The sequence below is a fragment of the Numenius arquata genome, chromosome Z (genome assembly GCF_964106895.1).
Source record: "Numenius arquata chromosome Z, bNumArq3.hap1.1, whole genome shotgun sequence".
In the NCBI taxonomy this organism is placed as follows: domain Eukaryota; kingdom Metazoa; phylum Chordata; class Aves; order Charadriiformes; family Scolopacidae; genus Numenius; species Numenius arquata.
The window spans coordinates 23,895,967-24,040,145 of NC_133616.1; the positions used below are offsets into that span (position 1 = coordinate 23,895,967).

Sequence of the window (144,179 nt, forward strand, 5' to 3'; positions counted from 1 at the left end):
CGGGGAAAGCTGAAAAGTAAGGGGGTTGCATAGGAGCAAAGGGTGAGGGCACCAGATCTAAATAGTGTTCTCATGGATTTGTAACCTCTCTTGTTATCCCAAGTGTTCTTATCACATTGTTTGTGGTGCTAATTGGCCATCTGATGTGATACAGGTATGTCCAGTCCTCTCTAAAATTGTTGTCAGTTCTGCAGCAGCAGTGGAAGTCTTTGAAATGGCTGAAGCTTGGATGAGAGTTGTCGTAACTTAGAAGGAATGGGGTTTTTTTGCTTTTTCTTTTCAGTTCCTAGATTGAGTCAAGTTGGATTCTTTGTGTTACCACTAACAACAAAGCTTCCTCAGGCTTAACTAGACCTTGGTGTGCAGCTTGGCACAGCTACTCAGTTGTAGCCAGTGAGGTAGCACTAATGTCACTTAGAGAAAAGTAACTCCGTAAGCAATTACGACAGTGCATGGGATGCAGACTGTTGCTGTTCTGAGACTGGCTGGTTTGGTGGCCCATAAGCATGGTCTGTGAGGTCAAGGTAAGTGGTCCAGGAAGCTGTGTCTCCTTGATCAAAGACCTCAAGTGGTTTTCTGTTGTGCCTAGTTTATTTCTTGTTTTTTGAAGTTTGGATACTGCTGTATTGTGTACTTCAGAGACAAGAAACAAATTTATGTGAAAGTAGATAAATAAACCTGTTTTGTGTAAAAGAAAGCCTATATTAAATGGATACAGGGTTTAAGGATGCCAGGTCTGTTAGTATTTCAAATACGTGGTTTTAAAGCTTTCCTAAAATTCTTAGTTTTTAGCATTAAGTTTGGGATATAAAACCAGCATCATGTCTCTATTTTCTACGTTTTCATTCTTGGCTTGGGCTCTGGTTATTTGAGCTAATGCAATGGCATCACGTTAACAGAGCCAGTAAACATCAGTAAAGACTTAAGCAGAATTACTGGCAACAATATACAGTAACAATTTAAACCTCCTCACCTTTAGTGGTCTGCAGAGCAACCTTGGTTTATAGAAATTAACAATTTGCAAGTCTGTGAACACTGAAACTATTTTAGTGGTTGTATTTGTTACCTCCTGTAAAGTAGAACTAATTTCTAATTAAATAGTTATTTCTCTAATTTCATTTCTTTCCATTCAGATAAGCCATCTTGGTTCTATAAAGGGATTTTCTTGATACTTTTATTTTCATGGTATGAAAGGATACTGGAATTACTGTGAGATGAAGTATTGTATATCATGAATTCATGAATGATTGAATCGATGTGTGATTATTCAGCTGCTTTTGCAAGACTTGGAAAAAGAGTATCTTAAATAGAAATTATGTTGACTAGATAATTTTGCGAGAGTGGAGGCACAGAAACACGTATATCCATAGTTCATGAAAACCACTAAATCTCAACTTTCTCCCCTGGAAATGTTTCCAAATAAGCCGACTGACCTGCTTCCTTTTGTACGTACTAACATTGATCTTAACTCTAAAGTAGCTCTTGACTTTGTTGGATCTAGTGTTGAAGTTGGCTCTAATGTGATAGTGTTGTTGGTAGGTTAGACCTGGAGAGGTCTCTTCCAACCTCCATCATTCTGCAGTTCTAATTACTTGTGGCAAACAGTGGGAAATAGTGCTGTATCTTGTTGCTTTCAGGGGGAATATTTGGTTTAAGGGTAATTAAAAGTTGCAATATGATTACTTATTGACAACAGCTAGACCTTCTGATTGTGTTGTGGATATTATTGTTTAAGCTTAATAACAATGTTACATTTCATTCTTACTATAAAGGAACTTTTCAGAATATTCATGCTGAGGCTTATGCTTGGAGAAACAGACATCTTGATTCATCCATGATTCCTTGCACTTTAAGAGCTGAGAAACTCCTCCAAGCTGGTGCAAGTGTATTGTAGCGATTTTTCATTGTTGAGATGAAACTCAGCCATATTGATCATTTCAGCACTAATTGCAGTACTGTAAAAGGGGGATTTTTTGAGCCCCAGGCAGTTTTTCTAAATCTAGGTATGTTTATTTTGTAGTAAAACCACACGTTGCACTCGGAACACTTATACAGTGAGAGTTTTGTAGCTAAAGCCACACAGGTGAAATAAACAATTTGGAAATAGTTTCTTTAAAAAAACTGAGAACAGATTTACAATCTTCATTTATGCCTTGGAGACCCTTCTTTGACTAGCTTCCCCAAAAAAAAGTAAAAAGCAGCAAAATTCAGCAGATCTGATTTATCTGCCCGTGTGCAGCTATGAATGTGTTTCCTTAACCCCCGTGTCCAAAAGTGCTGTTATGGTATTGTAAGTAATGAACAAAGTTGAATTTTGCTAGCCTCTAGGCATTTCATTCAGTTTTAAGATAATTAGAAATATCTCTAATAGAACTGTACATACTCTGGCAAAGCAATGAAACTCTTAATATTAAAATATAATTTATATAGCAAGTTAGCCAGTCAGGGATCTATAAAAGTGGCTTTTCCATTCCATTGTTGTTGATAAGCATACCCGCATCCCTTGGCAGAACACTTCTCAACTGCATGTCCCCAACAGTGTTGCCAAATACAGGTTATTTTGGGGCATGCTGGAAGCAAATGTGAATCTTTGTGTGCTCACTGAGAATGTACCATCAGCTGTCCGCTTCCTGCATGTAAGGATTCTGGTTGTCAACAGCTGTGACAGCATTGGTACTAGGAGGTAACAAATCCTCAACTAGGTCAGTCTCATGCTGCTTAAGGTAATGTATCATAATTAACATCTTAGACTCCTCCATCCAATACCAGTGGAAAGGTAGTGCTGCTCCTGAAGCTTGTTAGGCATTTTTCAATGAGACAATCCACGCAGCAGGATTTTTTACTTGCTTCATTCTAAATGTCTGGTTTTGGTTCAGGCACTGAAGTAACAAGAAACAGTGAGACATGTTGACATTGACTACTTCTAGGAAAAACAAGATGCACTCTTTCTTGAGAATGATGTCTGAATCCTTTGTGTCTCCCTGGTCATCCTCTCTCGCCCCTCCTTGTTCCCCAGTGTGGGAATCCAAGATTAACTACACTGTCTGTGGTCTACAGACCTTCCTACTTTGTGCAAAATGTCTGTTTGATTTCAAAAGGTATACTATCTAGAGATAAATATTTTGCCAGCTGTGTTTGTATTTTATTTCCTCAATCAAGATCAGATGTTACTATTTTTTTAAATCTAGCTCACTGTAAGGCACACATTCCTCACCTGAATGGCAGGTTGTGATCAAATAAGAATCTTGCCAGTAACCACTGACAGTAAAACTTGTTTTTTATTTCTGTTGTATATGAAATGATTATGCACACTTGTATATACTCCCCTGATACTTAATAAAAATATTTTGGTTATGGGTATCCTTGTGGAAGTAAAACCTGCTTCATTGAGGACAGTGACACTGATTGTGCGTAGAGTTGCACTTCCTTGGTCTGCTTCAGAACCTCTCATCTTCCTGGTCCCCATTCCAAAAGGAAAAATACCTCATTGCCCTGAAATTGTTCTTGTTTTGCAAGATGGATTTTCGTGCTGCAGTGTGGGATCTCATTCTGCTTAATGTGTGTCTCGGCTGTGGATAATTTTGATCAATGTAAAGTCTTCTTAGCTAAACATACATTCTCACTAAATGTGAGTGGATGTTTAAAGGCCAAGCATAGATAATCTGGCTTCTCCAATACTCTCCTGGAATTATTTAAAGAAATAATTCACGGTTATTACTGATTCCACTACTTAAAATGGAGGGTGGTTGTTAAGGGCCGAAGGCTGCCTCAACTGTCTCTGAAGCAAGCAATTTTTAAGATACTTATTTCCAACCCTTCCTTAAATGGAGTGTTTTGAATTCCCTGCCCTCTTTTTTTTTTTTTTTTTTTTTTAAACACACTGGAGAAAGTAAAAACTGCCTGGGGGTTATTCATTGTCATTGAGTGTACTGAAGTATAACCCTGTTTTCTGATCTGTTGTGTGAAAGTTTGCTGCTAGTGTTGTGGGTACCTCAATATCTGTTCAAAGTCCTTCAATAAGCAATTGAAAGAATGATGAGGATTTCAGGTGAAATGTATTTATGTGAAAATCATAGTAAGAAAGGCATTTGAGTCAATTTCAGGCCTCACTCATCTAAAACCAGTGGTAAACTGGAACTGAAAAACTTAAAAGAGATGTGAGCAGCCTCCAGGGTACAGTGAGGCGATCAGAACAGCTGCACTGGAGCAGACCAAAGTCCATCTGGCAAGTGTTTTCTAGGATGAACACGTGATAGTTTCCCCAGGTGCTCTCCCCATACTTTAAGCTGAGTGCTAGGGCTCTTCCTTTTTGGTTGGAGGAAAATGACAGATAATAAGACTCAGTCTGATGCGTTTAATATTGCGTGTTAGAGTAGGGGCTAAAAAAGATTTCATTAGGTATTTTTACCTTGAGGGTAATTTATCACTAGTCATCTAAAGCCTCTGTTACCATTTCTGCAAAACAAATAGGAAAGTTGTGATCTGAGCTAGTCAAGGTCCAGGTGTGGGGTTACCATGACCTCCTCTGAATACCCTGGTCTGTTTTCTTTCGGTGATCATTGTGCTTTCCTACAAACTGGACCTGGCAATGTGAATGTGTGGAGACTGGGAGGGTTTCTGCTATTGAAGACTAATCAGTGCTTACACTTGTAGTTACAGCACAGTCTTAGCTGTTAACCTTCAGACTGTATCAGAAGACATCTGACTCAATGTCATAGTTTCAAGTGAAGTTAAGGTGACATTGGTTGCAGTGAGTTCATTGTTCTTGTCTGATTCTGTAACTGCTGCCTTTTGTTCAGTATATAGCTGCTTAAACTCCAAAGCAGAATGACTTGAAATAGCTGGGTGGTAGTGTGAACTCCTCACTCCACGCACACACATCCCACTTGCTGTATTTTCTCCTCTGGATGGTTGGGATAGGATGAGTTCCTTGTGATTGGCTTGGAAGTCTGCAAACAGTTCATGATTTGGTAACGGCTCCCTACCATGTTTTTTATTCTTCTGGGCATTTCAACAGAGGCAGCCTAACAGGTGTCAGGAAATGATGCAAGAGTAACCCCTTTCTGTTTATTGTTTTTGTGATGATTATGGGGCTAGCAATTTCTTTGATCTTTTTTGTAGTTTGAATGCTCTGCCTGCAAAATCTTGACCTTATGCCTTTTTCGTTCCAGAGGCACAATCACCTGACTGTCCTGCTGTCAGATCCAGCCCTGCACTGTTCTATTCTCTGGATTAATTCTGTTTATTCTAGCAGAGCTATTGCAAACCTGCATTTCTTCTGCTTGGGAGTTTGTGTACAGTGCCTGTGAATAGCTTTTGTAAAGATTAAATAGTTTTTCAATAAGCGAAAAGCACTAGGGGAAGGGAAGAAGCGTGCAGCCATGGCAGTTCGACAGACTCTCTCCTAAGACCCTAGGTTTCAGAATCTAGTTTGAGCCTTACTGTCTCTCTTGATCTTTTTAATTGTCTTAAGGGCTGCTTTTCTGTGTTTCTGAGGCTGGCTAAACAGATAGGGGCTTTTTTTTTTTTTAAGAAACTTGAAAGATTTGAGGCTTTAGCATTACTTTTACCTGTCTTACGTTTCCCCCTTGCTACTTGTGTGTCCTGGTTGTCCTTCTACTGAGAATAAATTAATAGATTTATGAAGTATAGTGCATTGGAGTCCATTTAGTACAAATGCAAAAACTGACACCAGTGACTCCTGAAGGACATGTAATGTGAAAGTTGGTTATAACACAATCCTGCTGTGAAAATCCTGACTTCCTAAAGAGTTCATTGTGCTGTGATTGTACTGCTGCTTGCTTCTTACCCAAACTCAGGGAACTTTAATTCCTCTGGAACAATTTTTTGATTTTAAATCTGTTTTAGGATTTTTTTGAGAACATACTGATGATGATTTTTTGATCGGCTGATTCTCTTTTTATTGGAAAGATATGAAGTATAGTTCGATTTATAGGTAAATCCTTTGAATGAAGCTACTACCTGTGTTCCACACAATGTAATTTTTTTTTTCCTAGGTACTACAAATTTGACAGATTACACTCTGCCTGACTCAGCTCCTTAGCTATTATACATGACTTCATAGAATCATAGAATGATTTTGGTTGGAAAGGACTTTAAAAATCATCTAGTTCCACCCTCCTGCCATGGGCTGGGACACGTCCCACTAGACTCAAAGCCCCATCCAGCCTGGTCTCGAGCACTTCCAGGGATGGGGCATCCACAACTTTTCTGGGCAACCTGTTCCAGTGTCTCACCACCCTCACAGTAAAGAATTTCTTCCTAAGATCTAATCTAAATCTCCCCTCTTTCAGTTTAAAACCATTACCCCTCGTCCTATTGCTGCACTCCCTGGTAAGAGTCCCTCTCCACCTTTTCTATAGGCCCTCTTTAGGAACTGAAAGGCTATTCTAAGGTCTTCCTGGAGCCTCCTCTTCTCCAGGCTGAACAACCTCAACTCTCTCAGCCCATCTTTATAGGTTCTCGAGCCCTCTCATCACCTTTGTGGCGCTCTTCTGGACCTGCTCCAACAGGCCCATGTCTGTCATATGTTGGGGGCTCCAGCGCTAGATGCAGTGCTCCAGGTGCGCTCTCAACAGAGTGGAGTAGTGGGCTAGAATCGCCTCCCTGGACCTGCTGGCCAGGTTTCTTTTGATGCAGCCCAGGATCTGCTTGGCTTTCTGGGCTGCCAGCACTCATTGCTGGCTCATGTTGAGCTTCTCATCCACCAGCACCCCCAAGTCCTCCTCAGGGCTGCTCTCAATGCATCCTCTGCCCAGCCTGAATTTCTTCATGGGATTGCCCAGATCCAGGTGTAGGACCTTGCACTTGCCCTTGTTGAACTTCACAAGTTTTGCATGGGCCCATCTCTCAAGCCTGTCTAGGCCTGTTCATTAATCCCTCTGAAAATATATTCTACTTAGTTGGAGGCAAAATTTGTCCTTTCCATAGGTCTAGCCACTAATTTTGAATGTGTTCAGTTGAATGTGTTGATTGTTTTTGTTTATATTTGTTCTGCTTCAGCAAAGATAGCTTCAGTGATCTGATATGCCTTATTGAATGTTGCAACTTTCTAAAAAATTCTTAAAGTTAATGATACAGAAGTATGCTCTTTTCATGTTCTGTTAACTTCTGATTTATTTTTTGTTAACTTTCTTTAGAATTGTGTGCAAGAGATGTCATATAAGAGATCTAATAATTTAATATAGCAATTAAAATGGAGTGGAAATGAAACAACTTGGTAGAATGCTATGAAGTCAAAATTAAAGTAGGATAAAAAGCAGTGGTTTGTACTATGTTACACAAAATAATCTCCTCCAAAAGTATATATGTAATTTTTACTGTCTTGAAAGTCTTCCAAGTTCTCTGAAATCTTAAAGCTACTGTTCATACACATGTACAGCTTTTCTTTTTAAAAAACAACCCCAAATCTCTGAAAGCAAAACAAATATCCAATACAGTATACTAACAGTTTTTTCTTATCTAGTAGGGATAGGGTTGACTAAAATTTTTGTACCTTTGTCTTAAACAGAATGTTGGCTTTGAAAGCTCAGGGAAGAAGCAGCAGGGAGGAAAAAGTAACACAGTGGTAAGTACGTCTGAACCAACTGCACAATATATTAAAATAGAAATCCTCTTCTTTATTCATATGTTATAATAATCACCTCCGTAGCACTTGAATTTTATTCTGCATCATCTGTCATGTTGTTCTGAAGGCAAATTTTTAGTTATAAATATCTATTGAAGAGCCAAGTGTATGATATGTATTTACATGTAATTATGTGCATATACAGAATGGGGGGTATATGGGAAACTAAGTTGCAGGGAAATAATTCTGTTTTAAAGCTCCAAAGTCCATTATGAAATGTTGTAGCTTATGCACCTTCAGCATTTTATACTGCCTTTTTAGGTAAGTTTTTTTAGTTCTTAGTAAAAATAACCATATTTTTGAAAAACTTGAATAAAAGATGCTTGAAAAAATGCTTTGAATGCTTGTTGGATCTCTTACGGTACTTTCTGGTTTGCTAATGTAAAGCGTAGGCAAACAAGGCATCATGTCATTTCTCTCTTATTGGTGTATTAACATTCTTTAGCTAGAGAGCATACTTAAGGACGTGAAAAGTATTAAGAAGCCAAATAAAGTTCAATTTTTGTTCAAAGCTCTATGGGAAAGCAACACATGTTCAGAATCAGCTTTTTTGTTCTTTATTAAATGATGCCAGTGCAGATGGCGCTAAGTTGCTTTTGCCTCATATTGTAAGAATTTCTAGAGGCAAGTATTTCTCATGAATAAAAAGAATGCCAAATAGAAAATTCTGTTTTCAGAACTTCTCTATTAATTTCTGTGAAGGAGTTGTTATAGCTAACCGCCCCCTCCTTCCCCCACGAACACCATCCACCCTCAACATATGACAGCAGCTTCCATCTGCTCTGATTTTATTGATAGTGCTGTTCAGATTGTGGAAACATTAATAAATATTGATGTTTCACGGGCTGGGATCTTGAGGTTTACTTTTACTATAAAATACCAGTTTAAAACATACAAAATCTTCTGCATATTTCATCTGGCATTGCTACAGACAGCACATACCTAAGAAGATGGAAGCATGTGCACATGCTCGCTTTTTCTAGCCTTTTGCGTAGTCTGCAAGGCTGTAGGCTTTGTGTGCTTCGGCATTCTCCGCTGAGCTAAGAAACTGTGCTGTTGCTGCAGTGCCTTAGCTGTGCTTACTGCTCCGTAAGGTTTGTTGCATCCTATGGGCAAATGACGAGCAATGCCTCTTCCGTTCCCTTATGCTGGTTCATCTCTTTTGACTATAGTTATAACCGGAGCAAATAAGACACAACAAATGAGTGACTAGTAGTTGTAACTGGAGGAATTAAGACAGTATCACTTCCTTTCTGCTTGAATAGATGTTGACAGTATGTGATACACAGCGTTTACTCATACAGTAGATCCAGACATAATCCCTCAGGACTAAATCCAAAGTATAAGCAGTTTAATATGGTTTCATACCTCTTCCAGAGGCTTACCATCTCTTAGTCTAGTTGCTCTGTGTATTTAATTTTCATTGTTTTCTTTGTATAGAAAGTCAGGAATTAGTCCTGTTTGTTTCCATGGATCTTCTTCACAGCAACAATGAAAGAAAATGTAGAAATCGGTGGGTTCTGAAAGCAAAGCAGTTCTGAAGTAGCTTGGTACAGGTAGCTGTACCAAATAGCTGTGTTTACTAGCTGTACAGTAGCTGTCATTATTCTCTTTTAAACAAAAAGGGAGAGATGGTGGCTAGTAGAGGATGGAGTTCACTTCACTGTGCTATTGGGATAAATATTTCACGTTCCTGGCTATGTATTAACTTAAAAGTGACAGACACAAAACCCCAATCTCATCAGTGCCATGATGTAAAGGAATTCCTGTGCCATTGGAAAACATCAGTATTGAAATATTAAAATATCAATGTCATGGCTGTCAAACAGCTCAGTTTTTTGAATATTCCATGAAGGTTTGAGAGGCTCCTGCAGTTTCCTTCAAACTTCAGTTTGTCACAGTAGATATTCTCGAATTTCTATGGGGTTTTTTGTTTGTTTTGGGAAGAGAAATGAGTGAGACTCAAGCACAGTGGTTTAAAAAATCAATTTATTCCTCTTAATGTTTTCTTAGTAACACTACAAATACTCAAAGAATATGCAATCAAGCCGAACATCAGAAATGAAGCCCAGATCTAACGCTAATCTCAGCAGCATTGTTAATGATATACAATTAGAGACCATTCTTCAGATGAAATGTTGTAGTGGCACTTACTTGAATAGTTTGGCTGTCCGGATGGAATTTAGTTTCTAGGGCTACCTCAGAAAAAGAGCAAAAAAGGAAGTGCGTGAGAACTAAGCTGCAACTACCTGGCTGTGGTTGTGTAGCCACAGGATGTGTGTGTGTGATATTATGTAGTTATTATGTAGTGGTGAAAAGTCAATATAAAAGTAAAAAAAATAAAAATAAAAAATAAAAAATGCCAAAACGACATTTTTTTGGGGTATCAGAACATTTTTAAATTTATTTTTTTAATCTAAACTCAAATCTATAATTTTCCTCATCCTCTTCTTTCTGCTGAGGGTGTTTCTGTAATGGATCTTGCCTTACATTACAACCCTGTACTCTGATATAGCTGTGCCTTATTGATGCTTTGGTCTAGGATTGTAAGAATATGAAATAGCACTGCATTTCAGTTAAAGGCTATACTTGAAGTAGAATATTTTATTATGTAGGTATTTGCCAAGAGATTTTTTTGATTCTTTTCTCAGTTTAAAAATAATTCTTTTGTTGTTTTGTTTTTACAAAGTCAATCTCTTTTTGTTGTTGTTAAGCTTTTGGCGTGATAAGGCCAAGTACTGACTTCTTTGTTGTATTTCTGCTTTTTTACAGTGGCAGAAATGAATACAAATAAATATTCCAAAGATTTCTTTTGATATACTTACCATGGGTCTTACTTGTCAAAATAACTCTTCAGGTTTGTTTTAGCGTAGTCAGTTTAGATAAATATCTGTACTGGAAAATAACTGTTGCACCAAATATCTGGTTAGATACTCTCTAGTTTCAGTAAAGCAGGAGAAAACATTTTCTTGGTTCAACAACAGCTATTGATACCATCAACATCATTACAACTAAGTAAAGAGGTTTTATAAAATAGTGTGATCAAGAACTTCAGATCTTAATTGCATAGAGGATTTCTGAATATTTTAAAGCAAAACAAAACAGAAATAGTAAATTGAAATCTGGTTGGAATTTACTTCATAGAATACAAAAACCAGATAACTTGAGCAAATGTCTCAAAAATTTACACCTAGCAGTGCTCTTCTGGGAATTACCTGAAACTGCCTTGCTGCCTTGGCCTTTGGAGGTGGATGGGTGTTTTCAGTTCTTTGTGTTCTTTGGTGTGGTTTGCTATTGGGATTTTTGGTTTGTTTGTTTTTTAAATAGGCATTGGGAGCTTGGAAAGTAGTTCACCCCAAGAGACGCTTTGAGTTTTGTTACCAGCTCTGAGCTTTCTCTTTCAGCAAGCCAGGAGTAGAGTATCACTGGTTTTGCTTATATCCTAGCAGCTGTTGAATCATGCAAAGCAGAACTGATTTCTGCCCTCTCTGTTCCCTGTATTTTCTCACAAAATGTAGCAAGCATCCTTCATATTTTTGCATTTAACAATTGTTTATTATTTATTGTATTTACTAACATGTTCATCCTCCTGTTGTTACCATGCACCATTGTAGTTCCATGAGTAACACCTTTTATTTCTTTTGCTCTGAATGCTGTGTGTGAGCAAGTACAATGTGTATTTTGGTGTTCCCTGTCTGCATGGGGACCTCCAGCTATGGATGCAGTCAAGCATTGTTTTCAGTGAGGAATCTTTGACTGTAGCTTCACATTAAAATGGTGAAATGGTTCCAAAACTCTTTTTATTTCCTACAGCTTGTTCTCTCCCCTAGATTGCAGCACTGCGGTTCATTGGTTTGTACTGACCTGTTTGTTTGCCAGTCTCATTCAGTGAAATGAATGACATAACTATTCCAGTTTTGCAATTTTTTTTTCCCTAGAAGAGATAGAAAGAAATATCTTTGATGAGAGGGAGGAGGAGGTGAAAGTTACCTTAACTTGGCATTGTCATCAAATGAGGCTTTGACACCTCAACCAGGGAATGCCAGTGCCACATGAAAAGAGGCAGTCGTTTCATAGTACATACTGTCTTTTCATGTTTCAGCCTCTTCTCAGTGGACATCAGGTTTGAGTCATACTTTCCTCTCCTGAAGAGGACAAGAAAAAGGATTGCAGAGAAACAAACTTTGAAGCTAAGGTTTGCAAGGTGCTGGTTGGTGTCTGTTATATTAAGACTTCACCATTTCCATCTAAGAGGACTGGATTGTTTTCAAGGAAGCCTGAACCAACCCTCCAGATTCTTTACATAATTTGCTGATGAGCAAGAGGAGCCAAGTAATTTCTGAGGCTAAAGAATGAAGGATAATTGTGTTCTTTACTGTAAGAGCCAGGAATGTTAGTTACTCTAAATTCATGAGGACTATTGCTGTTGTTAGCTGGAAGATATTAATTTAAATTATTCTGAAAAGGTATAGCCTTTTTCGTCAACAAGCCAAATAGCCTGTGTCTGGGTATCTTCTGTGGTGCATGTTGCTGCTTTAGGAAGAGAAAAACCTTTAACATCCCTAAAGACAGACTGGTTCATGTTTTTATTTCCTGTCTAGGAAGATCCATTTCCTACTGATTCTTTAATGTAGAATTAGTAATAAATTCTTTTTGGTTTTTGTTTTTTTTTTTTTTAGTGGATTAAATAAGATTCTTAAGTTACTTTTCTTTTTCATAATTCTTTTTTTCAACAGGAGTATGTTGGGACTTCTGTCAGTTGGCCAAATAAGCCTTCTTGTATTTGTCAGGTTGCACATTAGGTTACAAGCTCCCCGATGCAATGTTTCCCTTTCGTGTGTTTACACATCCTCAGCTCTGTAATTATGAACTTGTTTGTAGATAATGGAGTGGGCTAAAAAGAACCTGACCAGATATTTTTGTGCCTATTTGTTCGTGCCTTTCGGTACAAACATCTGATAGGTGGTTTCGTTTTCAGCTCTGCTGCTGATGTAACTGGTAAACACCCTTTTGAAAGGCTTGAGGGAGGGGAAAAAAGTGCTTTCACCAGCTTAGAGCGTAAGTGGTCACATCCTGTTAGCATCAAACAGGAAATTTAAGGGACTAATGGTGCAGTGAAACTATTGCTTTTAGAGCAAATTAACAGAGATCAGGAACAAAATTAATGTGAATTTAAGCTCTACTTGTAACAAGCCTGAGTTAGAATTTTCAAAGAAATGTGATACTTGGTGGGCTGTGTGTTGGGTTTTTTGTTTTGTTTTTGTTTGTTCTTGTGTTGTGGTGGTGGGTTGTGGTTTTTTTTTTTCCAACCCATGAGAAGCATTTAGCTACACCAACAACTTCTGGAAACTAGTGCGTAGCTGTAGCTCTTTGTGAAAACTGCAGGACTTCCAAAGCTGAGACTCTTAACTTGGGTGCTTGCATATTGTATTCCATTTCTAAAATTCAGACTAAAAGACTTGAAAATGCAGAGTTTATATTCTCCTTTTTATATAGATATGTATTACCATGCATATATATTTATATATCAAAACATAGATAGACATAGTTAAACAAAAATATCCCATGGGGTTCTGGCAGATCTGCAGGTGCTGTTGGGCTGCCCAGTACTTGGATGACAGGGGTGTGCAGGGAATCATCAAAGAGGTCCAGGAAAGAGTGATGTTTCACTGGATGATGCTGTCTCTTCTGGATTAATATTTAGTGTGTATCCAAGCTTGTTGTTGATCTTGCTTTCTTTCATTGGTCATGGTCTTTTCAAACTGATGCTGTGCTTTTCTGCTTCAAGTGATTTTATGCTATTCAGTAAAAATGTTTCGCCTTTATATATTGTATTGTGTGTATGTGGTAAGGTTTTGGCAGCAGGGGGGCTGCAGGGGTGACTCCTGTGAGAAGATGTCAGAAGCTGCCCCTGTGTTGGATGGAGCTAAGTTCCAGCTGGCTCCAAGATGGACCTACCACTGGCCAAAGCAACATAGGTAGCACCTCTGTGGTAACATATTCAAGAAAGTGTAAAAGAACTGCTGCATGACAGTAGCCAGGAGAGAGCAGTGGAAATATGTGAGAGAGACAGCTCTGCAGACACCAAGGTGGGTGAAGAAGGAAGGGGAGGAGGTGCTGAAGCAGAGATTCTTCTGCAGCTGGTGGTGAAGACCATGGTGAGGCAAGCTGTCCTGCTGCAGCCCACGGAGGTTTACATTGGAGCAGACATCCACCTGCAGCCTGTGGAGGACCCCACACCGCAGCAGGTGGATGCCCAAAGGAGGCTGTGACTGCATGGAGAGCCTGTCCTGGAGCATGCTCCTGGCAGGACTTGTGGCCCCGTGAAGAGAGGAGCCCACACTGGAGTAGGTTTGTTGGCAGGACTGTGACCCCATGGGGCCCACACTGGAGGAACCTATTTCTGAAGAACTGCACCCTGTGGACAGGACCCACGTTGGAGAAATTCTTGGAGCACTGTCTCCTGTGGGTGGGACCCCACGCTGGAGCAGTAAAAGAGTGTGAGGAGGAAGGAGCAGCAGAGACAATGTGTCATGAACTGACTGCAACCCCCATTCACTGTTCCCCTGTGTCTCTTGGGGTGAGGAGGTAGAGAAGCCACATGAGTGGCTTGATGGGCACCTCACAGACAGCCAAGGTCAACCTACCACATAGGTACAGTCCACTGTTGTTACAGTGTGGATGTGGCAGAATTACAACCTTTGTTTTGCCCTAGCTTCTCCACTATTTTTTTCTGAATATTGATTAAATGCACAGTGCTCTCTACTTGTTACTTGACTGGCTTTTAGCACGTGTCAACCACTGCTTGGAACAGTGAAGGGCTGATAGCTGTAATTAAATCAGACACTGGTAGTAGATGCTTTGTGTGCTGTCTGATCAGTCGGGGAGCGGTAAACACGTATCTGGAAGTAGAGAACCCTCAATTCCAAAATCTAAGGGTTGATTTTTTTTTTTTAAATTTTCTTTATTGGATATTTTCTTTATTGGCCTTGAACTAGTGTCTTAATACCCCTTGATCACTCTGGCCCTGTTTATCAATTCTGAAACTTTCGTGCTCCAAGTTATTCATGGTCTCAAATGGGATAGATTATATAAACTTGTATCTATCTAGTTATATAGATAGACAGAAAAAATAATATGAAGCTTTGACATAGATATATTAAATAAATTGCATACGGTTTTACAGCAAAACATATTTCACTTGTGAACTCTTTGTCTCCCTCTCTTTTTGATCGTACTGGTTAAGCACTACCACTGTACCATGCTTATATAGACTACTGTACTTATATCAGAAAGCATTTAATTTTCTCACAAATTTGAGACTTCACAGAATAATTAGCCTTCATCCCCATTGAACCCGTAGAGGAAAACCTGTCTGCATAGTCGTTGCTACCTTCAGGATATGGGCAGGTCAATAGGTAACATTTTCCTTTGTCCCATTTTGTGTAGTTATTTTGGAATTTGTTTCTGGTTACTGACACAGTTAATGTATATGAATGAGTGAAGACTATACTTGCTGAAATCCACGTATCTGTGTAGTTTAAACCGCTCATGTATTTTTGAGTTTAGTACAGATATTAAGGCGTCTCTGATCCTTAGATGTGATCCTCAAATAAGCTAGGAAAAGGAAGTGTGACATAAATGCTAAAAATTATTCATGAAGCAAAAAAAAAAGAATCAGAAATTTGATAGTTTATAACTACCAAACATATCAATTTAAACTAGGTATTTTTTTAACACCTTTTTTTTGGGGTGATAGATTAAGTCTTCACAAATAGAACACAGAAAATTCTCCATTATGCCTTCCAACTTTTGAGCCTCTAATGAATATAAGGATAAGCTTCTGATTATATGGTTTGCCCTTCCTATTCCTTCAAGAAGTAAAAAAACCCCAAAACCCCAAAACTATATGAAGATCGTGATTTTTCTTCTGTTGGGTGTAAACACTAAACATGAAAGGCTTTAATGATTTAGGGAACAAGGGGGTTTTGTTTGTGGGTTTTTTTTTTTTCCCCCCTCCTCTGCGTTCTTTAGTAGATTTGCCTCTTAAAAGTTTGGAGTTGTTAATTGGTGGAGAAAAATAAGCCATCACGGTGCTGTAGATCTGCAAAGCAATTTTTTTGATTTGGTGCCTTCAGATGATCTGATGTGGTATATTATGAAACTAGGATTTTTCTGCTTGCCACACTTCCCTGTTTTGCGGGAAGGGAAGCAATGCTATACTTCATGTTCCCTTCTACCTTCTGTGTGTTAACCCAAACTATCCATGGAGAAGTTCTTATTTAAAGCAATATAAGAAAAGCACATGTTCTGTGTGACATATATTTGCCTGTCTTTGGTAATTATAATAGTGGACTCTCTTCTATAGTACATCCTTCCTTTCCTCTGTTACAGTTTTTCTGCTTGGGCAACTGACTACAAGACAGATGGACCAGCAGACAGACAGAGAAGGGTGTGCTGACTGTATATATGTGTGTATGTATATATGTGTGTATGTATGTACATATACTTGCACTTCTCTCTCAGACAGGTATCTATCAGCAGAGTGGTGGTGTGGAATAATTTTCTGCAACTATCCTGCTGCACCCATTTCCTAGTATTGGCTGCCCATCTCTGTTGTAGAACCACCAGTACTAAACAATTTTTCATATATGTGTAGAAGTAAAATTTGAACAAACTTAAGACAAATTTGAACTAAATCACATTATGTGGTTTCCTGCATTTCCTTAAATGCAGCTCTCTTGGTTCGTTCTGGTTTTTCAAGCATTATAATTAGATGTATGCTGAAGTTGGTCAACTCATTGGTTTTGGAGGATCATTGTTTATTTGATACTTAAATGGGTTTGACTATTTTGGCTTGAGATGTGAGCTGTGAGTTTAGGTACTTTAATTGACATGATAACTGACTGGAGATATGACCCAACACTGTGATGTTGTCCAGGCATTTATTTACTGCTCTGTGTTTACAGTGCTGAGGATGAATGTGATCTTAAAAAAAAAAACAAACCACTAAAAAACCCCTTCCTTCCACAACCACCCCAAAGGCTTAAGATCTCTATTACAAAATAAAGGCATAAGTTAGGAAAACTACATATGTGTGTTTTCCGTTGTTAGGCCATGAGTTTTGTTGCTTCAGAAACTTTTGAGACCTGAGCAAGTATGACTAGCTATGAAGAGAACAGCCACTGAAAAAGAGAGGGCAAACAGTGTAATATATGCTCTTTTTGAGAGATTTGAATGAAAAAAGGTATCTTACTTTGACGGGAACCATGTAGTGAACTTTTTTGTATTCTGGAAGCCAAAATATAATTCTCAGAAGTTGAAATGACTGGATGAAGTGAACTTACTGATGGCTGCAGCTAGTATGATACAGGTGTGTCTTCCCCTTCCAGACTTCTGGTAATCCACTCACAGGTACAACCTCTGCTTCCAGTCCTTGTTTCCAAGGGGTACCTTATCCTGCTTATTCTCCTGTTTGAAGAGCCTGCCGTTGATGCTTCTTTCAAGTGGAGTGTTTCTCCACTGCTCTGCAGATCTCTGAAGTAATCACAAAATGACACTATGTTTATTTTTGTTCAAAGCTTTTTCATTTGTAAATGTTAGCCGTGGAATTCCCCTTGTGCCTTCACGACAGTCTCTGAGGCTTGGAGAAGGCTTGGGTAGCTCTGACCGGGTGAGCCCATCAGCTTCAGTGACATCCTTGGGTGGCTGTGGGTGGCTGGAGGATGTCATGCTGGAGCCTGTTCCGGTGGAAGAAGCTGGAGGAGGTTACGCTGTCTCTTTTGCTGGCTTTCCCATTCTGTGGAAATCCTCAGTATGGAATATGCAGTCTCTACACTCTTTGGATTGCAATACAGTTACATATTTTTATTTTTAGATCACTTCTTGTTTAAATAACATGGCTGGAGTTTTATGGGAAGTATTAAGAAGTTGATAGATAATCAACATTGTAACAAAATCTTAGCAACATTGAAGCATTGTTAAAAAAGGAAGTCGTGACATCCCACTTTCTAATTAAGAGTTTTCTTCCATTCTTTTAATGGATGAGTGAAGAATTTGAGTTTGTCAAGCCTGAGTGATAAGTTGTATTTCTGTTTAGTGAAAGCACTGAAGTACAGCAGCCCCTCGACATTTTGTCATATAAATTAAACATACTGTGAAGTACTTGGCAAGCTAGGTACCCACAGAGGAAGGTCCAAGTGCATGACTTCTTGTCTCAGTGAGAGGGGTCTTGAAGCCTGTGACTGCATATAGCGCAGTGGCCATGGTATTTTGTTTTCTCCCCGTTATTACTAACATACTGTCTGAAAGTTGAAGTGCAGTCTGCTGAAGATATCTGAAAGGCTTTTTTGGCACTTGGAGAAGAAAGTTTCCAGTCACCAATCCAGAAGTTGAAATATAATTTCTGCAATTTTGAAAAAAATGGAAATTAAAAAAAGCATATTTTAATTCAGATTGTTCACAGTTTGAGCAAATAAATATTGCATGATCTTTTGGAACAGTATGTATTTTTAGATCAGTTTCCTGAGGAAATGAAGCTTACATGATCCTGTTGTCTGTCTGCACTTACTGGTCCTTCCTGAAAAATTTTTGAGCCTGTCATCTGATTTCAGCCAAACTTGAAACTTGAGGTGACATTTTGAAGATGATTGTTTCTGAATTTTGTGAAAATTGCTTGCTAATAAGAGGAAAGAGACCTAAACTTGTGCTCTTGCTGAGGAGAAAAGAGACAGAACATGGCTGATATACGCCATCAGTAATCAGCTTGTCAGTTTGCACCATTTAGGTTTGCCGTCTGCTGCTGAGTGGGAGTATCCTAGAAGCCATGGAGAGGGGACTGTTGTAGCAATGATCCAGTTTAAAGGAAGAAACATACATTTCCATAGCAAAGTGAAGTTTCCTTAGTTCCAGTGTGCACAGGAAGATGTATTGAACTGCATGGAGTTGCAAAAAGAAGTTACTTCTTTATCTGTGCACTTGGAGACATTTCCTTTTAAACTTTAGATAGAACAGTTGGTAGAAACCATGCTGGTTCTTTTTGTTGAAGGATTTCAAATTAAGGTACATTATTTCATCTTATCACCAAAAAAAAAAAAAAAAATTAGCTTTCCTATAGCTACATTTTAATGCTCTGGTGGATTTTAATATACAGGGTGGATTTTATTTTGTGAAGCAAAAATATCATCCCAGTAACCTTTATAAAGGCAGGGATAAGCTATGTTGTAAAAACACAATTGACACTTCAGAACTGCTGCTTCAAAATTCTTTACTTCTGTTGAATGTAGGGCTGTGTTAGCAGGTGACAAGTTATGAGCTAAATTTTGGCTCCTGGGGTCTGTAGGTGTTTTAAACACATTTAATGCCACTACAGATCTGTTGTGTTTAAAAGGAAATAAATAAATTCTCTCTCTCTAGTATGTGTATACACACACATATACGTATACAGGTATGTTACACTTTTTTATTTTTTAAGTATTTAGCAGCCAGGGGAAGTTTGAAAAGGTGCCGGTGTAAGTATTTTTGAAGTTGTCTTGGCTTTTAAATTGACCAATTTCTGTTTTACAGTGCCTGAAAATGACAACAAAGCGGAATTTGTTTGTGCGGCTGGTGCCATGCCGCTGTCTGCGTGGAGAGGAGGAAACAGTCACTACGCTTGATTATTCTCACTGCAGCCTGGAACAGGTGCCTAAGGAGATTTTTACTTTTGAAAAGACCTTGGAAGAACTCTATTTAGATGCTAATCAGATTGAAGAGCTTCCAAAGGTATGTGGGATGGTTTTCCTTTTAGTTCTGTTTATTAGCTCTATTACTTCACCATCATTGTAGGAGCTGAGATAGTGTCTAGCTTTCTGCTTCAGCTTTTAGGCTGCAGTTTGCTAAATATTTTTAAGTAAATGTTGGTCTTGGAAGAAGCAGCCCTGGTAGAAGCAATGTTTATGTGTTCCAGCTTGACAAGTTTGCTGCATGAATTGGGATGAAACTGCTTAAGCAAATGATCCAGCCCAAGCAAGGTATATAGAAGAAGCAGCAGGCTAATTTATTTCTGTGGCAGTGTCTGCTCAAAGTGACTAACTGCATTCAACAAATTGTGGCATTATTTTGGATCTCTGATAACACATGAAGGTTAGAAAAGGCGAGATTAATGTCTTGTTCAGATCTCTGTGCCCACAAAAGATAGCTACAATCCAAAGTATCTGTTCACATGAAGTCCTGCTTTCCTCTTTGGTTTGTCACTGAAGAGACTTTCTGAAGTCTCTCAAATTACTTTAGTTCAAAAACTAGAGATCTGGAATGCCACTTCAATTACTACTTTATTATGGAAGGCAATATTTGTTCATTATTCTGAAATTTGAACACAAGACTACATGCTGAATTAACAATATACTAGAGAGAAGAATGAAAATTTGTGCTAGTGAGACTTTTTGAGTGGTACAGAGTGGTCACTGCAATAGAGTTGTTTCCTCTCTTGGTGGAATTAAAAATTACTAATTAGATAAAAGACTTAATCTTTAAAATTTTGTCACAGTTGTGTAGAAATCTTCACTGTCATGCAGGACAACTGTAGAATGCTTTTTTAGATTTCTGGAAAGTTTGCTATAACCCCTTAAGGTTTTGCAGGTTTGGATTTTTTGAAAGATAAGTGAAATAAGGAAATGAACCAATTTCAGGATAGTAACTGGACAGTTATCAGAAGCCCTGGATTCCAGTAAAGCTGACTTAAACAGCTGGGTGCTTTTGAAAATCCAACCTTAAATGCTCCTGAGAAGCCATCCATGAAAATCTGGGGTTTTTTTATATTGAATAGAGCTAACAACATATAAGTTAGAACTAGACATTTTGTCAAAGTCTGTCATAGTTTAGAACTTTCACTGTTGTATTCTTGTCTCTTCCCAGGCAGATATTTCTTTACTCTAGACTTAGTCACTTGAAATTTTAGTACCTTGCTTTTAAAGACTTTTTATCAGCCTTTGAATTTTTTTCAGATGATTTCAGAAATTCATTCCTCTCTCATTCTTTATTGGAGAAGAATAAAATTTGAGTGCTTAAACAGAATAAAATACCTCTCTTGGCCAAAAAGAAAGGAAATCTTCTACACTCTTCTTGCATAAAATGTCCCATTTCCTAAATCATAAGAACTAAGCAAACACTTTCCTCCCAAACTCATAGTTCTCTAAAAAATTGAGTCTATGACAGACTGTACTGTAGTGATCAAATGAATGCATGTTGGCATTTTAGACCAGAATAAGTGGTTAGTGTACTTTGTCTTCCTTTTCTGTTACATGCCATTTGATTTCATTTGTCATTTCCTATATGAAATCCAATTTTGATATGCGAGTAAACTGAGAGGTGGGCAGTCTACCACTTGCTTTAGTCTAGTCTAACATTAAATTATCAACGCAATTAGAAAGAGTGCTTGAACATAGATGTTTTGTTCCTTTTTGCTTTTCTGTGCTGAACTGCATGGACCTGTAATAGCCTACACTAGCTTCATGCTAATGTGTTTGTGTGTTATAATAGGTCATCCGTATAGGCTTATTTTTGAGAAGCTAAGCATTCTTTTCAGCTTTTAAGTAACTTCGGTCATTATTTTTTGCTACCCTTCCAATTTCCAAAGAAAAAAACCCCATATATAAATTCAAATACTGTAAAGGAAACAAGCAGAGAGATTACAGAGTAGTAAAGACATAGTAAAAGTGTTTTATTTAATCATTTGACAAAAATTGTAATCTTAAAACTATCCATAGAAGATCTGTAAGGGAAGGCCTGTAATGTTTGAAATTATCCGAGCCGATTTGAAGCCAGAGTTTCAAGCTGTGTATGCCTTTCCCCTAACCCAAGCTTTTATTTAGTCTTTCAACTCTGAAAAAGGCTTCTAATTAAGCCATCTCAGACGGAGGGTGCGGTACTTATTAGGCTGTCTCCAGCTTCAGTAAGAAGCCTGGTTAAGACATTCCCACTCTTCCCCTTTAGTCTTTGCCCCTGGTGGTGTGTTCTTATCCCTGTTTTGCAATTTGCTGCCCTTTGTATGGCACAACTCAACTGGTTTGGGACTATCTTATCAACCTGACCACTGAAATGGCCTGTCAGTGTGTGTCGTTTTGTTTTTTTAAATACTCCCAATATTTTCAGAACTCCAGCATACTTCAAAAATTGTTTCTTACAGTATAGCTCCCAATTTAGTTGACTGGCTGAAGCTAGGAAGCATGGAAGAGAAAAAAATATTGTAAGATACAATGCAATAAAATTTGAACTCGTAAAGAAGATCAATATCTACTCAAATCCTGTGTTCCAGAACTATTTGACTTTAAAAAAATACATCTCTTTTTTGTTTTTTTTTTGAAGAAACTGTAATTACCTCTGTGGTATCACATGGCATGTCTATTGTGGAAAACATTTTGCGATGTTTGCAACATGATGTGTAACTACAGGTCTCAGTTTCTGAGATACGGGAAGGAATTTCTAGGAAGTGTTAAGCATAGCAGCTGGCTTGTGACCATTTGCAGTTTTTTGCTTTCCTAAGCATTGTAAACTTAGTCAATTTTGAATAAAACTAGTTAAATAAAGTTTTTGTATTCAAAACCTGCAAATAGTCTGGCCTTCAAGCTGTAAGGTCAGAAGTTTAAAGGGATTAAAAACAAAAGCTGTGTAGAGGAAACTAAGAGAAAATCTCATTCACTTTTTTCTCTTTCAATAGCAACTTTTTAACTGTCAGTCTCTGCACAAGCTGAGTTTGCCAGACAATGATCTAACCACATTGCCAGCATCCATTGCAAATCTCATTAATCTCAGGGAACTGGATGTCAGCAAGAATGGTAAGTCACTTCAATTATTATATTGGGGTAGATAAAGGGCAAATCACCATTGACTGTACAAAGACACTAATGAAAGTATAATTTCTAGAAGCTACACAGCTAGTAAATTTTAGATTACTACTCTAAACCACTGCTTAACAAAAAGGTGCTCTTTTATGGTCTGGGTGTGATATCTAATTATATCTCTCAAATTTGCCCTTTGAGATTCATTACTGAAAACTGATACTGTAAAGTATTTTGTATTCCCTCATGCACATGCTTGAATTTATTACTTCTAGCATCTTTCCTCATGTTTCACTATACTGAAGAATTTGCACAAGAATTTGTAAAATTTTGCTAGATTATATTATTATATGTTGTTTCATATGAAACTTGTTTTCAGTTTATTTTAATGAGCTGTCTGAAAATTGTAGTAAGACTTGGCTGCTTTGCTGTTCTGCTCTGGAGATGGTAACCTCTGTCACATGGGGAAGAGTGACTATGGACAATGACTGGTTCACTTGTCTGACTTGTTAAAAATGTATCATTCTGTGTGAGTCAGCCTTTTATAAATCACAAAATGTTGTAAGCCACGTATTACGTGCATGGGGTCTTATTAATGGTGCTACTTTGGCAAGTTGGCAGATCTGTGCAACTGTGAGGAAACTGAAATAACTTATATTGTCATCAGACGTATTTGTGTGGCTTATGTGAGCAAAAAAAAGATTTCAGTCATGCTAATTCATAAGGGAAAAATAGTCTTGTCTCACTAATTCAAAGTGAAGTTAGAGGACCTCTCCTTGAAATTATGTTTGAAAATAAGAATTGCATGCCAAAGATTTTATCATATGAAATTCATTGTTTTATTTGGACAGCTAGCTAATTATGACTCCACAAAGTTAAGTTCTGTTTTATTAAGAAAGTATTCCAGTTGTTGAGGTGTTGGCATTCTCCTTGATTGTCCATTGTAGCCCAATCTGTACTTAAACTGTTACTTTATTATTTCTGCCTAATGAACGCAGCATTTACTGTGATAAATTGACCTGATTATCACTGCTCTGTTCCTGGTACAAGTAGATTAATAGTCTGTCTTAAAGAACACTGGCCTTAAACTTTCATACTGACACAAAACAGAGAATCATCTTTTTGTCCTAGACTGAACTGTTGAAAGGATTAACTGTTTCCAACACAAGTTCACATGCAGAAGACTTAAAAGCAGCAAAAGGGCATTTGAATTCTAGTGCTGGCAAATTCCTTAGCTTATATACGTAAGTAGGCAGCTGGTCACTTACCAGCTAGAGAGTTGTCTGTCCAAAATGGTGTAACCTTTAGCTAAGCCTTCAGAGAGTTGCTGAAAGAGCAATTGTTCCTCTGAGGCATATAAAGAATTTAAGGAAGCAATAGCTGAACGATACACTATCCCAGTAAAACGTGAAACTCTGTTTTCTAGGCATTGTTTTGTTTTATTTTTAACACCTTTCAAAGAAATGACAGGGCACAAGCTTATTTAAACTAATGTCATGTGCCTGTTCTCAATCTTATCACGGTTTGAATAGCTTCTCTGCCTAGTGTTGCATATCAAAAATAGTCCTGAGGTCACATGCTTGTTTACTTGGGACATCTTAGAATCGTAGAATTGTTTAGGTTGGAAAAGACCATTAAGATCATCAAGTCCAACTGCAAACTTAACACTGTCAAGTCAACCAGTAAACCATGACCCTCAGCTCTACATCTAGATGTCTTTTAAATACCTCCAGGACGGTGACTCAGCCACTACCCTGGGCAGCCTGTGCCAATGCTTGATAACCCTTTCAGTGAAGAAGTTTTTCCTGTTATCCAATCTAAACCTCCCCTTGTGCAACTTGAGGCCATTTCCTCTTGTCCTCTCACTTGTTACCTGGAAGAAGAGACCAACCCTCACCTTGCTACAACCTCCTTTCAGGTAGTTGTAGAGAGCGATAAGGTCTCCCCTAAGCCTCCTTTTCTCCAGACTAAACAATTCCAGTTCCCCCAGCTGCTCCTCATAAGACTTGTGCTCTAGACCCTTCACCAGCTTCATTGCACTTCTTTGGATGAGTTCCAGCACCTCAGGGTCTTTCTTGTAGTGAGAGGCCCAAAACTGAACACTGTATTTATGGTGTGGCGTGACCAGTGCTGTGTACAGGGCAACAATCACTTCCCTAGTCCTGCTGGCCACAGAGGTTATTTGTATTTCTGATACAGGCCAGGATGCTGTTGGCCTTCTTGGCCACCTGGGCACACTGCTGGCTCATATTCAGTCAGCTGTTGACCAACACCCTTGGGTCCTTTTCCTCCAGGCAGCTCTCCAGTCACTCTTCCCCAAGCCTGTAGCGCCACACGGGGTTGTTGTGACCAAAGTGCAGGACCCAACAGGCCTTGTTGAACCTTGTACCATTGGCCACATCCCATCCGTCCAGCCTGTCCAGATCCCTCTGTAGAACCTTCCTACTCTCAAGCAGATCAACATTCCTGCCCAGCTTGGTGTTGTCTGCAATCTTAATGAGCGTGCACTCCATCCCCTTGTCCAGGTCATTGATAAAGATACTAAATACAGCCAGCCCCAATACTGAGCCTTTGTCTCCCACTATTCCTGAAAGCTTTATGAAACTCAAAACAAATCAGGGTCCTGGTTTGTCCCTGTTGGTTGAGGTAAGAAATAGTGCTGTTTCTTATGCAATAAATTTGGTATTATTTGAGACTTCATTTTGTTGACTTAAGTGCCTTTCCCTTTCTGTTTCCCTGTTCACTGTTGCAATCATGGAACATTTTTCTCTTGACAGCTGAAAGCCTATTCTCTTCCCTTGTGTCTTCTTTTCTCTTGGTAGGAATTTACTGCTCAGTTTCCCACTGCCCAGAACTGTTCTGATGTGTGTCTATAATAGAGCCAAATAGGAGGGATTTTCCAAGATAAGCAAAACTAATAAAAATCTCTGATTCTTCCTTTTTCTTTGTTAGATGCTGAAAGAATACAGTGTGGAATGTGGCAGCAGGGGGCTTTGTGGGAAGCACAGGGATTGCTTTCTCTTAATTTATTTTAAAAAAATAATTAAATTACTGGGGATTAATTACCAATCATAGTGCCAGATGATGAGAGATGCTAAATTCTAAAATGGAGTTTGTTTTCAGATTCCTTTGGTTGTGGCAAACGAAGGTGATAGTTCCTTGTATTTTTCTTGTAGTATTGATATACCATAAGAGTTTTCTTCTGATGTGAGTGGAGTTAAATCACGGAGTGCAGATGCCTCTAGATCAAATATTCATTTAGTTTTAAAGGTTGCATTTTTGAAAGAGTAGTTAGTTAAGACTTTAATTTTCAAATACCAGCATACATGAATATGATAGGATTTTTCTGTAAGATAGTTGAGCAATTTGTGGCATAATCAAATGTATTGACCAGAGAGACGTACTTAATTTTCTAAAGAGCTGATACAAAATGAACAATGAAGCTTCAGTTCCAAAATGTGTTCAAGTTACCTCATGAATTGCAGAGTTTGGCTCACAGAGATCTGTTGCACAGGAGAGCATCCAGTAGATTCCAAGTAGATCTGTACACACACATGTATGTGAGCATAATATTTGATGTTTAGATGAAAGATCAAAATTGCAGAAATTCTTTAAGGTGGCAGATTCATTACATATAAAGTATTAGTCCAAGGAGGATCTTTATGATGTCTTACTAGCTCATAAAATGTCTTGCCTTCTTTATTTCAGATTTAAATGTGTCTTAATTTCATATGTACAATATATAAAACTGTGTAGTAGAGACACCACGGATGTGCAAGTGCAGACACTTAAGAATATTTAATAATATTGAGTCAGAACAAGGATTCACGTTAGTCTAGTGTCCTGTCTCCAACAGTGACCAAAGGCAGAAGCCTAGGGAAGATCGAAAGCCAGGAGCCAGGCATGTTTCTCTGTATGCTCCTAATGTCCAGCACCTTCTGTTATTGGGTTTTCTTGAGCCAGGCAGGGTGGGGTTTTTATTTAGTAGTCTTCATCTGACTCCTTCTCTGTCAATATATCTAGTCTTTGCATGAAGTGATGTATATTTCAAGGCACGTGCTGAGTTAGGGAGTACAAGCCTCTAATGGTTGTGTGTTCTGGAGCATACAGAAGTCTTTGTACAAGCGTTTGGTTTGGAATGTCTTATTCATGCTGCTGAAGTGGTCATGGCATAGATCCATGGCATAAAATATCAAACTGCTGCTATATGTACAGCAAGCATGGAGAAGAGTTGGTTTTAACTCTGCCTTTAGTCTTGGCAGTAGGCAATAAATTCTGTAGTTTTTTGGAAGTAGTGAATGCATCAGTTGTCCTTTTATGCTATTTTAACTTGATTCCCAGGGCTATTGTGAACCTTTAATATCAGAGGTATTCCATTGCTTCTTTCCAGCTATGCTTCAGCTTTGAAGCTTTTACCTGAAGCTTGATACTATCCTAGTCACAAAGACAAAATGATACTTGAGCCAATGGCACAATAAATAAACTGTGTTCTTATACCAGAAATTGCATCCTGCATTGTAATGAGCATCAAGAGATACCCTTTTTTCCCAGTCCTGCTGCATTACATCCTAAAGAGAAATTGCAGCATACAGAATGTAGGACCTACGTAGAAAAATGAGTTTTATTTAGGAAGCTAAGGGAAAATCATAAATTTTTTAATCCTGTATTGCTAAGTTATTTACATATTGACATGTACGGGGAAAAAAAAACAGTCCATAATGACACCCTTCACCCCTAAATCTGTCTCTTCCAGGGTTTATTGTCCTTTCAGGGACAGTCATTTCCTTGTGGCTCTGGGGATGCCAGCCTTAGCCTGCATCTAGGACAACATGGAAGGCTATCAAGGAAATACTTTCACCTCTTCTTTGACGAAGGGGAGAGCATCGATGTACAGTCTATGATGGCACATATAAATGCACGGAAAAGTTGGCTTTACAGGTTCCTAGAATCAAGTTATTTGAAAGGCTGAAGCACATGATGATGTGACTGCCAGGGAAATCAGGCTTCCTTGGAAGCCTGGGAAATGGGCTTGAAATTGCTTGTGCTTGTGGAGTTCGCATAGCGGGAAACGGTGGGATGGTCTATTTTTCCCTGCTTGCAGGTGGTGAAGGAAAAAGATTGAATTTTTAAGTTCTATATTATTCAGGCCTCTGGAGGATTTAAAGAGAGAGATTAGAAAATAACTAGCAAGACCAAAAGAAACATGGTGTTTTGGAAATAAGGGTATCTTCAATAGTCTGTGAAATATTAAGGAGTAGTTCTCTTTCACTGTGATGTTACAGCAAATTTAAACACGTCAATTTGTCAGTCTGTATTGCAGGGAACCTCATGGAAAAATGCACAGACTAAAACCAAGAAAACACACACACACAGACCCCACCTCCAGCCATATCTGCCTATAAAACTATTTTAAGTAATTTTAAATAATTTTGTTAACAGATGCACATTGAAATCAAATATGTTTTCTTCAGTGTTTTAGAATCATCTGCTGATTTGGCAAACTAGCTTTAGTACACTATCTGCCAGAACTTGGAGAGTTGGAGAATGAGAATTCAGGAGAGTATCAAGTCTTATGCTGCCCATCTGGTGCATTTAGGAGTATGGTTTTTCAAGGAATTGAGAATTATTCATAGTTGATTGGAAGACAGATCCAAATTTTATTTCCTGCAGGGAGAAGTAAGAGAGGAAGATCCTGAATACAAAAATAACTTGCTGTGAGTTTGCTATTTCTCTGCTTATGCTGTGAGGGTGGTGGGTAGGGGCAGACAGGAGCAGAGATTTTATATCATCCATGATAGTGAAATAGAAGAAAAGATAATTGATCTGCTGCTGACTACTGAGTCTGTGGCTTTACTATAATGTGTCACCATATGGAGGTCATAAATTGATCCTAAATGTAGGCAGCTATTCTATTTAATGTTCTTTATTCAAGTGTTTATAGTACTTTTTCTTAAATACATTGTCTGTCTTATTAAAGATAGTGAATGGGATCTGTCTCTGCAGAATAAAATGATTTCTGTGTGTAAGAGAGGATGCAAACAGAATGGAATTTCAATGCAGTTAAGGTCTTGAATGTGGAATTTGAGTGTACGTATCTGAAATTCTGAAATAAGTTTATTACAGATCTCTTCCTGGACTTAAAAAATTTTGTAACACAGAAAAGGCATTGTAAAATTAATTATGGGTTTTTTAGAATGTTGATTTGAATGTAAAGGCAGAATGTACCTTTATTTTTGTAAAGGGATGTGTTTGAGTGACAGTCATCATGTATCAACCAAAAGTGACTGGACAGAAAACACTGCATTTGCAGCCCAGGGTGGGAGGAGTTGGGAGGTGAAAAAGCAAAGTAGCTTTACATGTTTATGTTACACGTTAGTTGCAGGTTACTCTGGTGACTCAACAGCACTCCAGCCGTGAATTAGGCATAGTTGAAAACCACCTGAGCCTAAGTAATTTTCCAAACCAGCATTGTGAACAAAACTGCTGCCCACAACCTTCCTAACGTACCACATTTTGCAATTTTACCCTGCCCTGGCATGTTTAGATTTATGTAAATTAGCGCGTCAGGCATATCTTCAGCAAGAAGCAGCATTATTTGCTGTCCTCTTTTTCTAGAGTGAAAAGACAATTAGGAACCTGTCTTGCTACTCACACTCCTTCTCCTTTGCATTGTGTAAGGAACATAGCTAGAGCAAGCCTTAGAGACACCTTACTCTAATTCTTCAGTTTGAGGATGAATGCTTGGAAGACTCTTGCAAGCTTGCTGGAGTATCCTAGCTATGCCAGTGCCTGTGTGTAAAAGGCATGAAAAAACACCTACAAAACGCCCTACTAAACTGTTGTCCTGTTTTCTATGGCTGCATGAGCTCTGATAATTTAGCAGCACAAGTTATTGTTGTTGGAGAAAGTGGTGAGGAGGCATTATCCATTCAAACAGATCAGGAGGCTAACGTACAGCATAAAATAGGATTCATTGCTCTTTGAACCTCACAGAATTGGCACAAGTTTTTAGCTTTCAGATAAAGAACTTAAACTTTTTAATTTCACAAGTGGTCTCAAAACAAAAATTTTAGAAATACTAAAATTGACTCAGACTTCTAATACATTCAAAGTTATAAAAAAGCAGTTTATGTATTAATGTTGCTGCTCTTTCCACATGTGGACACTTATTCTGCAAAAGTGCCTTTTGTCTTAATTGTGAATAATAAATTGTTACTATATAAAACTTTGTAGTTAAGTACCCACCTCATTAACAAAACGAGCACCAAATATATTACCAATACTGTATTTTATTGTAAATATAATTATATTATAATAATTATCACAACAAATAAGAGTACGGTTTTCTTCAAAACTCATTAGAAAAGCTTAAAAATCTCCCTGTGGAAGTATTTCCTGGGGTGTTTTGTTCTTTTTCTTTTTTTTTTTTAAATGAAAACACTGTTTACCTTGTTCCTGTCAGATCTGTAGCTTGACTGACATTTTTGGATTAATCATTACGTGGACTGTATGAATGCTAGCTATTTTCCCTTAAAAACTCCCTTCAGTCTTCCAAATAAAGATTCAACTTCCATTTTTCATTGTGTAAACTCAAGAAAGGAGTCCCCCGCATAGTCATAGCTTACAGCCCTGCAAGTGGCCATCATTAAAGGGAGGACAAATGGGAATGGAAACTTTAAAATTTTCAGAGTGTGTAGAACTGGAGAAAAGAACTTTGTAAAGTGAATATGGAGAGCCCAGTCTGGTTACTAAGCTATAAGCAGATACTTGCCAAGTACAGTCACTTCAAAGAAAAATAAGGAAGTCCAATTGAGTTTGTTTTCAGAATTCTGTAAACATTTTGTAAGATTTTTAATTAGTGATTTATATTTAGATTCCTTAATAAAAGCAAAAGTTTTTCTGGGAAAAACTTTTCTTAGTCGAAACTAAGTGAAGAGAATAGAGAATGAAAAACTATATAAATATATTAAAATTGGTGTTTTATTAAATCTGTAAGAAGTTTAATGATGATAGGTTAATTTTGAGTTTTGCTTCTTGAGAAAGGTAGGTTTCTTCCATAGGTCTCCAAGCTTATTTATTTTTGCCTTTAAGAGACAGACAGCCAGGCTTCTGTAGTACTCATACACAAGGAAAACGAAGCTGCAAGGAATTTTACAATTCTGACAGTCTGAGAGTGCAAGAGGAGTAACTGATACAACATACGGCAGGTTTCAAAAGCTTTGGGGTATATGTTTGCAGAACTAGATGAACATATATTTGCAGTAGTTGCTCCTTTCTCTTGAAATGATTGATTTTATTTATTTATTTATTTTTTAAGATAAGTTTTCACTAAATGAGCCAGAGACTCCCAAGCTGCTTGGTAACAGCTAGTACACTGAGTACCAACTTGTGCACATGTACACGGAGGCCAACCTTGTAGTGAGTTGCAACCCCAGCTCTGAGCATGAGAGTGTTGCTGCTGCCCTACAGCCTGGTCAGGCATCTCATGGAAACCTGAGATCCCGGTTCATCTGAAACCAGCTGTGGCAAGGGATCCTTTAAGAATTATGGAAAGTGGAATGAATATTCAAAAGGAAGGATGGATGGATGAGTCGTCATTGTGCAGTGAATTGACTGGACTCTAACACACTGCTTACTTTGAGTAATAAAAAGTAGTACTTTTGCATTCAGAAGGTTTGCAGAAATCCCACATTAAAGCAATTTATATAAATATATAGGAATACAAACTGGTTGATACTTTAAGATTTCAGTTTAAAATTATAGCTTTTGCAAACAGATTTTATGTAAACTTTGGGAGAAATGTGGCATGTATTTTTGAGCTCTGAAAGTATTTTGATTGCCTTGTTTGATCCATATTGGCTCGAAGGACAGTTGTACCAGAGGCCTGAGTGGAAGAACAAACAAAAGCTGCTCATTTTATGGGGAGCTGCTTTCAGACAGGTCCCAATAGCTGCTTGCCCTGGTTGAGACCAGGATGAATAGATTAGCTGAGGGAAGAATGTATGTAATTAAGGTTGCTTTCATATTCATGCAAGCTGAGCCTATCTGTTTGCCCCTGTGTTCTCTGCATTTGTAAGGGTGCAGTGTGGGATGGGCTGCACAACAGGCTGTAGTTTCATTTTGCAGCAAGAGGACTTTTTGGTGTGCTTGTAACTTGGAGAAATTTTTTTTTTTTCCCCTCACATTCCCCACAAACTGAGATCTATCTGTAAAATTTTTCTGGGGGGGACATCACCCATATGGCTGCCACACATCTCATGTTTTTAAGTTATTGTCTTTGTGCTTTTTAGGAATTGATCCAATATCATTACTTTTTTTTCCTTTTTTTTTAAGCTTGTTTAAAAAGTTTCTGTGTGAGATGAGGAGGAACTTGGTTTGGAGGCACTGTCACTGCTGTACAGCAGTAGTGGTTTCAGTAACTTAAGTCTGAGCATACTAGTTTTAGCATTTGATTGGGAAGAAAAATCTGACTACATGACTAGAGTATGAACAGCAGAGCAAGTCCCCATCTGCACTTGGGCTGAAACAGCATACTGAGGTGTTAGCTTTGGGATCCATTGCAGTGAGGGATTCTGCCAGCAGTGGATGGGACTTGCACAATTTTCTGTAAATTCAGAATTGTCAGTATTTAAGAGAAAAAAATCTTACCTGATGGAGAGAAAGTTGTCCCAGTTTTGTCTCCTGCTCTGCAAGTTATGTTTTCCCTGGTGATCGGAAAGGATTGCGCTATGTAGGGGAGGAGATGAGTGTAACTCCAGATGGTGAGTGGGACCCCAATTATACTTAAAATTGCCTTAATCCAGTCTAAACAGAGAGAGGGACATTTTTGCACATTTACTCTGACAAGCTGTGCCAAAACAATCATTGCTCTCCGGGGAGTTAGAGATCAGGCAAAATTCCATGTTTCAGCCGTGTTATGTGATCCAGAACTGAGGCTGATTACCTTCAGATTTGTGGCCATTGACCCTAAATCCCTATATGACCTCTTTGATTTGCCCTTTGGGCATGTGCTGCAGCTGGTCTGGGATCGTGATTAAACACAGGTTAGGCTGGTTAGCTGGCAAGGTTTTGCCAAGTAGAGTTCTGAATGATGAATGCTTTCTGCTTTTGGCTTAGTCTAGACAAGAATTTTAGATTCCTCTTCCCTACCTTACTGCCAAATTTTCCTTAACAATCTTACAGCCCCACCCTCTTTTTTTTTTTTTTTAAGTGTTGGTTTTGGTAGAAACTGGCCAGAGAGTTCAGAAGTGCCTGAAATTTGGGAAAACAGGAAGGAAGGAATGGGCAAGTAAATACTAAAAGCTATTACGTAAATCTCATTTCTGTGGGAAACTGAACTATAAAAAGAACTTTGCTCTCAATTTGGTTTGGATCTGGTGGTTAGAATTAAAGATTACCAGCAAATTGTATTTTCTCCTGTTGTGCTCTGCAAATGGTCATAGTCCACAAGTGTGATGCTTGCTGTTTTCCAAAAAAAATACAAACTATGATCTGTAAATCAGTTACAGCACTGAAATGGCTTTGGGATGATGGTTGTTACCATGTAAAGTAGGAAACAGCAGGATGAAGAACCTGTCCATATGATGCTTTTCAAGGAAGTGGGATAGGGCTGCAACAGACTGGCTAATGCCCAAGTTATCTGTTGCACTGTCTTCTGTAATCCTTGAGTATCTGTGTGTAAAGGAAGCAGTAAAAAACCTGAAAGAAAAATAGGAATTAGAAAGCAATGTGGATCTCAATTTGCAGTGTTCAATTTGACCAGATGCTCTTGAAAGGTGGGAGTAGCTATCAAATGGATTAATTAGCACAGTGTTACAAAATAAGTGTGGAAAGGTGTGGTCATGGAGACCCTTGAGATTTGCTGAGCTTCTTTAATGGGGAAGAAGATTCAAGACAATAAGGATAGATGGAAGGCAGAGAAAGAAAGAAGGAACAGATCCTGCTCTTTATAGCCCTTTGTCCTTCTCTCATCTCTTTTTCCAGTGTCTATCTGCCTTATTATTTGCTCTTTCTTGCTTTTTGAATTTGCCTTCTTTCTAATCCTGAATTCTAATCCAATATTAACTGTATGTTTTTAGTATGCAGGAGGAGTATAGCTAAGGAAAAGTGAGTATCTGAAGGCTGCTGTATAGCCAGTTGGTAAATGCAACTTCCTATCAGATTAGGTGACTGCTTCTCTCTACCATGTTTTTCTCTTCTGAATGTGTACTACAACAAACAATAGGTACATTTCATGCTATCATTCCCAATTTACTGCTTTTTTGAATGATGGCTGCTATTTACCTACACTGAAGTGTTGAGTGATGTTGGTAAAGTTGATGTGTACCATAACAATCCTGGCTCTAAGAAGCAAAATTAAATTTATGGCCTCCTTCATTGTTAGTTTTCTTGTATCAGTTGAATTTCTGTTGTTAATTTGTTGTTAAAACTGTTGCTGTCTCTTGCCCGAGGCATAGTCAAGTAAGACTACTGCAGAGTCCTCCGATTATGTACAAAAGCATGCTGATTTAACATGTCTGTATTTGGTTAGCTAATATTTTATTTGGCTGTTCTTTTGAGAGTAAGTTTACATTGACATTCTCCTCACTAGCAGATGTGCTGTGTGTTCTGTTTTCTGGGGAGTTATCACAGATTTAAGTCTTCTGTGCTTCAATGAATTCTTGACACAGGCAGTGGAAACTAATATTAATATTAAAAACATGAAATATAACATATTGGACCAGAGCAATGTTTCATCCAAAGCCTAAGCCAAGGCCAGTAGTATGACCATCTTTCAGAAAAACTATGTTTAGAGAATCTTTCAACATGATTCAAACTGCAAAACTAATGGCATAGAGTGAGTCCGAAACACAACTCTGCCTCCAAGGAAGAGCTTGGCAGTGGTTTACTCTCGTTAATGTAGACACTTATTTTGAGAAGGTGAAGATTTATCATTAGCAATAAAGAACTCTTGATGTACTTTTTAGACAATGGAAGACTACTTCACACAAATCGCCCATAACTGCATCTATACAGGCCTCTTACATGCTAGATTTTTGTTTATCTGCCATGGCTGTGTCATGTTAGATGCTTTCCATCCATATGTTTGGATATTTTTGTTTGGTAAAAGAGGCTTCTTGCTGCAACTGGAATTAAGATGATGTATATTTAAATTTATTGGAAATGTGTTTTTCTTAATACAAACATTATATGACAGCAATAGGTAAGATACGTTTCTAGTCTTTATATCATAGTTTTCTGATATTTCTTTAAACCTGTCTTTGGACTTGACAATATCACTGTTGCTTTCCAGAAATGAAGCTTCATTACATTATAAGTATTACCTTGTAGTTTTGATTTCAAACTGTGAGAGCGATAAAGTGAATTGAATCCCTTGTCGTTGTCTTCTGCTTTAACTCCACTCACAGCCCCAGTAAACTTCATGGCTGGAGCCATATATATAAAGCTGTATTTTTATTTATACTTATGCGCATATACATGAACATGCATGGCAGTAAACCATTAAGTAGTCAGAAATCCTGGTGTATATTAGAATTTATGGTTCAATTCTTCCTGGTCCCCTCTGTTTCTATATTTTATCATTCTTGAGTTCAACAAGCTATTTCCCAAAATGATCCATGATACTTGCAGGTATTTAGACATCTGGATAACTGTGCTTTTCTTGCCTTTCACCTCTCAGTAACAGAATACAACCCCTGGTATGAGTCAAAAGTAATAGTTTCAGCCATTTAGCATGACAAATACTTTGTTCTCAAGAAAGACCTAAAAGTCTGCTTTGACAGAAATGGTGTTTCTACTTAAGTTGAATTTACAGACAAGTCAGCATGGTGACTTTGCATCCAACATTACCAATTGACTTAATGTGAAAGTATGTGTTTTGTGACTACTTTTCTTGTCAGGTGGTATTGCCATCTCTTAAGTCCTAATGTATCAGGTCAGTCTTGTTACTGCACAAACATAGAAAGAACCAAACTCTTAAGCTAGCACAAGAAATTGTGTAATTTCTTATGTAAGTAAAAACATTACTTAGCAGCTGATGTTTCACCACGTTTTTTCTGATTCGATTTTTCTCAGACCAGATACATGGAGAGATATTAACCAAGTCCCACTTGCCAATCTGAATAAGACACACTACTCTTGTCTTTCTCTCTGCAGCTGGACTGTAAGAGTGTTAATGTCTCTTGGAGCAGCATGAAATTTCACACTCTCACTAGCCTAAAAGCAAGCATCCACAGCGTACAGTTCTTTCCTAGTGGTCTTGTTGCCTGGGTTCAGGCTGCCCTCTCCGTACACCTGATGAAGCACTCCAGAAAGCAGATACAATTGCATGCATTAATTGAAAGACAGAGCTAAGATTTCTTTTACCTGGAAAAAGACAGTTGTTTTAAAATAATTTTATTTTACTAGTATATTGGTTTTTCTTGGAAAAATAGTGTATTCTTAATCCAAGTGGAGGGATTGCAGTATGAGTGGTTGTTAGGAGGAGTTATATTTAAGATAAAAACACCTATCCCAGGGTATAAGAACAATGTGATACATTGCAAAAGTAACTGCAGTTGTGATAACCATGGTTCTATTTATTTTTATGGTATACTAAAGATTGAAGTGGAAGTCTTGGGAAGTAGAATGATTCAGTGTTGTGGTGGATACCTGTCTTGTTTTCAAGGCTTGTTTTGTCAGTTTCTGATAAATACAAATTTGACAGATAGATGGGCTGCAAATTTACTCTGTTTCTGGAGATAACCTTGGAAAACTGATTCCTTATTGTTTTAATTATCAGACATAAGTGTGTCTGCAGCATTTTTTGTCCTTCCCTACAAATAATCTGAAGCTAACAGCAAACATACATCACATTTTGGAATATCTCTTCAGAACCATGAATGCTGTAAGCATGTGCTAAAATTTGAAGCCTTACCATTTCACCTGGATGTCACACCAGCCATGCATTTGACAAACAGATCCTGTTGGATACTTTTTTCTACCATGCGTATGAATGCCTTTAAAAAAATTAATAAAATATTGGGACTGAGGGCATGATCTTAAGTACATTAAAAAGTACAAGTACTTTAATATTTGGTAATGAGTAGTGGGGATCGTTAGTGTACTGTGTCTGTAATGCTGCTTGGTGAGCTGCCTGCAAAGCTGCAATATGAAATTCTCTAGGAATGGAATAGTAAAAGAACTGATATTGCGTAAGAGTATTTCTTTAATGAAAACTGTATGTAAAATGAAATAACAGAGAACCAGTCCACTAGTTGCTAAATGAATTTGTTTTTGTAGCTAGCAGTTTTATGTGCATCACTTTTATGCCTGTGAGTCTAATAATTTAAGACTGTTTCCCTGCCTCTCCCTGTATCTTGCAGGCATACAGGAGTTTCCAGAAAATATAAAAAACTGTAAAGTCTTGACAGTTGTTGAGGCCAGCGTAAATCCTATTTCAAAGTAAGTTTGTCTTTCTTTTTAAAATGTTTTATATTTTGCACAAACACTGCTGAGTCTCAAACTTGCTCCAGACATGTTCCAGCCCCTGGAGGCAGGGAGCAGAGTAACCCGAGACTTATCTTCATTAACCTCATTGCACTGTGATACAGTATAGCTATGTCATTGAAGTATTTTGCCCAAGTTAATAGGATGTGTGGGCAACCCTGCATTATACCATGTGGCTTTCTCAGCTTTAAGTCCATCATTTCTCTGTGAATGTCGAGAAATATGCAGAGAGCTTACTTTCTTAATAACAATTAATTTTACTCTAAAGCCCATACCACTGTTTTTCAAACTTAGCTTATATGAGTAGATTTCCCTTTCACCTTCTATAGTGCCAAAATTAATTTGCCAGAAGTAGCACTGCCAGAGATACAAACTTTGTGCAGCATAACTCTTCAGGGGAAAAGAAAGGTGTTAGGTTTTAATTTATCTTACTGTCTCTAATGAATGCCTCCTCCACATTAGGTACCAGGAGATCACAAATATATAGCAAGACTACATTTGTTGTTTGTAGTTTTTATTGCCTGAAGATATTGTCCTCAATACATAAAAATAATTTTGAAACTAGTCTTACAGAGAACAAGTATCTAGTGCAATTTTGTAGAAATTCTGCTACCATCTTAATGTTATGAATACGTAGAACTTCAATTCTATACTGTCATTTAAGAAAATATGTCTTAATGTCCTGAATATAAATGGAACAAAGGCAATACATTATATTTTATTTCTATATAGGCTTCCAGATGGATTTTCACAACTGTTAAACCTAACGCAGCTGTACCTGAATGATGCTTTTCTTGAGTTTTTGCCAGCCAATTTTGGGAGGTAAGTTGAATTTGAAACTTAGTATCTGCATTGAGTTTTAGACCTCTGTAGAGCAGTTTCTGCAGCTTCGCAAGTGAAGTGTAAACTGGAGGAGGGGAAGGAGTGTACATAACCAATCCATTTATGCCACATATTAGTCACAGAAGAAAACCCAAACTGAATCTTTGTCACCATTTTTTAATCGGGCTTTCAAAGGACAGACAGAATGCTTATAAAGAGCCAAGAAATAAAACTCATTTACATACCTGCTTTTTTTACAACACAGGCCTTCAAGACCAGTATTTCTGATATACTGTTTATCATTTAGCTATTGGAGTAAAGCAAATAATGATATCTGTAAGTCCACTTGTCCTCTTCTGGATGCACCCATTCTTCATGCACATGTATAACTTTCAAATTCCTTGTCAGGAGTCTTTCTGAAAGACTTAGTATATTGACAGCATGCTGACTGAGCAAAATTGTTCCATGTAATAGCTTAAATAGAAGAAAATACAAAATCTCTTGAAAATGGATTAAATCTTGGGAGCAAAAGTGAAAAAATAATATTGTTAAAAGGAAGACTCCTAGATGAGCATAGTTCATCCTGTTCTCCTTAGTATGCCGATTTAGCCGTTTTTGCTCTTTTCCCCCTTCTCTTCACTCTTATTTTATGCTCTCTTTCCTAGATTGTCACTCTCCTACTCCTCCACCATGTTCAGCAAGCCTCTCTTTCAGGAAATATGGCTATTTAGTCAACCAGGCATATTGCTGTGTGAAAGCAATTGCTTTAGGTGGTGTGATTGTAGTTGGGTCAGCACATTTTACAAGAGATTAGAAAAGCACCCAAATCGAGTGCTGCAGAAGTTTGGCAGATCAGGAGATGTACAATGGAAGATGAGCACAAGTGCAGTCCATTAGTTACCATTAGTTTATTAGTCATCTGTGATCAGAGTTGTTGGCCTATTCTTCTCTGTCCAGTTATTAGTCTTTCCCTGATGAACAATTAAAAGCACCAGATCTGTTACACACTCAGCTAACAAAATAGCTGCTTATGATGCAGGAACATTAATTATCGTGCTTGTTTCTAGTACAGAAAGTTTATGTTTCAAAAGCCTTCGTTAAGGCTGAAGAAATGGAAGATGCATAGTCTTTGCTTGTTGGCATTTTAATGATTACCTATACATTTTTCTGTTCTGTTTTTTAATAGTCTAAGCAAATGGCAAAGTTTTCTTAGTAAAAAAAGGGCAACGAGGACGATTCAAGGATAGGAGCATCTCCCTTATGAAGAAAGGCTGAGAGAGCTGGGACTCTTTAGCCTGGAGAAGAGAAGGCTGAGGGGAGACCTTATCAATGCTTATAAGTATCTGAAGGGTGGGTTGGAGGAGGAGGGAGCCAGACTCTTTTCAGTGGTTGCCAGTGAGAGGACGAGGGGCAACGGGCACAAGTTGGAACATAGGAGGTTCCACTCAAATATGAGAAGAAACTTCTTTACAGTGAGGGTGACAGAGCACTGGAACAGGCTGCCCAGGGAGGTTGTGGAGTCCCCGTCTCTGGAGATTTTCAAGACAAGACCCACCTGGATGCAGTCCTGAGTAACATGCTCTGACATGCTCTGGGCAATCCTGCTTCGGCAGGGGAGTTGGACTAGATGATCTTTATGGTCCCTTCCAACTGCAAAAATTCAGTGAAATTCAGTGAAAAACAGGCACTACAAATGAAATTGAAGACTTTCAATTGACACAGCTGGTCTTATAAGTGGTTATCTTAAACATAGTTTAAAAAAGCCTCATTCTAATTTTTTCTTTGTCACTGTCTGCTTCTATAATGCTTTATGTTTAGGAAGATGGTGAAGTCATTCATTACTAATAGCTTGAGAATAAATCAGTTACTGAAGCTATCTTGAAAGTCAGTTCTCCAGTGTAGTGTTTCTCTTAATAGCTATGAGGAATTCAGCCTTGGTTTTTAAAATACAAATACTGACTTGCAGCATCCTAGCTTGTAGCTAGGAGAATGAAACTGAAATTAAGACTTTTCTCATCAGCTGTTTTTAAATTAATTCAAAGTATTTATATCAGTTTACCTGCTAATAATGGTATTGCACAGAATAAATACTATTCTATAGGAAGATAATGTTTAGATCAAATAAATTAGAAAACAATGAATTGGTAAAATGTCATTTCAAACTAAGGTTCAGATGCCTTTGACGTGGAGTACATCTGTTCCGTAAGTGATCAGACTGCTCTGCCACCCCATAACTTTACAACTAGGTATAAAAACCTGCTACTGCAAATAGTCTTTTAACTTGTACCTCAGAATATGGGAATATTTTTAAAAAACAAACAAACAAATAAAAAACTCTGGTAGAAGCTTTTGGGATATTTAGAGACTTATTGGTTATTCCCTTAAAGAACAAGCCTTCAGTTTCTTCCAATTTGGGGCATTAGTTGTTCTGTATGTAGCCTTACAGCTATTACTTTTCATTACATGGGATCACATTAAGTAACTGAGTTCTGTTGCTTGCTCTCACTGGCAACTATAGGGAATAATGCCCCTTTAAAACTAAGCCAACACCGTATTAAGGTTAGCAAGGTACTTATGATCCATGTGTCACGGTCTCTGTACCAGGGGTTTGAGTTAGAAACCTAGTTTCCCACATCAGTTTCTCTCTGACTGTTCATATTCATTTGTTCCATGGTTTAATTGCTGTCATCTCTCATGAGTGTTGTCCCCTATTCTCTCACCTGCTGTTTTTGTAGTGTTCTCATATGCCTCTTTTAGTTTGTTAGACTAAACAAAATTCTATTTCACTCTGGTGTGGCAGGTTTTTCTTTTTGCCTGATTGCCTTAATATATCTTGGAACGAGTTTGTTTGAATTCTTCTTCTTTTTGACAGGGTATGATGACATATATAGCTATATTTAGAATTCAAATTGAGATCTCTTCATGGCTTGTACAATGTCATGATTATCTTCTTGTTTCTCTTGGAAACGTCTGTGGCTATGTTCCACTAGCCCTTTTTGCAGCTGCCTAGTGTCATTTCCCACATGATCGACTAAAGCACCGGACAGCTCAGTCAGAAATGGCTGATGACTCTACAAGGAAATCATGAGTACTTGACTTGGTGCTATGGCATCTTGTCCCTTTTCTATTTTTTTTCAGTCCTTAAGGTTATACAGTTCTTTTCCCTGCAGTATCCTAATAATTCACTGTATTTTGTGGTATCAACCAACTTAAACATTTTTCCTATCCTTTAAGATTGCTGTTAAAAAATACTCAACAGGATAGTCCCAAAGTGGGCTTTTGAGCACCTCTGTAAGTAACATTCAGCCTGATGCTTAGGAAAGAAAACTTTGTATAATACAAACTACTTTTACTATATCCATGCGATATATAAATGTTTTATTATATTTACCTCCATGCTTTATTCTCACCTCCAAAGTTTGTGATAAAGCTTTGCTTTTGCAATTTTTTTTCCCTTTATGAGCATTACATACTTGCTGTCCTTCAGTGATGTTGTACTGGTCCAGCTGGTTAGACTTACTTAAAATCACCAGACTTTTGATTAAATATGCCAGTTCCTTTGGAATTCTGAGGTGATAGCGTGTTGGGTCTTTTAACTCCACTCCCAAATTGTAATTTGAATGCATTAATATGGGCACAGATCCCAGAGTTAGCCTTTATACCAGTGCACAGCAATCCGAGAATTGCTCATGCTTACCTAAGAAAACCATATCTGTTGAATCTAAATACATCATGTAAATTTACATTTAAATATAGAAATATATAAGAAGAGCATTCTAAGCTTGAAGCTCACTGCATGCTAATTGTGAGACAAGGCTTTGAAAGGGGAATATTATTTACTGATGGATGTTTAAGATAAGCAAGGAGTTTATCTTCAGTGTCATTCTAAGCCTTGTCTATAAAGGGATATTGCTTCTAGAGACTTCTTACTGTGATGTTGCAATGAATTTACTTTTAATCTTTTTTCTCAACAATTTGCCAGTAGTATTTGCAGTAGTAGATATTTTTAGTAGTATCTATTTTGGGATAATTTTTTATGTAAATGAACAGTGATAATCAAATTAGGGACTTAATTTAGTTACAGATATGTGATTTGGCTGAAACGTTTGCAAATGCAACCTTCTATAGGGTACATATGTTTCAGTCCTCTTGCTTTTATAGTTTAGATATGATTTTAAAAAAAATAAAATCCTGTGTTAGCAAAACTGCGAAGGAGGTGAAAATTAAAGAACATCTCTTTATGAAATTCCTTTCCAAGGAATGACTGCTGCTGAATTTTGAGTTTCTAAGTATACATACTATATATTTCTCTTACATTTCTACAGTTTATTTAGTGAAAGAAATCAGATTTAGTAAGAATATTGGTCTTCTCCTGGCAAGGTGTCATGTAGAGATTTTGTTTTATTTTAAAGTTGAGATACATTTTTAAAAGCAGGATAAGTTGGTTACATTAAATAACAATACTGCAACAATAATTTTGTTGAGACTTGCATCAGGTATACTTGAAGTTGAATAATATTCTGTTACAACTTTGTGTTTAGGTGGTGTGTAAGTATTTCTGTGGTTATGGGTTTTTGCAGTGGAGAAATTAAATATTTCTGTATGAGTATGACAAATCTTTGTGATAGAATAGCACAGGAAATGCACGTTCTGTCACCATGACTTCTATTTTTCCTTTAGTATTGGTGGACTAGTCCTCTGTCTGTATTTCTCTTCCAAATTAAATGCCAGTTTTTCATTTCCATTGTAGGAATTCAGATGCTTAGCATGGGTGTTTACACCAGCAATTTGAAGAGCAGCTAGGCTGAGTATTTGATGTGTATTATTATATTAAACTTGAATTAACGTTTCCAGTCATAATGGAAGAAGTGACAACTGCTTCAGGCCAATATTTCTTGTCGATTACGGCAACAAAATACATCACTTAGACACAGCCTTTGTCTCCCAGCCAGGAGAGATTGAAAATGTTTCCCTAGTAGCCTCTGTGTAGGTCTATACATAAGAAAATCACTACTTGTATCTCTGGTTTCTTAGGGTTAGCTGAAGAAAGACTAGGACATGAAAGCTGTAGACCTTTCTGTCACCAAAGGCAGTCTTTAAGTTCACAGATTTAGCTTATTAGAAGTGTAATACAGTCAGTTCTGGCTAAAGTCAACAAAGTGTCAGCGTGCACATATATAGTTTAGCATATGATTGGAGGTTTGCTTTTACTACTTTCAACTGAGAAATTTGACTGCATACTTGTGTTACAAAGAAAACTTACAAACTGTGTAGCTGCTTTCCCTGTTATAAAGCAAAACACCAGCTGGAGCCTAATGCAGTGTTTGATTGTTCTTGGATTCAGAAATCCAAGATCAAAATGACTGTTCAAATCTGAATGTGCTTAAAACAAACAAGTTCTGTTTTGTCACAAATTGGAATCTTAGGATGCAAACAGGGTAAGAAGGCTAGGAAGTCCTTTCCAATTATGTCCAGATTGACAGCAGTGATATTACCATGAACTGGATTTTTATTAGGGTATTCTTTCAGCACTGTTATAGTGTTGGTTTTTCTTGGAGAAGCTGGGAGGAGGTGGTTCCCCTCCAGCAGTTTCTACCAGATGGCAAATACTGCTTGCAATGCTGGGCTGTGGTGACCTCTGCTCTGTTTCAAGGTGACTTATATTCTTAGGTTATTTGTAGGCGCAGCAGATTGCTACTTTCAAATGCATCCAGAAATGAGTGAATGTCTAGAGGAAAAATAAATACTGTTTTCAGCTTTCTATTTTTACTTTAAGTATAGTTCTTACTACTTAATCAAAATTAAGGTTTTTGTTTCTGTCCTTGCAATATACTCAGTTAAGTACCTTCAGGAAAGACTGGTCTGTTTACTAAGCTCCTTTTTGAGTCAGGGAACTAATGCCCTATTTGGTGTTGTAAGAGGGCTGTTAGTGGGTCACATGTAGAACTCTTGTCTTTACAATCCTGCCTGTATTTAAAGCAAACTTAGTTTCTGCATTTTGTTTAACAAAGGGATAGTCTTGTCACTGCTGTCCTGATGCAAAAAATTCCACTGCGGATGGTACATTGCTTGAGTGTCAAGACTACCTTGAACTTATCTTGGCCAAGCAGTTGAGTTTGGGATTTAGAAGTTATTTGTCTTGCAACCAAGGATTTACTGAAAGGAAGGTCAAACTGCCTTCTAACAGAAATATCAAAATGGATTAAGAAGCTGACTAGAAAGAGAATATGGAAGGAAATCTAAGATGAATTTAAAGGTTGTTTTTACATATGGAAGACCACAGGTATTCCTCTGATGAGGCTTATTATTTGAAAGGGCTTGATATGTAGCCAGATTAGAAATTCAGCGTCTTAACTTGTGTGGACTGATCCTACCTTTCTTCTATTTCTTCTTGTGTGCTTCTGTATATGGAGATAACATACACCCATAATGAATCCAATGAAGGGCTTTAAAATCTTTGGGATGAAGGGAAACAAATGTGTTCAAAGAAATGCAGAAGAGCAGGCAAGATCTAGTTTATTTGCTGCTTTATCAAAACCAAATCCCAATGAATAAATGAATTTTTAATAACATGGATGTATGCACAAAACATTTTTATTCTTACAGAAAAAATATTTCAAACTCGTACGTATTTTTTTTTTTGAAATTCAGCAATATAAATAAGTTCAATGATTGCTTTTGTCATAAAATACAGTGTATTGTGATAATTTGTTATTCCTTTCTGTTGCAGATTAACTAAACTTCAGATATTGGAACTTAGAGAAAACCAGTTAAAAATATTGCCAAAGTAAGTATCGATGACACTTATTTAAATTACTTTGAAGGCTTATTTCTGTAGTTATACTGATAGTGTAGTGCATATTGAAAAATATATCACAGCTTCAAATGTGTAGCTAAGTAACTGGACTAAATTCTCACAAAGAACTTTCCATACTGCTGAAATTATATCTCACTTCAGATGGACTGGTCTACCTGTTCAGAGATTTGTCTATTCAGAGATTATTTTTTTTTCCTGTCCCTGTCCAGCTCTGTGGATCTCTGATCCACCTGTTGAGCTTTTAAGCCAGCATGTGGGCACATCAGGGTGACTGTTCTGAGATGTTTGATGCTTTTTGCACATAGTATTGTATGGCTACCCAAATGTCTACCTGGGTAGGGGTCTGAGGGTTGAGTGCCTGAGACTTAGGCACTGGTAATTGAGATAATTATGTATAAAACAAATGTGGAGTTTGAGGTGCTTGCTCAGAATGACTGAGGGAATGTGATTCATGTGACTTGAATGATTTTTTTGAGTTTAATATACTTCAGGGCTGAAGAAGTACAGCTAATTACTGTGTTGCATGGAACCTATTCTATAATGCAACAGGCTTGTATAGCATAATGGCAGCATATTCCTTGGGGGTGTTTTTGGTAAAATAGTTCTGAAAATTTACAGCATTAGTTTTAACAGTAAATCCAATTGTACCTCTCTTAAAATCTAGCATCTTTCTAAACCCTTCCTTGCAGTTCTCACTCATTTCATCAAACAAGCCCAGGCTGACGGTCTTGCAATTCCAGCTGTTTCTATGAGCTAGAGCAATGCTCTGAATTATCAGGCTTGGACCCTGGAGGTCCTAGTTGGTTAACAGAGGTATAAAAGGTCAAGGAAGAGAGAAACAGACATCCCAAAGATGGGATGTGAGTAACCAGCTCTAGAGACCTGAATGTGGTGGTGTGTGCTGCAAAAGGGATCCTCCTCTGGCAACAGCAACTGTTAAAGAAAGCTACTGGTTTTGGTGCATGTTTGGTGGAGAAAAGGAGGAGCTACCAATTGAATATTCACTCTGTCTAGCTCATATGTTAGCAGAGACTCTCATGCAGTAAACTGAAGTGTGAATTGCTAGCCCTTCAAATACAACAGTTTTCTTAGTGACTTTAGCTAAGTATATGCCTTAAGACATGGCAAATGGGTATGTTCCATTGGAAATCCCTTTTTTCATGCCTAGTTACTGTACTGTGGTGTCTGCTGTATAAAGATGCCAGAACTCATATCTGGAGTGAAATGTATAACATCAGAAAGTGTGAATTTAAATCTTCCAAGTGTGAAGCATTCTGTTCATTCATGTCATATAAATACTGTCTATCCTTCTTTGCTCTTTTTGCTATCACTAATTTTTAGTAGAAAAAATTAGAGGGCATGTAATTTGGGGTAGTAGCACTGTAAATTAAGTTACTCCCAACTGAGCAACAGTATCTATAATTAAAACTTACAGCTAATACAGATTTTGTTTATAAAATTACTTTGACCTTAATTGCCATAATTAACACTAATAGCATGAATTACGTGTGATATTTTTAAGAATAGTTTACAGAGGTCTCTTTCAGCAATAAGAAATATTTAAACAAATGCTGTAGTGTACGTAAGCCAAACAACTTCTGTTGAAGTTGCTGGGATTTTTTTGTTGACTTCAGTGTTTTCAGGGTTTCATCTTTGCTAGAAAACTAAACAACAGGTCTCATAAAGATGTATTCTGCAGCATCTCCATAATGATCTACAGTACATACTGAGATGCCACCTTTATTATTTTCTCCTGGTACTCTTGTGGTTCAATTTAGGAAGATTAAAGCTATTGAGACTATTTTTTCTCTTTTTCTTTTATCTTTTTTTTAATTTAACTACATTGATATGCATTTTGCTGCAGTGAGGCTCTGGGAACATACATTGTTTATGTATCATGTACACTGGGGAGAAAAAAAATGGTTGTGGTGCTCATAGCATTCAAGAGGTGAATCTGCCTTTTAGGATAATAGAACGATGCAGCAGTTGACCTGGCCAGCAAAGGCACATGGCCTGGCTTTAATGTTAACATTAGAACAGAAGCTGATGTGAAATTCAAACTTACACAGTTTTCCAAACCATATGTTTTAAAAGGAACATACTGTACAACTTTAAACAGTGTAGAAAATCTGAAGGCTTTTTTTTGGAAGCTGGTAAGATGCAGCAGTACATGCTAATATTTTTGCTATACAGTTCGACTATCTTTTCTTGTTTCTCTGTCACTCTCACCTTTTTAATATCTTCATACTTAAAGTGAATTCTTTTGTGTTTGTAATGAGAAGTGCATTTGGATAAAATTCTACAAAATCAGCTATCCCTCTTGCTGAATTAAACATGCACATAATTTTTAACACTAAAACATAAAGCACTTGAAAGACTGTTAATCAAAATGGGTAATTAATGCCAACACACTAAATCAGCCTTGCTTTGTGCCAAATGCATCATTTTGCTTGGAGCTTATCCACAACCAGAGACTGCAAAACTGGGCAGTATCATAATGCAAACCAGCTCAATGAAAATATTTCTACTGAAAGGAAAGCAAAATTACACAAAGACTATTTTAGAGGCATTTATCTGATAGGTTGGGTTTGCTGAAAGTTGGGAAAATGGTCCAATGGAAATATAAAAAGTTTATTTTTGGTTGGTTTATTTTTTTTCCCCAAGCTTCTGTCTGTGGTCTAACTGTCAACAAAAAGAGTAGCCTTTTTAGAAAGCAGCGAGTTATATGAGAGTGTAATTACAATGATTCAGAGCCCAGTCTTGCTATCACGCACACCTCTTGAATTGTATGCTGCTTGAGGTAAGCTGTAGTGTTAACCTTAGGAAGCTGACTGTTTACAACATGAGAATCTGAGGCGTAATATAGACTCCTTGATCCCTTAGTGTTGGATTGATTTGACAGCAAGTTCAATAATAGGATTTGTGAAACAGATTATCCAGTTTATGGAAGGGATTACATAGTGTTGTGGAAAAGATAGAAATAGGTGTAACTTTGTGATCTAGTAAATTTTGTTTCCAGTTCTGTATTCCTCTTCCTTTAGCATTGAGTTTTCTTGTTACTTTAACCTTATTGGAAGCTTTGTTTGCATTTTGTCTGAAGATGTAGTTCCTCTATAAACAGTACAGAAAAGCACAGAGGTATGAGTCATAGAATAGCTGAAAGTGCTGTAAGTTGGGCAGGCAGTGGGGAAGGAGAAGAAAATAACTGAGACCCTGGTCGTGCAAACACATCTGTGTATGTTTTACAGTTCAGTGGATGTCTTTGCTAGATTACAGACATTTTGGCAAGCAAAAAAAGGGCCCAAAACCAGTAAAGTTACTTTGTTATACTGTCAATGTTATATAACATTAATTTTCTAGATACTTGAGAGAGATTTGCAGATATTTGCTCTGGTTCCAAAGGATGGAAAACTTGACAAAAAACTGTAACAGTATTTTTTTTTTAATTTTTTTTTTAGTAAGACAGTGAAGATTAAGGCAAGAATGGGAAATTTTGAGTTGTCTTAGAGCCATTAAGGATATAGCACTAGCAAGATGGGGATGGAGCACCTAGATCTTGGGTTGAACTGGTGTGGAATTTGTGTATCTAGTGCAATTTGGCAGAGGGGAGGAGAAGACCTTTATTGCATAGATTCTATGAATCTGGTGTTAGCTGTGTAAACAATTTGGCCTCGGAGCTAAATGGTGTACAGGAGGAAGGCAAAAAAAAAAAAAATAAAAATCACTCAGACCTAGGAGTCTGTTGGCCTGTGAGTTTGATTTTGTCTGTGTGTCTATCTTTACCAAGCCATTAAAATTAAAAGAGAAAAGTTCGTGTTGAATTGAAAGAAAAAACTCTATTCATCTCAAGCTGCAGTAGAAAACCCCATCAGCCTCATCAAAATTCACTTAAATCAAATTGATCTTTTTTTCATTTTGTTGGTGTTGCCTGTTTTTTTTCTTCACTTTTAAAGTTTATATTTCTAAGCTGAAAATTCATTTCAAATAAAAATCAAGGCACTGTCTTAACTGTGGAAATGAGAGCACTATAAAAATGTTAAAATAAGGCATTTTTTTCAAATACCCATTTATTGACACTAATGTATCAAATTCAATCCTATGTAGCTGTGAATTTCCCTTAATCTACTTTTTGAGGCTGAAATTTAGATAATCAGTGAAGTTTTGGACTGCTCTCTCTACTTGCCCACATTCTAGCTAACATAGCTTGAAAACAGAATAAATCTAAAACCTTTTTAAATTTAAGCTGTCAGTAAAAGTACAGTATGGTGTTGTCCACAAAGTTTTGAAAGCTGCCGAGTGATATGCTAGATCCTTTAAATGAGTCTTCAGCTGTGCTGCTGGAAGACTCATTGGGGCAAATATGTTAGCAACAGGTGGCACTAAAATTGGTACTGGCATGGTCTTATTAAGCTCTGAGAAATTTATCTGAAGCAGTATTTCAGAGAGACTTAGATAATTTATTTTAGAATTGGAAAATGAATTTTAGCAGTTGATAAGCATCTGGTGCATGAGCTTCAAGAAATGAGGGTAAATATTTCGCAGATTCTTTGGAACGTAGCCTGTTCATGTATTTTTTTCTTTTTCTTCTTTGAGACAGGTGTGAATGTGAGTTAAAGGCTTTCCCCTCAAGCCTGTGTATGCAATGTGTGCAGTGCAAAAAAGGGCTTCTGCCTTTGTCTTGATCATGTCTTATGCTACTTATGCTAAGTTTCTGGTTTCTCCCCAGTATAATTACTATAATGTAATGAAAATCAAATCTATAGACAAATGTTGAGTGTAATCCTTTTTTGAGTTCTTTTCATGAATAACATTAATAATCACATTAGCTCACTTCCAGTAAATAAGGCATTTTTCAGTAGAATGTAATTTTTCAACTGTATATTCAAAACAACTGTAATAGTGTATTTGAAGAACAACTGAAACTTTGAATAGCTGCATACAGCATCCTCACGCAGATATTTTTTAAAGGTATTCATGTTCATACATATATTCTGATAATATAAAAGACTACCATTTAGAAGCTCTTACGTTAGTTTTTTTTCCAGGATTTGATAGTATGTACACATTTACGGGTTATATTTGAAAGTTTTAGATACTGTTAATTGTTCTATGGAAATCTGTTATTAAATAAATCCACAGCATAATGTCATACCTGAGATTCACAGCCCCTTTGAAAATATTTGAAATAGTACTGCTGTTGACTAGAGTACCAATCGTGTAGACAACCATGTGCAGTGGTACATAATCTCTGTGGGGTCCACAAAGTAAACTTCAAGTGGAAGAAAAATTTTTCCAAAACACAGCTTGAAATAGTAGGTTTTACTTTATTTCAGTCATTGATTTAATCTTTACCAGAAGTTGGCTTGAAGAGTATTCATATGTCACAAAATCCAATGTAGTTATCTGATTTGTTGTAGTAGTTGAGAAATAATTGGGATTCCAGACTATATCGTATGGAAGCAATTTTGTCAGCAGCCTGGAGAGGTAGAAAGTGTTGTTGGTTACTGTGATTCAACAGCGGTCTTTTCTGCTTTAGCTGATCATTAGGCACTGGTCTTTCACTGTAAGGAAAACAGTTAACCAGCCTTTGGCTGCTGAGAAGACCTATTGTGACTGTAGGTGAAAAGCTGAAGTGCTTAAAAGAAGAGTATCTTCATTGAGTTACTCTTTATTATAAAGATCACTCTAGTGGTCTTAGTTTGTGTAAACTAATCTGTGGATGAGTTTGTGTATACTTTCTGTGACAGTCAACAGTTGGCACGGTCGTTAATATGTGCCTAGTTGAACAGTGTGTGAAAATGTGACCTTAATTAGGTATCAGTCCAGTTACAGAGCAGCATCACTACTTAATGCTGATTAAAATAATATATTTGTATGAATACAGGAAGATTGGATGTAACTGGTATTGCCTTAAATCTAATTCCTTATTAATTCCCTTCCTGTGCAGAACCATGTCCAGACTGACTCAGCTGGAGCGACTGGACTTAGGAAGTAATGAATTCACAGAAGTGGTGAGTTTTGCCTTAGTAACATAGCTTTGCATCTTTTATAAATCTCTTTATCCTTTAATCTATTTTTAATCAATATGAAAATGTAAACATCAAGTTAAGAGTTCTGCTACTGAGCAATTATTATGTATACCTCATACTACTTTATGGAGCCTGTTATAAAAATTATATGCATGAATATGTTTTTCCTCAATTTGAAAATAATACTCTGTGGTATAGTGGGGTTACTGTACTGGTAAAAAATTAATGGTAGTATGTGTTCGAATAGTAAACATAATTGTTTGGCTTAAAATAAATTCTAAATACTTACTGGTTATCATGTATTTAATGTTGCAAGTTCTGTATAAGCTGTGCATAACCTACTTTTATTATTGTGTGCAAACTGTTTACATCCAAAATATTAATTTGAAATTTGAATATTGTTCACAGTAGCATTTACGGTTGAGGTGCTCAGATTTTTCCTTCAGCATGGATCAATTTGTTTCCTGTTCATGATCTCACAGACAAATGCATCTAATATTTACAATCAATGCTTCTACAAATACTGTCCTTGATGAAGAAATTTAAATAGAAGTATAGTGAAACATACTGACCTGCCATATAATAAAGTCAAGTCTTTGTGTGCCACCACTAGATCATGCAGAGCTGAACACTCGCCTAGTTTTATGGTCTGACAGATGGGGAAGGGTATTTGAGGAATTGTTCATTAGTATTATTACACTTCTAGCCATTACCATTACTGCCATATTCTCATTACAGGGTAAATATTCGTGTGGGAGCTAATATGCTCAGACCCACGTTAAGCCATAACAGCCATGAACTAAGCATAGGCTGCAAAATTATCTGTTTGGGTGTACTTTTGGCTGTTTGCTTCGTCTCTCCCAGCCTTTTAGCTACAGGAGTGAACTATTGGTAACTTATTTCATTAAGATCTTTTGGTTAAAGCTCAAAAAGGTTTGAATCCACTTTTTTGGATAAAGATCTGTCTGTAATGTTAAAATTTCAGTGAAAATTTTCTCTTGGAAAATGAATTATTGGGAGGAAGGACTGCAACTTATGTAGCAATGTTGTATATTTACAATATAACAAAATTGAGTTCTTCATTTATCTGAACTTGGTTGTAGTTGTTAAGGTGCATTAGCACCTGTTTTGTGTATTTGTATTTCCATTCTGTAATGGAAACACAATCCTGCGCTTCACTTTATGGGTGGAGTGGTTGTCTTGTATCATACAGATGCACCCTTTGTTACTAGAAAATTAGAATTTGCTTTCCTTTTCCCCAAAACCACATCTTTGTGGTTTTAGAAAAACAGGTCTTTTGAGTTGATGTAATTTAGGGAATTTTAGACTTCCTCCATGAGAGAGGAAATGATGCACGTAACATTTATTTATCATGTGCTCCAGTTGAAAAGTGATACTTTATGTAAAACACACAAACAAATAAACAAAAAACCCCCCACTTTCTGTAAGGATTATTTAGTGCTGTCAGCAAGTTCTTAAAAGATTTTTGCTTTTCTAGTATATTTATAAGGAGTGAATTATCTGGGTTTTCTTTTATGACCCAGTTAAACAAGTGTATGTAGTAGTTATAGTTATAAGACATTACTTAAAGTTGTAACAGATGAATCACTGAAGTTGTTTTTGCCTTTTGCTATTTTCTGTATGAAGTTTTTGAAAAATCGTTTCCCTTTACAGCCTGAAGTACTTGAACAACTGAGTGGGTTAAAGGAATTTTGGATGGATGGTAATAGGCTAACACTTATTCCAGGGGTAAGTCTTTTTACTGTGTTAAACATTTAGTATTTTAATTTACAGTGGTATTTGCTTTGTCAGCTATCATACATGTTAAAGTTGCTATGTAATTTTAATGTTACTTGAAGCCAAAACGCTAAATGCTGCTTAAATGCAGCTTTTCTTTCACACAGCTTTTCTTTCATTGAAAGTTATGTACCTTTCATCTAAAAAATGTGTTCCAATTCAGGAAAGAGATAAAAATCCTAGATAAAATCTTGGATCAAATTTAGGGTTGAGTGGTCCTTCCAGAAAAGGATTATTTTTGTGGTAGACAGTAAGTAGGAATTTACAGGATAATTATGTTGTGTGAATTTTTACTGGTCATGGCTGTAAAGCAAGCAGTGCCTGTTCAGGCATCTTGTATATGGGAGCATAGCCAGTTCCTGAGAAAATGTTCTGTTGACTTTGTCTGGGTTCCTGACATCTCTCAAAATTTCCTGGGATCCAGGCTGACCTATTATTGCAGTGCTTGTGAACCTGTGCTTATGTTCTAGTAAACTAGTAAATAAGCATTTGAAATTTGGGAAGCAGCTGGTCTGTTTTCAGACTTAAAATCACTAGTAGTCTTCTGACATGAGGCCTTCTTTGCTGATCAGTAGTCTACTGATCAAACTGTTGAATTTGCAGCAGACTGACTTTAGAGACCTGCAGAATTTCCACGGTGTGTCTCAGTGTGTGGAAAAATATCAACTGTGTGTTTCTGCACAAAAGGATAAAAAAAGAAAACATTATAAAGCTTGGATATTTTGCATTAAATTGTATTTCAGCACTATAAATAGGTTTTCTCTTTTCCTCTGGTATTACACTTGAGAGACAGTTTGTCAAATCTGCTGGATTTTTTGTTTGAACTTGGAGTTTCTAGAATGTGTTATTTTCTCTTGTTTTTAGTTTATAGGCACTTTGAAACAGCTGGCCTACTTGGATGTTTCTAAAAACAACATTGAAGTAGTTGAAGAAGGTATTTCAGGTTGTGAAAGCCTGCAAGACCTACTGTTATCCAGTAATTCACTTCAGCAACTGCCAGAGTCTCTTGGTTTGTATTTTCAGTTAATTCATGTTCATAAAAGCTTACAGTTTAAACACAGAACCCTTGAAAATAGACAAATGGCATTTTAAATCTAAGTTTCAACTGATTAAAAGTGCCAGTTCTGGATGAAGCTGTAACGCATAGCTGAATAATAACATTTATATTTGCTTTGGAGCATTCTTGACTTTATACAGTAGTTTATAAATGGATGAGAATCTGTTGACTGTAACAGAGTAAAAGTAAATGTTTTTTTTTTTCTTCCCCCTCCCCCAGCTGGCACATGGTAAGCTGGCAAACAAGTTCTGTAAGATCATCTGCTTATTTCTGTAGGTATACAGCACTATAGGCATGTCAGGGAATACAGAAGATGGGGTTGCTTGCCAATTAAAATTTGAGTTTGATGAACTCAAAAGTCCTTTTTTATTTACTTATTCATTGTATTACAGGTTCCCTGAAGAAGGTAACAACACTTAAGATTGATGAAAACCAGTTAATTTATTTGCCGGACTCCATAGGAGGGTAGGTATTTCACCTGAATAAAAGGTTGAATTGCCTTTCTGCACTCTTTTCTGTAACAATGGCTCCTCTTTTGAAAGTTTTTACACCTACTTTTCTTAATTTCTTCTACATGTTAATGTCTTAATAAAATTGAAAGCAAGTGCTTTCATATCTTCTAGTTTGCAGCATGTATATTCTCTGTATTATATAATATATTATTTAATATAAAAAGACATATTTTCCTCACTTCCTAATTCAGCCACCAATCTATGGAAGAAAAATTGAATGTGAAAGAAAACAAGATGTCTAAAAAGGCAGCGAGCTGCCTGAAACTGGTTTTTGGTAAATATTTGGTGGATATGGTAAATATTGCAAATGATTGAACCACTATCAAAAAGCTTGTAAAAAGTGAATCCAAACACATATGGTTTTCTTTTCTACAAAGAGAATTTTCACCTGTTCATCAGCAGGTTTTTTAACATATAATTACATGTTCAGCAATTTAATTTAAAAATTGCTAATGATGGCAAAAATAATTGGTTCAGAATTAAGTGCTATACAAATGAAGGGTATTCATTCCAATTTCTTTTCTCCTATTATAAGTAATGGAGGTTATCTTTTGTTGGCAGAATTCACAAAATACTTATTCACTGCCAGGTTCTTCGGTTTACTGTTTCTAACTCTTGAAATTCTTTTCTTGTCCATAAATTGTACTCAACTTTTGTATGGCTATGATCTATCCCATTCTGAATGTTTGCAGTGCCTTACACTTGCACGTTTTTGTGTAGTACATAAATATTTGATGTTGCTGACTCCCCTGTTTTCACTGAATGCTCTCTTAGGAGGACAGTGTAAAGGAGATTTTAAAATAAACCAAACACACACACACACACCCCCAAACCAACAACAACAACCAAAAAACCCAACAATAAAAGAAAACAACCCAAAACCCCCACACTCAACCAACAAGCAAACAAAAAAACCCAGAACACATTTTAGGCAATTAGTAAAGGATTTTTCTTTGCTTTGAATTCCCTTGGATTTCAGAGTTTTATTTTGAAATAAATTTGAGATTTGCAATTAATTGTGGTATTGACTTTATATAAACTTAAAGTATTCAATTAATGTTGGATGAATTAACCTGTATAGAGGAGTAACTTTTTTTTTTTTTTTTTTAGGTTAATATCAGTAGAAGAACTGGACTGTAGTTTCAATGAGATTGAAACATTGCCTTCATCTGTTGGGCAGCTCTCTAATATAAGGACATTTGCTGCAGATCATAACTTTTTAACACAGCTGCCTTCAGAGGTATGTATTTAATTACAAAACTAAAATGCATTTTTTAATGCATTTTAAACTATATAGTCTGTACAAGTTTTGGATAAGAAGTCAATTCTTGAGTAATTTTCTTTGTGTATATTTTTAAAGGAGGATGTATACAAATATATGTTTTCAAATAATGAAATTCTGAATTTTTTAAATCAAGAAGTAGAAATTTGTTGCTATTGTATTTAAACTAAAAGAAGGTTTAATATGTAAGAATAAATCAAGTTAAACTTTGCAGGCAAATACTGATTGTTTTAGAACAGTAAAATTTGCATATTTAGAGTTGTGAAGATGAATTAATTCTTTGGGATTTTTTTCAGATTGGAAACTGGAAGCATGTAACTGTGTTGTTTCTGCATTCTAATAAGCTTGAATTTCTCCCTGAAGAAATGGGTGATATGCAGAAATTAAAAGTCATCAATCTGAGTGATAATAGGTTTGTGAATGCATTTATTCAAGTAGGAGTTGTATAAAATACAATAGTAGTGTAGAGGCATTTTTATGAATATATTATGCTGTCTTTCCTTATCTCATGCACAGCTTAGAAGCTGACTAAGATGCATGTCTTTAATGTATTATTGTTGTATTCTGGTCCTTGCTGTTCCTTTGTATTAAGCAGTCTTTATGATTTGGCACACGGTACCTGCTTTGAAGCACAGCTTCAATACATTTATGATTTGGTAGTGTGTATTTTTCTGGGAAATTAGTTTGGTTATTTTCATAAAACATTTGATTCTTAATAGCTTCCTGTGTTGCATATGAAGGACACAAAACAGTATCACAGTATAGTGTAAAACACCTGAGTGTGCTGGGGAAGGGGAAAAAGAGGGTTGTGTTTTATTAGACCTGTTCATTAAAAACTGACAAGACATTTCTCTTTGGGTATTGCCAATTGGTAGAGTTGAAATATATTGGGAGAGATAAGTCTGACTGAGCTCTCCCTCCTGCTCTGCCAATCCAGTTTCTCTGTACTCCAGCTGTAGCTTGATTTGTCCCTTAAGGTCAGAGCTTCCATTATCCAGGGCAGCCTGTTTTCCACACATGTATCTTGGTAAAAATACATATTTCAGGTGTAGTGCTTTTTTATAATTGGCGTGCATGTCTATTGAAAGATAAAATGCTGTGGATTCAAATTAATTAATTCGGGTTAATTGTCTTCAAAATTGTATTCGAGTAACTGAACAGAGTTAAATTAAACTTCCATTGTCTTTTTTTTTTTAAGCTGCTTGCTAAACTGGCCAGAAGTGCAGGTTTTTTTGTTTGCGTTTTTTAATTCCAGGTATAGCTTTGAACCTAAGTTAAATGCTGTTGCCTTTCAACTGTCAATAGTTATTCATTTAACTGTATCTGTATGTGTCTTTTTTAAACATTTTTACAGGCTAATGCAGGATTGTTTCTTGACAATCTTAACAGTATTGATAAATGTACCTACATAAATTCTTGTTTTAATTTACAGACTGAAGAATTTGCCATTTACTTTTACAAAACTGCAACAGCTCACTGCTATGTGGTTATCAGACAATCAGGTGAACTTTTAAAAATTAAAAATAAATGATTGTTGACTTTACTCCTAATGGAATTGACAAGTACAGAGCCATCTGTTAATGAGACCTGGTACTGTGTATGTACATCAGTACTTCCTTGAACCTGGTACTATGTATGTACACCAATACTTCCTTGGCATTATTCTCCTGAAGTAAACATCACTGAGCCTACCTGTCTTCATAGACTTTTATACTTCTAGCAATGTTCTGTACTGTTAAGAAATACCATTTAAGAGATGTTGGTTTGTTTTTGTTTTTGTTTTTCTTAATACAGGCTTGTTTACTCAGGAGAGTTAGTGCTTGATAAGCTAGTACTTGAATATGTAGCATGCTGTTTCTTCCACAGCTATACCACTGGGGAAACTTAGCTTGCTTTTTTTTGAACTAGATTTCCTGCCACATCTTTGAACTTTGTGATTCTCCAACTTTCAAACAGTAATGTCTGCTTGAGGTTCATGTTTTTGTTGTGTCCTGAAGCCCTCTGTACTACGCTGATTTCCTGAATGGCATTAAGGTGTACAGGGCTGCCAGAAATCTGCTAGCCACAGACATACTAGAATGAAAGCCCTTTTACTAATACAGTAATTTCAAGAATCTCCTGCCAGTTTTTGTGAGGGGTGGAGAATAATCAATCTGATGTCAATATGAAAAACTGAATACAAAATTTTTCTCTTTATGTGCTTGTCTGAAGCTTTAAATGACCAAATATATCTGTGTATTCCAGGTCAGCCTGCTTTGGGATAGTAATAAGTCCTAACAAGAAACTGGGTTATATTTTGAATATCCAGTGTTTGCTTTTCCCTTAAAGCTGTTACTGCATTTCAGTTCTCAGTCAAAGCCAGTCATCAGTCAAAGGCAGACATGTTAATAACTTCATTTTGTGAAAATGATTCAGAGGAGAAATGGTTTAATACAAGTCACGAGTACTCTTCAAAGTAATGGGACAGGCATGCTCTGTGATATGTAGATCATATTTACTTTTATATATATATATTCTCGTAACATATCCTTCTTTCATTTGCTTCCCAGTCTAAACCACTTATCCCTCTTCAAAAAGAAGTTGACCCTGACACAAAGAAAACAGTGCTTACTAATTACATGTTCCCCCAGCAACCAAGGACCGAGGATGGTAAGAATTTCTGAAACAGCCTGTCAGAATGCTCACTTCTGAAAGTAATACTAGAAAGACTGTCCATCTAATATGTTTTTTCACTAGATAATACACAAATAAAAGTTTGAAGTAAACTTCTAAGTGAAGAAGAGTTACATCTGAAGAATGAGAACAGTAACTTAATGTGACCTTACATATTGGTAAATTCTAGGTGAAATTGTTTCAGTGAGCGAGGTGAGGAGTGGACTGACGGGATCATGTTCTGTGATGGTTGCCACTGCCCAGTGTGACGTCCTATTTCATTCTGGCAGAACTTAATGGTTTGGGGTGAAATTCTCCTTAGCAGGTGTCTGCTTTAGCCTGCCAATTTTAACAGAATGCTAGAGAAAATGTTTCCTCCATTACAAAGTACATATTTTTGGGAAAGTACATCACATTGTATATTTTATTTTAAAAGGAAAAAAAAAATCAGTCCAGAAAAAAAGCATATTGCTCACATTTAGTTTGAACTGTTTTATAAAAAGTTAGGCCTGAAATAGTAAGACGTTGCCAGAAAGGTTATTTCTGCACCCTTGTGAAATAGGTAGGAAAATAAGTAACATTCCATGAGTAGCCCCATCAGGAGTCAGAGAGTTAAATCTCTTTATTTCTCCAGTTTGTTCTTCTGCAGGCAAAAGGAAAAAGCTTGTACTGATTTAACAGAAATGGAGGGGGGTGCATTATCAATGGAAATAATTGAAAACTGACAAGCAGCAACATTTGCTGTTCCATGGCACAAGTGTCTAGTACACTGAGAGAGGAGTAATCAAAAATATCAGCAAAAACAGTAAATTGTGCATGACTCCTAGTGTCTTCTAATGCAGATAATGCTTCTGCAATGCTTCTGATAGAATTTGAGAATTATAAAATCATTTGGAGATTCAGTGAAGTTTTAGATCGTTCCTGAAATTATTCTCTCCATTTGAACTTTTTTTTTCTTACCCAGGTGCTGGGATTTCTTTCTGTAGGCAAGGAATGGGCTGCGTGTTTGGCTTAAGTTGACAGAATACCCGCCTCTGAGGTGGTCGTTCCAAATAGAAGGTTTGAGGATCAATAGACAGTGTTTTTAAAAATTGGAATTTTTTAAATTCTTTATCAAGTTGGGTTTTTTTTCATCAGGAACAGTTTCAGTGATAGTAAAGTCCATTAGAATATTTTCAGATATGTTAAAACTGTGAGTTTACCTAATAAATGCAGAGTAACAAATGCATTTGAGCCCTATAAGTAAGTATTTTTCTATTTCAGGTATAGAAATAGTTGATATAAGCAATCTTGGTATTGCTGGCAAAGAATATACATTTGCTGGGGTGGTGGTGGCAGATTTATTTGACTATTTGGCATCATAAAGTAGAACCTGGCTGATGTAACACAAGGCGTGGAGACATGCTAGAATGAGACAGTGGGTACCTAAAATATTTTTTTCTCATGTAAAATTAAGCAAGAAATACTTTGTAAAGCTCCTATAATTTCTATAACTTCTGCAAAATCATATGTTTACCTTAAGTTTTAGATGCTTTAGGTTTTTTCAGGATTAGTAATAATGCAGGGGTTTTGTCACTAAGTCATTCTTATTCTTCCATTTTTAAATTTTCATTAAATGAAATCGGATGAATACTCTTAGTGCTTAATGAGACCACCTCACTGAAGTGAGGCTATATAAATCAATATAAGTATAATTTACATGTATATATACAAATAAATATTTCCATATTTTTATATATATGTAATATATAAAATACTTTGCAGCAGGGAGTTCTCCTGAAAATTTTCAAGTGGAAGCATTAAGCCTAGTGTCCAGCTGCGCATATGAAGTTTTTTTACTTTACAGATAGGGGTTTTACTATTATGAAAATACAGCCAAGTTCATAAAGCAGTGACAGTGCAGCTATTCTTTAATTAATGGTGCTGCTAGTCTCTTATCTTTTAAGAAAGCATACACACCAATCCCATCCAAGAGAAAGACAAGAGGATTTTTATTTCATATAATGCGCCCTATTCATATGAGAGTCTCTTTTTGTTTTTTTCAGTTATGTTCATATCTGATAATGAAAGTTTCAATCCATCTCTGTGGGAGGAACAGCGAAAACAGCGTGCTCAGGTGGCTTTTGAGTGTGATGAAGACAAAGATGAGAGAGAGGCACCACCTCGGGTTAGTGTTGAATTTTTTTTTTTTGCACACTTGGTGCTTCCCTCCCTTTTACCCCTAAATCCCATCCTTTTCCTTACTTTGGCTGTGGATTTTGCTCTGCTGAAGAAATCAAGTCTTCAGTTACTAGTTAAGAGTATATAACAGGATGAAGCATCATGGTCTGGGGGGGCGTTTTTTGTTTTGGTTTGGGTTTTCTGCCAGATCATTTAAAGTGGAGCACAAGGGAAAAAACTCTCAGCGGATGCAAAGCAGTGTAGGTCATAACTAAGAGACTACCTGACTGGTAGTGCCATGGAGAAAAGGTAGTGGGGAAGCACTGATTAATCCTGATTTTTCTTTAAATAAATTACAGTTGCCATAATTCTTCCTGCTTGCAATCAATGGGCACATATCGGGGCGGGGGGAGTGATTCATAATCTTGCTGAGTTTTATAAACTTAGGTCTCTGTCAATGCAGGTAGACTCAAACAGCAAAGTGGAGATTCTAGATTGTTCAGTGTTTTATCCGAATTCGTCTGCTTTAAAGTTGATGTTTTAATTATGGTGTTTAATTAAATGTTGAACACTATTGCTTTTTGTTATACAGGAAGGCAACCTGAAGAGATATCCAACTCCATATCCTGATGAACTGAAGAATATGGTCAAAACAGTCCAGACAATTGTACATAGGCTAAAGGATGAAGAATCTGCTGAAGATACTGCTAAGGAGTCAAAACGAGAAGGCCAGACAGTTTCTGTAAAAGATGTGGGGGTAAAGGTTAGGGATAATACTGTCTTCTGACTTTGCAACAACTTCCAAAGATCTCGAGTGTCACTGATTCCTTTTAATTCTCTTCACCCTCCCCACTAATGCTTTAGCAGAAAAATTGTCAGATTAAAGAACAGAATTTATCTCTTCACCGTCTAAAGAAGGCTGTAATAAATGTCTCGTTTGCAGTAGCAATTTTCCTGTGACACTAAGAACAAAGAAAGTTACTTGGTTCACAGGAAAATGCAAACAAAGGATGTGTTGAGGAGCTGGCTTCTTCAGTTTCTGGAGGATGGCATCTTTGTCTCTTTTATCCACCAGACGTCAACAATGGAATTCGGGATAATCTCTAAGCATCTTATTGCTGCCCTCACGGCTGGAGGTTTTACATGATAATTTGGGAAGGCAATCATAGCAAGTTGGCACTGGAGTCTCTAACAGGCTGATGTAGCATGATAGGTGATAGCACTACTGTTTGGTGCTGACGTCTCACTGTAGATATTCTTGGCCTTCTTTTTATTTAACTGGAAATTTAATGGTACAAATTGGACCCAATAAGGAAGAGAATCAGACTGACAAAGGGAGTAATCCTTTGTAATCTGCAGATTTCTTTGCATTTCATCACTGGTGCATTTCATACTTTATTATTTCAAAGCTCAAATTTTTCATTCTATAGTTTCCCAAAATACATAATGTTAATTCTAAATATCATATGTTACTGAAAACCTTTCAGGATGTTTTTTCTGCTAATGTTCTTAATCCTGTAGACTTCAGAAATTGCTTCAATAAAGAACAAAGCAGACGAGAGAAAGCAATATTCAGCGGGAAGCTCTGTGCAGAAGCCTACTGAACCAGAAGCTGAGCACAGCACTGCAAATTCACAGATGACTGCACTTGTTAAAACCTTGCAGAACACGAAAACAATTGTCAACCATGAAGACACGCTCGAGGTATGGCATTGCAATGAACATCATAGCAGTCAAAGAATTGTGCTGGTGTTGTATTGAATTTGTTACTCTGGGAGATGAAAATTTATGTTGACAATAGCAGAAAATTGCTATCCATAAGTGCTATAAATGCAGATGGTTTGCAATGCAGTGTCTTTCTTACTTCAGATTATATTAAGTAAAAGTTGAAATTGTTTTATTTTTCTTTAAATGCATGTATCTTTCATCATGAACTTTTTATTAGCTAACTCGATTAAAAGTTGGCCTAAGCATCAAACTGTGGAAAGACTTATACCTAGATAGAATTTTCCAGGTTTTGCTTGATTGTCAGTTCGTCATTAAATAATTGATTTTAATTATCACTGAATTGACAAACTGATTAGTGGAGCAATCAAAAACTTGTATATCCAAGTGACTATGCATATTCATTTCAAATGAAAAGTGAAAGGTGGGCTTAAAAATATGTATTCCTCTGTGCTTATTAGTAAGCTGTAATGAATATGACTTGGATTGTATTTACCTCGTATAAAGAGTCAGAAATTTTAAATTTCTAAACTCTTTGGACATCTCTCTGACAAATGCCTTGTATTCATTCGTTTAGAACGTTTCAGACTTGTGACAAATTTGGGAACTTGTCACACAATCAATTGCTAATCTCAACCTGTAAAATGCTTTTTTCATAGTTTTAAAAGCAGATTATAGTTGTCTCTGTTGTGCAAGCAGTGGAACATGCCTATATTGTACTTTTGCTGAAGAGACTTTGTGGCAAGCAGTTGTGGCTGCTGCTGGCTATTTCCCCACTAGCGTGTTTGGGCTTCTACATGCTTTCTGAAAATACTGGTTTTGACATTGTTCTTCAGTTTAAAAACACAATTTCAGAAAATGATATTAGTTGCCTAATGATAGTGATAGCAATTGTTTGTAGCTGGCTGTATGCCAGTAAGAAAATGAGGCAGCAATGTGTAGTCAATCAGGGATAGCAAATTCCTTACTTCCATGTAATAATCTGCTGATAACTGTCGCACTTGAATCCAGATCACCTAAACTTTGCATGAATGTAAGTTTTTTTTGTTTCAGCATTGATTACACTTGTTGTATGTCACATCCAAAAGGAAAAGCAACGTGGTAGAGGCAGTGAAGAGGTTCTGATTCTGATTGCAGAGAAAACCGATGGATTTTTATTTCTTATTTTTAGTGAACACTGTAATAGCTTGTTTGTTACATCTCAGTCAGGTTTGTCCTTCCCGCAGTTCAAAGAACTGGCCAGGTAGTTAGTATCATGGGAAAGGTGGTGCTCCAGTAAGTTCCACACAGTAGATGTTCTGCAACTTTTAAGAAAAAGGGAACACTAAGAGACTACTTCTGCAACCTGCAAAGTGGATTTTGTAGCATTTGTGGCAGAAAGCATGTTTCCTGGAAAGGGGTTTCCACTTTGAGGAAGGATTGGTGGGGTTTTTTTCTTCAAAATATTACTGAAAACAATTGAATTTTGAAGACAATAGGAATATAGGGCTGGTAGTAGGATACTGAATCAGTTCCATGGCTGCTGTTGCAGCAGTTTTGTCAGTTAATCTCTTTCATAAGTGCACTGAGCTCCATCTTATGGTTAGGAAGTAGTGATTTCTAGCTTAAATGTATTCAGCATCACTTTTTCTCAGCCATTGTTATTGAAATCAAATAATTTTCCTTCCTTTAGGAATTTACTTCAAGTGTAAATTTAAAGTTACAAACCCAAGCTACACCTGCTCTTTTTTTGCTAGACTATGCAAGCTCTTGCAGTGTTTTCTCACAGCATAGCTCTCCATTCCTAAGATTGTCTTGGTCATGCTACTCTATAGCTGTTTCCGTTTGAACTCTTCTCCGCAAAACCAATACCCATTTAGGCAGTTCTGGGGTGTTTGCTGCTTCAGTGGTAACTTCCTGACTTGCATTCAACTGGAGGTTGTCTCCAATGGTGGAACAGAGGCTGCATCAACTTGCTCCAAGCAGGTTTCAAGTTACCGGTTTGAGTGCTGTTTCCATAGAGTTCATCAGTGACAATGCAAGTCTGCATGTTCTGCTTCCTAAAGATAATTCAGTGGCAAATATTACTAAATTCACTTGACTTGCACTACAAACGTGCTACACAGTTATGTTATGCCTCTGCTATGTTGCCTGTTTATTTTTTCCCCTTTATTGTTCAGTGAGTGACAGTTTAGATAGCATTTACTTAACCTTTAAGCAGTTCTTTAAAATGTACAACATAAAGCTGTTTTTACTCTAGCAGGAGTCAGAAGAACTCTCCTCTGATGAAGAGATGAAAATGGCAGAAATGCGACCACCGCTGATAGAAACCTCCATAAACCAACCCAAAGTGGTAGCTCTTAGCAATAACAAAAAAGGTTAGATACCATAAAACGCAATAGTAATGTTGTGTGATTATGATGATTTCTGCACTCAAAGTGACTAGCTCCAATTAAATTACATAAAAGTAGATTTAATTTGTATGTTTTAAAAGAAAGATCAATTCTCTAGTTAAGCAATGAAAGCAGAAAAAAAATTCTGCAATTTCTTATACTTGTGTGATAGAGAGAGATAGTGTGTGATAGAGAAAACTGTGCTGACATCTTAACTTTCTTCTTTCTTCATCAGTTTAAAAGCAAAGGGGGAAAGGAGATGTGTTTGTGTGTGTTGTGGATTATTACCTGGAAGATACTCTTGATACACTTAAGAAAAGGATTGCAGAAAGTGGTATTTACCTTGGAAATATTCCATATTTCCATTTTCCAACAGATTTTGTGGATTATTGCTGCTGTAGGCAGCAAAATCACTTGTTTAAATATCCCAGAGAAGCTCTGCTGTCTTCTTAAGGTTTAAGAATAAACTTCTCTTGTGGGAACTCTTTCTACAGAGTCACTTTACTCTTATTTTTCTTCTTTCCTCTCACAGGAAACTTCAGAACATTGTTTTTTTTACCGAAGTTTTATATTCTCTGAAAGATAGTTTTGGTCTGGGTAACCATTTCCTTAAGAGTAAGGAATGACGTAGGATTTAGAGAAAGCATAATTTAAAAGTTGGAGAGCAAATTGTGTTTTGCTTCATAGGATGTACTAGTCCAGTACTTCCCAGGACAAAAGGTTTCTCTGTCCATTACATGTAAAAGGGTGGTATTTAGTGGGGATGAAGGAAAACCACATGGAGGTAGCAGGAGTCGTCTGCTGATGACCACATGCAGGTGAAAAGATTGATGTTTATCAATGCTTACTTTGAGTTTTTATGTCTGACTGAAGTACTAAGTCAAAACTACTTTTTAGACATTAGTTTCACAAAATCTATGCTTTTGGCACCTGTAACTGTGTCTTGAAGCAAAAATTGAAATGTATTTGTTTGCTTATATCAAAATCCTGGCTAGCTTGAAGTACCACAGAAGTTATTTTTATATGGATATAGTATGTAAGTATGCGTATATTATACAAGAATCAATGTGCGCAGGTGTAATGTACTCTGAAAATGTTGTCCTGTGGTCTGCAGAGCATGGGAATGCATTGGAGTCCAACTCTGTAGAAGAACATTTTTCTTTCCTTTTTTTTTCTATTTATGAAACTATAGAGAGCTTAGCCAGTGATCTAGATCTTTCCAGAGTACTTGACCTAATAAATAGCTATTTAGCAATGATATAATGTTCAAAATCAGGAACTATATACACTTTCAAAATCCTGCATGCAAAGCAACGTACTTCATTTTCATAGGGGCTAACAAACATATGTAATTCAAAACTTTGAAATCATTGCAAAAACAGAAGTATGACATGATAGGTATTTTGGGGAAATATTGCATAATGTAGCACTAGCTTATGCCAAGGAAACTTGGAATAAAGCAACAAGTTAAATTTCATTAACAGGTGAGGGCTGTTTACATTGAACCAAATATTTAAAAAATAAGAACTATTGCCAACAGTCTTTTATAAGTTTAAATGAAGTTTGCAAAGGTGTTAGCTTACATTTTAGTTTCCAGTACTAAGATATGCTGTAGAACAAGAGACAATTTCAAAATACCGTAACATACATACATTAAATAGCTATTAAGCAGATGTATGTGTCTGTAACTAAATTGGCAACTTTTTATTTCAGATGATTCAAAAGATGCTGATTCCTTATCAGATGAAGCTACCCACAATAGCAATCAAAATAACAGCAACTGTTCCTCTCCTTCTCGAATGTCAGATTCTGTTTCCTTAAATACTGATAGTAGCCAAGATATTTCTCTCTGTTCTCCAGACAAAGAAACAAATGCTGCTGTTTTATCCAAGATCAGGTTTGTAAGATACTGTGTACCACTAAGCAAATCTAATAGCAAAATGTTACTTAATCTTTCACATTATGTGTTCATTCCTTTAATTCATTAATTTATCGTTCATGAAATAATTTAAATTTTAATGTTTTAAAATAAGGTTAAATAATGGAATAGTTCTCTTTTAAAAAAAAAAGGTACTGTAAAATTCAAGGGCTAATTTTCATATGCACGTTTCTCATCTGTTCTAATAATAAGGTGTAATAATTTCATCCTTATAATTTGTTATCCCACAAAAGACTTGAATACATCATTTTAAAAGCTGTGGTTTTACTTGCATAATTTTGAAGATTGATTTGATTAATAACATAACTATAAAAGGCTTTTAGAAACTCGTAAGAGTGGACTTACAGGTTGCTACTCTTCTTGAGATTTTAGTTAGAAGGTGCCACTTTTTAAAAAATTGCCAATAGAAACAAGACATTTGTCCAAAATTGTCATGGAACTTGCAAGTATTTGATTAAAAAAAAAAAAAACTTAGTCACTGTATATTTCTTGACACTTTTAAACTGTCTTTAATAATTCCTGTTGAGTTTAAACAAACATCTGAAATCAGGTGACATGAATGTTGCCAAAATGAGCCCTCTATATATTTCTGTAATGGTAAGATAGCAAATCACAAATCTGGTTGTATATTGGTGTTTGTACCATTTTGTATGAACAATATGGCTGTGTTGCATGTTAGTGATTATTTTTTTCTAAAACAATTTTTAAAGGAATATGTTGGTTGGTTCCTTTTGGAATTTCTTCTAAGAACCATCTTTTTTTTCCAGACGAGAAGACGAAAATTTGAATAATCTTTTGCAAAATGGAGGTGAATTGAGCATTACAGTAGAAGAAAAAATAAATGTGCAAGAGAAGGTTACAAATTTGTCTGAATATGAATTAAGCATTGAAGAAAGATTAGGCCTGATAGGAAAAAGTGTTGATCTAAGCACTCCTATGGAGGAGTCTCAAAAATTAGACCAAATAAACATGAATATCAATAAACTGGTTAGTGAAGAGGCAGTGCCAGTTCCTGTAGAAAGGTTACAGACACAAGAAATAGTTTCAGTAAAGGGCTTTTTGAATAACAACATGAAAGAAGAAAGTCAGCACTTGGAAAATGGAAACAAGTATGCTATAAATAAAGTAAATGGGCATCCTGAAGAAGCAGTAGAGTCTCCCAGTAAAGACAAACTAGTGAGAAGCACTACGGTTGATGGCAATTCTGCTGAGCTGTCTGTTTCAAGGAGCACTGAAGATTTGTCCCCACAGAGAAGTGGTCCTGTGATGAAATCTCACAGCATCACGAGTATGGACACTGGTGGTCTTAAAATCTACGATATTGTCAATGAGAATGGATCTCAACAGTCAAACTCAGTGGTGAAATCAGCATCTGATAATGCAGATGGAAAAAACATAGTCCGAAGTAAATCTGCTACTCTTCTGTATGATCAGCCTTTGCAGGTTTTTCCTGGGTCATCATCATCATCTGATTTAGTATCTTCTACAAAAACTGTGTTCAAGTTCGACTCAAATCACAATCCTGAAGGTGCTAATGTAATGAGAGGATCAGTGACAAGTGGTGCACAGATTTTCTGCACTCCTCCCCAGTATAATATTCAGTACAGCAGCAGTGCAGCAGCGAAAGACACCTTGTGGCCCCAGAAACAAAACACCCAAGTAGAACAAGGCAGCTTACCTCCTTCACGTCTGCTTAGGTCTGACAGTGCAGAAACCCCCAGCTATGTAAAGCATTCTGCCAATATGAATTTCTCAAATCATAACAATGTCCGAGCCAGCACTGTGTATAATACTCATCAACGGATGGCTGGGAGACATAAAGATGTGTGGGCTGTTCCACTGAATGATAGACTGCTTCCAGGAGCAGCCAGACACACTCTTCAAAGGCAGAGCAGTGTATCTTCTACAGCTTCTATAAATATTGGGGATACTGGACCTTCAAGGCGGAACCAGGTTCCTGAAGGGGATTATCTAACATATAGAGATTTGCATTCAATGGGAAGAGTTCCACCAGTAATGTCTGGGCAACAGAGACCTCTTTCTGCCAGGACATACAGCATTGATGGTCCAAATGTACCCCGACCACAGAGTGCTCGGCCGTCAGTGAATGAAATACCAGAAAGAACTATGTCAGTTAGTGACTTCAATTACTCACGGACTAGCCCTTCAAAGCGATCAAACTCAAGGGTTAACTCTGAGCACTCTTTATTAGACCCTCCAGGAAAAAGTAAAGTCCCTCATGACTGGAGGGAACAGGTGCTGCGACATATTGAGGCTAAAAAGCTTGAAAAGGTAAAAATAATAATTTTAAAGCTTCTCTATCTTTGTTACCTGTATATGAAATGTCAGATGCTGTGTGTTTTGAATTGCCTTTAATTACCAGTACAAGTGTACTTCTGATATTACCTTAAAAAGGATAAACATGTTTTTGATGACTATCTGAGAAACAGTCAAATGATAGACTATAAGTGAACTTTTCCCCTAAAGAAAAAAAAGTTTGTTGTTTTTACGTTGTACTTACCAGCTTAGTCCAATTACTTTAGAATACATTAAATAATGTGACATTGACCTGCTGGACTGCCAGGCCAGGTAATTTTTATTGTAGCGTAGTATTCATATTATACTAAAATGCTCCCTTACACTTCTTGATCTTTCTGTTCTGCCTTTTTTCCCCTATTTCTTCTCTTTAAGAACGAGGAAAAGAAAATCAGTAAAATCAGTTTGAAAGTATAGGTCTATAGCTTCAGTTGCTGAAGAATTCAAAAGCCATAATTAACATGTATTTGCCTCCAAGCCAGTTGTCTTTTGAAGTTGGGTATCTGACAGATTGTTGAATGAATATTTATTGATGTGAGATGAGAACACTTAATCTTGTTCAGGAAATCACAGGAGGTTCTGATATAACTAGAGATGATGAACTGGATTCTTTATGTAATGTAAATGCTATCAAGAGTTTGAGCTGATATGTAGAGCTAAACAATTACCCATCTTCAAAGAATTTGAGTAGAGACTGGAAGAGTGTAAACTATGCTGACCAGCTAAACCAGTTCAAAGTGTCATCACTAAATAATGGGTAGAATGTCATTAGTCTGATCCTGCTTCTTTGGAGGGGAAGTGCATAAAGCAGCCAAAATACATTTTGATTATGCCAGCTAGATGGATTTTCTTTTTTAATTTCTTTTGAAAGAACATAGTTTGGTTTGTGATTATTTTGCTAAATACTTCAATATCCTTGATAGTTAAAGAAATTTAATTGGAGATGGTTGGAAAAACTACTTTAAACTAAAATTTTTCTTTGGAAGTCCAGGTATTTGGAGGGATGGTTTGCTTTTGTTTCTTTTAAGTTGCATAACTTCTGATGATAGAAAGGGTTTTGTTTGTTTTTTAAAGAAGCCTGCACAAAAGCTGCACCTGTTCTTCCAATCCAGTTTGAGTCACATACAACATAAAATGTTTTAGGCTTTCACAGTACTGTGCTGTAGTGTGGGGACTATTTGTCCCACAAGGCAGTCACAAACCTATCCCTAATAAAAGCTGCATTCTCTGATCTCCCGTGCTCCTGGATGCATATATCAAATCTTACATGAAACGACGGAGAAGCAAAGATCCCAGCAGTCCCTAAATGCAGAGGGAAACAAAACTTCAATGCACTGCTTATGCAGTTTGCTTATAGCCTGTTCTTATACCATCTACATTTGACATGTTAGGAACAGTGTTTAATACACCAGTGATACCTGTTCAGGTACTGTAGCAGTGTAGTCACCTTTACTGAAATGAAATTGACTGCCTGACTTGATTCCCTTTATATCTGCCCATACCTTCTATCATGCTTTATATGTAAACCTTAATTTTTGTTTCCTACTCGGGTGAAATGGAATAGCTGCTATTGAGATCTAAGCTATGCATCTAGTTTAACAGGTCTGTTTTGTATGTGCATGTTCCTTTTGTTCTGGCCTTGAAGCATTTTAAAGTAGCAGTCTGAGACTTAAGGGTTTAAAAGTGAACGTGTATATAATTGTCTACTTCATATTCTCAGGGATATGACGGACTTAGAAAAATCTAAACTGTGAAAAATGTAGATATGATCCTATATGGCAGCTGGCAAATATGATAATGTGGAAATTCTAGGAATTTAGTAGATATTTCTTTGTTCTTTTAAAATAATGGTTTCAGTATTTCTATTTGTAATTAAAAACTAGCTGGAGGGGGCTTAATCTATAAACCAGACTTCTGAAATGTTTTGAAGTCTGAAAAAAATCTCAGCAAGTGCAGAATTCATTTAAGGAACAAGCATTTAATGAACAAGTTCAATTACAGAGCTCATTTAAGGAACATTTATTGGAAATTGCTTTGACAGAGCTTTTATGGATTTAAAATGGCATGTCTTTTTTTTTTTTAAGCCATAAGACACAACACTGACAGAAACAGGTACACAAAATTAAGCCTTATGATGAATATTTAATTTGTCTCTTCTTGTTTGTGGCTATACACAGCGGGGATTAATAGTATTACCTTTGCTGTGACTTTTCTGAGTCTGATAATTGAATTTAATCATTTATTATTTCTATCCTGTGCTTATTAGGAAAGAGGGTATAATGAGGATTTGGGGGTTGGTATTATTCTAGATTTGGGGTTTGTGTTTTGGTTTGTTTTTTTTTCCTTTTTGCTGAGCTCCTGAAGTACTCACTTGTATTTATAAAGTGTGGTAACTGGAGGGAGAGAGAAAGAAGGGTGAACCCACTTAAGTGTCTGTTTCTTTGACAATTTGGAGAAGCGAGTTCTTGTTTTATTTATTAGCCCTTTTTACCTCATACAGGTAGGAAAAAACTTTCAAGAATTTACTTTGCATGAGGAGAGATACAGAGTAGTTTTAAGTTCAGTAAAAAGTACTAACATGGATTCCAGGCAAGTAACCAGCATTTGTAATCCCTTTGACAAGCTGTTAGGAGGCATGCACCAACCAACTAAAATTATCCACCTGGTTGAAGGAAGGTGAAAAAAGTTCACAAGACCATTTGTAAATGGAAATTTTGCATATATCCAGGAGAAAAAACTTGCTTATCTGATGCAAAACACATTTTGTTGTGGGATAAGAGAAGAGAGCTTTTTTAAGTGTCAAACTGCTCTCTAGTGGCTATGTAAGCTGTTGGAAAGCATGCAGTCATTTCTACCCCACACCCAACCTCATAAATTTAGTGCACAGGTCAGGTTTTAAGAGCAGTAATATTTTCCAGCATATTTTCCTTTTTCAGTGTGATTTACCAATTTTTCTACCTGATACGTCACAGTAGTCGTCTGTAGTAGTCATGATGAAAGTTTAAATTCCTCAATGAAAACTTAAACTCTGCCTGTGTAAAACACCAGTGTCATACACATTTTATTATATGCTAGATTAATTTCTCATCTGTAAACTGCAATAATAAATATCTGCAACAGTTATATACACATAACTATTCTGTTTCAATGTGCTGAGTAGGCAGAAAGAATTCTTGAGCCTGGCTCAGTCCTTTCCTTACATATGTATATTTTCATTTGGTTGTGGATCTCTTGGCAGTTTATCAGGTGTGTCTTTGCTTTCAATTCTAATTTCATCTGGAATTAAGTCCTTGATTTTTTTATCTACTTTTAAAATGGCAGAGCTTTCAGAGCAGAGGTCATAAAGTTTGCTTTGTACTTTGCAATTCAGAAATTAGGAGGTTTTTTTCTCCATTTTGAATGTACCACTGAACCATCAATGTGTTATAATGATATTTTGTATAGTTCAGAAGTCAATACATCACACTTCAAAAAGTTCTGACCCTGTAAACATTTTATGACAGTAGAACTGAAATTATATGTAATTTTCCATATGTAACTCTTCAACAGGAGTACTGTCACTTATTGAAGATGCTTTTTTTTTTGCCCCTTTTTTTTTGCCCCCTTTTTTTTTGCCCCCTTTTTTTTTGCCCCCTTTTTTTTTGCCCCCTTTTTTTTTGCCCCCTTTTTTTTTGCCCCCTTTTTTTGCCCCCTTTTTTTTTGCCCCCTTTTTTTTTGCCCCCTTTTTTTTTGCCCCCTTTTTTTTTGCCCCCTTTTTTTTTGCCCCCTTTTTTTTTGCCCCCTTTTTTTTTGCCCCCTTTTTTTTTGCCCCCTTTTTTTTTTGTTTTACTTGTGTGCTTCTTTTATTCCAAAAGGCTTAAAACATTAATTTTAAGCATTTCAAGTGTTCCAGAATACCTTGAGCAAAGTGTTGGTTTTTTTCTAGAGAATCTTAGACAGCCAGGGTGGGAATGAAAAGTGAAGGGATTTCTAGCCATTTAATATAGCCTCCAAGGATAACATGTACACCTTTAGCTGGCAATTGATTCTAAGTACTGTTAAATAAATAAATAAATAAGGTTAATACTTAGGGTTAGCAGTTAATTTACCAGTTACGGCTATTCCAGCATAAGTAGAATGTAGAGTCTTGCTCCCTGCAGATATTTGAATTTCATTAGTTCCTGTTCTATACCAAAATTTCACAGACTGTCATGACAGACTCCAGCTAGTCTTAAAATTAAAACAGTATTATCCAGCAGAAGTTCTCCTAGATAAATTCCAGTATTTATTGTTGTGCACCTAAGTAAATGCATTAAGACACTTCAATTCCCAAAAGACACCCTTTGAAATGTGAAATTGTTAATTCTCATGTAAGCTGCAAAATAGAGAATATGTTCTGACTCTTGGCATTCAAAATAATGTAAGTAAACCCCAGAACTGTGCTACTAGCTACCTGCATCTAAACTGATTCCATTAGAGGCCAATTTTGACTACAAAGCCTGATGAAATCAGGACTACAAATCCATGGTGATTTTTTTTTTAACTTTGTACATAGCCTTTTTTTTTTCCTTGATGTATTGTAGCTTTTAATATGTGTTCTTCACAGTTTGATAACTGATTTCTAGTAAACTTAGCTTACACAAAAATATAGTGGAATATTGGTTACTGTATATCAGTTTAGAGTAACTGAAATGAGACTTCTCAAGCCTCAGGTATTTGAATTATCATTTTTTAGGCCATTATACCATAAGACACTGTAGCAAATCAGGTGTAGAGTAGAGTTGGTACTTGGAATTAACATTGAGGTTTAATCTGAAGTTCAGAACATGCATTTATTCTATGTTTGATTTTTAATGAATTGGAATAAAAATTAGGGGGTTTAATGGCATCTGCTTATTCAGATTTCAAAAAGTGTCTTCTCTGGTGCAGCAGTCTTCAGGAATCTCATTAGGAAATGTACAACCTTTATTGTACTCGTATTGAGAAGCAAAATTAAGAAGAATACTGTTCACAAGCCAAACACCTCAGTTTCTCTCTTCCCAGCTAAAAATAGGTACAGGAAAAATACTTCCTAATTTTTTTCCACTAGGAATCTCTTCTTCTCTTAAACTAAAACTTTCTTACAACTCCATGTAATTTTAAATAGTATTTGTTCTGCACAGTCTGTATACTTGTTGGATCCTTCTAATTTAGTGTTGAGATGCTGTGCCCATTGTAGAGAAAAATGGTGTTTGCAGTACTTCACGTCTTCCCTACATAAATTGCACAATAATTTTTTGTACTTTGGAAAAAGTCTCTACTAAGAAAGGAGATTTTATAAACCCTTGAATAAAACTGCTCTCAGGCTATGTAATCACCTTGAAGCTCACTGAACTGAGCTAACTGAAATCTTAATTCCTGAATCGACAAGTTTGTGCCTCTACAAATTTTAGGAAAGTTCTACCTCCTATTGCAGATCTATCTTAAATTGTAAATATAAATCTGGATTTAGATCATCACTATTTTATTGACCATCTGTTTGGGTCCTTCTAAGAGAGGAGTGAATCTAATGGATCTAGGGATATTTACAGGAAGATGGTCTGCTAGGGACACTTTCAGACAATAACTTTCTAGTCGAACTATGCATTCCTTCTATTTTTGTCTGCCTTTTTGCCACTTATGGGAGTTAGAGAGATATAGGAGCCTCTGAGAGGAGCTTCCTGTAGAGACTTCAGGGACTTGCCTGTACAAGTGGGGAAAGAAAGCCACCTGGCTAATTACAGAGACTACTTTGAGAATAGTTGTAAGAAGGTGCTTTGAGACACTAAGGAGCTAAGGAAAACTGGCTTTGGCAGTTTCATCTGGGTGTTTGGCCTGACACTTAGATGAGCAGACTTGAATGCCAAGTACAGTCTTCCCCTCCCAAGAGGGGAAAGCCTCTGGAGACTTGTCTGGAAAAACAAATTGACTAGAGAACAGGGTAGGTGTAGAAGAGGAGCATGAATAAAGCTCACTATGCCATTAAGTGAGAGGCCAGCCAAGAGCCTTGGCCAAGAAAAGCCAAGTATTGTCAGTAAATACTGTTTTTACAAGGGAGTTTCCAATGACTGTGCTACCAAGCCATCTGGGGAGTATGAATATGCAGAGGCATATGACTGATTATTAAAGTAGTTTTAGTTTTCACAAGATCAAGCTAGTGTGAAAGAGTAAATGTCAGCCTGAGGACTTGTGACTATTTTCAAAATCAAATTAGTATATATAGTCAACAGACAAACACCAAAATGTATTTATTCATGTTAAAGTTGTTGCAGTATCTTAATCAAATGATACATATTTTCAGCTCTTTCCTCTCCCCTCCCCTTCGAAAAATTAGAAACTTTATAAAAAAAACCAAGAACTTTGACTTTGGTAGGTTTTGATGCTCTGTGGTGTATCTTTTACAACGTTCATACTTTTCCATGGTTCTTTGTAATTTTTTCAGGATAGGTTTGTTTAATTTATCAGGTGGCACATGGAGGATTTTCCTTTTCTTTTGTGCAGTCTTTTTAATTTGTTTTGTTCTTACCACTACGAAAGTCCATTAATGTCTACTGCTTGCTTTCTGTTACCCTTGACAATATTGCAGAGGTCTGCAAGGTAATGAAGCTCAAAAGCAAACCACTATCACTTCTGTCCTTGAGCTCGTGTTACCTGTATAATTGCCAGCAGTGGCACAGGGGTGGACTCGAAGGTTTCTTTTGAGTCTCTTTTTCTTTAAATGATGCTCGTTCATGTTCCTATTATTGGAGTGCGTTGCAGAAGTTGACAGTATTGCAATAGTAAGAAAACCCAGTCAAACAGTCAAATCTTTGTCTCTGTGTAAATTGTTATTTGTACTGTACCAGTATGGGGGTCAGGAGTGGGAGACGGAATGAGATAAAATAATAACTGGTAAAGAGATGGTTTTCCACAGGTGTTTATCTTGACTGCCAGCTTCTCTTCCTACAACATTTGATATGCTGCAAATTTAATGAAAACCTAGAAATTTTCATAAGCTGTGCACCTTTGTTGTTTTTCCAGACACATGAACATTTGAATGACTTTATTTACATGTAATTCTGCATGTTAACTGCTGATTGCATGCTGATTTACAGTAAATAAAGGTAAATAAGGGTCACTGACTTGTGTTTTATACATCACAGTGGTACTGTTCTTGCATGGTTTTTATCTTGCATGACAATGAAATATGTTTGTATTAGTCTATGTATAACATGTCTTGTGGTTTATGCATGCTGCACTAATCTCTGTGTTAAATCTGTCCCCTCTTTATTCAGAGCATGCTGTCTAGGTCCTTTAATTCCAATTATGCTGCAGTTAGCAGCTTTCACTATGGCAGCTCTAGGGATCTGCATGGCAGCCAGGGTAGTGTTGCCTTGAGTGTTGCAGACGGAAGAGGTTCTGGTGTGCACATTGTTCGAGTGAGTACCTACAGGAGGCTATTGCAATATATAGAGGGGGAAAGAATAAACTGTGAGAGGTGTCCTTAAATTGATGGACTTACCCTTTTACATATGGACAATGCTTTCAATAAAAAGAATATATGTGGTGGAGTTTTTTATAGGCATTAAGTCAAATACTTTGCCTTCATACGTCTTAAATTTATTGCAAGGCTTTTAAATTTAATGTCATGAAATTGAGTTTTCTTATTGTCTTTTATAGATGGTTGAATATAAGTAAAATTGTTTGGTTTCATTGTACATATGTGCAAGAGATTACCATTATGAATTTAACCTAGGTTGTTAAAGGTTTGAACAAAATCTTATTATGCTTTTTCCTCCCGCAAACAAATTCTGATTATGTAAACTGTACTGTTAAGAAACTGTAGGCATTCAAGAAAACTAATAATTTAGTTTGTGAGGAAATGATTCTTTAACTCTGGGCATCCTGAGTGATATTATGATTTCCAGAGTGAGCAGGATAAAGTCAACAGAAGACTTCCTTTAACCTTATGAATCCTTGAATAGGCAGTCCTTAACATTTATTGACTTTTTTTATCAATTTATTGGTGATCAAAGACACCTCTGCAGATGCTAGTTTTTGTATTTCATGGGTGTGGTGTCTTGGCTAGTAAGATTTTCTACATAAACAATGTACTAGTTAAGATAAAGAACAAGAAAGTGCTTAAAATGTTTTATTCTGGGCTTCTTATGATAATTTTTCTAGTTTGAATTATATAAAGACAGTCGTCTTCACTGTTCCATTCTGTTTAAAGCATCCCCAGGCTTCTACTCCAGGAGATCAATGCCAGGATGAGGTATTCATTTCAGGACAGCAGAATTACTCATCTGCCACGCTTAGTCTCAAAGATGTTCCTCCAGACAGCATGAAGAAAATAGCTGTCCAGGTAATTATCTACATGATACCATGGATAGAATATATTTATTATTATTTGTAAGGTTATATGGTTTTCTTATTAGTAGTAGAAACATAATATTGGGATAGCAGTTGGAACTGAGACTTCTTTGAAATGTAATGCCCAGATATTGAAAGTGGCATAAATCAAATAACTTCCTCTTTTTGGAAGACAAAATAGCTAACTATATGAAGGGGGATAGTTTTCATTTTTCTTCAGCAGCTTTGAAAGAAGAAATTTGCAGCAAAAGACATAATTGCAAGTGTAAATTGCAACATGGCAGATGATTCCAGGAAAGCAATATGAAGTTGATTAAACCTTTTAAAGGACTAATTTGAAATCTGTTGTGATGATAAACCTAAACTTGTAGGAGACATTCTGTATTGATCTCTAAGGACCATCTATACAGGCAGGACTTACTGCAATGAAACTAAATAGATAATTGTGAATTCTTATGATGCAGCAATTGATTTTCTCTTTATAGCTTCACTAATTTCAGTTGCATTTCTACAGACATTGGATACTGGGAATTTGCGTAGCTGTTGGTACATGTTGCCTGTGAAAACTGCCTCTGGCAGTGCAATAGGAAAAAAAAAAAGTTCTCCTGTCATGCTTTAGGTTTTCAGAAAAGGCAGTAGAAAATAATGTAAATTGAATACATCTGATTTGTAAATAAGTGGAAAAATGTATTTATATACACATTATCATTTCTCAGCATCACTTTGACATAAACTCAACAGAAAGATTCTGATATGTGTCCATTCATATAGTGTAATTAAAGGTTGAAATTTGCACACTTCAGTTATTTATAATACTGAGAGAGAATTTGAATATCCTTGTATCCTGTAACTAATGGGATAATGGCGGCAGGCAGAAAAAAGTCTGTAACTCAAGCCTATAGCATTTTTGGAATGTGGGTATCATACAGAGGAATGAGTGACTTTGAGAGGCAGATCAGCAAGGAGGCAAAAGGCTGCCAATCTCAACACAGACCTGCAGATCCGAACAGTAGCTCTCAGGCTTCAATAAGAAATGTGATCTCCAGCATCATCCCTAGTGACATGGTTTTAATGCACTGTGTGTCTTGACAGCTGCATACCTTTACTGCTGTCATCATTATACCTGTCAAATCAGTGACAGATGTGTTAACAAAAGAATAATGTCTATTGGAAATACGATTACAGTTTTGATTTTGAAAATCTTGAGCTTGTATGTTAATTTGCTCAGAAGGTTTTCTTGTGGAGTGGCCACCAAAAGATGTTTGGAGAGCATGAAATTTCTGTCTGCTAGCTGTGTGAGATTTTTGTGTATCATCTACTGGGAATTGTTACAAAATCTCTGAATTTTATGCAATAGAACTGGGAACTATAGTGGTATTAACCAAGTGTCAATACTGTCAATTACACTGCTAGAAAATAATGATTGAGAAAACTCAGTGAAACAAGTGCTAAAAGCAAAGACTGTCTAGTCTGGTCTAGTAGAATAGCACTCTAAGTTTTTATTTTTCAGATTTGTTCTCAGTAGGTCAGAGCTGATGACTATAAAAAAAAAAAGGAAGTATAATTGTACACAATCCAGAAGAGTAGTTTTAGTAATGTTCCTAAAATTAAAAGCAGTCAAGTATGATAAATATTGGAATAATAAAGGAGGAATTAAGGATTGCTGCTTATAAAATGTATGACATTGAGTATTCATGTTTTATTCAGGTACCTTTGACAAATGGACAAATGTGCCAGCCTCAAAGACCTCAGGCAAACTACAGCCAAGTCCATCATCTCCCTCCTCAACCATCAGTAGCAAGACATCCCTCTAGAGAGCAATTAATTGATTATCTGATGTTGAAAGTTGCCCACCAACCTCCTTATACCCAGTCCCAGTGTTCTTCCAGACAAAGCCATGAGTTGGCAAAGCAAGAGGTAAGAGTAAAATATAACTCTATGATATGACTGTCACTGGCAGTGAATTGTTAGATTGTTTCCTTTTATTACCATTTCTCTGTAGATGGCAACAGAAATTGTATAGGAATTTATCGCCAGCAGAAGACAGTGTTATCTGAGTGCAATTCTGATACAGAAATCAAACATTCCTTCTAGTTTTGAGCTTTTTTTACTTTTTATGTGAACATTTTAAGGGAGAGATACAGTGGATTTTTAACAGAATGTATCAGAAAGTTAAACTTGCATCTTTTTACTGAGCTAGAAGTTTATTTCTCAACTACATTTATTCATCACCAACTTATTATTTATCTAGTAACTGAAAAAATACAAAGAAGCAGTACAACTAGAGTACTTTGCATCTATTCATTGCTATCCAGAATGGTTCAAAAACCTGAAAATGTAGAAATCTGCATCCATACCAAAAGCCAGGATAAAAAAAGTATGAGCATCTCATTCATGCCTGATAATTATGAGATTTATTTATGATAGAGAGATGTGGATAAGAAATTGTTATACAATTTTTAATCGCTCTTTCATTGTGGCAAGCTGCATTCTGCTCTTGGACACGGGATGTTTCCTCTGTTTTTGGGTTGTTTTTTTTTTTGAGAAAGTACTGAGAACTACATTTTCATTCTGTGCTAGAATGAGAATGTCTGCTTCTTGTGTACAATAAGATTTCTAGACAGCTATTCTGGCAAGAAAAAGGGGAGACAGTGTTGGCTACATAGAACTTAGAGTGAAAACAGGAACAAGGTTGGATTTTTAAAATTCGGCTAGAGGTAGCAAAGAAATTGGAGGAACAGGTTCTTTCACAGGAACATGTATATTTGCTGGGGGCGCTAAATTCATTAACATAATATCAAAATATCTCTGAATTTAAAGCCCATATGAACCATGATAATAATAGTGACTCTGGAGTAAAACCTATGTACAATGATACATGATGCTGTTGTATTGGAAACTTGTTCTGAGTTAATATTTTGAAATTTAATACTCTCTTAAACTGATAATGCTTTTTTGAGATTTTTTTTTTTTAAAGCCTTTGTTCATATGACTTCCTTAGTAACAATTTCATGACAGTAGCTTTAAATGCAGATTTTCAGCCAGTTCATCTAACTTTGGTTGTAACTACTTAGATTCGAGTGAGAATTGACAAGGATCCAGAACTTGGATTTAGTATATCAGGAGGAGTTGGTGGTAGAGGGAATCCATTCAGACCTGAAGATGATGTGAGTATTTTATACAAATGCATCTTAAAATAATTCTGATTAATGGTTTCTAGTGTTGAGCAAAAAGGAAGGGGTGTGTGTATATATTCCCCAAACCACTAAACTCCTTTACTGGATGGGAGAAAATTGGGGACAAATAATATGGAAAATGACCTATGGTATGTGACCATAGTGGTCACATGACAACACAGAGGATTATTCTAGCTGAGTGATTCTTGCACAGTTCCAGATATCAGTCAACAAATTTGAGATAGTGAATTGTGGAGTTTACAATTAGGAAGCCTCTTAAAAAGAGAACGTGATCTAGCCTACAGGCTTATTTCTGGCAGTTGATAACTCAACTTGACATATACATCTGCCAAATTAAACAAAGGCAGATCAGAATTTGCCCTTCAGTACTCCTTTAAAGACAATTCTCCTGGATTTACCATCACACAAGGAAGGCAGCCACAAAAGTCAGTAGACCTGTAGAATAATATTGCATTCTCTTCTACTTAGGATAGAAAATTGAAAAAATGCTTTGAATTATGTGTGTTTCATGCTATCCTACTATTCATGAAATACGTTGTCAAAAATGTTTTCCACCTGTCTTTTTCAAGGGCATATTTGTAACCAGAGTGCAGCCAGAAGGACCAGCATCTAAGTTGTTACAGCCTGGAGATAAAATAATTCAGGTACTGTGGTCATCTAATTAACGAGCATCGTATACCAGTTAATTTTCAGTTTACACCTTTTCTAAGAGCAGAGCATTTAATTTTTACATAGATTACCAGTGTCTTTTCCAGAAGCATGCTTATATTCTGGGATAATGTTTTTAATTTTCTTCTACCTAACATTAGGCTAGGGAATACAAGCTGCAGCGTTAATCAGTTGAATCATCTTTTCAAACTCTGAACATTTTTTCACACTTCTAAAGACAGGAAACCAGGCCTAACATTGTCATTCAAGATGGAACGTGAGCATTTCATTAGGCTCTACTATCATTCATTTATTTAACTTGTGGTCGCTTACGTGCAGTATTCTGAATATGGTGGTGTCTCAACACCAGCAGTGGCCTTTCGCAGCCCCTCTCCCCAGCTGCACCTCGCTGTTACAGCCCCCTCCGTCCCACAGTTCTGCCCATCTCTGCTGCCCCCCACTTCCCCAGCTGATGGGCTGGACACGCAGAAGGGCTGGCAGAAGCTGCCTCTTGGCCAGCTAATGCCTGGCTGGTAACTGTGTGTACCTCCTGGCTGCCCTGTCTGCTGCAAGCAAGCCATTTAACTTGCTTCAGGAGCCATGGCTTCTGGACTGCAGCTGTGCAGTTCTTCTCTGTAGGAACTCAGTACCTTTCAGACCTTTTCTGTCTCAGATTTGTTCGAAGTTGTCTAATGAGCTTATAAGCTATTTGGGGAGGGGTTGGGGAAGTGGACAACAGGATTATAGAAGCCTTACTTTCTTAGAGAAACGGGCCAACAGGACATTTGAACAGTGCTGTAGCCACCCTTAAAGTTGCAGAGTTAAAAATTCTTAACTATTCATCACATTACTGGTTTGAGAATGTTCACAGTCAACTCTGCTGCATTTCAGTTTTCTAAAAAAACCAAAAACAAACAAACAGAAAAAAAAACCACAAAAAACCCCCACTAGTATCTCAGTTAAACCACAACATTGTGTGAACACTTTTCTAAAACAAAGCAGAACTGAAAACACAGCCTAATCCTTCGAATAAAAGATTAAGCCAAAAAGCAGACAAGAAAACTAAACTAAGATCAAGTTGTTCCAATTTGATGGCTTGTTTTTGAGCATAGTAATAATTCTGTACTTGTTCTTCCTCACTGGGGTGAGAAGGGTCCTAGTTCCGTTACTGATGTAGATGACTTTAAGGGGTAGGGGTAACCCTCCAACATACAGGAACAAGAAGCATGTTAAACCTGTGAAAATACTGGTAGCATATTTGTTACTTATTTATAGAGTGGAACGTGTGTGACAGGTGACCTTTGTTTTGATAGCTTATTCCTGTCTTTATGGAATTTCATTTGTCTGTCTGGCATTTCTAATGAAGTTTCCTTTTGTCATGTTGGCTCTGCTTGGATTTTTGCTTTCTATTTAATGAGGAATTCATAGTTTGAGAAAGAGCTGAAGGAGAAGTTGCATTTGCATGTGCAGACAATTACAGACTGTTTCATTTCTCAAAACTAAGAATTTTTTTTTGTGTAACAGCACATCCTTTATACTTAATGCCAGTGATGATGTAATGACAGTCCCACTCTGTCTTGTTGCCACTTAGACAACTTCTGCAGTTATTGACTGAGTATCATCTCTCCCAAAATGATTTTGCTATGCTTGATTTTGCAATGTTCTCTGTAAAACATGCATTAGACCTGCACATTGTAATGCTTGTCTAATACATATGCCTAATAAAAATATTCTACATGACCAGTGACTAGATAATTGCATGTAAGTCTTAAGATGCTGTTGCATATTAGGTTAGAACTAGGACATTCTGTGACGATTTGGAAGGGTTATGGCCACTTTTGCTCTCTGAACAGTAAATCTTCCCCTGCAACCCTGGGCAGATTTAAAAACCGCTGTCTTCACATCAAAGGATTCAGCTGGTAGCAACAGCAAGTGTTTGGTGATGGGATAAGGAACTGCAGCTCCAAAGTGGCACAGCTGAGGTGCAGACCTCGCCACTGGTTCTTTCTGTTGCCACATAAGGGGCAGTAGCTCCGGGAGAAAGGTGGGATGTGCAGCTGGAAGCAGTAACAGCTTAGAATGGACGAATCTGTCATTCTGCAAGATTTTACCACCCAGACTGAACATGAATGTTCAGTAGTACACCCTGAGAAGTTGAACCATAGACATGTTTGCCCTGTCTTTTGTAGGCCATTTGGGCCTGCCTGTGTTTGCCAAATCAAACCTATCCCAGGAATGACAATGTTGTTTAGAGTCATAAGAAAATTCAGGCTGGGGGTGACCTTAAGAGGTCTCACACCCTAAAATGTCTCTCAATGCCACTAATGTTTTTTGTGAAATGCTTCAACTTATCACAAATACCATTTCTAATATTGTGATATTTAAACTAGGATGGATCATTTGTACTGCATTTGCTTGTTTTGGCATGGCTACATTAAGGCTGATGAATTAGACGTCTGATGTTAATGGTTTAAAGTTCAGTTTTCTCTTTTGTTCATTTGCAATACCTTTGGGGTAAAATTGTTCCAGAGCTAACAGATCAGTTTAGTTTCTTGTAGCATACAGGTACATGTTCAACTCACATCAACAATGTAATCAGCAAATCTGCAGTGGTTTGTCTGCATTCATACAGAATTTAGTTATTTTAAACCTTAAAGCTTAAATAAACTAACATGAAATATGAGACATGTTTAACTAACATGGCATATGAGACTGTCATTTTCAACTTAAATATTTCTTTTTAGGCTAATGGCTACAGTTTCATCAATATTGATCATGGACAAGCGGTATCTTTGTTAAAGACTTTTCAGAATGCAGTGGAACTCATCATTGTTCGCGAAGTTTCTTCATAAATATGTACTGTGGATTGGGGGAAAAAGCCAGCAGGATTCATTGAAGGACTTATGGGAAACTGAATATTTTGCCTATTTTTATACATGAAAGAACTTGAAAAGAATTATGATCAAAATTTGTACAGGAAATACTGAACTTGTGGTTAAAGGGGAAAAAAAACCACTGTATAGAACATACAGGAAATCATTTTGGAAATGCATATGGTGATTAAACTTGTTTTTAAGCATTATAGCAATCTAAGGATCACTCCTCCAAGAACAAACCTGTGTTGTTTTTTTGTACAGATAGTAGGTTTATTTTTGGATAATGCATACACATTACTAAACTTTGTGCAAGGCTTTGCGAAGCCTCAGTTGTAGCTAATGGACAGATGGCAGGGCTGTCTGTCCTGTAGCTGTTTATTGCCTTTATTTTTATTCACCAGATATTAATGTGTTATACTGAAACCACTTCTGTAGATATGGACAGGGGATATGAAATGTTGGTTTTGCTATGTGCACATTGTATAGATGAATGGGTAGATGGAAGGTGGTGCTGGTTGGACAGAATAAAGGTCAGGTGAAACAACTGTCTGCTATCTAAATCTGGAATCAGGAAAGAAGAAAAAGTGTTTAGCTCTGGAGTGTACGTCTACCAATAGAAAATGCAATAAAAGCTTACGGTGTTTTTTTAGGAAGACTGTAACTACAAATCTGTGATATTCTACAGGATTTGTTCTTAGTGTAATCATTGAATTTTCATTTGCCACATGTGATTCATGTTTAGTTGGGTTTTCTTGCATACATAATTTTTTCAATTGTACTGTGGAAGCGTGCCCAGAGGTTTTTCTCTGCCGTGGAAATCCCCAATTTTGTGCAGATGGTGATGCTTCTATCTTAATAAAAAGTATTCCATTTTAACCTTATAGATTTTAAAAATGAAACTGAAATGGCCAGTTTTTAAGGTTGTTGCCTGTAATATGTACTTAAACACACACAAAGTAAATGATGCAGGAAGGGTGATGAAAGATATCTCAATTCTGTTTGGCCTTTGCATTGCCTTGTTAATCAAAAAGGAAACCATACGCATGGAGCTAGGTAACCAAAGCAAGTTCGTGAAACCTTGAACAGTGATGGAGAATTGCTGTGGTGAGATGGAGAGCAAAGGGAGGGTGTACTTACAACCCACCAGTTCGTAATGATGTTTCTTAAAGGGCTGTTCTTACAGGTGACATTAAATGTGAACTAGACACTTCAGAGTCATTAAAGGGTTTCTAACTATATTAATGTAATAGTGATTTACCACAGGCTGCCTTTGTTCCTTATTACTGTATAAAATATTCAATTATGCTTCTATTAATTTTATTTACCAGAAACATAACTTTATTTTTCTCTTTCTCCTTTGTAATTGAATAGAGACTGCATAAGCTGCAGTAATAATTAATACACGGTTGTTATGGACCAGGGAAAAGTGCCATAGAAGACCAATAACTGTTTTTAATCACAGGCTAATGATTAGCCTGTCATTGGAGCAATATTCAATTATTGCAGTTCATATTTTTTTTTAATTATATATGTTGGTGGCTTGAGACAGGTATAAGTTGCTTTTTTTCAACCCATGTGTACAAAAGTAAATGCTTTTGATAAAGCTAGCAAGAACACCAGCCTCTTAGTTTTGGGATAATGAGTTGGAAGAGAGAGGAATTACATATAGCTAGTGGTAATAAACAGGCAGTACTTTTTAAATAAGTGAACTCAAATATTATTGCACTTCTTTCAAAGATGTTAACTATTGCTTATTGTACTGTGTATAGTTCTAATAATTTTAATTGAAACCCTTTAACAACTCTTTGTATATTTCAATTCTTTTTAGTTGATTTTCAGTAATATTTACATAGAAAATAATTTTTTTGATATATTAGCAGAAATGTGCTGTATTTTGATAAAATTCACTTATTTTCTGTGTGCTGTTAATCTTCAAAGAAAAGAATGAGAAACATAGCTATATAATGGCAGGCTTCAGTGTTCCCCTTCTAAGATGTGTTTTGTTGTTGTTTAGTTTCTATTTTTTTATTGAAAATGCAAAATGTTCACATCACGTTTTCATTACTTTTAATCATGTTATTTTTATCACACACTGCCTTTTAAAGGGAATGCATACAGACAAGTCCTAAATTACCTTAGTCTTCTACATAACCTGTATCTTTGGGAAGGGAAAAGTCCAAAAAGCAGAACTGATTCTTTATTGATCTTGGACTGACTTTGTATACATTTTGCAGTGCATTTAAATATATCACTGAGGAATTATACTGGATTGCATTTTGCTTTAATAGGAACAGAAGTTTTAATAGTAACAGAAGTTTTAAATGTTGTTGTGTCACTTAATTTTCAGATTTGTGTATCACAGGAAAATTCTACCAAAAACTGGCTATGGTAGAACTATAGAAGGTAGAGATTTATAGCAAGAAGTTTAGTACTTCTTGTGGAAATACTTGGCCAAAGCTCATCTTCAGTAAGGTAGCAAATTAACCATTTAATAAAACACAGATTACACTGATTTTACTCAGTAAATATTGAAGTTTTCAGTGGCTTGATATGTGTGTGTTCCTTCAGTGTCTCTGTGTAAAGGTGTACACATGTCAAACTAGATGATTTTGCGGTGAGTGGGAGAAAGATGTCTCCTGAACTAGTCCAGCCAGGACTCAGCAGGAGGAGAGACAATGTCGGCACTTTTCATTTTGAATACATCTTAAACTGCATTTTGAATAGAATCAAATCCATCAGCAGCCTAAGTTACTCAGCATGGCAATGAGTTGATGCAAACTGTTAATGCTTTCTATTCTTAATAGTTCATTAAAGAATCAGTTCAACTGATGTAATGAAAAGATGAAGTCTCCCACATATTTATTATGTAAATATTTTTTAGTTTCTTTTTTGGACTGGAGTTTAAAAAATGTGTATATACTTGAAAGCATTCTATGAACACAAACATAGCAATAAACAACACACAGAATCAAACCTTTATGATTATTTTGGTTTTGTTTAGAAATATTCCCTTGTCAACAACTACAAAATGTTTTTATTGATCAGCATTTATTCAACATTCCAAATTTTTGTATATAATTAGACTGTTTCTGAGGTAACACATGGAGAATAGATAATAAACTAATGCTCTTTAAAGCTGTGTGTAATTGACTTATTTAAGTTCTAGGAAATTCTCCATAACACCATTTTATTCTATCGTTTCTGTAGACCTTAGTACGCTTATTGGTACACATTAGTGAAGTCTGACTTGTGTTTCTGGCTCTATGCATCTCAGTGCCCCAGGGCTTGCTCTAGGTGATTTCATGGCAAGACTGGTTTATTCAGAATAAAGAAATACTTTTCTGAATAAACCAATCTTGTCATGAAATCACCTTGGGGAGACAGCGGCTTCTCTCCTAAAGGAAATGAGTGGTCTTTATCTGATGCAAACTAAGTAGTCGCACTAGCAGAGCAGGGTGACCAAGCCAAGGAGCAGGGTTAAAACTGAGAGTGTCTTGAGAGTGCTGTGGTGAGATCAACAAGGGTTATGTGGGAAAGAAAGTGAAGAGCTCGGCAGAGAATTTCACAGGAGAGGTAAACGCAGGTTTACATCCAGTGTCCTGGAAACCACCTGACAATATAGTAATACAAACTGCTCAGTCTTTTTTCCTATTACCTATCCTAATATATGGATCTGGCATATCACTTCCTACTTCCTCTACACAGAAAAGTGATGATAACTGTAACAGGTTACAGCCCTGTTGGCCCTGGAGCATTGGGCCGTGCCCTATTTAAGGTTTTCCATACCTGCTCCCTACTTGGACTTTGGAATTTTTCCCCCTGCATTTTTTCCTAGAGCTCTCTTTTTGAAGATCTTTTTTTTTTATTTTCTGCCTTTTATATAGCAGACTTGAAATTTATTCTTTACAATTTCACAGGTATTGTTTGTTAGCTAAGCCTCATTCCTGTGCAGCTGAGCCCTTGGTCTTCTACTTAATTTCACAACTCAACAGTTTACTTTTTCATCAAGCATTTGGGAATGCTGGGTCCAACTTGAGCTTTTCAGACTGAAGGCACTTTTTCAGAGAGAAAGTGTATTTTTGGGGTGTTACTTTGTTGGCTTGGATTAAATTCAATTTTGGAATGTGTCCAGAAGGTTCTGTTGCAGCATCTAGGAGACTACCTTGAAACTGGGGTTCCACTACACCAAAGGGTTACCACTGCACTATGAAATTGCCTCTGTCTAAACAGGTTCTTGTTATATGAAAAACTGAAGTAGCCAAAGTAAGAGAAATGAAAATTTCTATTTAAGGTCATACACTGGTCAACTGAAGTCATCAGAAAAAAAAACCCAGACCTAACGACTGGCTTCAATGCCCTGCTTAGGCAATATGACATCTGCAGCATGGATGAATTCTTGCCTGAAGTATATAAAATATGGCTAGAAATTGATTACTTGCTGTAGTTTCTGAATCCATCTTGGCCAGTTTTATGTGATTCTGTGACTTCTCACAGTCTGTGTAATTGAAGCCATATTTTGTCATGGACAGAGGCACTATTTCAATAAGTTTTCCCTGTGTCATGTATTAGAAAACAAAACAAAAAGATCAAACAACAGAAGAAACATCATTCTCAAAATCTTCCTTTATTCAACTTTTGTTGCTCAGTTTGGCATAGTTGTGTGTAGGAAACTTTTTTCAAGTTACAGTATCAAATAATTTCTGCTCTTCTGCCATCAAGAATTATCTTTCCTGGAGGCCCACCTGAAAAAGTAAATGTGAAAAAGTTTTAAGCGCCTCAGAGTAGATGACTTGTTCTGAATGTTCTTATGTAGAACATTAAAGAAGTATTAGAGCAGTCTGTACAGTTTTCATTTAAAAAGACAAATCTGCATCTGCCCTCTGAAAACAAATGTTCCAACCAGAACCAGTATACTTTATGAGATAAAACTTTCCGCTTACTGAGGAAACTAGAAGTATTTTAGAATATTGTTGTTTTGCGTCAGAGGTTTCCTCATGAACAGCTGATACTGCATCTGTAAAAAAGTCTATCATCAGTTACAAGTTCTGGTTCTTTCTTTGGAAAACTGTGAGTTTAAGAATCTATCCTGTAAAATTAAAAAACAGAGACGAACTGGCAATAACTGATCTAATTTAGCTCAATGTAAATGTCTTTACTGCTTTAAAATAATTAAGTTTGGACCGAGAGTTCCTTGTTCCTGGCCTATTTTTTCTGCAAGAATTGCACTACCAGTGACAGGAGTGTATCAAATAATGCTGGCCCCAGCTGCCTCTGAGTCATGCGGGAATCTCAGATCACAGAAGTGCTCCGTTTCTGGGGTTTTGAGGGATTTTTGATGGTTTTTCACTCTTCCCAAGAGGATAAACCTCTGCGTTTCAAAACTGCCTTCAACACAAGACAAAAAAACCCAACTCTTACTTTGAACAATTGGGTAATGCCAAATGAAGGTCAATTTCTGCCTTTCAACTTGGATTTAAAAGTAAACATCCAAAAAGAAAACCTTACCTTTTGCCATGGCAGGTGATTTTTTGGAAAAGCTGGGTTTGTCTCTCCTCACTCCACAGAGTTGTACTTTAAGTGACATCTTGTATTTTCTCACTCCATTTTTAAGAGTATGTTCACATTTGTCAGAAAGGAATTAACCTAATGTGCTTTTCCACTAAAGCATCGATGCATACTTAGCGCAGCAGAGCTCATCTAGGTAGTTCTTGCTTAGCCCATATAACAGTGAAGGTTCTTTAGGAATTTATAATTTTGTATTTGAACTGACAGTTGCTAAAGGTTACTGTCTCACAAAGCAGAATGATCTCCAACCTACAGAAGTGTTACTGCAACCAGCTGATAGAAGCATTACGTATCTATGAGGCGGTTGCTTCTAGGCTTGGGAACTCACTGTTCTTAATTCACAGTGTTACCTTCAACAAGTAAGCAATAAAATACCTCATTTAATTTTCTGTGACATGACTCCATCTGATTCTTCTTACAATTATGAAGACTAGAGAAAACTACTGATGACTACTGGCAGGAAGAGGAAGCTTTTAGAGTGATGAGCTAAGAAAAAAAGCCACTGGAAACTGCTAAAAGTTAATTTCATATCACATTTCACATCATATTGCTGTCTTTGTAGTTTATTTTTAAGAAATTAATCTTTCTACAGCTCTCTATGCTATTCATCCAGTAGCCAAGGCTTCCAGGTTACGCAGGGGAGGTCTGCACACAGTTTCTATACAAATGTATATTCCAGTAGTGAAAATATTTTTAATTTCTGGACTTGACACATTTTTGAAAGTGATGTCTAGAGATGATATGTGAGAGTCACTACAACCCCACCACCACTTAGCGAGGTGGATCCCATCTCTCCAAGCAGACATTCATCTGCAGAGAGGATGGATGCTGACAGAAATTGAAACTCTGTTGCTGACCCCATCTCTGCACCTGATTGTTGATGCTCAGTACCAGTCCCCTCCTCCTCATGCCCCTCACAAGTAGGACCAAGGAGAAAAGCACCTGGGACCCCACAACCCAGAGAATGGGGGTGATAGGTCCTCTCCTGGTTGCCTCTGGAGGTATTGCTAGTGCCCAAATTGGGGAATGGCAGAGTGTCATGGTCAGAGGGTTGGACAAGCTTTGACAGTCTCTCCACAACATCCTGGGTACCCAGCAAGCAGCAAACTTCTGTAGCCAGTAAGTCAGGTCAGCAGGTGGACGCTTCTGTGGCCTGCAGCAGGGAGTCACCCACTACATCATTTAGTGCCTCTCCTGGCTGGTCTGGCATGGCTCAGTCAGTCTGTGCAGACACTTTGCTTGAAAGCACCCTCAGCTCTTCCTCAGCTTTGAGGGCAGTGAAACTCGGGTGGAGCTGGAGCCTTACCCATGGTCATCCTCCCCCTCTACTCTGCCCTGGTGAGGTCACATCTGGAGTACTGTGTCCAGCTCTGGGCTCCCCAGTTCAAGAAGGACAGGCAACTGCTGGAGAGGGTACAGCAGAGGGCTACAAAGATGATTACGGGATTAGAACATCTCTCTTAATGAGGAAAGGCTGAGGGACTTGGTTTTTTTTAATCTGGAGAAGAGAAGGCTGAGGGGGGATCTGATAAACACCTATAAATACTTAAAGGGTGGGTGTCAAGAGGATGGGGCCAGTCTTTTTTCAGTGGTGCCCAGTGACAGGACAAGAGGTAACGGGCACAAACTTGAACATAAGAAGTTCCAATCTGAACATGAGGAGGAACTTCTTTACTTTGAGGGTGGCAGAGCACTGGAACCGGCTGCCCAGAGAGGTGGTGGAGTCACCTTCTCTGGAGACATTCAAAACCCTCCTGGACACGTTCTTGTGTGACCTGCTCTAGGTGGATCTGCTTTGCAGGGGGGGTTGGACTAGATGATCTCCGGAGGTCGTTCCAGTGCCATATCATTCTGTGAGGTCCTGTCCTCTCCAGTGCTGCACAACCCGCCAACTTCTATAACTCCTCTGCTCTGCCTCACAGCTCTCCAACAGCAGCGCACCTCCAGCAAGAAAGGTCCAGGAGAGGCCCCAGGCACTCCCTCTGATCCACTGAGCTCTGGTGCAGTCCTCCCTCTCCCTAGCACCAGCTAAAAGAGTGGGAGATCGCCCTTCTGAGGCAGGGGCAGCTGCCACAAAGGCTCCCTGCATCAAGAGCTGCTGACCACGCTTGCTAGAAGCTGCCAGAGCATCCCCAGGCCCGCTGCCCTGGCCTGGTACCTGGCAGCAAGGAGGTACCCTCAAGTTTCTCTGAGGGTTCCCAGGAGTCCCCTTCTTCTACCACTTTCTCAGAGCCTCGTTCCAAGTAGGGCATCACCTCTCCTTGCACTCCAGCCCTCCTCTGTCGCACTCCCTGATTTCCAGCTCTCTGCCTTCTTGCGTGTGCTTTTCCTGATACTGTCTGCAAACACAGGACTTTTATTTCCACAGTGCAGTTTGAAATACTGCTTTCTATTAAGGGTAAGAATTAAGTATAGGTAGAAAAAGAAGCAGCTGTTTGGCCTAAAGGAAAAGAAAACATGAAATAAGCATTACAAACTGCATATTTTAGACTACATCAGAAATACTCTGCACAGGATTTTGTGCATTGCAGAATAGGGTGCAATTACCCCACTTGAGGGAAAAATCTGTTACATAGCTATGGATAAATCACAGAATCACAGAATATTTTTGGTTGGATGGGACCACACACCCAAAAAATCCCAGAGCACCAACACCAAAACCAAACCAAACCAAACGCCCACAACCACACACCACACCACCCACAAACAGACACAAACCAACAATCTCGGGCACTAGAGCATGCCCTGAAGTGCCATGTCTACACGTTTCTTAAATACCTCCAGGGATGGCGACTCCACCACCTCCCTGGGCAGGCTGTTCCAGTGCCTGACCACTCTCTCAGTAAAGTAATTCTTCCTAATACCTAATCTAAACCTCCCCTGCCGCAACTTCAGACCATTTCCTCTGGTCCTGCCATTATTCCCTTGGGAGAAGAGGCCAACACCCACCTCTCTACAACCTCCTTTCAGGTAGTTGTAGAGGGCAATGAGGGCCCCCCTCAGCCTTCTCTTCTCCAAACTAAACATGCCCAGTTCCCTCAGCCTCTCCTCATAGGACTTGTTCTCTAGACCCCTCACCAGCTTGGTGGCTCTCCTCTGGACACGCTCCAGCACTTAACGTTTCTGAGGTGCGAAAGATGCAGTTAATTTGTAGCTTGTACTGGCTGAATGAGGACCCTTTTGGCCACTCATGGTTAGATGAAAACCAGAATAAAATTTTTAGAGATGTAATAGGAAGGTGCAAGAGAACAGGTATCCTGTGACTGGGCTGGCAAGCTTCCTGAGATGGCTGAGAGCAGTTCCCTATGAAAGGTCAAACTGCTGAAACCACATAGCTTTTCTGCACGGCCTGAGCTTTTGAGCATAGGGAATTAAATTTCTGCAACATCTATTTTTGCAGTTGCATAACATGAAGGGGAATATGGCTCTGCATGAATATGTTTCATGAGGCATGGCTGGACACGGCAAATTGCTCAACTGTGTAAGTTTGAGTATTGTCCAAATTAATGAAGAACCTGTGACAGAATATTCACTCTTACTTGCCAGAAATGTGAAAATACCGATTTGGACAAACTTCTCAAGGACTGCCTCAATAGAGACTCTGGTAGGAGATGAACCAGATGCTCTACTGAGAAAGTCTCATTCAGTTGCTAATGTCGATGATTTGTGAAGAAAGCCTGGGAGGAAAAAAACCAACAAACCAACAAAAAGGGGGAAAAGCTTTCTATTGAATTATGAGTACACACTGGCAAAATACATGATTTGAAAGTATTGTGCCACAGCTCTTAACATCCTAACATTTTAGCATATTTGATTTATTTTTGTCTGCAACAACTTCCACTCACAATATAATAATCAACAACAGGTTTTGAATATGGAGAAGGTATTTTTGCCGAGAACATTTCTGCCAGAAGTACTTAAATCGAAAGCCATGGCTCTTTTATGGAGAAAGTGAGGTTTACTAATAAATAATGAAATAGATTTTAACAGCTGGTTAGGTGACATAAATACTAAATCCTGGGAAAAATGAAATAATCATGTAAAATTGTCTCATTTGCTAACTGTAATGAGAAATGACTGATGAGGTAGAGTTGATGCACGCAAGGGTTAGAAACCATGCTGAAAAACCTCCAGATAAAATCTCCATTTTTTTTTCTTTCCTGCTGCATTTTAATTAAAAAAGCTATGAAAATACACTTAGTGATTTGAATAATGGGACTGACTCTGCAGTAAGTGGTGTGGGGTTTTTTAATTGAATATTGTAATTATTCTATTATAGCATTAATCATGATGTGCTTATTTTAAGACATCTTAAGATACCAAAACATCTTAAGATACTAAAAAGATTTTTTAGCATTAGTACTTGCTGAACACGATTTATTTTGCAACGTGTATTTTATACCACTTTGAAATACAAGTTATAAATAAAATTTTAATGTTTATTTGCAGAGAGTTGTACTCCATGTGTTTTCAGACTTCACAATTATAAAGGTTCTAATCCTTTTATTGTCAGTGGAAGCCTATATTCTGATGCCATGTAGGAGGCTGGGAACTAGAATTACTGCCAAAGGGGGAATATGCCCAGACCTCCTCATCTTGTCATCCAGCTGGACACACATGATTATATTTTTAAGTGTGCAAGTTACCATTATTCGTATGAGTTTCTGTGTCTCAGATAAGAAGAATCTGGTTGACTCGTATAAGCAACTTAAGACAAAAGAAGTATTCTTTGAAATTCAGCATGCAAGAGCAAATTAAAGCAACCGCTTTAGCTGCAACAATACCTGGATTATCATCCTTCAAAACAATATCCCCAAACCAAAAACTCAGTACCATTGTGATTTTTTTCAGTTCCAGATGGTATTAGCCAGCTGAAGATGATAGTCTATGAAGTCCAGTTTACCAAACCAGTACATATGATGACAGTAATTCAACTATTTCCCCAAAAAAGGAAATTACATATCTAATGCGTTAGACTAGAACTGTGTTCACACCCAGAGTCAGACACCGAAATAGAAAGGCCCATTTCTGCAATTTCTCCACTACATGCAGTTATTTGGCTTTGGAGGAATGAAACTCACATGTCCTAAATTTATTTAAGCTTCTTGCCCTGTTCCTACAAATGCTGTTGGAAAGCAGAGTAAATTATTCCCAATGAATTCCAGATTTTTTTATCCAAGTCATTTGAACTATCTTGTTCAGGTAGGTATTCTGGAGATTTAAAAACAACTTCTCTTTTTGTAGAGTTACATGCTGTGACTCACAGCAGGATGAACCTCAGAGCAAAGGAAAAAGATGCTTTTTTTCCCTCCAGAAATAGCACAGACCTACCTGAATGGTTCCAATAGCACATTCTGCCAGAAAAATAGCAAGTAGAAGATCTCTCAGCAGACACTCAATTAAATTAAAAAAAAAAAAAAGAGGCTAAATTTTAACATGGGCATTTCCTTCTCCTACTCATGCATATTCACACATACTGGTTTTAAAAGTATATAATAAAAATTTTAGTTTAATATAAACTTACAAAATTTATACATAGAATTTCATGCAGCTTAAAAGAGGGTCTTCTAAAAACCCCTTTTGAAGCAGAAATACTTCTGTAATCCAAGTAGTGTTGTGCGGAAAACAGGTACTAGATTTCACAAGTGACTGAAGGAACACTGCCCTGAAATGACAATTGGATTCAGAACCTGTTCTCACACCTCTCTCTTACCTGCTTTGGTGCATTTTCTCAGTCTATAAATGATGGCGATAATCCTCCTTTGTTAATATAAGCATGGAGATAAAAATACTGTCTAGTTACTACTGGTTGCCAGCTAAATCTGTCATTTAATTTCTGAGTAAGTTTAAAAAGAATTGAAAGCTGAGAAAAGCTACTCCATCTTTGATTTAAACAATTTTATGGGGAGAAGGGGAACTTAATTATAAAACGCACTCTTATATCTGCTAGTATGAGTCTTATAGCTGATACTGCTACATTAAATACAACAATCCTAAATTTTTTTAATTTAGGATTTTACATAAAACAGATAAAAAGCAGATACCAAAATCTCACAGCTGTTTCAGTTTACCAATGCCAGTTTATATAGGCGACTGCCATCCAGAGGCAGGAACTTTCAAAGGGCTTCAGCTGTTTACATTGGCTATGCAGAGTTCATCTGTTAATCTCAATATAGGTAGGATTTTAAGACTTCTAGATCAATTTTCATCTGGGAAAAACAACGACTACTAGAGAAATTTTACGCTAGAAAAATCTTTTTACCTTTTTTTCTGGGTAGAGATATAAAATTGGTCTCATACTTTGTGAAAAATAGGTCTTGTTAAACGCACCTTATATAATTTTGAAGACTAAAGACGGGGTGGATTAGGATTACTTCACATAATTAAGAGCTTATTTTCTATGAGATGTTTTTCTCTACTACACAGCAGTCTTACTTAAAAAAAAATTAAAATTATACTAAGGCACATAAAAAAAAGAGAGCTGCTACCTGATAAACCTGAATAGTATAACGATGAAAAGGGAGTGAAAGCAATTTCTAGCATTTAGGAAGAACTGTGGATTTTTTGCAGTTTAGAATGAAGTCTATTGTCTGTGAAATGCAACAAAGTTAACATTTTCCGAATTGTCTGTATTTGAAAGTTAATTCAAGTGAAACTGAGGTGTGAATCTGAATTGCATTAGATATTTAAAAAATCCTGCTTTCGTGTGGTTTTATTCCAAACTAAAATGTGCTGTAGATGTAGGCAAAACATATACTGTTGTTTTCAGATTTCATGTTAACAGCTTGCTTTGACAAGAAACAGTTCATACTACCAGAACTGAGATTTTGGCCATGCACAGAACTTGGCAGGCATCTCTGCATGAATTTATACATTGAGTAAAATTCCTGACTGATTATGAGAGGCAGAAAAATATGCCTACCTGGAGCACGTGTCTGGGCAAAAACTGAGAAAGTAAGAGTATTATCAGAAGCCAATCTGAACAGGCAGTCTGCTGTGAGCCGTAGGAGGAGACTGGCATTTGAAGATTATGCCCCCTGCTTAATTCACAAGAGAAGGAATATTCATCTTGTCAAAGACACATTTGTTTCCTGTGTTCTGCATTGCCCATCTACATAAAGCATTGGAATTTTAGTTCTACAATAAGGCAAACGGTGTTAAGTTATTGTGTATGGAAACAAATTTACGTGGCAAAAGCTATACGAACATACTTGCTTTTAGCGGCATTCTAGTACTGCTTGTGAAAAAGCATTCAGAAGAAAAACACTTTATTTTTATTTGGATCTCTTCTCCAGGTTGATATATCTCTATTTTGATCACTCTTACACACTGAAAGATTAAGCTAAACATATAAATTCATCATCTTAAACAAAAAAACAATAAGTAGTATACTGACCACAACTTGAATGTGCTTTAATGAGAACCAAAGGTGCTAGCTAAGATTAAATGATGGCAGCATTTTAAACATGTATACTATTGACTCAAAATTTTCTTGAAGTCTCCATAAGATGTCAAAAGTCCCCTAAATTCAAACTGTGTTATACAATGATTGTTTTAATGTTTTTTTTCCCTAAACACGGTTACCTTTTTTTTCTCAGTTCGGTGCATAATTGCAAAATTATGAAAGCCTGACTAAAAAAAAACAGAACAAAGAGTGTGTTGTTTAGCATCCTGCAAATGTATTAATGTGAGCTGGTATATAAATAGCCTACACTGAAACATCTAGTCATTTGACAACCAAATTCACCTGAGAAATGCCGAGTGAAAGGAGTATCAGTCATACGACCACCCTACCACAACAGGTGTGGTTCTTTCCCAAACAATGTACCTATTGGTCTTTTTTCTCTCTTTAACAGAGTGTTGAGTAAGTGAGGTGAGTAACAGGTGCTACAACACCACACAAAGAATAACTGGTGACTGAGAAAAATACTATGACAAGCAGGAAAAGCAGTTTGACATACACTTTGACAGATAAAAACCTCTGAGATTAGCTGGTTTTGCTGACAGTGATGCAGAAGGTTTTTCAGACAAAAAGAAACTTTTTGTAGACTATCCTACAGTCATACTTAGGTTGGCAATAATATGCTTGATATTCTACGTCCTGCTTGGGCAATACAAAGTATTACTTCATATGATCTACTGAGCAATTCCAAACACCGTCTGCTACAGGATTAACTGGGAAACTGGCAGCTAGGCTTTCCTTGCAGAAATGCTGTTTGCTCTTAATCGCATCTTGGTAGAAGCCAAGCATTGTACCTTCCTATTACAGGAGAACAGAAAAACAAAGCAATTTTTCATGCTTGTTCTCCAATCTGAATTAGTAACGCTAGTCTCACTTGTTGATCTCATCCCATCAAACCCTGTTCGATGTAGTTGTAGTTAAGCACAGCATCACTGGTTGTCTCTAATCAATGGTTCTGGCAATGACCGTAAGAATTAAAGTCTGTTACATTCTCTCTCCTTGAAGAAGATACATGATTATGGAAAAACATCAATGAAGTAGTTCAAAGATCTTGTAATATACGTAAAAAATAATCAAAGAATGAACCATTCCACCAACTGTAGACCTGCATTTACTACTGATATTCTGAGCAAACCAGCAGGAATTTAACACTTTTAATGGAAATTAAAAGAATTCCCGAGATTACTAAAGAATATCTCCATCATTATAGAAAGTTAACAAAACGTATTATTCCAAGCTTTTTTCAATTAAGAATGATTGAATAAGTGAACTCAGTTCAGGAAAGCACAGTTAATTCTCACACAATCACTGTGTTCCTGAGGATGGAAGGGCCCTCTGGAGATCACCCAGTCACCCCCACCCTGCTCAGAACAAGATCAACTAGAGCAGGTTACTCAGGCCAGGTTTTGAGTATCTCCAAGAACAGAGACTCCACAGCTTCTCTGGGCAACCAGTTCCAGCAGTCAACCACCCTCCCAGTAAACCAAAGGTTTTTGTATTATCATGGAATCATAGAATTGCTTGGGTTGGAAGTGACCTTAAAGATCATCTAGTTCCAATCCCCCTGCCATAGGCAGGGCCACCTCCCACTCCACACCACCAGGTTACTCAAAGCCCCATCCCACCTCACCTTTGACAGCTCCAGGGATGTGGCATCCACAACATCTCTGGGCGTGGATCTTCCAGTGTCTCACCACCCTCACAGTAAAGAATTTCTTCCTGATATCTAATCTAAATCCCCCCTCTTTCAGTTTGAACTCCTTTACCCCTCACCCTATCGCTGCACTCCCTAATAAGAGTCCCTCCCCATCTCTCCTGTAGGCCCCCTTCAGGTACTGGAAGGCTGCTATAGGGTATCCCTGAAGCTGCCTTCTCCAGGCTGAACAACCCCAACTCTCTCAGCCTGTCTTCATAGGAGAGGCACTCCACCCCTCTGTTCATCCTCGTGGTCCTCCTCTAGAGTCGCTCCAACAGGTTCATGTCCTTCTTATGTTGGGGACCCCAGAGCTGGACATAGTACTCCAGGTGGAGTCTCACAAGAGCAGAGTAGAGGGGTGGAACCTGGACCTGCCAGCCACTCTTCTTTTGATGCAGCCCAGGATGTGGTTGGCTTTCTGGGCGACGAGCACAGGTTGCTGGCTCATGTTGAGCTTCTCATCCACCAACACCCCCACGTCCTTCTCCTCAGGGCTGCTCTCAATGCATGCTCCGCCCAGCCTCTATTTGTGCATGGGATTGCCCTGACCCATGTGCAGGATCTTGCACTTGGCCTTGTTGAACTTTGCGAGTTTTGCATGGGCCTACCTCTCAAGCCTGTCCAGGTCCCTCTGGATGGCATCCCTCCCTCAAACGTGTTGACTGCACCACACAGCTTGGTGTCATCGGCAAACTTGCTGAGGGTGAACTCAATCCCTCTACCCATGTTACTGACAAAGACGTTAAACAGTGCCAGTCCCAATACCAGTCCCAATCCCTGAGTAACACCACTCATCACTGGTCTCCACTTGGACATCGAGCCATGGATCACAACCCTTGGAGTGCAACCATCCAGACAATTCCTTATCCACTGAGTATTCCATCCTTCAAATCCATGTCTCTCCAATTTAGAAACAAGGATGTCATGTAGGACAGTGTTGAATGCTTTGCACAAGTCCAAGTGGATGACATCAGTTGTTCTTCCCTTATCCACTAACTCTGTAACCCCATTGTAGAAGACCACCAAATTTGTCAGGCACAATTTGCCCTTAGTGAAGCCATGCTGGCAGTCATCAATCACCTCCGTATTTTCCATGTGCCTTAGCATAGCTTCCAGGAGGACCTGCTCAATGGTCTTGCTGGGCACAGAGGTGAGACTGACCGGCCTGTGGTTCCCCAGGTCTTCCTTTTCTCCCTTTTTAAAAATGAGGGTTATCTTTCCTCTTTTCCAGTTGATTTCAACCTGACTTCTCAAATATGATGGATAGTGTCTTAGCAACTTCATCCGTCAGTTCACCCAGGACCCATGGATGTATCTCATCAGGTCCCATGGATTTCTGCACCTTCAGGTTCCTCAGATGGTCTCAAACCTGATCTTTTCCTACAGTGGGTGGTACCTCATTCTCCCACTCCTTGCCTTTGCCTTCTGCAACTTGGGTAGTGTGGATGGAGCACTTGCTGGTGAAGACTGAAGCAAGAAAGTCATTGAGTATCTCAGCCTTCTCCATATGCCAGGTAACCAGGCCTCCTGCTTCCTTCCTGTTATTCTTCCTAGTCTTCCTGTTATCACTAACGTACCTGTAGAAGCTTTGCTTGTTACCCTTAACATCCCTGGCCAGATTTAACTCTGTCTAGGCTTTAGCTTTCCTAACATGATCCCATGCTGCTTGGACAATCTCTCTGTATTCGTCCCAGGCTACCTGTCCTTCCTTTCACCCTCTGTAGGCTTCCTTTTTGTGTTTGAGTTTCTCCAGGAGCTCCTTGTTCATCCACGCAGGCCTCCTGGTGTTTTTGCCCAACTTCCTCTTTGTTGGGATGCATTGCTCCTGAGCTTGGAGGAGGTGATCCTCGAATATTAACCAGCTTTCTTGGGCTCCTCTTTCCACCTGGGCATTATCCCATGGTAGTTTGCCAAGCAGATCCCTGAAGAGGCCAAAGTCTGCTCTCCTGAAGCCCAGGGTAGTGAGCTTGCTGTGCGCCCTCCTCACTGCCCTAGGGATCCACCATTCTGATTAAATGAAATTTCCCATATTTCAGTTTGCACCCATTGCTCCTGTCCTGTCACTGGACACCACTGAGAAGATCTTGTCTGGCCATCTTGTTTACACTCTCCCACCTGGTACTTACTCACATTGATAAGAAGCCTCCCGAGCTGGGAAGCCCAGCACTGGACACATCATTCCAGATGTTGTCTCACCAGTGCTGAGTAGAGGGCAAAGATCACCTTCCTCGACCTGCTGGTGATGCTCTTCTTAATGCAGCTGAGAGGCCTGTTGGCCTTCTTTGCAGCAAGGGACCATTGCTGGCTCATGTTAAACTCGTTGAACAGGACTCCCAGGTGCTTCCAGCCAGTTCTGGTGCATTGGGTTATTACTGCCCAGGCTCAGGACTTTGCACTTCCCTTTGCTCAACACCATGAGATGCCTGCCAGATATTTCTCCAGTCTTTTGAGGCACCTCTGAATGGCAGCACATACACGCTAAGGTATCAGCTGCTCCTCTGAATTCTGTACCATCTGCAAACCTGCTGAGGTTGCACTATGTCCCACTGTCCAGGGCATTAATGGAGACATAATGACGATATAACAGTATTGGACCCAATAATGACACTGGGGTACATACTGACTCATTGCCAGCTGGATTTTATGCCACTGACCCACAGTTTTTCGCTCAGTCAAAATCTATTGTGTGGATGTTGTGATCCCCAGCTGGGAGAAGCCGAAGGGTTTCTGCACTGCAGTCACAAATGCCTCAGTCTTTGCTTGTTAATCTGCCACCATTGCCTGTACAAGCCACGTGAAGGTAAAATGAAACTATTTATTTATTGAATCTAAGCGCACCAATACAGTTAGCAAAAACTATAAAAACAGGTGAGCAAAATTGAGAAGATGCTCCTATATGTATTAATCCATTTAGATCACAACTAAAGTCTTCTCTTGGCCTACAGCTACCTGTAAGAAGTTGTTAATATAGGTCTGTTAACCATTTAGAGAGAAGATGATGTTAGGGCAGTACTTGTATATCAATTCCCCTTCCGTATGTCTACCCATTTATTTTTTTATTTCTCAATAGGTCTGTTTTTTATTACAGAAAAGGGAGTGGCTCTTACGTACTTTTAAATTTTGAAGTTTGGCTAAAACAGAGTCATTGTTTGCTTCTGGCATTTTAATGGCAGCCTGTGAATTCAGTTTTGGGTTTGGGTTTTTTTTTTTTGCTATTATTCTGAAATCCCAATTAACTTATTTATATTATTTTCCAAGCTAATTATGTCCTGTGGCAGAGACTGACGAGTAGAAAATTTAAACAGTGTTTTGCTTGTTTTTGGGAGGCAGATCAGTAGCTCAGAATTTCACATGTACTATTAAAGGCTTTACCTAAAGGAGGGTGTCCCACTCAGTTCTCACATGACAGAACTTTTCAAATTTTAGAGCTCATTTTTCTGGTGCCCTCCAGTGAGAGATGTGAGGAGAAAGGACAAGAATGTTCAAAACAGTAATAGCTTCTACACCTCTGCTGGCTGTCTTGGATGAGATGTACTAGTCAAAACACAGGAAATCTTTAGGTAATGTTCCTATAGATAAAATAATGATACCAGAGTTTAATTTTGCACAATATAGAACAAAGATCTTGAATTCTCAAGTTAAACTTCTCTAAACTTAGTCTAATTAAAGGCTACCAGAATGGCTGAAAGGATTTAACTTTGATCTTAAATCCTGCTCTTTTGAACTATGGATTCCATTTAGAAAAAGAATATGAGTGCATCGACTATAATTTTGAAATAAGTACTACCTGAAATATACACATTGGCATTTTTAAATAAATCTCCAACAATTGCCTGGAATTCCTTAAAATTTTTTAGCATATTAAGCATCAATAAAGAAAGCATTACCCAGACTTATCTATGGAGATTCTGTAACAACTGACCTACTTGCTCAGGGAAGTATCACAAATTTGCAATCTTTTTCAGCCCAGAGAGCTTCAAAAATACTCCAGTCCCTTCTCAATTCAGGTTTCGGGTATGCAAAGTCTTAAAAACTAAAATAGTCATGTCTGAAACCTTAAAATCTTTCAGTGCCAAGATGTACGGTTCTTTACCACCTAATAAAGACTACAGACGGAACTTTAGTGATTACCCACATTGACAGGGATCAGTCTCGTTTCCTCCAGTCAATTTAATATTTAAAGAGAATTTGAACTGTAACTCCAGGTAAGATCGATTTAATTGGGATAGATTCCCAGTCAAGTTATAACAAAAACATTAACAACTTATTCCTTTACAACCTCTTCCTATTTAAACGTAGTAAGGGTGTTTTCAAGGGTTTATTCCCTAGGGTAATTAAACCGCCTCTACTGAACTTAGCCACCAAAAGAGCATTTAAATGGGAAATCTTACTTTTTTTTTCTTCCATTTCTTGGGGGCATATTTTAATTTGCCAGCAGAGCGTCTGGCCGATTCCATGCCAAATCAACTAAAGGACCCAACCCTGCCCGACGAGAAGTGGGGTTTTGTACCCAGCCTCTTTGGTACTCCGGGTTCACACCCAGAGCCCTGTAGGCGACGGAGACCGATTACCGAGGTGCTGGGGCCGCCTTGGGGCGGGTATCAGCCACCGGCAGCCACCGTCGCGCCCTCCCCACGGCGACGGAGCCGCCCCACCGCCCCCGCAGGCCCTGCCGCCCGCTCCCCCGACGGCCGGGCCGGCGGCCTGCGCCTGAAGGGAGGCCGTTAAGGCGGGGGGGGGAGGAGGTGGGGTGGAAGCGGCCGTTAACTCCCAGGCGCGCGCGCGCGGCCCCGCGCCCCTTTCTAGGCGGAGCCGAAGCTCCCGTCTGGCAGCGGCGGCCCGGCCGGTTCCTCGGGAACCGAGGATCCTCTTCCTCCCACCGCCCAGCTGCGGGGGGAGCGCGGCCACCGGAGGCCGGTGTGCACCGGGCGGGGGGGGGTGTCAATTCCCGCCGAGGAGCCCCCGCCGGCGGAGGACAGGCGGCCGCCCGCCCTGACGCTCCTCCAGGGAGCAGTCGAGTTCGCCGCTAGAGCGGCCGGCGCGCTAGGGCGCTCTGGCAGGCGCCGCGCGCTCCTCTCTGTGGTCAGGTCCGCCTCTCCGGCTGCGTGTGGCAGGGGAGCGAACGGCACGGCGGTGCGGGCTCCGCCATGATGAACAGCGGCGGCATCGGGGTGCCGCTGGGCTTCCCCTTGGGCCCCACCTCGGTCATCCAGGTCACGAACCTCTCTTCGGCAGTGACCAGCGAGCAGATGCGGACTCTTTTCGGCTTCCTGGGCGATATCGAGGAGCTGCGCCTCTATCCCCCGGAGTAAGTGGGGCCTGCGCCGGCGTCCGGAGCGATAGAGACTTGGGAGGAGGAAGAGGCCTAGAGGGGCTGGGCGGGTGGAGGGAAGGGAAGAGGCAGAAGGCCCTACATGCCATCTTGAGTGCGGGCACCGGAGCCTCCCGCGGGAGTGGTGGTGGGTCACGTGGTCCCACCCCTTTGTACGGCCGGGGCGCTGGGAGAGAGGATCTGCGCCCGGACTTAAGATGGCGGCGCCAGCCCGGAGGAGCCGGGGAGTACCTACAGAGCGGCGGGTTTTGTGTACCGCCGTCCCGGCGGCCTCCCGCTGAAGGGTGCTGGCACTGAGTCACAGCCAAAGGCCTGGCGAGAAGCGTGCTTCCAGGCTGCCCTGGAGCGCTTCCCCGGCACAGGTCTCTTCCCCTCCTTTTCCTCAAAACCTCTTTTCTGGAGCTCGCCTTCCTCTCCGCTCGGACTGAGCGGAGGAGGGTCGGGCGAGAGAGCCCCAAGCCTGACCCCTGCCCTGCTGGCTGCCAGCTGCTCGGGCGGTGCGTACTGGTGGGATCAAATATTTTCCTTTTTTTTTTTGGTTGTTTTTTGTTCGAAGGGCTCTGTTCCCTGAGCAAGGGGTACTCGAACAGAAGCCAAAATAGTTGCTCTTAGAAGCATGGAACCTTCCTATCTTGGGCTCAGAAATGCCCCTGAGAAGACGTGTGCAGTAAATGAAAGTTAATAACGGACACGTTTCTCTAAACTGTAGTTGTTATTATCATCTCAAGCTGGGTGCAAGGGGTGCACTCAGATGGGAGATAACAGAGGTTCGCAAAATAATATTTTTTCTGCCAAGAAGATGATGAACAACAGAACAGGAAAGAAAAAGAAATACTGTTTTTCTTAAAGCATATGTTGTAGTATGAAGTCAATGACTGACGTGTCCTTTCAAACCATTTGTCTTTTCTTTTTTCTTCTGAAAATTAAATAGGAAAAGCGGAAAGGGGAGTCATTCACATCCACATACTTCGATTTTAATACAAAGAAGACGTTCAGATGAATAAAATTATGATTTTTAAAAGTAAATAGCAAAAAAGTTGGCGGTTATCCGTTTTTAGACATTACTACGTTACATCTGAGTAGGTTTGAATGAGGACCATTCAGAAAAATAAGATTTAATATGTGTATAAAGTATATGTAATAGGCATCCATTCATGTAAAGATATGCTTATGTCATCATTTAATCCTAGTTATCAACTAAGCCCCACTTAGCCGCTTGCTCACTCTCTGCCACCCCCCAACCCTGGCAGGGTGGGGGAGAGAATTGGAAGAGTAAAACTCAGAAAACCCATAAGTTGAGCTAATGACAGTTTAATAGGTAGAGCAAAAGCTGCACACACAAACAAAGGAAAACAAGGAATTCATTCACTGCTTCCCCTAGGCAGGCAGGTGTTCAGCCATCTCCAGGAAAGCAGGGCTCCATCATGTGTAATGGTTACTTGGAAAGACAAAACACCATGACTCTGAATGGATCCCTCTTTCTTTCCTCTTCTCCCAGCTTTATATGTTGAGCTTGACATCGTATGGTATGGAATATCCCTGTGGTCAGTTTGGGTCTGCTGTCTTGGTTGTGTCTCATTCTAACTTGTGCGCTCCCAGTCTCTTTGCTGGTGGGGTGGTGTGAGGAGCAGAAAAGGCCTTGACTCTGTGTAAGCACTGCTCGGCAGTAACTAAAACATCCCTGTGTTATCAACACTGCAGCACACATCCAAAACATAGCCCCATACTAGCTACTGTGGAGAAAATTAACTCTATCCCAGCCAACACCAGCACAGCTTAAAACATCCTTACTGAATTTTAAACAGTGTGTAATAGATTTATGGTGATTTTTATACAGTTTTCTAGGGTTTTACTTTGAACTTGTTCCACACTTGCTTCTTAATACGCTTGAGTTTTCTCCTGACCAAATACATTTTTTGTTATAGCTGTTGCTTTTCTTTTCCACTAAGTTACATAACAGAGTTAAGGCAAATAGATACTTTCTTGAGATTCATATGCAAATAATGTTTGTGCCTTTGTATAAAATTTTTCAAGTGCATGTGTACACATAAAATACTAAAATCCAGTACTATAGTAGGGTTTGACTTAGAAATGTCAAGGCTATAGTGCTGTAAATGATTAATTCAGTTTTCAGAGATAGGATGCAGGACTGTGATTACTTTTTTTGCTCTTGGTTTTATGTACAGTTTTTGTGCATAGCTTTTAGAAATAGCTACTTCCTTGCTTAATAGTTATGGACATTTGACCTGACTTCCCAAAAAAATTAAGTATTTACTTTAATGCCCATTTTGTGAAATAAAAAAAGACATGCTTCCTATTGACTCTCTGAAAATATATTTGATGTTATGATAAATTCAGCAAATAGTGTTTTGTTGATGAGTATATGGGAAGCAAAGGTGTCCCAAGCAAAAAGATGCTACAGGAGATGTCTGCAATTTGTTAAAATTATTTTCTGCCACTGCTTTTTCCTTAAGTGTTTAACAATTTAAGGCCTAGATTTTTTAAAATGAATCCTTTCCATTAATTCAATTAAAAGGGAAATTTGCTTTTTACATTAGAATCAACATCAGACCAAAAATCACATCCTCATAGTCTTAGTTTTAAAAATAATTCTGTAAGAAATCCAAACTTCAATATATTGTAGAGCATGAAGTTTGTTGCCTTCACGGAACAGCAGAAACTCACATTTCAGTCTGGTTTCTAGATGAAAAGCATAATTCAGTAAGTTGACTTAGTGAACTAAAGGTCTCATGGATATTGACTATTGAACAACAAATGTGAATATTCTCTTTTTAATTTATTTCATGCTGAGGAATAAAAGGAAGGTGACACAGTAGCTTTCAGTCATCTGAGAGTATTTGTGTTACCTAAATTAAGTGAAAGTTCCCACTGAGTTTGGGACCCCATTTGATAGCCTTTGTATAGAAATATGTAGTTAAAAAAATAAAGCCAGCAACCATTGTTTCAAGAATAATATAAGGTGTAATATTAAAAGAGTAGCATTCTAACTTTTTAATAGATTAAGCAATGAGGTGAAATAGTCACAAGTTGTATTGTGTAGAATTGCAACCAGTTTTCTCTCTAATTCTGTGTTGCAAATATTCAGCTTACATAAAAAATATTTTCACTTAGTCAAGCGTGAGTTTACAGAGCAGAGTGAAGTTTTTCTCTTCTGTATGTGTCGTTTCATGTATATGAAAAAAAAAAGGGCATTCCTGTTAAAGAATTTACTGTAATATTTGTAATCCCATTGCCTTTGCTGGGCATGTTTATTTGTAATGGATGTGAACTTCCAGCTCTGTTGTTAATGCATAACATTAAGCAGAATATACGTGTACATGCATAAGTACATGCATACAGTACATTCCCCTGACACAGCTTCATCCCATTTCCTTGTGTTCTGTCACTGGTCACCAGTGAGAGGAGATCAGCACCTCCCGCTCCACTGCCACCCTTGAGGAAGGCACAGGCTGCCATGAGGTCACCCCTCAGCCTTCCCTTCTCCAAGCTGAGCAAACCAAGTGACCTCAGCCGCTCCCCAAGCCATTCCTTGGTCTTGTTATCGAGACCTTGCACCATCTTGGTCGCCCTCCTCTGGACACGCTCTTAATAGGAAATTAAGTTGGTTAAGTAGGACTTGCCCCTTATGAACCTGAGCTGGCTATGACCAATGACTGTGTTGTCTCTCAAGTATTTTTCAATAACTCCCAGAATAACCTTCTTCATAATTTTACCAGGCACTGAAGTGCATCTTAGAAGCCTGTAATTACCAGGGTCTTCCTTCTTACCCTTCTTAAAAATTGGAACAACGTTTGCCAGCTTCCAGTGGACTGGGACCTCTCCAGAGTCCCAGGACTGTTGAAAAATAATAGATAGGCCCCAAGATAACATCAGCCAGCTCTCTCAGTACCCTGGGATGAATCCCATCGGGCCCCTTAGACTTACGTACATCCAGCTGGAGCAGCAAGTCTCGAACAAGTTTCATTCTGGTATTTGTGCATTAACTTGGTCAAGGACGTGGACCATTTTGGAGCATTGCTGTTGACAATTTAATTATTTTTTGAAATATTTTTCCCATTCTTGGGAGATGCAGCTTTGCATGATAACTTTGGATTTTTTTTCCTAATCCTCTGATATTTTGCTGTGTCAGCAATCCAAGAGGATTGTAGAAATTATGCGTTTGATCAGGTGATCATTTCCATCTTACAGGAAATTCCTGTGGTAGCACTGTTCCACTCTTAATTCATTGTGCAACACCCTACCTTGAAATGAAATAAATGAAAAAAGAGAAGGTTTTTGACTTACTAGGGAGAGAGGATGATGTCTCTGTCACCTATAGGTTTTGTGCTTTAGTGACTGTAAAGCAGAGGACAGGACTATGGTATGGTTATCTGAACTAGCATTATAGAGAGAAGAGTTCCTTTTTACCCATTTTCTACAATTTTTCTCTTATTAACAGGTACCTCAGTTTTTTAGGATGCAGCAGAGATTTTCCTTAAAAGACTAAAGGAAGACTCAATTGCTGAATATAATTACTTACAGATTGTAATAAAAAGAAAGCATACTAATGTTACAGTACATTACTAAAGTTCTTGCAAGCCTGCAAAATGTGGAGAGGAAGAGAGAAATCATCTCAGCTTTTTAATGCATTAAATAAAGTCCAGGCTCTTCAAGATGACTCTTCAGTATTCCCCTCAACCTTCCTGAAGCCAGTGACTTTTCCCAGCAATTAGTGTCTTAAGACTGTGGTTTTAAAGTTGCAGTTTCTGTTAGGGTCGTTTATAAATCTCAAATTGATTGGGAGGACGTTTTTTATGAATGTTGAGTAAAACCATGCTATGCTTTTTGGTAGCTTGTCACTTCATGTTTTATTGTCATTGATCAAAGCCCTTCAGTTTCTTCAGTCATTGCTGATGAAACATCCTTTAAGAAGGATGGATTTCATACCGTGTTCCTGAAAGGCTAGTTCTCCATGGGGAAGTTCCTGCATTGTTACTGGTGGCTCTTTGTATTTACTTATTTTCTTACAAGAAAATTTTAAACCAGGACTTGATTGTACAATTATATACTGCCTGCTCTCTGGAAGGCTTTCCATTGAAACTCTAATCTTAAAATTCAAAGCATGGGGTGGTTGAAACTAGATGATCTTTAAGGTCCCTTCCAACCCAAATCGTTCTATGATAATATGATTCTGAATTGCAGGTTTCTAATTTTATTGAATGAGTTCTGGTTTCTTCCTGAATCTAAAGACTTAAATATTGTAAAGAAAAATTATAGATGTATATGAAAATGACTTGGAAGATTATGGTTAGATAGGATGAAAAAGTAAACAAGAACAAAAAATTATATTATAACCATAGCCTGGGTAAGAGAATTAGTTTATGTACTAGGACTTGCTGCTACACGAGCAGCAATGTGGATTTGCCACTTCTGTGTAGAAGATGGTGGGTTTAGTGGGGCTTTGCTGTCAGCTACAGTGATACTTTGTCAGCAAGTATGAGGAAAAACTCCTGAAGTTTTGAATGCCAGTGTATGGTAACAATTTGGTTAGGGATCTGAGTTCCCATGTTGGGAATGGAGAATTGCTGTTGCTGTTTAACAGGAGCTCTTTGGCTTCCCATTTACAAAGCTTCCAGTGCTCAACTGCGTTTTCTCAAGTGGGAATACACAGAAACCACTAAGGAGCTAGGGAGGAGGCCTCCTGCAAGCCTGCATGTGCAAAAGGTCTTCAAGAAACCACACTAGAGCGATGATGGTGACATTTGAATATACAAGAGCATGAGGGTATACTGTGTTCCCTTCTGTGTAGAATATTCCCTGAAGCTTTTGTCTTTTGTGTGTTGCTTTTAACAGCCTGAAGTGACTTACATTTAAATTTATGAAATGTGTTCTTAAAGAATGCATTAATTTGGTACTTTTCTTTGGGCTGTTTAAGTAGACTTTTTGCGAAGATGAAGTACGGCTTCTTATTCTCACAGTTCTGACCAGGACAGAGTCCAGTTTTTATAGATAACTTTCAATTTGCAGTACAGTTGAAATCTGAAGCTGTTTCGCAGGGTGTGACAGGCCTTGGGTATGCACTCTAGTATGCCAACCACTCAGAGCTTCAAGTTGGAGCGTGTCCAGAGGAGAGCCACCAAGCTGGTGAGGGGTCTGGAGAACAAGTCCTATGAGGAGAGGCTGAGGGAACTGGGCATGTTTAGTTTGGAGAAGAGGAGGCTGAGGGGAGACCTCATTGCCCTCTACAACTACCTGAAAGGAAACTGTAGAGAGGCGGGGGTTGGCCTCTTCTCCCAAGGGAATAACGACAGGACCAGAGGAAATGGTCTGAAGTTGCGGCAGGGGAGGTTTAGATTAGATATTAGGAAGAATTACTTTACTGAGAGAGTGGTCAAGCACTGGAACAGCCTGCCCAGGGAGGTGGTGGAGTCACCATCCCTGGAGGTATTTAAGAAACGTGTAGACGTGGCTCTTCAGGGCATGCTCTAGTGCCCGGGATTGTTGGTTTGTGGTGGGGTGTTGTGTGTGGGGTTTAGTTGATGGATGCTGCTTGCTTTTTTTTTTTTTTTTTTTTTTTTTTTTTTTTGGGGGGGTGTTGTTGTTTGTTTGGTTTTGTGTTGTGTTTTTTTTTTTTTTTTTTTTTTTTTTAATGTGGTTGGACTCGATGATCTCAAAGGTCCCTTCCAACCACTAAGATTCTGTGATTCTGTGATTCTGTTTTTTGGCTTACTAAGAGACCAGTGATGTCTGTAATCAGATTCTTACTCCCAATCATGCTTTTGTGTTAATGCTTGTCACCCAGTTGAGTCTGTGTTTCAGAGGAGCCTTCAAAATTACATTTGTAGCCATAAGCCTTCAAATGTGGCTGTCAGAGGATTTTTGAACAGTTAAATATTGGAAAGCTTTATTAAGCAACAGTTGGATTTTTACAGAATGAATTGTTTGAAAGCAGGGAGGCACAAACTGTCCATACTAGGTATTCAAAAAACCCTGCTGTGTTTTGCTTTGGGAGGGTTTGGAGTGGTCTTGGCATGTTAGAACACACAAGTGTTTCTTATATCCTGCAATGAGTGCAGTATAGATGAGGCCTTTGAGATGAAACACAGACTTATTTAGATATGATCTGATTCCAGAACATCTTATTTTGATAAGTTATTAATTTTTGTTGTCTCCTCCATCACTGAGAAAATCCAGACCCTTTGAGGAATATTTTGTAGCCTTTTATTTGATTTTTCACTGTAGCTTTCTGAATAGGTCATTCTTATGAAGTATTTTTGGTTGGTTTCTTTGGTTGTTATTGGTAGATTGATGTTACTGTGTCCTTACAAAGGAAGACAAAAATGGCATAAATGCCTGAGTACTATTTAGATGTTTATTTCCTTTTTGAGTTTTCTTGCTTTTCTAAAGGAACTGGATTGTAGTAACCTTGAATCAGAGATGTAGGAGTTGCTTTTTTGCATTGGTGCTTGGAGGAAGATTATGACTCTACCTCAATCTAGCCTCAGAAAAGGTTAGCAATAAAAAATGGAACAAAAGGAATTAAAACAGAATAGGACTTTTTAAGAAAGACTTCTTAACGTTCCTGTTGGGGAGGTTTAGGAGGCCCACTTCATAAAAGGAGAGGACTCAGTCACTGTGAAAACCTTTTAGAATTTTCTATATTTTGGATCTTAATGATCTCCCTTGATGTAGATGCAGCGTTGATGGGCTTTCAGTTGAGGTGGTTTCCTTATAAGAGAATTTTGCCTCTGTAACCTTCAGAAAGCACTTTGTACCAAGACTTCTTTTTAGAGCCTTGTTTGCAGCAGTATTCTGATGTTAATATTTTTTAACATACTTTCCACACATAGCTTTTGTGATTGAAATCCAAGACATACGGGGTGGGGGGGATAATATTATAAAAATTACATTTGTAAGAGCTGGCTCTATAAATGTTGGAATTTATAAGGTTTATTTATGGGGCCTAGAACCACCTGAGTTAGCAATGAAAACGAAAAAAGGAAAAAACAGAAGTTAGAAGTCTTCAACACTATGGATCACTGAATCTTCAGTTGAAGCTTCAGCCATTTGGATTGTAACACTGGCATGTGTATTTAAAAACAAACAAACAAACTCCAAACAACAACAGCAAAAAAAGCAAAACACCTTCTCCTCCCAACCCACACACAGAGACTCCCTTCCACGCTCTTCCCAACAAAACAAAACAAACAAAAAACCCCTGTGGCCATAAAAAAAAAATCCTTGCAGTGAGTAAAGTTTGGCTTTTCAACATATGTAAGTTTAAAAGTTGTATGCAAACATTTCTGCGGAATACTGAGAAAGTCATAGCTCACTCTCATCTCTGTTGTTGGAAACTGTTCTGAACCAATAACTTAACAGGTGGCTGAGAAGCCATTCTGTACAATTATTTTCTTCCTGAATGTGGAAACATGAAAACTGTGAAGACATTGGCCACTGTAAACAAAATAAATGGCCAGAAGAAATGTTGTCATCTTGCAATGTTTTTCTAAATTGTGTAAAGGGTGACTTTCATATTGGTTTCTCTCCCACTCCTTGTTTACTTTTGCCTCCTCAGAGTACCTGTTTTCACAGAATTTTCCATCATAAGTGTTTCTGAATGCCATTCTGAATTTGGCTGGCTCTCTATAGATATTTTACCTAGGTGTTACCTTTTTGGTAACCAGAAACATACCAGTCTGTCTGCTCAGAGTTCTTTGTTTATTTGTCTAAAATTTCTGAGCATGTATTTAAGTACTAAAGTCCATTCAACAACTTTGGAATTTACCTGCTTGGAATTTGAGGGACTACAGGGTGGGCTGGGCTAAACTTGAACTGCTCCTGGTACTCCCAGAAAGTTGATAAGTGTTTCTGTTTCATTTGAAGGAGGGTCAGGATGAAACAGTTTATGCAGCGTATTTTCCATGAGTTACTGCTTTGCAAGAAGACATATTGTGTTTCCAAATGGAAATAGCTATGTTCCAGCAATATCCTATTGCATTCTCTTTTTGAAGATTTCTCCTGTGCTTCCTTCATATGGAGAAATAAACTTCTTGTATAACGGCTACAAACCTTGGCTAGGGAATACATTTTTTAAAGCAAAGTTCTTTGGTTTTGAACAAGATTACAATGTTTACATGTTATGCTTTCTGACATCTCTGTTGGTATACTTTCTAGTGGAAAAGCAAATAACAAATTTTCTTCCTTCTTCTAGCCAGAGTGAATTCCTCCTACCTCCTCCAGTATTGTCCTATTCCATACTACACTATGCCAAACTAAGGCAGATGATAAAAAGGATTTTTGTTACATTAATGAACTAAGACTTAACATTTGAAAGAACTCTCAAGAACTGCTTCTATCTTGATAAGAATTAACAAAACTGCTTTAATGACAACCTAAGAAAGAGTATCAGTTATTATGGGCTAATATATGAAGGACCTACTGAATAATGATGGGGCTTGTTGTTTGAATTTCCTAAACAAGGATGATTTGGAGGAAAAAAGACAAACTATAAAATACTTATTTGACAAATGGTGTGAAGTAAATATGCTACTTATAATAGTAATTTGGAATGTTCTGGTCAATGGTGTTTAGCAAGATTACAAAAGAAAGTAAGCCTTGTTAATTTGGGATTTTGGCTTCCGTAAGTTTCCATTAAAAAGGAGGAGTTGCTATGCTATGGTTTTTTCAGTGACATAGTTAGTAGGCAAGTTAGTAAATTTCTGTAGTCTTGTCTTTTGGCTAACTTTTCCAGGAAGTCTAAAATGCACTTTTTTTATTAAGGAATAATAGTTAAAAATACATGCATACAGTTATTTAATGTGACTAATTATTTTTTTCCTTTTATCTTGCAGCAACGCACCTCTTGCTTTTTCCTCCAAAGTATGTTATATTAAGTTTCGTGAAGCATCAAGTGTTGGTGTGGCCCAGCATCTAACTAACACCGTTTTTATTGACAGAGCTTTGATAGTTGTGCCCTGCGCAGAAGGTTAGTATTTTAGACATTGTTCTGTAATGTTGGTCTTTGTCGTGTCTGCTAATCGTTATAAGCTTTCCATGTAAGAAGGTGGTGCTCTGTTGTTATTTTATTTTATTTTATTGCTTTTTGAAAAGTCTTGAAACAAAATTGAAAATTGAATGAAGAAGCACAATTATATAGGTTCAATTGAAATTCAGCATTAGAAAAAAGGTAGTTGATTTAAATTAGGATAATTCAATTTTCCATAGTTGTTACATATTCTGAGAAAAAAGAAGATGAAATAATTCCCTTCATTATGGTATGTGTTGGCAAGCTTATTCTCACACAGAGTTCTCACTGAAGTCAATGGAGCACTGAAAAGATTCAGCAATTTCCTGGCACCATTGCAGTTTGGATCTTAATGTATCACCTTTGGTGTGCTGGTGGTTTGTTTTTTTTTTTTAAGATCCTGATTATTTTGTCTATTTTTTTTAGGCTGAATCCCAATTTTGTCTTGTAGGCATGTGATATATATGCATTTGGCCATTTTAGATTCATTTAATCTAAAATATTTAGCATTCATGGTGATAATTACTGTTTTAATATGAATGTTTATCTGCTAATTTAATAAAATTTAGTTTTCCTTTCTTGTTACTGTGGAAAGTATTACTTTGTGTGCCATAAAAAGGCTTTCTTACATATACTGGTACTCCTTTTTCATTTTAGATCTCTCTTTAAAAATGCAGTGATCTGTACAGAATGCTTCCAGTGTGAAATATTTTTAAAAGTCTTAATAAAATAAAATGCTTGGTGAATACTAAATTTACAAGTGTTCGTTTAACTAGCTTTGAGGCCATACTTTTACAGATGTGTTGAATACAGGGTAGTTCTTTTTATTAGTGTAATATCCCAAATCTGAATAGTGTTACATGAAGCATGTCCCTACAGTAGGAATATCACTGGAGTTAGGCAGAGCCCCATTGACTTCATTGGGATCGTTGTGGAACTGAGCATCTGCCCATTTGGTTCTGGACTTTTTGCTTCTTTAGAGTGGAAATATTCCAGCTGGTGGAGTAAATTTAACTTCACTTTGAACATGGTAGCTGTTTTGCCATAAACAACAATATTTAGAATGATTGAACCATAAACTGTAGCAAGTCAAGAAATGCCTCATATTAACATAACTTTTTTAACTGCAAGAGTCAGGTTTTGGTTGAAAAAATGCTGTTGACTTCTTGGAGTTTGTTAACAGTGGTCCTGGAATACCATTTTTTGGCATGTTTGCCACATCATGATCTGGCTAGTATGAGATTCGTGCTGCTGTAATAATGGTCTGGGATGTTCTTAGCAAACTCTGACAAGTCTCCAAAATGTCATAGAACCTGTAAGTACTTTCACTAAAGGCTATATTGACCTACAATACAATATACTGACTGTTCTTGTAGCCTTCTTAATAGGAGCATATGGCACATATATTTGTCTTTGAGAGGCCTAGATTTTTAGTTGCTTTTATACCTTGTTTGGGGGACTTTTTGGTTTTATTTTTTGTACCTGTTCTTAAACCACAAAGAGGATATTGCTGTATCCACTTGAAGCTTTGTAGAGGCTGGTGGGACCGGAGTCCTTACTATTGAAAAATTGCCCCTAAATAATTGAATACAAATTATTCAGGATCTTAGTTTTATGTTTCATCAAAAAGACCTTAATCCTGGTTCGGTACTGCCAGAGAGGGAAGAATGCTGCCTAACGAATGAACAGTACTTCCTGGTGTTTTTCTTGTGATGAGATCATTGCCTGACGTGATATGGCGACAGGCAGGTAAAGCTACTTTCCTCTGTCTCTTGGTGATAGACCATGAATGGAAGGAGAGTACAATCAAGCTCTGACAAACCCCATTTGTAGCTGGCTTATTAGGCACTTCTGAGAAAAAATATTACAGAAAAAATTGTCACTGTTCAAAATCATTCCGGACCCCACAGAGATTTGTGCATAATCAGGTGAACAAATGATTGGGTTGTGAGGTCAATTTTTTTTTAATGTCAGAATGCTGTTTACATGTAACTTTCTAACAGAGTCACTAATTTTAATTCATAAAGACATGAATTTGTATAGGTTTAACTTTCTGAGGAAATTATTGTGTGGAGTAAGTATGGCTTTGGAGACCACAATGCAAGATTTTTGATTGACTACCATATGATGCATTGTTAATGGAGTCAGTGGAGTGTATCATGGGCTTTAAAAGTAGTGATGGCTATATTCTACTGGGAGATAAAATTATATCCTTGGCCAACAGTGCCAGTAATAAAACATTTCATGCGCCGAATCAAATGTAGAGGAACGTAATACGGAACTCTGAAAACTTAGTTTTAAAACCAGAATAAAATCTGAAATTTTGAGTGTATTTAAACAGTGGTAGATCAAGGGAGGAGGAGGAGGGAATCACTATACAATGAAAAAAGTGTTAATTTTGTAATGTTTAATAAACAATTAAACAAAAATGTAATTGTAAATGAAGTAACATTAATAAGCTGTCAAAATACGACTTTTTAGTATGTGTATTGGTAGGCTTTTCTATAAATGTTATACTTTGAGAACACAAAGGTTGAAAGATAAACAAAGATGCCACCCTAATCATTCTAAATTTTATGTCCACATTATCTGGTAGATGGATTTTGACTATTAATTTGGTTTTGTATGTTTTCTCTGTGTGATATTTGTGCATTATTAGATGACTAGACTGGCCAAGGCAGACCTGTTACACTTGCCTGAGTTAGGCATTGTTTGCCATGCCACTAAACCTGCCGCCAAGTGAAACCTTCATGGGGGAAATGAGATCGAAGTCTGGCCTGCTGAAGATGGACGCCCTGTCTCTGTTTTTATTTTATTTTGCTTTCTTTCCTTTGTTTCTTTTATTTTTATTTTTATTTTATTTTGTCCCTTTTTTTTGTTTTGTTCTGTTAAATCTCTTTCCCTTGTACTTGTGAACTGGTACTTCAGTTCTGTAAAAATGGTGTTTTGTAAAGGGTTCACAGTGTTTCATTTTGAAGTTGACCTGAAGCTGCTTATGATTGGTGGATGGTATACACAGAAGTTAGAATATGATTAACTTTTATGCTGTGGGTTACTGATAAATTTGATTTGGAATACATTTAAGCATCTAAATTCAACAGATGAGCACATTGTGTCAGCAGACAGGAATAGTGAAAAATATATCAGTTTAAGATACGTTCTTTCATATGTTATGCTTTATGAGTTGGAAAAGGACAGTTTATATCTTGGAAAAGGACAGTTGAAACGTTTACTTCTGGAGAAATTAACTTTACAAAGTAAAGTCATGATCTTTCTCTGCTTTTCCTCTTCTCAGCAGAGTAGTTTTATTTTAGGTTGCATGGTCTGTTTAAAAGAAGTCTGTCTATTTATGTCTAATTTATGAAGAGTTTGAAATAATTATTTCTGAAATTGAACTTTCATGAGTATTGAATGTCATGAAGTACATGTTTGGTACTGATGAAACCTTGCTCCAGTGAGGTCAGTGGCAGTAAGATTTCATCGTTTTGTTTTTGTAATTTTCAGAAAAAACTGTATACCACTCATAAGTACAAATGCAGCCTGAAGTTTTGGTTGGAATGTGTTATGTGAGGCACATTGTCTTTTAACACTGTTATTTGTGGGAAGATTGAATCAGTTCTCTGTGTGTGTGTGTGTATGTGTGTGTATATTGTGCTTTGACATGCTCCAGTGGTGGTTATTTTAAGAAGAAAAGAGAAAAATGTGTCGTCTTGGTCATCTCAGAATCTCAGAAGCCTTGGCAGTTCATGCCGGAGTGATTGAGAGGGCTCTCATCCCCAAATGATGTTCTTACTTATGTGAAACAGAAGCCCTGAAACTGAAGTGGTGGAGCAGGAGGTGGTGTGTCGAGTACTTGGGCACTGCTCTTCGCAGCCAGCTGTGCTGGGATCAACTGGTGTCACACTGGTAGTGCACCAGACTGTGTGCTACTGCTGGGAAGAGCTTTGCTTTGTGATCTCTGTTGGATTTAGCTGTGGCAGTTGAGGTTATTGCCAGTAGGTGTAATCTCTTTAATTACTGCTGCTAAATCCAGTAAGAATCATGAATTGGATCACATAGAAATTACTTTATTTGTAAGTGTACATTTTCCATTGATTTAAAATAGCAGGAAAATAACAGTTCCTTTAATTATGTCCAGAGTAGATATGAACTGTAACTATTTTTAAAACAAGCAAATTTACTGCAGAAGCATTTTTGGGGGGGAGGATTAACCATGTAGTTTCAGCACAAAGAGTAGGAAATTAATTTCTTCTGAGCACTTGGAGGGGGATCAAAATATTGTAAACAGTACTTGCTTAACACAGATACTTCTGGTCAGCATTTAGCAAAATGGATTCTGGTATGGACTAGGTTGACTAGGGCTCTTAAGCACTTTGATGATACAGAAGAGTAACAATCATAACTGATATTTAGGACAACTGTACATTTCCTAAGAATCTTAAGCTGTCTCTAAGTAATGCAGAGCTAATCTACCTCTGCTTCCAGATTTCTTTGCATAGTGAAGAATCAGTAAGTAAATGTTCATAGAATCTTTGATTTTCTAAACACAAGAGCTTCTAAGAAATCTTTATAGGGATGTGGTATAGATATGGCATATTTATTTTGTCTGTTGCCCTCATTAGAAAATAAATATCTTTACCTCATTTCCACTCAACTTTTAAAAACTGCGAGTTTAAAAAACAAAAGAGTTATTCTTAAACTATAGTGTCCTGATTTGTTGGTCATAACCCACATGTTTTGTTGCATCTTCGTGGACTTGTATTCCTTTTATAAAGAAATTATTGGAGGTAAAACTCAAACTTCAAGCTTGTAACTTGTGAGATTATTTGGCCTCACATATTAATTTGTTTTTCAAAACTGTTTAAAGAACAGGGAAGTAAGTTTGCAAGATATTTCATACTTGGTTCCCCCACACACACACCAGTTTGTGTTCTATAGAATTACTAAAAAGTTTGACCTGGTCTTGAAAACTGGAGAAGGACCTTTTGAAAAGACAGCATGTCAAATAGGCAGGCAAATTTTCAGGGTTCTGTCTGCAGAGATAGACTCTTTCTCATTCTTGAATAAAATAAATGAATCTTCGTGGCATGGAACTGACTGATAAGATTTGTATTTAAAATAAAACATTACACTGTTGAAGGACCAAGGTATTCTGGAAATAATGCTGCTAATATTACAGTTGAGATACGCATGTTATTCATTCTATGAACTGCTATAACAGTGCACTTAACCAAAAGTGTTCAGTGGATTCCCTGAGAAACATTTAAGCAAATGAGTAATTCCAATTATTTCAGCAAGATGACCAATATGCTTAAAGCTTAGGCTTGTATTTAAATACCTTTCTGAACTTGACTCATTGTCTGTTTAGCTATGTGCTTAACTCAGTTCCTATTTAAAAGGGCTAAATGCCTAAGCAACTCTGAAGTTTATCTGGTTAAGTGTATATTGAATTGGCTGTATGTAAGCGCATACTTAAATTAGGCATATACTTATGTACGTTACTGACCAAGGATCTGAATTAGAATGCAGACACACCACTTCCGGAACCATTTCTACTATTGGATTTACTTGAGCCATGTCTGTTGATCCTGTAGAAACCTGCATGAGTATCCAGTTAATTGCAAGATGCTAGCTGTTCAGGATAAGGTCTGGTTCATTCATCATTTGAAAACACTTAAGTATTTTGATTTTCAGAAAAAACGGTACATAATTCTATGCCTAATTTGCATGCACAGCTGCTGGAGCTGTATATTTGAGAGCCTGTTAGTTAGCTACATATTAGGCAGGATGTGCAGCAAAATACCTGATACTCATGAGCAGTCAGGCAAATCGGGTACACCTCGCATTGCATGCCTGACTTCAAAATGAGATCTGTAAAAAGTGCTGAACATTGTGATGATGTCTCAGATTCATGCATGTTTTTGAAAAAGCCCTGGAAGTCATTACTGCACAGTTAATTCTTAAGTGCTAATAATTTTCCTATTTTTCTCCTTTAGATAGAAAAGTCAAGTGTTTGTTACATGTTAAGGAGCAAGGTGCCTCAAAATTTAACATAAATAAAATAAGTGTAAATAGGAAGCATGAGGAAAAAATGGGTACTGTTATTTTATCTTTTCTATTCCACCCATGCTACATATAAATTAAGTTTCATTTGGATTTGTTTTGTCCTTTGGTCATATCCAACTGTAACCCAGTCTTTGCTGCAGATCTGTAGAACAGGTTTGCAACACTTTTTTTTCTTCTTTTTATTTTTTTAAAGTAGTATGTTTCCTGTGGGGTCTGTTGGAACTCATATAGCTAAAACTGCACAGTGTTTTGAAACTTACCTCATATTTTGCTTTTTGATAAGAATATTAATACATTCATTTAAAAATCCCTAAGTTAGGGGGTGTATAGTTAAAGCATACGCAGTTTGAACCAAAGCAGTAAAATCCACTGACACAGTATTTGTTTATACCTTGACCTTTAAAACTATGTCTAAATAAAAGCATTTACTTTAAAGTGCATGGGGTAGTACTAAAGGGCTCAGTTGGATAGCATAAATACAGCTAAGCCAGTAATTTTTAATAGATCATCAATACTTGGTATAATTAGAACTTCTTTCTTTCATTTTTCAGTTTAGTGTTTAATGTTTGTACTAGTTTAAATCCCTTTGAATTTCAAATTTCATATGTACGTTTAATAGTAATCATAATGGTTTTACTATTAAATCTTTTGATTTTTGAAGATTTTTTGGGTTCATTTAGCAGTCTAATTATGACTAATGTTGAATGAAACCTGTGTTTAATTCAGATTGGATATTACTTAAACTTTTAGCATGGCGGGGGAATATAATCCGATCGAAATAGTAGGAGATAAATATTTTGGGAAAATACGGCTTACTTAGTGGATCAGTTATGACTTTCTTCAATCTCAGTAAATTTCAAGCTAATTTATCAAAGTTTCAGATAAACTGAGGTGACATAGAATGTGAGACAATACAAATCTAAATATTTTCTGCTCTATCCACCTCCAGTTTCACTTGTAGTATGTATTGTGTGGAGTCACTGTAGTTCAGTAGTTTTTATTTGATTTTTATTTATTTTTACATCCAAAGTAGGTAGCACCAGAGGATTAAGAAAAAAAAAGCACAAATTTCAGTTAGCACATACGTTGGGTTTTTTCTTTTTTTTTTTTCTTTTACTGATTTGGTTATTTGCCATTTCTGGGGATTAAACTTTAAAAAATGTTCTTCTTTTCTGTATCTGATGTTCTGTGTGCTATTAGTGATGCAGCCAACACGAACGGTTGTCATGTGTAAAACAACTTTCGATCACCGCGAAAACACCGCCCTGGGAAAGCGTCCATGCTTGATATCGTTTGGTTCATGAACATTAAGTTTCCAGTACAGGTGACCCATAGCTCAAAGTGTTAAATAATTGTATACATTATTCAGTTTTTAAAATAATAATCCATTAATGAGATTGCTAGTCTTTGAAGTTTTGCTCACTTTTGTTTTTCCTAGTAGAACAGGGTAAAAGGAAAAACTTAAGTTCTTATTTGTTTCTTTGTAAGGATCTGGTAGATAGATTCATTGTTATTTATTACATTTTTAAATGCAAGGGTAATTGTAAAATCATAGAAAGAGTAACATCTGTGTAGCGTTCCAACTCTGTGTAACGCTTTCATTTGCTTCTTCAGGTAAAATCCCAGATGAAGCCAAAGCCCTTTCTCTGTTGGCGCCTGCTCCTACTATGACAAGCCTGATGCCTGGTGCAGGGTTGCTTCCTATACCTACACCAACCCCTTTGACTACAGTAAGTGAAATTCCATGGCTGTTTGATTTCTGGTTTCCACTATACTCGATAGCATTTTCTGTGTTCAGAGAAGAAGAACTATCTAATCCATGGATGTTGTCCTCTTGTATGCCCTCAGTGAGGGTTTAGCTGCAGTGCCTCTTCTAAAGGTAGATCACAAGATGTCCATGTGCTATCTTTCCTGGGTTTTTCTTTTGGATTATTATTGTGCAAAATAGTGGGTAAGTACTGATTTTGGTTGTGTCCATTTTAATTGTGCTTTTCTAGATCCATTAATTTTGCCCAGTGGCAGTTCTATCCAGCTCCTAAAAATTTGTTACAACATAATAGTCATATTGACACAGTTCTTCGGAATAATAAAATGCTGAATTAAGGTTCTTCTACTTGATAACTTTGTGACAGGGTTTTTGACTCTTTGCCTAGCAATGTTTTCACTACAAGAAGCATAGGAGCTAGCTGCTGCTGCTTCTGCTCAGTTCCCTTTTGCCTTTGTAAGCCTTTCTTGACATCAGCAGGCTGCTGTGACCTATTCAGGGAAAACAGAGTAGTTTTCTCTTTTGTTACATAAAAAAAAATAAATTAACTGGTGGCTTGTTGACATTTTCTCACACTTGTTAGAACATTTGTTTGCTGGAAAGGCAGTTGCTTTTTTGGGTGGAGAAAATAAAACTCAAACCAGGAACTCAGCAGACCAATTTAGTAGTGATTTTTCAGTGACTTTTTTTGGTGACATTCCACAGGAGACATTTCAATTCCCAGTTGCAAAAATGAGAGGTGTATTGTCCTCATTCTCTAGGAAGTGACTGTGTTCGTAGGGATAGAACTTACACCTAATATCCTTCACATTTCAACTGTAATTAATTTTGCCTTATATGATGTATTTGTCCAAAAGGTACCTTATCTGTCCCTTTGATTGACTGATAACTATTACAGAAAAAATTGACCCTGGGCACTGTAAATTCCCTTCTTCCCTTGCCAGGCAAGGGCTCAGCAGTTCCTCATCTACTTCTAATAAAAAAATAAAAAAAAACAAACAAACCAAAAACAAATTCAAGCCTATATGTTTTCTGATTGATATACTGCATCCCTGGCCATACCCCTTTACAAGATGTTAACTGATAGCCCACAGAAAATCTGAACTACAGAAGGTTACTTATGGGTAGATTTTTATTCTATAAAAAGCGTGGTCATTGGGACCTTAAAGTATTGCCTGTATTCATTAGATTTATTTCTACAGAAAGGCACAAGGCAGGCAAGTATTAACAAGTAAAGTATCTTCCACCAGTGTTGGTTGGAAAGCATATTCTGTTTTTGTGTTTTCCAGCTCGGTGTTTCACTTGGCACTTTGGGGGCTATACCAGCAGCAGCATTGGACCCTAACATTACAGCACTGGGAGAAATACCACAACCACCAATTATGGGGAATGTGGATCCATCCAAAATTGATGAAATCAGGAGAACAGTCTATGTTGGAAACTTGAATTCCCAGGTAGGTTTTTTTTGTGTGTAATGGAAATACTAATGGAAGGTGTAAAATTGTCGTTTATGAATTCAAATCTTATATGTTAAAGAATTTTTTTAGTTGGTGGCAATAGGAATTTAAAAAAACAAAAAATAATCTTTTTATTTACTAGTGATATTTAAAATTTTGAATGCTTCTGTGCCAATCAGATCAGACCACATTGTGGAATTCATTCTGGCAGCATACCAGAGAAATCACACTGCTGCTGAATTCAAGAAACATGATTGTGTGTGTTGTGCACATGTCCAGCTGGGTTGTGTTAGCTGGGCAATGCCTCAGAAGTCGTGAGACCATGGTAGCTCTCCCCCACAACACTGTGCAGGTGCTTAAGTACAGCAAGGTGGAATGATGTGTTCTTGTGGAAGTTGCAAAATTAGCACCTTTGAGTTCCTATAACAGGAAAGTTAGTTCTGTCAGAAATTTGGTTTTTTCAGCAATCGATTGAATTAAATGAAAAATGATTTGGTTTTGACTGATGGCAATGTAAGTATTTTGTTTTGTTGTTTTTTGACTGCCAGAGTGTAGAAGTGCTGTTGATCGTGATAAAACAAAACAAGCTGGAAGCTAGTAGAAAAAAAGATAAAACTAAGACTTGTAATATTGTTTGGATATTATTTTTTTTTAATTGATCGAAATTCACAGGCAGTAGTTTGGACACAGGTATATAAGGAAATTCCTCATCATTTATCTCAAGTGAGTTGCCCGAAAAGTTCAAAGTCCTATACAAATGCTTTTTTAACCTAGATGTAGGATTTCAGTGCTTGTGGTTGCACTATTTTAAATTGTAATACAATCTTTAGATTAATGGAAGAAAAAATACCCGTCTATGTTAAAGTGTAACATTGCCAAATTCATGTTGCCTCTATAATATTGGTGAGATAAATTTCCAAAATCTGTAGCTCTTAGATTATGTGATACATTGGATAAGTGGTTTTAATTATATGTTTTACTTCAGCTGAGCTCTTTGACTCTTTCTAGACTACAACAGCAGATCAGCTGCTTGAATTCTTTAAGCAAGTTGGAGAAGTCAAATTTGTGCGAATGGCAGGTGATGAGACACAACCAACACGATTTGCTTTTGTGGAATTTGCAGACCAAAATTCTGTACCTCGAGCTCTTGCCTTTAATGGAGTTATGTTTGGAGACAGGCCACTAAAGTAAGAAATTAATTGTCTATGTGACTATTAAATGGGAGATTTCTTTGTACCCTTATGCATTTATGACTCTGATGTTCAGGAAACTGCTGTGATGAATATTTTTTGAATATAAGGACCTATTGTTAGCAAACTGGAACAATTTTATAAACTCCAATTTCAAGGTTGGGTATAACTTTCTCTGAGACAAATATGGATGGCATTGAGTAAAATACATTTATATTTAATGTTGAGGTAGTAGGAGCTATAGTGGTGAAAGAATCTGTAAAGTCCTTAGTACTAATTAAGCTTTCTGTATGATGTGTATGTAGTTAGTAGGCCTTAATGTAGAGATTTGATCTGAAATAGAGAAGTAGATTCCTGGGCTTGTATTAGAAAATATTTTAGCATGGAAGTATTGTGCCACATTTATTTAAAAGTTGTAAGATTTGAAAGCAATAAAAGATGTTTCAGATACTTAGAATAGATGAGTGTTAGGAAAAATCTGTAGTTTTGCTGAACTTTGAAGTTTTTAGTCACACATGGAAGTTGAGTTTTTGTTCTTTCTTAGATGTTTTTCATTTTCCCTTTTCAAGTGGTTGAGAGTTAAAGGTTTTATTTTTCCTTAATTTAGAATAAATCACTCCAATAATGCAATAGTGAAGCCTCCTGAAATGACACCACAAGCTGCTGCCAAGGAACTGGAAGAAGTGATGAAGCGAGTAAGGGAAGCCCAGTCTTTCATATCTGCTGCTATTGAGCCAGGTAGGTATATTATGTTCATTACCTAACAGACATGTTCGCTAAGTACCTTGGCACATGCTGTAAATAGCGTTTTCATACACAGGAAAATGGTACTTCAAAAGTGAACAATATGCGTTGGAATAAAAGGAAAATTATGAAAATCGTGTTCATGCAACAAAGCAGTAGAATGAAGCTGACTTTTCATTTCATCATGTTTAATTTCCAGATACATGCTCACCAAATGTTTTCAAAAATACAAAGTTAATATTAAATTAATACTTAATGTTGGTGCTTTTTAAAGTGCTTACAAACTTTTAAAAGAAAATGTTTTATATTTTGTTTTGTTCTCCTCTAGCACCCATTACTGCCATAGTTTCATGATTAGAGGGAGCTAGCATGGTTCTGAAAGCAAGCAGGTTAATTTTGTACCTGCACTATGCTCTTTTTCGTGCTGGCTCGAGACTGGGTGCATCCTCATAACAAATGGGATCAGAGAACAAATCTGGGATGAAACTTAACATACTGTAAAGGACAGTTTTTCATCTAAATTGGTTTCCCAATCCCTGTTAACACTGAAATGCCAGGTCAAAGAGGAAGGTGTTGGTGGGTTGAGAGGTTAGAGAGACATTGGAGTGCTGATTTATCCTGACTTAAACTGATTGCAAAACCACAGCATAAAAAAAATTCTCAATGTGTCTAACTTGCAGTTGAGATCCTCCTTTTTCTTTTGATCAGTGAGATTTTGTCATTCTTCTTACTAACAAACCCAGACATTGTCTTACATAGGTTAGGTAGTGCAGAGTCTTGGGGGGGGTAGGGGGATTCTGTTGGTTTTCAGAGTTGGAAGAAAAATATTTCTTAACATTTCCTCAATGTTAAGCAGCAGAATAACGATCTTTTAGAGTTTAAACCAAATTCTGATGAGGTCACTGTTAAGATTTCTGTTGACTTCCTGGCCTTTGGATCAAACTTTTCACCCTGTCATCTCCATCCTTTCCTCCCACAAAACAGTCTTTGAGGAATAAAACTTCAATATTTGCACAGTGGTTTAAATGTCTAAAAGTATATTTATATAAAGAAAGTATTATTTATTATTTACATTTTTGCTTGTTTTCAAAAATATGCCCTCTAAATTTACTCGATTCTTCTCAGGTTATTTAAAAAAAACAAAGTAAGTAATTATATTAAATAATAGACCAAGAGGAGAACATGTTGTGATCTTGTGCATTGTGGCAGCAACATAAATCCCATTCCTAATAGAGCTAGCTGTTTATAATTATCTGGTTTATGTGTACTGCTGCAGGATGGCTGCACTCAACGAGTATATGCAATGACTTTCTTGGATGTTTCTGAAGGCTATTTGCAAAGAAGGAAGATATGCAAAGAGTAGGCCCCTTGCACTATATGTGGTACATTCCACTTGTGCCAGATTGTTAACTGGGATCTTTAAATGTTCTGAGCTTACACTGCAAAGTGGTTTTTTCCTCTCAGAGTCTGGAAAGAGCAGTGAAAGAAAAGGCGGTCGATCTCGTTCCCATTCTCGTTCAGAATCCAGGTCTAGCTCAAAATCCCGATCTAGAAGAAAAAGATCACACTCAAAACACAGGTGGGTATGGGTTTTATTTTGGACTTAGAGATCATACTGGGATATTTTTATAGTAGTGGTGGTTACTGAGATTTCTTACTGAGTTATAAGACAAGTGTCCTGGTAGAGATGACTAATTTACACTGAGCAGATCAGAGTAATCAAGAACTTTGTCTCTGAATGGATATTCTTTCCCTCTAAATGCTAAATGTTTTAAGGAAGGCAACTTTTGTGCCATGTAGCATAACCATTTCTATGATTTCATGGTATGTTTTGTGCCATGTAGCATAATACAATTTTGTGACCTGTATTTTAAAAAGAAATAGTTACCTGTATTTTATGGATCAAACATGTAGTTTACTGTTAACTCCCTGAGCAGACAGACTGGATGGTTTTGCTAGTAGAAAGTCCTGATGACCTGAACTTTGAAATACCAGGTTATCAAATGCAGTATTTTTATTTAATGTACTGTAAATATAAGGCTATGGGTTTTAAAAGCAGAAGAACAAGTCTAGAAGGGCAGGTTTTCATTCTTCAGATTTTCTTTGCTTTGCTAAATTTGTTCTGAAGCAGACTTTGGAATATGGGAAGAAATAAAATTACTGGGTCATCCTTAAAGTATACCCATTGAGATTTTGTCCAAGAATGAGACAGTCTTGCTATGTGAGTCTTCGAAATACTTCCTGAAATGGTTCAGATTCTTTCAATGTCAGGAATGTCTTCAGAACATTTACATAATCAAAAGTTATTTGGCTACGTTATGTATCACTAAAAAAAAAAATAATACTCAAAAGGTATTTGATAGCTTACACTTTAAAAAGGCGAGTGTTGTCAGTGTTGCAGCAAAAGCTCTTGTTGCATTGTGTCATACATCATCTTCTAATAAGGCAACTAGAATTCCTTTAGATACAGAAAAGTTGGCCAGAAGGAGATATCATCAGTTATACAACCAAACAAATATGATATAAGTACAGGCTTCAGTTTTGCAATGGCAAGACACAACAGTACATGAAATGAAAATCTTAGGTACCTTCTTAATGCAAGAAGAATAATTTTGTCACTTCCTTATTGCTGGCTTCTCTGCTGTTTCTCTAACTCAGGACATAACTGAAAAACAATCTCTGTTTTGTATAACAGTGCAGTAATCTCAGTAGTATTTTGTGTTGACACAAACCAAATTGATTTTTAGAAGATGAACTTGCTTTTGTTTACTTGTGGAAATCCTGTGCTTTAAACAACTGTGAATGGTTAGTTATTTTTTTCTGATGATTTAGCACTACTATTTTCAGTTTTGAGAACATGCTGAAAAAGGCCAGTCTGATCTGTTGCAACAACTTAATCCCTAAGAATAAGATACCCTTACCACTTCCATGTTTCACCGTTTTATAAAACACTTGAATAATTTTTATCTCTATGATATAAAATTTATTCAAGGTCTTATTTTGACTCAATTGTAATTAGTTTGCCCTGTAGTTAGTTTGTATTTCTGCGGTGATTAGCAGAGCAAAGCTGTAGGTAAAAAATGGTTGCCTCTCCTCTCGATATATATTACTGTGTGTGTCTTGAGCTGCAGAAGACAGGTGGAGTGGGTTATCTTTTGTACTTCCCTGTTCTTCAGGATTTACTAAGTAATTTACATGGCCTTTCTGTCTTCGGTAAGTTAAACTTCATGGTATCTTAACCTCTCAGGCAAAGTATCCAATGTTTTTTTGAAACTTAATGTTTAAATTCAACTTTTTATTTCTGCATTCCTAGGGAGTATGATATTCCAAAAACAGAGAATATTTTGGAAAAAAAAAATAGTAATTTTAAAAAGTTTTATTTTCTTCATCAAATCTGCAACTATACTGTATATGTTTACCAGAAGAATTTTGGTAGGATTTTTATTAAAGTATCTACACTTTATTTGCATTCCTTATTTATCATGTAGTAAATGCTCATTCCTTTTCTTGAGCCTTCTTCTTCTTGTAGTTGAAATCTATGCTAACAAATCCTTTCAACTTGACTAAATGCTAAGCCACAGATAGTGTTGGGGTTTTTTTTCTGTTGAGTTTTTAAAAATTTATTTAAATTGTAACACTGGTGAACAATGCAAAAAGAGACCAGTTAAAGCTATCTTTCTTCAGTGACCAAGGCTGCAATAAGTGACTGGGTCCGAAGAAAACCAAAATGTAACTTACTATTTTTACAAGCTGCTACAAATTGGCTGTAATAGGTTTATGCACTGTAATTTACTAGGGACAGCTAACCTAGTATGATACGAATTAATATTTTCTGGGATGTTCATGGAAGTTACTATGAAACATGGTTATTACTTAAATGGCACCTTGTTTCAAAGGAGGGCATGTGCACCTGGTGAAGCATAAGGTATACATATTTGCAAAAGTGTTGGTAGGCAATGTATTACTGAGGTGTAACTGTATAATTTTATGTAGTGAAGCAAGTTTTATGGGTTTTTTCCCTTTGTTGGTTGACATAATTTTTAGGAATTTTCAGTATTAAAGTATTTTTCTTTTGTCATTGTTCATATAGAAGTAGATCTGGCAACAGATCACTCTCAAGACACAAGGACAGACGCAGATCTAGGAGTCCCCTGAAAAAACGGTCTCGATCTAGGGAAAGGCGAAAATCAAGAAGTCGCTCTCATTCTCGGTAAGTGCTGTTCCTAAGAAAATACACTGTTCTTAGAACACAGTATAGAGTTTTTGAAAAAAAATCTTAACAGACTTTTTAGGTGATGGTAAATGGTGGAATCTACAGATGCTCTAGTCTGTCCCCAGGCTTTGTCTGTGGGAGAAAAGAATAGAAAGTAAATTTTAATGCTGAGTGTACTGGTTTTGGCTGGGATAGAGTTAATTTTCTTCATAGTAGTTCACATGGTGCTTATGGGGGTTAAATCACCACACTGAGGATCCTAAACTTTAATAGTCTAATCCACATTTATACCAGCATGCAAGCTGACTGAAAATAGGTAACTTTAATTGCCAGACTTTAAGGAATAGGTTAGGAATGTTCTGTGTAGCCTGCGCAACCCACAATAAAGTGGATAATGCTTGTTCCGTATGTGTCTGTTGAGAAGGTTGGATTCAGGCTGAACTTGATCCCACATTCTGGGAATGTGTATAAAGTTTTTGTGCACAAATTTTTATTTTTGCCTTTGGCTACCTCATGTTGTCCATACACTGCTGTGAGCACAAGTGCCTGTGTCTGTTACATGGCATATTTGCATTTCAGCATCTAATACATCTATGTTTTACCTAGTCTATTGATTTTTATGTCTGATCGTCTAGTTATTGAGCTGTGAAATTCCAACAAGATAATAACATTTTCTGAGGGATGAAGTAGTGAATATTCACAAAACAAGAGTGCCTATGAAAATAGCTTAGTGAATAGAAGTTTTGGTACTTTTCTTTCTTTTTCATCTCTCTAATTCCTGTAATTCATTTAAAGGGAGCTTCATACTTAGGTTGTGCAGTTGCTTCTTGGTTTTTGAGGGAAGAAGTTTTTTGGGAAAGATGACTGCAGATCTGTGGACCTTGGTGGAAGCAGGAATATGCTACGTAGCTAGCTGGGCTTTACTGATGGACTCCTTTGATTCTCTTGTGCTATTGTCTGGAGCTTCTTGAGATGTTTGCTCACTGGAAGGGGCAGGTCCAATGAAATCTCTGTGATAAATTAACTGGAAGGCACGTCGTGGGTCATTGTGAGATGCTTTGCTATTGCAGGGATTGTGTGCTGTTTTATGATCTTACATTCCTTCTGTGAGGCTTCTAAAGAACTATTTTCCAAAACCTGATGGGAGCCAAAGTTGTCAGGTCACAGAGCATACAACAGCCTACTAATTAGCAGTTGAGAAGAAGATACAGCCAAACACTTCTTCCACTGAAGAAAGGTGGGGACTGTCCTTAGGACCTTTCACATGTGAAGGAGTCTCTGAGAATCTTTACAAATCCTAGAATAGGTGCCATTGCCAATAGACAGGAACTTCTGTCAGTCTGGTTCTCCTGGACACGTAAAGATCTGCTAGTTAACTTCTCCTCTTGTGCTTTCTCCTGTTTCTCTCTCTAAAAATTGTTGTATGTCCTAGAGGCAGGTCTAGGACTCGTGTGTCTCTCTGCTAGAAAGGAAAGATGGAGTCCCACGCTTCCAAATAACCCTATACCAAAATGTGATCTTCTAGCCAGACCTGTGATCTAATCGGTTTTTGTTTGGTTTGACAACTAGATCATCAGTTGGAATTTTCGTCACTGTTCTTTTTATGAACATGTGTCATTCTGCCTGTCCCAAAGAAGCTGACTTGTTCTGTTATCCTGTTCTGTTGTTCCATAATTTTTGAATTCCTAATTACATTATAGATGATTGGATTGTCTTGATGGAGTTTTGACCTGACGTTTGCTTTTTGAGGGAATTTGTCTGATGAAATTTTATCCCTGTTTTTTTATTCCTGTGTATTAATCATTATTGGACTTCCAAGCAGTTCCAGGATATCTGTGTGAGACAATACTGTAGAATAAAGACTTCTGTCAGTCAGCTGTTAATTATCCATGTCAGGGTAGTTAATCTGCAGTCCACTTTATGTGGATATGCTTTTAATAAAGAGTAGATTTACAGATTATAAAGTTTGTCTCGCTCCTGACAAAATGTAGGAAATTTATTCATGTATAATAACATGACTGTGAGGTGAACAGATATATTCTCTTGAAGTATAATAACATCGCTCTGAAGATCACAGTTTGATTTGATTTTGGCCTCCCCTTCTCCAGTTTGGTTTCCAAATTTTTACTAGCTGTATAACCTTTCCCTCATGTGAACAAGGGTAGAAAATTAAAATATCGAATAATTACTATTTTCAATAGAGACCCATACTTTATCTTGAGCAATTAACGTATGCTAAAGAGTTAGTTGTAATTTTAATTGGAAAGTTCAAGGATGAATTAATGGATTTGTGTTTGGCTTTTCACAGGGACAAGAAAAGAGACAAAGAAAAGGTCAAGGAAAAAGAAAAGGCCAAAGAAAAGGAGAAGGAGAGAGACAGAGACAAGGAGAAGGAGAGAGACCGAGACAAAGACAAAGACAGGGAGAGAGAACGAGATAAAGAGAGAAACAGGGAGAAGGACAAGGAGAAGGACAGGGAGAGAGATAAAGAGCGAAATAAAGATAGAGAGAGAGTCAGAGACAAAGACAGGGATAGGGACAGGGACAAGGAGAAGGACAAAGATAAGGACAGGGAAAAGGAGAAAGATAAGGAGAAGGAAAAAGACAGGGAAGAGGTGGACCAGAACAAGGAAAAAGAAGATACTGAGAAAGAAGGAGAGAAGGACAGAGAGAAGATTAAGGACAAGGAGGGAGATAAGGATAAAGGAGGGGAAAAAGAGAAGGACAGAGACAAAGAAAAGGAAAAAGATGGGGATAAAGAGAAGGAGCGAGAAAGAGAAAAAGAGAGAGATGATAAAAAGAAGAAAGAGAAGAGATCCAGAACACCCCCAAGAAGCTATAGCTCTTCAAGAAGATCTCGTAGCTCCAGCAGGTTTGTTTAGAATTTTTTCATGCTTTTTGTAACTTGTCAGTTCAGTGAGGCACCACCCTAGTTTTTATGTATCAATATCACCATGTCCCTTACTAATTAAATTTGTATTATTTCTGTCTTGTAGATTTTCCTATAAAGTAAAATCTATTACAAAGAGCTCTGTATGATGCCTGATACAACATAGTTTCTTGTTGGGCTGCTGGTGCTTGCCTTTCACATAATCATATAGTGTAGTCCTTGAGGACAGCAAGTAGATGATTCTTGTGCCATTTCTCTGTGTTGGAGCCATCTAAAAGTTCTGATAAAGCGACATCACACATTATCTCTGTTCTGAAGAGAGTTTGAGTCACTGTTACATAGTTCCTTGGTTACTTACATACTGTACAGTGTTGGTCTGTAGATCTTACAGTCAGTTGGGTGATAGTACTTGCCACTCTTCAGCTGGATGGCTGAATAGCAGGAAGCAAGCACATCACTTGACTTGTATCGGAATGTGGGTGTATCTCAGTTGGAAGATAGGGGTACCTTGTTTAGTTAGATGGCCAAGTACAAGTGAAAAGTAATATTCCTTAACAATGCTGATAGTAAACAGGAAAGCATTCAAGTTAATATAGCTGTTGTTTTTGCCTCTGAAGGAGGCTAAGCTGGGTGGAAGTCTGGAGAAACTCAGTACAGCAAAAGGAGGCTGTGAGATTGATTATAAGCTCTGTAAGTGGACTAAGTCAGTCATATTCTAAAAGCGTTGTGGCTAACTTAACTTCAGAAGCTTTGGTGGAAAAAGTCCCTTCTTTATGCCTCAGGAATGAAGGAGTTCAATAGTATCATGTGTCAAATTTAGATACCAAATCTTAGGTGTTATCTTGAGAGAATGAAATGCAGGATGAATTGGGAAAAGTTCTATGTATTATAATCATTTCACTGCACAAAAGCAAAATTCCAACAGTCCTCAAAATTCAGGAGTTCATGGTTCATAGAAGGCAGAAAAGGGTATAATGATTTCTGAACATTCTGCTTACATTGTATGAAATGTCCGTGCTGTTTTTGGAGGTCTATGGGCAAAATACTGTGGCTTCCCTAAGCATGTGCAGCTTCCTGTTTTAATGCATTTTTAACATTATTTCATGAGTTGAAGACCTACACAGACTAGAGGTAGCTTCTGCCAGCTTTGAAAACTTTTTCTGTCTGTGAAACATTTTCTGTCTGTAGGCCTCAGGAGTGTTGAATTAAATAAGTGTAGAAAAAAGATTGAAGATTTTGACAATGTGTAGGTTATATAAGAACCTTGGTGGAAGACCCAGTTCCTAATGTCAAATAGCAAGTGCAGTTAGCTGGATGTTACCAAAAATTCATACTCTAGTTTGCCACAATTATGCCTCCCTTTAAGAATCTTGCTGTTTAAGAAAGCGCCATGGAAGACTCAAACTTGGGCAAAGAATACTAGTGAAAATCAGTGCATCTCTTCTAGTGGACTCACAGTACAAAATTTTACTTTGATACTAAGTTATTTTTTTATACAGATGTTACTAAACAAGCACGGTGTTCTTTTGAAGGGTGAGAGAAATACACTTTTTTATATGGATTTACAATTCTTTCTTCAGATATAGCATTGTCCTTAGAGTGTCGATACTGGGGCCAATACTGTTGAACATAGAATCATAGAATGGTTAGAGTTGGAAGGGACCTTAAAGATCAAGATCCAACCCCCCTGCCATGGGCAGGGACACCTCCCATCAGACCAGGTTGCTCAAGGCCCCATCCAGCCTGGCCTTGAACACTTCCAGGGATGGAGCATCCACAACTTCTCTGGGCAACCTGTTCCAGTGTCTCACCACCCTCACAGTAAAGAATTTCTTCCTAGTATCTAATCTAAATCTCCCTGCTTTCAGTTGAAAACCATTACCCCTTATCCTATCACTGAACTCCCTGATAAAGGGTCCCTCCCTTGGACATCCGTGGCCTAGACAGCAGGACAGACTGCACCCTTGGCAAGTTCGCAGGCAGTACAGAACTGGAGGGAGAGGCTGGTACGACAGAGGAGTATACTGACATTCAGAGAAACCTCAACAGACAGGAAAAATGGGCTGACAGGCATCTCATGGAGTTGAACAAAGAGAAAGGCCAAGTCCTGCGGCCGGGCAGGAGTAACCCCGTTGTGCCACTGCAGCATGGGGGCTGACTGGCTGGAGGGCTGGCTAGCAGAAGGAGACCTAAGGGTCCTTGCAGCCAAGGCGGCCAGCAGTATGCAGAGCCGCATTAGATAGGGCGTTGTGAGCAGGTCAAGGAGGGCAACTCTTTCCCTCTTCTCAGCACTGGTGAGGCCACATCTGGAATCCTGTGTCCGGTTCGGGGCTCCCTTTTACAAGAGGCAGTCCAGTGTGAGTGAGTCCAGTGAAAGAACGTGAAACTGATAAAGGTCTTGGAGCATTCATCATACAAGGAGAGACTGAGGGAGCTGGAGTTGTTTAGCCTGGAAAAGAGAAGGCTGAGGGGGCTTCTTATCAATGTGTATGAATGCCTGATGGGAGAGTGTGAAAAAGACAGAGCCAGACTTCTCAGTGGGGGCCAATGACAGGCTAAAAGGCAATAGACATGTATTGACATACAGGAAATAAAGGCTTTTTTTCTGATGTTTAAATTGTGTTTTTTCTGGGCAAACTGGAACTAGTTACCATGAGAGATTGTGGAGTCTCCATACGTGGAGGTATTAAAAATCTTGACTGGATATGGCCCTGAGTAACCTGCTCTAGTTGACTCTGTTTTAAGGTCGGGGAGGGAAGTGTTGGACTAGGTGGTCTCAAGAGGGCTCTTCCAACCTCAGTAATTCTGTTATTCTTTGAAAAGCAACTGTGAATAGATCGGGCTACAGAGTCCCAATTAGCTTGCATTTAGGGCTACCTTTCTCACTTTGATAATTGATGTTACTTAGCTGAAATGGTTACAAACATTTCTGGAGAAGATTATCCAACAAACTGGCATTTCAGCTGCCTGGATTTACAGTGCAGCATGGGGTTTGGACTGCTAATCCTTTGCCTGATGAGTGTAAAATATTGGACAAGTAGTTGTAATTTTCATGAAAAGGTGAAGGTGGAATAGGACATACATGACCTTCTAAGAACTAGATGGCAACTTACCTTGCTTTGCTGACAGAAAGTATTCAAGTACTAGAAATCAGATGGGTATTTGTGATTTCTCGCTGAAGAAGGAGATGCAGACTAGGGGAAGAGGAGGATCTGGCTCCTTTTCCAACAGACATCTACAGGCTAGCAGAGGACATAGGTACAGGATATTAGTTCTGTGTATAATTAAGAGACACAGGATCACTATAAAAGTATTCAGACTTGTTTTTTCTTAAATTTTGCTGTATTAGTATTGCTTAGGAGTGTTAAAAAAACAGGTGCACAAAAATCTTTGTATAGAGAAATGTAATAGTAACGGCAACAAATACTGTCAGACACGCATTTCAACTTGAAATATGAAAAGCAAAAACTGAAAATTAGATCTAATGAAAAAACACTTTGTAGTGTAGTGTAGGCACTTGGTTACTCACAGATATGTATGCTGGAAAGCAAAATAAAATGGGGGTGTAGTCAGTGTAGTCCAAGCGAGAGCATGGTCAGAATAGTATATCATTTTCCAGTTAGCCTCACTTGAAAAGTGATGATAAATGTGAAGATGTTCAAAATGAGATGCATCAACTAGTAAGCAGCTGATCAGTGATTGTGTTGTTTTCTCCATGTTTTTGAGGCCACTTTATATTTTGTTTACCAAAGATCGCATCAAATTTAGGGGCTTGCTGAACAAAATAGTTATGAAATTTTGTTCTGTACAGCTTCAGGAGGTCATGGTAGATGATATTGTCAGAGATCACCAATCCAGATAGTGATACTAGGTGTATCTTAATGTACCCTTTTATAATTTATCTAAGAACTGTTGATTTCTTGACCTTTCTAAATATTGAAGATACAAATATCCACACCTAATGGTGTGAATTGCAAAAGCTGGTATGCATTAACTGTAATATTTGTGCTATATCTTGAAGTGCCTTCTCAACTAGTTTTTAACTTCCCTGTTTTTAATTGGTGGTTCTTCCTGTTTGCTTTTCCTGCTCTATGAAGAGGTGATAGGAAAAAATTATCTTACTTTGAGAGAGACAGGTTCTGTGTTCTTGTTGAATGAAGTTTTACTGGCTCAGTTTTTGCTTTATTTTAACATGCGCCTGAGTACGCTTGCAACCAGTTATTTAATGTTTTGTTCTATTCAAGATCAGACTCCATAACAGCAATTTCAGCAAATTCCATATATCTATGTAGAACAGCTGTAGTAAAACACTGTGAGCTCTTCTGTGTTACAGAGTGGTAACGTTCTTTTTGCTGAGCAAGGACTGCTAGGGAAACAGTAGGTATTTATTCTGATTTTGACAAAAACTTGAGCTTCATTTTGCACTGTTTGCTTCTGGACTAATAGGAATGGTAGTTCATGTATTTAGGAATTACACCAGTCAGGCTGAACTGAAATTATGGTGAGTTTCAGGTTGTAATGTTATGTTTTGAAATTCGTATTGCTCCAATTACGCCTTTTGTGTTAATGTGGCTCTTCATTCAGTTTCTTTTCCTCGCTGAAGAAACTCTTACTTAATACAGGATTACTGAATTCAGTGTGTTTCTGTTGTTATCAGGTGTAAGTATAAGAGGATAAACAAAAAACTAAGATCTGAAAGGGCACAACCTTTTTTCCCCCACTTCCAGCCTTCCTTCTCCTACCAAACTGAACATAGAACCTTTTTTTTTTTTTTTTTTTTGCTTTATACAGTTCATATGTTGTTGGTGATATATAATGTTAAATTCAGGGATATTTACTTAATTGTTGTGTCAGATCATTTTAAGAGCTTTCTGTTTTTATCTGGTTCCTGAGTTCATTATTTGTCTTCTTTGATGATCTTGAATTTCTTGGTCCTGTAGAGAAAGACGTAAAAGGAAGAGTAGAAGTCTCTCCAAGTCTCCTAAAACATCCAAAACAACAAAAAGAAAGTCTTCACGGACTCCTTCTCCGAGAAGGTCAGTTTGATTTAAACATAAAAGTTAATGAGCAGCAAAGGAGGAAGAATTTATAGTATTTTCATTATTTTACTGCCCTTGCACTAATCATCTCAGATTATTTCAGTTCGTCAGCATGATTCAGTTTTGATTTAAAACAGAAACAAAAAAAACCTTCATGAATTTGAGTTTTGGTATGCTTTCAACTGCAGAGTTTCAAATCTGTCAACAATGCAAATTTGCTTCAAATCAATAAAAGTCCTTCATTGGATACAAATTAATTTGGTTTTCTCTTTGCAAGTACCGTGCATACTGAACACATACATTCTTTAGCTCTCTTCAGTCAAAAAATCCCCTTGTCTTTATGAAGGGAGTTTTTTTATGTTTTGGCGTTTTATTGGAAAACCCACAGATGAGAGTTTAGTTTGCAGGTAAATGGTTTAAAGATTGTTGCTGTTGGATTAAATTCTGATTTGAGTAAAAATTTTGTGGAACAGAAACAAGAAAGAGAAAAAAAGAGAAAGAGATACAAATAACGAAAGAAGAGAAAGAGAACGCTCCACCTCGAAGAAAAAAAGTAGTAAAGAAAAAGAGGGAAGGGAGAAAGCTGACAAAAGCACCACTACTTTGAAGGTAAGCTGTATAACCAAGCGATAAGCAGAGTGAAGTGATGCTAGTGGAGCCGTTATTGAAATCCCCTCACTTCTTTTTCTTTCTTTTCCTCCTCTTTCCTTTTTCTCGTGTTTTCCTTACCAAATTATTACCATTTGGGTGTAGCTTTTGGCAGTTGGAGACCTACAGTTGGTGTTAGTGATCCAGCTTGATAAGTCTCCATGTTTCAACTTTACCGGACGTATAGGAGCTTGTGTGAGTAGGGTACAGAAAGACTTTGGTTTCTCTTTCCTGTTCTGTGCCATATGTTAGGACTTGGCTGTCTGCCTGGCTGTGTGAGCGGGCAGGAGGCAGACTGTGTAACTAAGGAGCAGCCTTCTGGGACAGCTTGTCTGTCAAGCTGAAGAGATAACCCTGTTAATAAACTTTCACTGCAGTTCAGCCTCTCCTTGGTTGCTTTGGTCCTGGTCTGCTTATTGAACTCTGCAGGAGTAAAGTTGAAGAGTGGGGAAGAGTGGTGTGGGATTTTGCCCTGCAAAATCGAAGGTGGTGTGATTAAGAAAAGAAACATCTTGAAATTGTTCAATTGTTAATAGAGTTTGAAAAGCAGCATGCCTTTAAAGAGTAGTTTGTTGTACTCAGAATTATTCAGCTGTTACACAACAGCTGGTTTGGGTGACTCTGTCCACGTGCTTAAGTAGTTATCTTACCCAAGAACTCTTAGAATGCATCAGATACCTGACAAAAAATGTGAAAGAGAATATTTAATCCTATTTAATTCAGAAAATATGGTGCAATCTTAATTTCTGGAGCTGTTACTCATAGTTTCCATGGTGCTGCTTGTTCTTTTTTTTTCTGAATATTGATGATAAAGACAGATCACACTATGGCAATGATTTCTTGGATGATGGGTTGTTATGAGTGCCTGACTTCAGCTGATCGAAAAGAAAATTAAAAAAAAAAAAAGGAAGCTGACACCTCTATTATTCTGAAAATGGTGAGATAAGATAGGCATGTAAAAATTGAGACAATAAAAATACAAATAGTTAGTTGCAAGTCACTTCCTATAATGTTAAGAAGATGATTTTTTTTATAAAATAATTTTATCTTTGGTAGGACAAAGATCACGCTAAAGAGGATCAGAGTTCAGAAACTGACAAGGAAGTGGACAACAGAGATACACAAAGGACAGATGAAGTCAAACTACAACAGAATGGGAACTGTCAACCAAATGAAGAAGACCTCTCAATTAAAATGGAAGAGGTTTAAAGCAAAGAATGGACCTCTGATTCAACTAAGGAACGCAATCCAAAGCTTTTTATTCCCCAGAATGAGGAAGAAAATGTCAAAGCAATCAACCTGAACGTGTTGATAGTACTAGTAGCTCTTCCAATTCTTGTGATAGCTTTGTTGTCTTCTTGCTGTAAAGCAAGAGAGCACGGACCAGTAGTTATACCATGAAAAGGCAGATGCCATCAGAACTATTCATCTCTGAAAATCCATGCATTTCCATGATGGCTGTACTTATTTGTAAAATGATTTATGTTAAGTTCTGCCATAAGCTGTTACAAATAAGTAGAAACTGAAAGGTGTAAACCTGTACTACCCAAAAAAAGCTGAAGATGTGCATTGAAGGTTGTTTAAAATATTGCTTGTTGATTAATTTTTTATTGTTTTACCTTGCGGGTTAAAAAATCCACAAAAACTTCAATGTGTACTGTTTGACGTGCTTGGAAATGGTGCATAAATATACACACTTTCTTTTGTTGTAAATGACAACTGTAGGGAAAGGGTTTTTAAACATAAACATAGTTTTACGGTTATTATGTTAAATACCCCTTGACTAGTATGTTTTTCATTTGCTCACTGCTTGAGATTCTTGGGTTTTATTATTTAAAAAAAAATTCTTACTAATATCTTTAAAATTAATATTTCTTTTAAAGTATTTGAACAATGCATGCTACTTTTCTGTTCCTAAGAGGAACATTGCCATGTTATAGATAATAGGTTAGCTTGCTGGGTTATTTTGGGGCTGTTTTGTTATTTTGTTTTCTTTTGTCCTTCCAGAAGTGAGCACATCTTTATCATATTATCAGAAATTACAGCTGTGTTTTGAGCTGTACTGCAGTATGTCTGTTCAGCTGCAAATAGTACAGGTGCCATTATGAAGACAAATATTTCTTATTTGTTTAAAAAATACGGGAGCACAAGCAGAAGCTTTAGTGCCTTCTTAAAATGTGGTATTTTCTAGAAAGGTATGTGCTATTACTCGTTTTCGGCTAAATCTTACATGATCTCTATTGCTATTTTGCCACCACCATACTGTAGACAAGAATGCAAGTGACTTGCCAGAACGGTTGTTTGATTCACTTGTTAAAATACTAAAGCTCCATTTTTACTTTTATTTTTTATTATTAGAAGAGATTTATAGATGAAAGCAAAGATGCAGTTTGGGGACCACCACTGTACAAAAGTAGTTGCTGAATACAAAGCATTTTCTGATCACCTGCATCAAAGACAGCCCTTTGGACATTTAACCTACATTTGGATGGCCTTAATTGTTACCTCTCCATCATCTTCTCTGATAGCTGTTGGGTGACGTCAAAGGAATTGTATGCAAAGAAGTGGGGATACATAATTTGGGGAAAAAAGTTCTAATTTACACTGGAGTTATATGGTAGGGATTCTTTTTTCATTCTTTGGGGAGAAAGCATGTAAGAAGAGAATGACAAAGCAGATATTTTTGTCAAGGTAAAACATGGCTTGTGTTCTCTGAACTAATTTAATTGGTTACATGAGATTTCTTAAGAGTCATACCTTTAAAACTTAATTATACCTGAAATCGAGTAGATTATTTTTAATACAACTTAATACAATCAAATGACTTAATTGCCTTACCTCATGGGAAGAGTTATTTCTTTCAGTTAAAAAAAGAACTTAATAGCATATTTGCTGTTTGCTTTCAATTTGTTTTTCTTGTCCTTTGCATAGTTAATTCTTCAAAAAAAGATAAAGCATATTACAGGGAGTGAAAAATTTGCCCAATTCCTAAGGTAATGAAACCCGGTTTGATTGTGAAGCTACTTGATCACTCTTCGTTTTCAATAGGTTTTAGTGTTCTTGCCACTGTGTACATTTAAAACTATGGAAAATGCTTTACCATGTAAAGTATAGACAGTCATTTTTGTGATGTTTAAGCCACATGCTATTGGCTGGTAAACAGCTTATTCTGATAAAAGAATGACAAATCTGTATGCTTACAGGAAGACTGTGAAGGATTGTGTCTTGCAACAACAGCTGTCTTATTTATGATGTGTAAGTAGCATAGAGCAAAGAGATTGTTTGTATACTTGTTATCTTTGGTACCATTTCACTAATAAAATTAAGTATTTTAGAGGGAATTTTCTGCTGGTACATACTTATTAAAGGAATATTTTTAGTTGATTGGGTCTTATTCAGGCAGCTTCTTTGATTTGAAATGTGGATATCAGTGAAAATATACATGTATTATTTATAGTATCTTTGAAAAGCTAAGTTTCTCCTTGGGGAGGAATTAGAATTCTTGCAGTGTATCATGTTTCGGCTGAGTTTCGTTACCCTGAAATTGCATAGCTCTATTATATATCAGTTACAGAATATGTAAAGGATTGTGTACAGTTAGCTAAGAAACATGCCTTTGGAAATTAATAGTTACAGATGGTAGCCTTACTAATTTCTCACATGTAAGTCCATATGCACCACATTGTTACATTGTATGTGAATTAATGGTTCCCTTACAAAAAGCTTTTTTTAAAAAAAGGCGGAAAAGACCCTAAACCAACCAACCACCAAACACACGTTTCCTCCCCACCCTGGGTCATATTTTCTTACAAATGCTGTATTTTCTAGGTTTGCTTTGTAAATACTCTGCAGATCTGTGAGGTAGTTAAGTTCTGTCTATTCGTATTAGGTGTTTTACAGTTCCCCTCTTCCTAGAAAGCTACTACTAGAAAGCTGTTATTCTGTAAAATGCCTGTCTGCAGAGGGTGGCTCATTTTTAAATGGGTAGCATAGCACAGTAGTGAAGTTCCTGCTTGCTCCAAGGGGATCTTGTGCATCATCCATGGAATGTGTCCGTCTTCCACTGCCAGTCCATTGCCTTCATCGTTCACAAGTTTGCATGCTGAGCTGCCGTGTCAGATTGTTTGGGTTTGCACTTTATAAACGACATTAAATGGAGTGGACATTTTGAGAACAATGTTGTTCATGATAGCGGTATTGTTTTAAATGGAATTTCATTTGAGTCGGCCTTTATTTGAAAATGTTGTGACTTGTAATTGCTCAGAGAAGTGGCCATAAGGTCCCATTTTGCGAAGACCATGTAAAGCGCGTATATGCTTAAGCTTCCATTAGGGACCACAGTTATTTCACAACAGTATTTCTGGATAACAGATAGGCTTTTTCTTTGGATTTTGAAAGAAGAAGGTAGCAGAAGACAACAACAGGATTCCAAGCTCAGAATAGAGTTGGCCTTCCATAGGTTTACACAGGTGTGAGGGATGAAATTTTGTTTGCCAACACTGACATTTGTATGGTATGTAAAGAATACCGTTTTTCATATTTCAAAATTGGAACTAAGTGGGGCAAAAAGCACTTCAGCTGGAAGCTAGAAGCATCTGAAGAATGCCTGAGAAATCGACGAGACCTGGCTTCTGCCTACTCATTAATCAGTTAGTCACGTGCTAATTTTTTTGATGGCAATTTCATATAGATCCAGCTGAGCTAGCTTTACATTAGCTGGCTGACAGCAGCATCGTATGCACAGCTTGGGTTCTGAAATGAGCTGTGGGCACCTGAGTGTTTTCCCTCTGCTGCAAAGAAGGTAACTTCCTTAGTCTGTGGCGTGCTTTGCGTTGCTTGGTGGAGTTCTCTGGCCCAGCTACAGCCAAGGGAGTATCTGAAATTACTTTGAAACTCTGCAAATCTGGTATATAGTGGCTCCTCTGTGCTGCCCTTGGCTTGTACTGGTATTTTGTAAGAGTTACTAGGTTTAGGGTTTTCTGTAATTTTCTTTTGGTCTAAGGAAGAGGTAATAAGTAAAGGCTGCTTTGTATGATACAAACTATTGTGTACTTCATACCTGTCCTTATTACAGTGTTATTTTTTTCATTCACGTCTGTGACCGTTTGAAGCGGTAATGCCATAAGCGATGTGTGTGTAACCTCTACTTTTTGGTCTGAAGCATCTCTGCATCACTGTCTTTTTGTTAATTTGTAATGAAAGGTTAGAGTTCATGTATTTTAATTTTGCCAACCATTCACTTAGAGGAAAAAAAAAACCACCAGACAAAAGTCATCTTGAATTTTTTGAGTGTTAGTGTGAAAATTGCATTATAACAGTAAAACAAAATATCTTAAAAGTCGTGAAATCTGAACAAAGACATGCAAACTGTGGCGTATGATGTGTCCCACCTGCCACTTGGTGGTACTTTCAGTTTTATAGCAATCAACTATTGCCTTTGGTGTTATCGTAATTTTAAAAGTAAGAATTGGATTTAGTGACACAAATGTTGAGATCTGTAAATGGCTAACATAATATAAATCAGTAGGCGCTTAGTGCAGAAAGATACAGTTTTCTCACCAGGCTGGAGTGTGGACAATTGAAATTTGAGATACCATTAGTGCTATTACCTAAAGAGAATCTAAGACTTAGTTGTTTGCTATTATGTAAACAAAAAAAATGTTTTCAGCCTGTACCTTAGGTTTATTTTTATATGTTGAAAAGTGAATTAAAATAATATTGAAAACTAAACACACTGTACAAAAAGGATTTTTTTTATATATAGAGCAGAAATACACTTTCAGTTGTGTTTTCTTTTAAACTTTTAAATGTCTTTGCATGCAGTGTTTATTTCAAATTCAAGAATGCTTCATTGTAGGCAAGTTCTATTGCAGGATCTGAGCGCATTAGTATGGGGTTTTTTTCTGTATTATTTTCAATATAAAACAGCTCAATAAACTTGTCTGACAATATGAGGAAGCAGCTATTTTCCCCATAGTTTTGAGGAGAACAGGTCTAACACTTTGATTCTGTATTGTTTAAGTAAATACTACAGTTGAGAAGCTATCTATGAACTTCAGTTTTTACAGTATTTTCTGAAACTGTAAACTTTTATCCAATAGGAGAAAAAATTTTTGTCATGACAGTTTCATGATTGGTGTGCTTAACACAGGAGAACATCGTCAGCAAAAACAAGTTTTCGACTGTTTATGTGTTTTCTCCCTGAAAGTTCCAGCTGACACTTCTTTTAATTCATTACATTTTTTACATTAATCTATTGCCAAATTTGACACAAGACTAGAGATTTTTGGTATACAAAACATGTTCCATACTAACCTTGTTAATGAAATTATTCTTCTCCCCTTGAAAAGGCTACATGTGTCTTTTTTTGACCTGAAAGACTGTTGTCAGCAATGGTAAAAGAACCGTTTCATCTTCCTTTCACTCGGTGTCTTTAGTGAGGCTGCCAGCTAAGTAGCTTTCTTAGAAGAAGTAGTTGTTGCTGTACTGAGTAAAACCTTCCTTAATGCAAAGATGTAGAGCTACTGCTGCACTGATGAGTAAATCATGGGCCACTCAGAAATCACTACTTCATAAATACATAATTT

At 37.5% G+C, this 144,179-nt stretch overlaps 2 protein-coding genes across 9 annotated transcripts; both read left to right on the top strand.

The window, feature by feature from the left end:
- Nucleotides 1-19,219: 19,219 nt before the first annotated feature.
- On the top strand, nucleotides 19,220-86,627 carry ERBIN (erbb2 interacting protein). Of its 7 annotated transcripts, none has more exons than XM_074166486.1 (25): nucleotides 19,220-19,411; nucleotides 22,344-22,461; nucleotides 36,828-36,906; nucleotides 37,684-37,773; nucleotides 44,504-44,560; nucleotides 50,538-50,601; nucleotides 52,294-52,368; nucleotides 53,281-53,425; nucleotides 53,866-53,938; nucleotides 55,096-55,225; nucleotides 55,564-55,679; nucleotides 56,700-56,769; nucleotides 57,817-57,916; nucleotides 59,965-60,086; nucleotides 60,672-60,842; nucleotides 61,601-61,783; nucleotides 64,044-64,161; nucleotides 65,890-66,073; nucleotides 66,883-68,407; nucleotides 75,703-75,846; nucleotides 76,641-76,772; nucleotides 78,488-78,697; nucleotides 79,855-79,947; nucleotides 80,547-80,621; nucleotides 83,370-86,627. In XM_074166486.1, the coding sequence occupies exons 1-25, from the start codon at nucleotides 19,223-19,225 to the stop codon at nucleotides 83,475-83,477; spliced, it is 4,371 nt and encodes a 1,456-aa protein (XP_074022587.1). In that variant the 5' UTR covers nucleotides 19,220-19,222; the 3' UTR covers nucleotides 83,478-86,627. The 7 variants fall into 7 exon arrangements, with proteins under 7 accessions (XP_074022587.1, XP_074022590.1, XP_074022588.1 ...); XM_074166489.1 differs by lacking the exon at nucleotides 75,703-75,846 and adding an exon at nucleotides 74,198-74,200 and having other exon boundaries at nucleotides 64,047-64,161; nucleotides 76,641-76,766; nucleotides 83,370-83,477; XM_074166487.1 differs by lacking the exon at nucleotides 76,641-76,772 and having other exon boundaries at nucleotides 64,047-64,161; nucleotides 83,370-83,477.
- A 16,697-nt stretch (nucleotides 86,628-103,324) lies between these two features.
- Nucleotides 103,325-140,930, top strand: SREK1 (splicing regulatory glutamic acid and lysine rich protein 1). 2 transcript variants are annotated; one of them, XM_074166834.1, is made up of 13 exons: nucleotides 103,351-103,532; nucleotides 113,408-113,541; nucleotides 121,261-121,376; nucleotides 122,701-122,865; nucleotides 123,877-124,055; nucleotides 124,666-124,796; nucleotides 126,267-126,381; nucleotides 128,893-129,012; nucleotides 131,324-131,528; nucleotides 131,715-131,887; nucleotides 136,846-136,941; nucleotides 137,418-137,553; nucleotides 138,649-140,930. In XM_074166834.1, exons 1-13 carry the CDS (start codon nucleotides 103,372-103,374, stop codon nucleotides 138,799-138,801), a joined length of 1,884 nt encoding a protein of 627 aa, XP_074022935.1. In that variant the 5' UTR covers nucleotides 103,351-103,371; the 3' UTR covers nucleotides 138,802-140,930. The 2 variants fall into 2 exon arrangements, with proteins under 2 accessions (XP_074022933.1, XP_074022935.1); XM_074166832.1 differs by having other exon boundaries at nucleotides 103,325-103,532; nucleotides 131,324-131,887.
- The last annotated feature ends 3,249 nt before the right edge of the window (nucleotides 140,931-144,179 follow it).

Coding starts and splice junctions, on each gene's coding strand:
- ERBIN (XM_074166486.1), top strand. CDS start 19,223: ATGACAACAAAGCGGAATTTGTTTGTGCGGCTGGTGCCATGCCGCTGT. Junction 56,770..57,816: donor TGTGGTTATCAGACAATCAG/GTGAACTTTTAA, acceptor TTTGCTTCCCAG/TCTAAACCACTTATCCCTCT. Junction 57,917..59,964: donor GCAACCAAGGACCGAGGATG/GTAAGAATTTCT, acceptor TGTTTTTTTCAG/TTATGTTCATATCTGATAAT.
- SREK1 (XM_074166832.1), top strand. CDS start 103,372: ATGATGAACAGCGGCGGCATCGGGGTGCCGCTGGGCTTCCCCTTGGGC. Junction 126,382..128,892: donor AGATCACACTCAAAACACAG/GTGGGTATGGGT, acceptor TTGTTCATATAG/AAGTAGATCTGGCAACAGAT. Junction 129,013..131,323: donor AGAAGTCGCTCTCATTCTCG/GTAAGTGCTGTT, acceptor GGCTTTTCACAG/GGACAAGAAAAGAGACAAAG.